We start from the raw sequence: 144,179 nt of genomic DNA on the forward strand, positions 1-144,179 counted from the left end.
TGTCTGACATATTTTATGTCAGCAGAAAATAATTCAGACATAAAATTATGTCAAATTATGTCGACAGAAAATATGTCTGACATATTTTATGTCAGCAGAAAATAATTCAGACATAAAATTATGTCAAAATATGTCGATAGAAAATATGTCTGACATATTTTATGTCAGCAGAAAATAATTCAGACATAAAATTATGTCAAAATATGTCGATAGAAAATATGTGGGACATATTTTATGTCGGCAGAAAATATGTCTCAGACATATTGGACAGATAACAACCCTGTGTATAACAATCATTATTGAACCCATCGGATATATAATTTATTAAATCGATTACTGCATGATCCGTTGAATGTTTTTTTTTGAATCCAAATTGTTTATTATACAGTATTTTGTTTTTGGTTAAATATTTATTAAGCCTATCATACATAATACGTTCTAACAATTTTGAAAAGCATGGTAAGACAGAAATAGGTCTATAATTTGACATAATTGTGTTATCGCCGGTTTTAAAAATAGGTGATATTTTAGCAATTCTTAATTTCTCCGGTACAATACCGGATTGTATTGAAAGGTTAAAAATATGAAACAAAGATGGTTCTATGATATCGAAGATTGCTTTAACTACGTTCACGCTAATTTGATCAATGCCAGCGGATTTAATATTTTTCAGACTATTGTACGCACTACGCACCTCAGTTATATTTAAACTAACTTCTTTCATAGATATATTGGTTGGTTTTATATAGGATTTGAAATTTGTGGTGGAAATAGTCGTTGAAATCAAGGAAATAGTCGTTGAGCTTTTCAACGATGGTTTCTTTATTACTGATCATTTCCCCATCAATTATGAGTTTTTGTGGCAAATTATTGTTAGAACATCTTTTTTTACCAATTATCTGGTTAATCACATTCCAAGTTTTTTGAGTGTTTCCTTGTGTTTTTTTTAGCACCTTAGCATAATAAATTCTTTTAGAGTGTTTCTTTGTTTTTTCAAATAAACTTTTGTAATTTTTGTAATTTATTTCATCTGTGAATGATTTATGTTTTAGATATTTTTCATAAAGTTTTTGTTTTCTCTTAGATGATTTAAGTAAACCTTTGGTCATCCAAGGGCTTAAAAGTGATTTTAAATTTACAACTATTTTTTTTAGTGAAAATGCCAAATCGTAATATTTACAAAACTGCGCCAAAAAAAGATCATACGCCTTATTTGCCTCTTGTGATTGTAATATAAGGTCCCAATCAATTTTTTCTGATAAGAGATTTCGAAAGTGCAACAAGGAGTTTTCATTGATCTGTCGCATTTGGATTGTAGATTTTAAAGCAGAATGATTATCAGTTATATTATTTGTAATTAAGAATATTGGGAAATGATCTATTATGTCAGTTTTGATTATACCAGATTCTAGGAGGCAATTATAAATATTATTAGTAAATATATTATCAAGTAATGTTGATGAAGTGTTAGTTATTCTGGTTGATTTGCTTATTGTTGGAATTATATCATGTTGAATTAAGGTATTTAAAAAATATTGAACATTTACATTTGAAGAATAATTTAACAAGTTTATATTGTAGTCACCAGTTAAGTAAACGTGTTTCTTTGTTATGTTGGTGTTGCTTAAAAAATTTTTTAAATAAGATTTAAATATTTTAAAACTCCCACCTGGTTTTCTATAAATAGAATTAATGATAATATTTTTGGTTGCTTTATTTGTTATTTCGATGCACAACGACTTTTTTGTAGATGGGTTGTAAGATTGGTATCTTTTAATTATGTTTCACTAGATTATAAGCATGTTACCTGTGTCTTTGTGTTTCCAGATTTTTTTAGAAAGTGCTGTATCATTTCTCTGCCTGGTTGCATTAAAAGATTTAAGGTGGTTTACAAACCTAAGCTTGAATGCATTTTCACTTATAGCGATGTAAGATTCATCCGTATAACTGGGATTAGGTAATATTTATATAGAACATTTTTTAATGAACAAGTTATTTAACGGACATTTGGTTTTTTTAATGCAGTTGCAGTTTGTATCATTAGCGGTGAGTTTGTTGCGCAAAATGTGTTGGTTGTGTGAATTAACAGTTGGTCAAATATTTAGGATGCAGCTGTAACTAACTTTTACTGTTAAAAATTTTGTGGAGCTTATGATGTAATGGAAAATGTAAGTCAATTAAGTTCAAGAAAAGGTGTCCAATTAGTTACAACACTTTTACTGAAAGGAGTTTTTTTTATTTTCTTTTTTTATTTATTCAAAATAAGTTTTACAATATAAGAATGAATAAAATACAAAAAATACATATAGTAAGAATTACATATTTTGTTAACTAAATTTTTCTAAATTCTAAATTAATTTTATTTAATTACTCACCATGGTTTTTTTTTTTTTGCAAACAAAACATTTTAATAATAAAATATAAGACATTTTCTTTTTACTAATTTACTTTTCATTTAGTTTTTTACTAATGACGCAAATTAATATTTTACTATTAATTTGATATTAAAAATGCTTGCTTCAAATATATTCAGTGACAATAAACTGAACGTTAGGGATAGTTGAAATGTAGAAACATTCATTAAGGTTTTTGGTTTTGCAACAAAAGCGATATCTTAATCATTCTCATCTTAAAAAATACGAATGGTTACGAATGGTTAATATATTCAGATAGTAAAAAGGGACTATACTGCAAAAAATTGTGCATTATTTTCATAGCACCGGACTGCAGGATCTCACAAACAAGTTGCACTTCAGATGCTAGTTAAGCAACCATTACAGGTGCTTTCTAAACTGTTTGGCAAGGACAGAGATCTAGCAAGTTACGAAAAAGCAAATATCACAAGGAAGCTACTGAAGCAGGAAGGTGTTTTTTAAAAAACAATAATAAACCAGCAATGGATATTTTAAACAGAGTAAACACTAAACGGCGTCAACAGGTTTTAGAAAACCGTCAACGATTGACACCTATTGTTGAAGTAATTATATTTTTAGGAAGGCAAAATATTCCGTTTGGAGGCCACAGAGATGATGGCATCTTATTAGACATAGATGACAATTCTGATGTGGTGACAAATGAAGGTAATTTTCGAGAGTTGCTAAAATTTAAAGTAAACTGTGGCAATTTAAATTTAGAAAATTATTTGAAAACAGTTAGAGCTTCTGCAACATACATTAGCAATACTACACAAAATGCTTTAATTGAATGCTGGGGAGAAGAAATATGTAAATAAATTTTGAGTCGTGTTAGAACCAAATTATTATGCTATTATGTTTGACGAAACAACTGATGCACCACATCAATCACAAATGAAAACAATATTAGGATGAAAGATGAGGGAGGAATCACAACACTACCTACTAATCTTTCTGTTGTTTTTGATTTGAGTGACCAGATGCAACATCCAATCACTCACAAGTTGTTTCAAATTATCAAGCCATGTTCTGGAAGTGTAGCCAGTCCTGAACCTAGCTTCTCAACCCTGTGAAGAATTAAAAATTGGCTGAGAACACGACAGAAAACAGACTTACCGGATAACGTGATTGACCGTTTTGCAAAGTCGGTAAATCGTAAATTAGAAATAAATTTAATTTCTAATTTACGTAAATTGTAGTTTAAGTTTTTAAAGTAATCGACAAATTAAGTATGCTTTTTTATAAAAGGCTGCAAATACTAAATATAAAAAAATGTTTTTTCGAATCTATTCGCCCCTATTGCTTGCCCCTCCTATGGATCCGCCCTTGACACACACACATACATACAAGTTAAAAGGTAAAAGATTTCGTATATATAAATTAAGATATAAGATTCCTTAAGAGTATTAATTAAAAAATAAAAAAACTTAAAAATATATAAGAATGTTTTCAATTGAGAAAATAACTTTTTTCAATTTTCTTTTAAATAAGAAAAAGTTACATTCATGAGAAAAATCAAAATATTTTAATACAACTTTGTTCCATAATAAAATGCTCCTCTAAATACATTACAAAATTTACCAAAAATAGTTTTGAAAATAGGTTGAAGAATAAAATGTTTAAAATTAAAAAGTAGTGCAATATGTTTCTGTTGGCGATGAAGTGGTTATAGTTTAGTTTTGCCAACATTATCCCGTTACTCTTTTAATTTGTATGTCATCTATAAAAAGAGCAGGCAATTCACTTAGTAGAAGATGTTTTTTGTAGTATGGTTGAAAAAGATACCATTTTGCTTTTTCAGTATTAAGAGGAAGCCTATTTAATTTAAATCATTTAGAAATTTTAATTAATTCTATGATCATACTTTGAAATAGTGTCATTATGTTACTATGAGATAAAAAAAAGTTCGTGTCATCAGCAAACATAATTGTCATTAAATTAGATGCTTCATAAAGATCGTTTATGTAAATAAGAAATAGTAAAGGTCCTAGGACAGACCCTTGAGGAACTCTGCATGTTACATCTGACAATTTTGATTTCGATGATACGTCATAGTGAACAAATTGCTTCCTATTGCTTAAATAACTTTTTAAAAGCTTTAAAACATTGCCAGAGGTTCCATATTATTTAAGTTTTTTGAATAGAATTTTATGATCAATCGTATCGATGGCTTTAGGCAAGTCAAAAAAATGCCTAAAGGGTCGTCACGCTTTAGGGGGAGGGGGAGAGGTAGGCAATTTTGTGACAATTTGTTAAAAGAGAGGGGGCGTCTCCGATCATTCGACATTTTTTGTTTTAAGTTTTATATCTAGGGAAAACTTTCTTTTAATTAAAAGAGTATCTGACCTAACCACAACTCTCAGTTAATGTATCCACATGTTGGTTGTAAAATCAACTGCGCCTAAATCTTACCATAGTTAATAGACTTAAACTGGTTTGGAAACACGCAACTTTGCGTAGCAAAAACTATATTAAGTTGAAAATGCAATAACGTGACGTTGACCGTGCACAACATACAAATACACATTGGTTGTGGAAGGATATAACTGTGATAATATTTGTAATAATGAATTTATAATGCATTTGGAAACTTTTTAAAAAGATCACGAACTTGAAAATTATGTTGAAATATTTAAAAAGATGTGAGTACTTTTAAAAGTGTAAAGTTTTTTTGTGTAACTCATAAAAACCATAATTACTTGTATATTAGGGTACATCATACTTTTAAAATTTTTGATTTTCAATTCGGCGGATCATTTTTATGGTGCCACTACATGCGAATAATAACTTGTGAAGAAAAAAATTGAAAAAAATTAATTTTTACCTATGCGGGATTGCACTACTTGGGAAGATAAAATTGATGATTATAGGCATAAATCAAGTGCGGATGTTGCATTATTTATTAATGCAACCAAATACTGTAAGTACTTCTTGTTTAAAGATCATGTTTATCGCTACGGCTTTTTGTTTTTAAAGTGTGCAATTTTGTAATTTTTTTATTTATATATTTACTTTTTGAGTGAAAACGTTGTACTAATATTGTTTCTGTAATTAACTACTTAAGAATAAAAAAGTAGTTAAACATGGAGCCCACGGACAATTATTTGATTTAAAGATTGTTACAGTGGTGATAATGCTGAAAGTTTATTTATTTGGATGTTAAAGATTTTTTCAGATACTTGCAGCTAAGTTGTTATTATGTTTTTTCTGTGATATGTTAATATTGTAGGCGTTTTTCTATTGAAGTGATTATTGTGCTAAAGACAAGTATTATAATTACTGTTCTTTTATTTTAAACTTGCTCTATGATGTCTAATCTCAGTACCAAACGACGATTTTGTACAATGAAGATAAATTCAATTATTAAAATATTTGATCAATCAAATGAACTTATAAGAGCTGATGATGTAGAACTTTTAAATTAACTTACGAGACACTGCATCAGAAAAGTTTGACAAAATTAAAACACTCAATGATGAGATTTCTGTTCTAATTGAAGATGTTAATGAGTTACAACTCGATGATGACATTGCTACTCAATTTATGCTAAACTTTAAACGTGAGATTTGGAAAATTAATACTTTCTTAAAAAAATTTGATTCAATAAATAACAATTCCAGTTCTGTTGCTACATTTAAAACTAACAAAGTGGTTAAACTCTCTGCATTAAAGCTTGAACCATATAACGGTAAATCAGAAAATTGGCATTCCTTTTTGAAAGCTTTGACTGTGCTATAAACAAAAATGATGAATTGTCTAATATTCAAAAAATGACTTATTTGCGAAACTTAGTCCAAGGTCAAGCATTATCTGCTATTACAGCCTTATCACTTTCCAATGATAGTTATATAATTGCATTAGACATTTTGAAAGATCGTTTTTCAAATAAACAAATATTGATATCTTCTCACATGAAAAAACTTTTATCTCTAGAGCGTGTAGTTAACATAAACAATGTCAACTCTTTAAGAAGAATTTTAGATGTAATTGAAATCCAGGTTTGCAGTTTAGAAAACCTTGGAATTAGTTCTTCAATGTATGGTCCTTTGTTAATCCCAGTGTTACTTGAGAAAATACCTGATGACTTTAATTTTATTACTAGTCGTAAGCTTAGTGAAAATGAAACTTGGGAAATAAAAAATGTGCTCGATGTGCTGAAATATGAATTAAGAGCACGTGAACAAAGTAACAACTCTTCTGAACCTTCTACTTTACCGTTCACAGCAAGTACATTTCATTCTATGGGAGCATCAAATATAATGTGACCTACCTATTTTAAACCAAATAGTTATCATAATGACAATTTACCCTTTACAAAGAAAAATTTTACTGCTATTTAACTTTCATGCATATTCTGTAATAATATTCGCAAACCTCATCAATGTCAAGTTATGACAAACGTTACAGCTCGAAAGATTTTGAGCGAGAAGAAGCGATGCTTTCGTTGACTTCGTGAAGGTCAATTTAGTCATCAATTCCATTCACCCTTTAAATGTTTTAAATGTGGTCGTCTTCACTATATCTCAATTTGTGATAATGACAAGCGAGAGGCTTATGCAAAATCTGATAATGAAAAACAAAATGGAAATTTACCTCATTTGCCAGTGCTTCTCTTCTTCCAACTGAAGCTGTTTTGCTGCAAACTGCATTAGTAACTGTTGAAAATGAAGATCATTCACGTTATGCAACCTGTTGACTTTTTTTTGATAATTATTCGCAGCCCAGGTATATTTCTACTTCAGCCTGTGCCAAACTTAAATTAAAAACGGTAAAAAAGAAATTCACATCAAAACCTTTGGACATGGTGGTATTTCAGAGGTCTTAGACAAAGTTAAGTTGTGTGTTAAAAGTATTTATGGTCATTGCATTGTTATAGAATGCTTTGTTAAAGACATCTGCTCTCCTTAAACTGGACAGCATATTGGTATTACTTCTTGTAACTATAACCATTTGAGAGGTCTAAGGTTAGCTGATGATAATAAATTAAATGAGACTCTATCTGTTGATATATTGATTGGAGCTAATTTTTATTGAAAAATTCATTAGAGGTCATTCATTAGGAGAAAAAGGTCATTAGAGGAATTAGTGGTTCAGTAACTATTAAATCAAAAGTGGGGTACATTATTAGCGGACCTATGATTGTTGAAAGAGATAGGGTAGATAACTCAACTGTTTTATCAACACGTTTTAAAAATTGAATCTGAATTCGTTAATAGCTGATTAGCAATTAAAAAAGAGTTTAACTTGCAACGGGATGGTACAAAGATGAATGTGAGTGATGAAATTCTATGTGATCAGTTTCGAAACAATATAACGTTTGATGGCTAAAGGTATAAAGTTGAGTTGCCATTTAAGTTAGATCATACGGTGTTAGGTGATAACTATAATTTAAGCAAAAGTAGGTTTTTGGCATTAGAAAAAAAGTTTATGAAAGATTCAAATTTATTTACACCTTACAATGGAATTATCAAGAATCAATTAACAAAGGGCATTATTGAACGTGTGTTCAATTTTGATAGCAATATTGGTGATGTCCACTATTTACCGCATCAAACAATTATTTGTGATGATAAGCAGACTTCAAGAGTTCGTGTAGTTTTCGACGCAAGTTCATCTGTATCTGGTCCCTCATTGAATAATTGTTTATTTTCTGGACCTTCTCTTGTAACTTTTATATTTGGAGTATTATTACGTTTTCGTTCAAAGCGAATTGCCTTCATTGTGGATATTGAATAAGCATTTTTAAATATATCGTTAGCTGAAAGGCACCGTGACTTTGTGCGTTTTATATGGTATGATTACTTGTTTGAATAAATAACACTAAATTACATTCAGCTGTGTTAAGTACATACCGTTTATGCAGAGTTTTATTTGGTGTAACATCTTCGCCCTTTTTACTCTCTGCAACACTTCTAGCTCATGCAGAACATTATTTAGATGAAGACCCTGAGTTTGTCAAAAAATTGATTCAATCACTTCATGTCGATGATTTAAATACAAGTAGTGATTCTGTTTCTAAAGGACTTATTTTTATCAAAAATCCAAACTAAGTTTAAAAGAAGGTAGTTTTAATCTCAGGAAGTTTGAGTCAAACTCAAAAGAGTTAAGCAATTTGATTCAAGAGGACAACTTTGCTTCGTGCAATTTTTCAAAAGTTTTAGGTTTGAAATGGAATAAATCAGAAGATTTTTTTATTTTTTCGTTTCAAGAACTTCTTTCTACTGTTAACACTAAACTAACAAAAAGAGACATTCTTAAATTTATTGCAAGTTTCTTTGACCCGTTAGGACTTTTAAATCCTGTTATTGTGAGAAGTAAAATATTGTTTTAATTTATTTGTAAACTGAAACTTTGTTGGAATGCTATAATGGATGGCGATATTCTGAATGAGTGGGATCAAATTGTTCGTGATTTAATTTCTGTACCCTTTGTATGTGTGTCAAGGTGGCATGTGAAATTGTTTGATATACCAGATCATATCAAACTTGAATTATATGGCTTTAGTGATGCAAGTCTAAAAGCGTATGGTTGTTGCATTTATTTGTTTATTTAATGTTACACTGATAATAATTACAGCGCTTGTCTGGTCACTTTTAAATCTAAAGTTTCTCCTTTAAGTAAAAGTACAATTCCAAGGCTGGAATTAAAAGCCATTTTGTTACTAGCTAATTTAATGTCAGTTGTTTCCAAAGAGTTATTTTGTGTAGACAATATTACTCAAATAAAATTATTTTCTGATTCCATAACCTGCCTGAATTGGGTTAAAAATGAAAATAAAATCTATGAATTGTTTATTCAAAAGCGTTTAGAAAAAAAGGTTAAGATTTGGGATTATATTGAAGGTGAAGGAGACCTAGCAGATATTATATCGCGTGGTAGTAAATTTAGTAATTTACAAAATAATGAACTTTGGTTCAAAGATCTTATTTCTGATTGTTCTGCACAGTTATGTATTCGTTGTCTACGTCATTTTATTGGACGTCATGGTTCACCCTTTGAGTCAGTGATAATGGTACAAATATTTCTTCAGATGAAACCCAAGCCTTTGTGCTTTGTGTCTTCAAAGCGTATCCGTTGACGTTTCAACGTGGCTGCAGCGCCGTGGTGGGGTGGGTTTTTTGAGAGTATGGTTAGGATTATAAAACGAACTCTGAAGAAGATACTTACTACAATTTTGTTAAAAAAAGCCTACTAAAATCTTTTTTTGAATTAAGCTTGGGTAAAGTTTTTTCTATCATTTATTCTTGTTCTCACAAAACCGTCTCTCTTTTCGAAACCACATACGGAAAGTGCTGCTTCAGTAACCTCTTTTACAGCTCTTTCACAAGATTGCGTATGAAAAGGAAAGTAAGGAAAGTAAATATCTGGTTACTCGTTTTGCTTCAAAACGAGTAACCAGATATTTGTAAAGATCACATGTAGAGATTTGGCATGTAAACATTGGTTCCGATAGTATTTCCTTCGCCCAATCTGTTAGCTCTTTGATATATAAAGCTTCTGTATCGAGCAAAACCTTTTTTCGTAACCTTACAGCTGTGTCTCCAAACTGTGAGGTTTTCCTTATATCTTTAATTGTCTTAATGGCAAATGTTCTCGATTCTTCATCTGAGCTTGATAAAAGAGTTAAAATCAGGGAATTTCCGAGTGGACAAAATAAGCACCATTTTGAATGTATTATGTGGCAATATTTTGAACTTCATTATCTTGTCTTTTAAGCAATCGTAACAGTGTTACTATGTGACATGGGCCATCTACAATACTGTGTTTCACTTTAATTTCATACCACATGTGAAAATATACTTGAGCTACCCATTTGACGATTAAAAGAAACTTTTGAAGAACGTCACCAGTAATCATGTGATCACTCATATAGAGGAAAATGATAGCTCCTGCTGTGGTAATCCATCTGGTGTGGCAAATATTTCTACACTTTGCTTGAGAAAGATGTATGTCCATCATGCTTGTGAACAAATATTTTTCCAACTTATAACAGAGAGCTACGTATGTTGTCATTGTTTTGAGAACTTTTTTAATGGTAATTCATTACAATGCAGCATACAAATGGACCAGAATAATTTCCTCCCCACGAATTGTTCCAGATTTGATAGCAAACCTCCATCTTTTCCGGAACCTGTTATAAGTTATAAGAGTGTAATGAGTAAGGTATCTTCAATCAGGCTCACAGGTCACAGTTATTTGTTCTTCCTTTATAGTCCTTGTGTGAAATTTATTTGTTAGAGGGTTCTGTTCAAACACTAAAGTAGAGTCCTTTCTTCCGTCAATAAACAAACCTTTAATTGGTTCTTCATCGATAATTCTTTTTTCAGACATTCTTAATCTTTCCATTATTGCTTCTCTTGCTTTTTTAACTTTCATAGGATCAACTGCTAAATAGGACATATCAGGTGTCAAATACTTCGCTCCAATAAGGTCTAAAAGAAAGGATGTAACCACAGCTGACGTTGCTTCTAGTGAAATATCATACCTTATTGAAACTTCTGCAGTAGGATACATCATACTTTCAAAATTTTCGATTTTCAATTTGGCGGATTATTTTTATGGTGCCACTTTGAGTTAATAATAATTTGGGGATAAAAAATAAAAATAAAAAGTTTTACCTATGCGGGATTGCACTTTTTTGGGAACATAAAATTGTTGATTTAGGTATAAACGCAAGGGGAGGGGGGGGGGTCATACTTTTTAAATCTTTTTAAATCTAAAATTGTATAAAGTTCTTTTTATGTATTACTATATTTTGTGAAACGTAAATAATTTTTTTTTTTTCAAAAAAAAAGTTGTTTACGTTTAGCCGGGCGAAGGGCGAGAAAAGATGTTAAAAAAAAGTGTTCAAATATAATACAGCATAAAAATTTAAAATAATTGTCATACTTTCATTGTTTTAACGACGCCTTTTAAATTTTTTTAGTTCTTTTAAATATATCAATAGATTTTATTTTTTCATTATTTCGTCAAGAACAGAGTTTCACAAACGTGGTCCCCAACATGTAATTGAGAATTCAGATTTTTTTAGTGATGTTAGTGAAATGTAGTAATTACTTATTGAGTGTCTTGTTTCGAATTTATGATTAATTAGAGAAAATTTTAAACACATAAACATTAGTCAACGGATATTTGCAGATATATATATTATTATATAATTATTATTATACTTATATATAAAAATCAAAAATCATTTGCATTTGGTTAATAAAAAACATAAAAAAATTACTTAATTAAACAAATAAATTAAGTCGAATGATAATGCAAAATAAAAAAAAACAAAAATATTGAATAGAATATTTTCTTTAATTGTTAAGGTGCTGATTGTCCACCAAAACCACTTACTTCTTGGCAATTTGCTAGTATTTAGGATATTTGGTTACAAGAAATGGTTACAGAAATCCACCTCCCAGTTTATTAGTTTTGACCTCCTTTTTTTGTAAAAAGCATATTTAATCATGTTAATAGCACATTTGAAGATATTGAACAATAATATTTTTAAGTGAAAAAACAACATCTTTTAATGCCTGAATAAGATTCAAACTATAAAAAATATGATTACTACTTGCCTGCAACAATTTGGTAATTAAAAAATTATATCAAAAACATTACTTGTTATACACTCGGCAACAATAAAATCAAATTTATTATAAACTTCAGTAGCAGAAGTTACATGATTAAATTTTCTATTGGTATTTAAAGTTATTTCTTCAAGACAAAAAACCGTAGGAAAAAAGAACTTTTGTAGGTATCCATGTCATGATTTCACAACTTATAAAGTGCAAAGAAAAATCAGAAGTAGCTTTTAGTAATACACTAAATAAACTCTCACCAGTAATACCATTTTAACCCTCACCAGTAATTCCATTCAAACAAAGTATAAACTTGACAAATAATTCCTTCATGTCTAAATTGAGTTTATAATAATCCAAAAAGTTTGAACTGTCTGAGGTTTCATCAGAAATCATAGAAAAGTATTTAAAATTTTTAATTTCTTTTATTATATTGTCATTTTTATATTTTTTATTATATTTTCAGAAATTCCCTACACCACTTTATTAGCTCATTTTGTGGCTTGATATTTAAAAAGCATTTTTTTTATATAACAAGTCATTAGAAGTTTTTTATATTTTTTTATAAGTTAAAAGCTTTGTCCATCCAATGATATTTTTTAGTATTAAAGGGGTGTGATGATTGTAATGAAAAGAGCGAGATAAATCATAAAAAACCCTAAGAAACAACAAAAAAATTTAAAATAAAACTCATAGCGGGTTTTATGGGTATAAGAAATTTGGCTCAATAATATATATTTATTAGGCCGAAAATCTGAATAAAAAAATTCTATTTTTTGCTTGATTATTCATAAACACCAAAGTATAATGACTAGTTTTTCTTGATGCAATTATAAACTGCTTCTTCTTGTTTTAACTCTCCGTATTCTTTTCTTTTCACAAAGTTTTTTTTGAATACAAGGCTTCTATTCAAAGAATTTTGTGGTTCAGAAAATTCTAAATAATAAATATAAAATAGTTTGCCTAACTTTAGAAGAAGTGATTTTTGTTATATACGATAGAGGCAACAATATTGCTATATATTTTTGTCTGGGAAGGTGTAAGAACTGTAGAAAGTCTTTGCCTAATGAGAAAACATCATCTAATATTTACCCAAGTAAAATGATAAATTTCTACTTTTATTTTATAAAGAAAGTACAGATACAATTTTTTGAAGTTTAAGGATGCCTTGCAGAGGGTTGCCGTCATGATAAGTGTCTGACAATGGATTGCATGATTTCTAATATTAGTCCGAAGTCAATTATAAGAAAACTACGCTTTATGATTGATTTGATAAACTTTAGCTGGTAATTTAAACACCTTTGATAATTATTACTAGCTAAAGATCTAATGCACAAATTTTCGGTTTTAAAATAACGGCCTCGGGCTCTTATAATATATAAACTTGTGAACTAAGAGAGATTATAAACGAACCAATAGTTATATTTTAAGTTTAAGAAACGGAATGTAAGGATGATTTGCAAAAAATTTTCTATGATTGGAGCCGGGGAACAAAAGCACCCACAAATTTTGGCCTTAATTACCCCAAACTTGAGAGCAACAAGTTGATAAATTTTTTTTTTGGTATTCTTAAATGAATTTATATTCATCTATAAACTTTTAGCTTCATACAATAATCTTTTTGCATTTAAAAATTGACTAAATTAAGTCTAAAACCCTCAATTTGAAAGAAAAAAGCAAAACTTAACAAGGTTTACTGCTGTGGAATACGTCTGCTGACTTGGCGGACGTATCCCACAACAATTCAGAACTTTAAATTTTCGTTTTACGCTCTAACCAACTTTAAATTTTTGGAGGTATCCAGCAACAAATCTATATAAAATATTAAACAGAATTGAAATGAGTGAAGCTTGAGAGTGGTTTCAAATTTGTTAGGATTACCTGGCTTGTTGATTTGTTAATAGCATTATAGCAATGAGGATATCAGTTAATTTCAACTGAAGATGCAGCATGAAGCAATATTGAAAGTATAGTCTTTTTATACACTTTAAATCATTGGCCATTTGATTAACAGTAATATCACAGTAGTTTTGTTGGCGGTTTAAAAACTGTTACAGCTTTAACAGTTTTATTATTAATTTTTTTAATCAATTGCCAATACGCTTCTGTACATGCCAAACACAATCTAATTTACACACCGTTATACCAGTATAAAGAATCAGTATAAAGAATTACATTCGCTATTACTATAATAGATTAAATATCTTATGAAACCAAACGGCTAAATATTCTTTGCGCGCCAATCACTTTCATACCAGGAGCAGAGCCGCGATAGTTTATTTTACATGAATATGATAGTTTCCATGCTTGAAATACATTAGGATTACAACCTTGCCAGCTTTCATCAACTAATACTGAAGTATCAATAATATTTGAAGAAGATTGACAATTGTCATTAACAGTATCAACCATTGTCTTTTTTGCAAATTTTCAACACAATCAGAGACATATTTAAATATTTTGTTGTAAGTGTGTTTTAGTCATTGGCTTGGGAATATTCATTAAAGATGTAAATATTTTAAATCCCGAAAAATCCTGACCTCATGCACGAGTTGAAAAAAATTACTCTGTTATTTACAACAAAGAGTTCATTTGTTTGTGAATGTCTTTGTATTACTGACATCATGCTTTTATTTAGAGCATGTCTTTGAAGTATATAATTCATTCATCTTGTTACAGTTAGGACAAAAAATGTGTTAAGTTTAGCAGAGACTTTTTTTTGAGAAAAAACATAATAAAAGATTTTAACCTGATAGTAGAAATTTTTTGCAACATTATTGATTAATGACGCTAAATAAAAATTTTAATGTCAACAATACAATAGTATGTTTTTATTTTGTTGTGGTATCTTATCTAAGTTTAATGAAGTGTCGGAATAAAATGGGTCAGCTTTAAAACTTGTTACAAAAGCTATTAAAAATTTGAATCATTAAGAAAATTTCTGATATTTCCATCAGACCTTTTTTTTTTACTTTTAGTATTTTTTTTCCTCTTCTATGGGTGAAGATGAAAATCTTGAATCTTTTTAGATTATGGGTATATCATGAAGATGAAAATCATGAAGAAGAAAATCATGAAGATGAAAATCATGAAGAGGAAAATCATGAAGATGAAAATCATGAAGATGAAGTCATGATGATAAAAATCATGAAGAGGAAAATCATGAAGATGAAAATCATGAAGATGAAAATCATGATGATGAAAATCTTGAATTTTTTTAGATTATGGGTAAATGATGAAGATGAAAATCATGAAAATGAAAATTGTGAATCTTTTTAGATTATGGGTAAATCATGAAGATGAAAATCATGAAGATGAAAATCATGAAAATGAAAATCATGAAAATGAAAATCATGAAAATGAAAATTGTGAATCTTTTTAGATTATGGGTAAATCATGAAGATGAAAATCATGAAGATGAAAATCTTGAATCTTTTTAGATTATGTGTAAATCATACCCTAATCATACCCTAATCATACCCTAATCATACCCTAATCATACCCTAATCATACCCTAATCATACCCTAATCATACCCTAATCATACCCTAAATCATACCCTAATCTAAAAAGTTTATCAGATGACAATAAGTATTTGAAAAGTTTATATGATAACGATGACACAAAAACATGGAATTCTTATTGAAAATAACTTCCTACGCGTGTTGCTTAGCCAATCAAATTTACCAGTTGGAAGAGACGTTTTAAACCTCAAGAACAAGTTCTTATTTAAATAAATGGTTTTTAAAATCGTATTGAGTGTATAATCTCCGAATCAGAAATACACAAAATATATAAAATCTTTCTCGATCTTCTAAAAATTATTAGAAAACTTTTACCTTAAATTGTTTCTTAATAGCATTCTCGACGATATTACTGTCGAGAACGAAGTTATCGACAGTAATATCTTTTGCGAGTCTGTATGATATTTAATATCTTATTATGAATGTTTTTGGTAATTTTTATTAAATTTTTATATTACATTTTGTAAACTAAATATATAATTTGAAAAGGAACACTTTTATTAGAGTGATAAAAAATTAATAAATAATAAAAACAAACTAAACAACAACAACTACTTAAAGAGAAGGTCTTATAAAAAGTTAATAAAAAATTTCTTCAGGAGTTGTAAAATTAAAAATGTATTTAATATTACTAAAATAGAAATCCAAAAATTAATTTTAGAAACTCTATAAATGTATACATTTATTTTTGTTAGTTACAATTTTCTATTCCTCGTTGTTATATTCTTCTATTGTAAGTATACGTTTTTGATTAAAAGAGTACTTATTATGATGCTGATGATTATGATACTGAGCTTAAAGCTGTTAAAGAATGTTTTTCTTCGCGTGTGAAAGCACCTTGACGTTTATATATAATGCAAGGAATGGATTTTGTAATTAGTTTTTGAACTTTTTGAGTACAAATATAAGCAACAAACAACAATATTCCTTTTGCAGATCTAAAAAACATGTATATAACTGCAACAACGGTATTAAAGGTCTCTTCTCCTTCTGACAACGATGCTTTACTTATTTGAACAAAACCAAGTAGCTCAATTACTCCAAGTATTAATGTGAGTTTTAAAGTTACCTTAGCAACATTCACTTGAAATGTTCTTCCTTCTCCAAATACTTTGTTGCTTTTTTTCTCTGACAATGTGATTTGATAAACGGTAAATAATAAACATATTAACGATGTTAAAATAATAGTTACGATTGGAATTATAAAAGAGAAAAGCTTCGCATAAAATCCTCGAATCCAGCAAACTCCATCTCCATAACCTATATACGCAACACCGGTTTTTTCCAAAATAACATTAATAAACAAATATATTGATGGTATAACATAAATAACGATAAAGTATTGAATTAACTTTTTGCGTTTTGAAAACTGATGATTATAAGAACCGAACGTAGTAGCCACGTCAAGCGCTAAGATAAGGAGACTATGGTAAGCTACCAATAGAAACCAATGTAAAAGTATGGAGAATACTTCGCACCATATTCTATTTTCGTAAACTACAGTTGAAATTAGGAACGTAAAATCAGCAAAAAACAAGTTTATGCATAATGTTGTTGACGTCACACTTGACCATGTTCTAAGTTCATTAAAATAAGTGTAAACAATTATGATTGTTAAATAACACAGTACACTTACTGATGTTCCAATTTTTGATACAATATTTGCAACGTTTAAAGTTTTAGTTTTCCATTTCAAAGTGATGTTGTTGTCACTTTCTTTACATATTCCAACACCATTTGCAAGTGGGACGTATTCATTTGGGAGGTAAGTAAAACGTTTACCTTTGTAGTAGTAGACAATGGTTTGATTGGGTTCTAAAGTGTAATTTTTGATTACATTGTAAAAACACTGTTGTTGTAAATGAAAAAGTTTGCAGTAGCTGATATATTTTTTTTCTATTCCAGACGGTGCAATATCAATCCAGAGTACTACCTCCTCATCAGTTATATTATAATGAACGGAGTTGAAAGATGATGCAGAAAAGTTTTTATCAAAAACTTGGATAGTTTCTGGTTGCGCACAAATTTTTTTCCCTTTATAGCTTCTTGTTAAGTCAAATTCATACATTTCGGTGATTTCTTGATTTTTTATTGACGAAATTAACACCGAAGTTGCGTAACTGAAAATGATCGACTGATGTTTTCGAAAAGATTGTAGTTTTTCGTATGTAAAAATACCGTTTGTTCTAAGTATTTTGTAATTTTTTTTTTTTAGTTTACTTGAAGAGATAACGAGGGATGAATCTATTGTTTCCAAAAATATTTCATTTACTGCAGTTAAATTGGTAGTTTTATTTACAAGCACAAATAACGCGGGTTGTTGTGAAAATAAGCAGTCATTAAAACTTTCTGTGTCAATATTGCGCAAATAACTATTCCAGTGACATTTTAATCCAAATGATTCAGATGAATTTAAGTTATCGTTTTTGTTTTCTTTTTCATTTATTTCACATTTATTAGTAAATTTATCTAAGAAATAACCATCATCGCATTTGATCCCATTAATAGGAGAGTTAGAATCAAACGACATTTTTACTATTAAACCATCGTTAATATTAATTAATGCAGCCCAACTAAATTCCATCCCATCATTTCCACTGCCAAACCTATTTTCAATTTCAGTCGGTTCTAAGCATTTAAAGTCTTCTTTATTTAGATCTCCCAAATTGTTGTTAGCACATCTATAACAGTCAATATTTTTGTATTTTTTTAAAAGTTTTCCTGAATATGAATTACATAAATCGTAATACGGATTTCCATGAGGACAATTTTTTAAAAAGTCAGTTTTTGAGTTTAAATCACATGCAAGTATGTATTTTTTGATGTCTTCGTTTTCATCTATACTAATAGTACACTCCTCGTACTCATCTAAAATATCTGACCATTTATTTTTACTTTCAGGGCTAATAGTTGCTTTTAAATCTCTATTAGATGCTATTTTTTTACAAAGTATTGTTAAATTAACCGTTTGGTAACTTGCAAAATTACATTTTGCGCATGCAGCATTTCTATAAAGCATGTTATCAGATCCTAAGACTGGAATACTTTCAAACAAGTCTTGAATACTTATGTTGGTACACTGATTTTTATCTTCAATATTTGCTTCCTTTAAACATGAGTGAACCATAATATAACTCGTACTAATGTGACCTCGGTTCAAACCAATAAATACTAAACTTTCACATACTGTATCTTTTACAGCTTTTGATGTTTTTACAATTTTATTCATGTAGTCAGCCATTGGGAGTGGATCACTTTTATTCCAATAAATGTCAACGCAGCATGTCTTATACAAAAAGCAAGTACTACTACAGCTGCAACAACTGGGAGTATTGTTTGATTGACACAGAAATTCTGATGTGTCTACGTTCCAACTTAAGTTTGAAATGTTCCAATATGCTTCCAGAGGAAACTGAACGAATGTCGAATATCCTATTTGCAAATTTGTTAAAGTTTATTATACATACATAAATATATATATATATATATATATATATATATATATATATATATATATATATATATATATATATATATATGCATATATATATATATATATATATATATATATATATATATATATATATATATATATATATATATATATATATATATATATATATGTAAAGAGAGAGAGATAGAGAGAGAGAGAGTCAATGTATCTATACATATTGCATCTATTGCAATTTAAATCAGTCAGTAAATAAAAATAAGAAAAATCGAGAAAATAAAATAAACTGAAAAAATAAAAATAATAATAAAAACAAAAGCATTTTTATTTAAAAAAACAAAAAATTTCCAGAATATAAAGTTGTGCTTGGTAGAGAAATAGATTCATATCTCATGATTTGTTAATGATTTCTTAATAGTTTATTATTAAACTAAAAGAATTCGCATATTGCGCTTACTGTTGTAAAATAGACACAGACGATTTTAGGTTTAAGCTCATATCTATCTATACGATACTTCACTAAAGTTCTAAGTAATAAAAAACTTTATTGGAGTGTATAAATGAAGGGTTTGTGCTAACGTATTGCCCTGTTTACTCTTATGCAGGAGAAGTTTGACACTACGGTTGTCATACGCCTTTCTAATTCGTTAGGAACAAAGTGAAAAACTAGAGGGTCACCTGGAAATGTTGCAACCTTAAAGTATCCATAACTTAAGACAATTTCTGAAGAAATGACAAATGATTGAATTGCAGGGCAAAATCATGTGTAAGCTAGATAGTGCACACATAAGTTTAGTGTGTTTTAATGAGAGATCTGTCTTACATTTTGGAAATGAATTCAAAGAACTTTCAGAAGAAAGACCTGAGTAGCAGAAGAAGCAATAGATTGTATCAGAGAAGTAGCAAAATAATGCTGAGGAGTTTGAAATGGTAAACTGTCAATAAATATAGTTTATGATATAACATGATATAATTGTTTATTTTAAATTTAATCTTAATTGTGATGTCAATTTGATAACATGTAATTCCGGAAAGTTCTAGAACATTTAATGACGTTAGAGATTTAATAGTTTTTACCAATAATAATTGTAAGTATGTTTTTGCGGTGATTTATGACGGTGTTTTGAAGGATATTTTAGGAAAAGCATAGAGTATATATTTTGAGGAAAAATTTGTAAATAGCAGAGTTTTAGTTAGGAGAAAAGATTATCGTTTATTGATTTAATTTATCTGTTTATTGATTTGTTGATTACGAGAAAAAACTACAAGCTAACCGGGCATGGAACCAAGTATGAGATTATTTGATATGTTTGAAACGTATGATGGCACTTCGGATGCTGCTGTTTGGATTCAACGAACGAAAGTGATTGCTGAAATTCAGAACTTAAAGCTTGAACTACTTTTTCCGATTCTTCTCAGAGAAACTGCTTATGCAGTGTACGATGCTTTAACCGCGGAAGATAAAAAAGATGTTGTGGAAGTCGAGCGTGTGTTATTAGCGGATTTTTCTGTAGATGCCTATACTGCATATGAACTGTTTACAAAACGAAAATTATGTGACGGAGAAAAAGCCGACGTGTTTTTGGCTGATTTAAGACGATTAGCCTATCTTGCTAAATTATCAGAGCAGTCTGTGCGTTTGGCGTTTGTTGTTTTTTGAACTGTGCATATGTGATTGACAGTGACGCTGTTGGCGCTGTATCTAGACGCCATGCTACAAAAACTGCGTTAGTGTGTTACAACTGCAAAGGTTTGAATCACATTGCAAAGAATTGTTTGCTTGCGAAGAACGTGTCACTGAACACTGTTAGATGTTTTAAATGTGGTGAGGAAGGACAAATTGCATCGAAATGCTGGAAGCTGCAGGGAAACGATTGCAGGAGCGAGGAATCTGCGCTACCTCGCTCCTGAACAACGGTGGAATGAGCGCATTATCTGTTATTCGTTTAAAAGTTAACGGTATGGTTGCGACAGCTTTAGTGGACACAGGATGTCCGAAGACGATTTTGAATAAAAAATACCTGCCCAAATGTCAATGTAGGTACTCAAACTCTCAAAAGGTAGTAACGTTTGAAGGAAAAGTTTATCAGTGCACTGGGTCAGCGGTCGTGATTCTAGAGGTTGATAGAATTAAAGCACGTGATGAAGTTATTTTAGTAGACTTCCAACCGTTTGGAGTTGATGTGATGCTCGGAATGAGTTCCATTAAATTACTAGGAGGAGTATCCATTTCTCCTTTGGGAAAAGCGAAGTTCGGATTGAGTTACTGTGGAGCATCGGCTTTGAACAAGGACAAGTTGTTGTGTACAAGCTGTTAGAGTATGACGAAAATAAATTGGGGCCGCCCAAAGGGCAGATTCCTTTAATGGCTGTCATTCAGAGAAACAAAGACCACAAAATCCGACCTGTTCTGGACTGGAGAGAAGCTAACGATTTCATTGAGACATACACGAGAGATGCAGATGTGTGTGTCGAAAAGCTTAGAGAATGGAGAAGAATGGGTAACAAACCAGCAATTATTGATTTACGCAAGGCTTATCTTCAACTAAAAAATGATAAATCTCTTTGGCCCTTCCAAACAGTGGTGTTTCGAAATAAAAGGTATTGTTTGACACGACTTGGTTTAGGATTGAACGCTGTGGTGAGTCTTGATTATGTCAAGAGGCATTTTTTAAAATATGGTTTAGAAAGTAAAGAAGGTGAGCAGATTGGTAATGATGGAGTTCGTGTGTTAGGATTGTGTGTGCGCAAGGTTGGTAACAAACTGATGTGGTCCAGAGGGAATCGAGTTGATGCTATCTCGCAAAAGTTAACCAGGAGAGTTGTGTTTTCAATCTGTGGACAGTTGGTAGGACATTTACCTGTGTGTGGTTGGCTGCGAATGATTTGTAGTCTCTTGAAGAGGAAAGCTGTCAGTCTGACGAAGGGTTGGGACGATGAAATTTGTGATGAGAACGTTAAGTGGGTGCTTAAAGAAGTATTTGCTGAGGTGGAACGTTGCGAGCCTGCTTGTGGTGATTGGGCTGTGTGTGGTGATGAGGGAAAAGTGTGGGTTGATGCCAGTTCTTTAGCGATGGGTGCTCTTATTCAAGTTGGGGAAACTACTGTGGAGAATGCAACATGGCTGCGAAAAGAAACGTCTGATATTCATATAAACATGGCAGAATTAGACGCTGTGATACGTGGAATGAATATGGCTCTGATGTGGAAGCTGAAGAAAGTGACTGTTTTTACCGATTCCGTGACAGTATTCCACTGGGTTTCTGACGCCCTTACAGGAAAATCAAGGTTGAGATCAAAAGTGACGGGTGAAATGCTGATTCGAAGAAGACTGAGCGTGTTGCAACAGCTAATTGAAGAATACAATGTTAGCGTTGAGGTAAAACTTATTCCTTCTAAAGATAATTTGGCTGACGCATTAACAAGAGTTCGCAGCAGATGGCTCAACAAACTGACCGTACCAGAGTGTTGGAACAGTTGTATGGGAATCGTAGCTACGAAGGCTGAATCTATTTCCGATATACACCAAAGAACTGGACATTTCGGAGTGAATCGAACGTTAAACTTTGTTCGTAAAGCAATTCCGACTGCTACTGAAAATGATGTTCGAAATGTGATAAAAAGTTGCGAACCATGTCAGTCAATAGATCCATCGCCAATACGGTGGGAAAAAGGGAAATTGGATGTTGAAGGAAACTGGGAGAGATTGGCCATGGACATCACGCATATGGCACTGACAAGTTTTTGAGTCTAATTGATTGCGGACCTTCAAAATACGCGTTGTGGCGACAATTATCAAGCTCATATGGAAGTCTTGCCATAGTCCGAATACTCCGTCTTATTTTTTGTGAACGTGGAGCACCGTCTGAAATATTGACTGACAATGAGCCGACATTTAAAACTAAAGAGATAAGGAGTTTCCTTAATAGTTGGGGAGTACAAATTAGATTTAGAGCCGCTTATTATCCTGAAGGAAATGGAATTGTAGAAAGAAACCACCGTACGATCAAGAGAATAGCAGAACGATCGAAAATGTCGATACCGGAAGCACTATATTGGTACAATGTCTCAGCCGACAAAAATGGTGCAAGTCCGATGGACAAAATATACAGTTATACCATTGGTGTGAAAGGATTGGGAAAAGAAAATCTTCCTGCGCAAAATGTCACGAACAAGAGGTTTCGAATCGGCGATAAAGTCTGGCTGAAACCACCAAATGCGAGGTGCTATACAAAGTGGCAACCAGCTACGATAACTCGGAATGCGTCGAAACAAATCGTAGAAGTGAACAGCATTCCGCGTCATGTGAAACACGTTAGACCTCGAAATGATACTCAGTCCTGCATTATCCCTGATGTGGAAATAGAGATGAATACTGAAACTGGTCTAGAGAACGCTAAAAATCAAGGAGAGCAAGTTAAAGATGAGACGAACGAGGAAAATGTCGAAGCTGAAGATAGACTCCAAGAAATCGACATGCTTTTGCGACGGAGTGGTCGGGAACGGTGCATGCCTTCGAAATACTTTGATTGCTATTTGGATGATCCGTAAGGATCAAGGAGGAGTGTAATTCCGGAAAGTTCTAGAACATTTAATGACGTTAGAGATTTAATAGCTTTAATAGCTTTTACCAATAATAAATGTAAATATGTTTTTGCGGTGATTTATGACGGTGTTTTGAAGGATATTTTAGGAAAAGCATAGAGTATATATATTGAGGAAAAATTTGTAAATGGCAGAGTTTTAGTTAGGAGAAAAGATTATCGTTTATTGATTTAATTTATCTGTTTATTGATTTGTTGATTACGAGAAAAAACTACATAACAGAACTGAAAAAACAAGAAAGAAGTCAAAAACAACATAATCTATTCAATGAACAAACGTATCGATCAAAATGACATGTAAGTGATTAAGGTTCAAAAAAGCTTGTATTTACAATAAAATATTAAATAAAAGTCATCACACACAAAAAAAAGGATTTTACTCAAGGAATTTTAACATGAACTGTTTTTTTTAAAACAACGACTATAATGTAAAAGGTTTTTAATTTCTGAGCCAAGATAAATCCTTTTTAGCAACTATCCTACAAAAGTAAACAATTTTAATTGAAAACATTATTACAACAAATATTATAATAATAAGATGCACACAGGGATGTGAAGCCTGGAGTCTAGAGTCCATAAGTCCCTGTTATTTTTTGGAGTCCGGAGTCCCATCCGTTGTAAAAACTGTTAGTAGTCCGGGACTCTAGGATTTTTAAATGCTATATCAGTATATTAACGTTTCCTAACGATCCCTTATCAACTCCATAAGTTTATTAATTTAAAATTGTTTTGCCAATAGTTAAGTAATTTAATTTAAGAGGCAAAATAAATAATATAAGAGGCAAATCATAGCATATACGATAAACAAAACCTTTGGTGTAAAGTGATAGCTAAATGCCAAACTATGCTTAGGCACAAATATTTACACACTAAAACCTCCGTTGATGCCAATAAAAAAGAAAGTATTTTTCTAACGCGCTTTTGTAATGAAATTGTTTAAACTAACAGGAATAATTTTATTGATAAAAAAAAGTATGCAAACGTTGTCATTGTATTGAACTAGTCTGGAAACGCGGGTCGTTATCAATAGATTATGTGAAATAACCTGTTTTTGAGTGACCGGACTGAGAGTACATCAATTATTTTTAAACAACTTTTTGTAGCGAAGACGTTGGATAATTTGGATAAATTCAATGCCGTTATAGCTGCTAATTGATATTAGTCTCTAGTAAAAAAATGTAACTAAGTCATTTAAAGGAAATGCTGAAAAATTTTGATTCTACAAAATATTTTTTGAAACTCCAAATTTTAGATACTTTGAATGCTTTCGATGCCTCAGTTTCATGACCATCATTTTTGCTTGGTGGTAAATGTGCATGATCATCTAACTCTGTATATACAAGATCCAAGTATAAACAAGATCCAGTTTCTAGACTAGTTATAAACTACAACTGTAATAAAAGTTTTATTTTTCAGTCATATGAAGTCATTTTCTAAGCTATTAAACACGGTTAGCAAGTATCATTTTACAAGTGGAGGAAGTGACGTCTATTAACTGTGTCAAAGCACGTTAATAGAGTAAAATTTGTAACATATTTTTTTTTTTTGATTATACATCTGTCAATGAAATTTAATCTAGTATAATTTAACACAAAAAATAGTTAGAAAATACTTATAGGAACCATATCCTAGAGGTCGGGGTGATTAGGGATTAGAGGCTCATCTTAAACACCACAAAACTCCATGAAAAAATCATAACCTTGAGCATGTATTTTGAGTTTTAAAAGTGAGATTGGAAATCGAACTAAAAACCTTATTAACTACTTACTACTAGTGCTATTTTAGTTACCTTTTATTAGAATTCGGTTATTACAATTATTTTTTCGATTATTAACAAATAAAAACGGCCGTCGTTGATTGTTAATTATTGAAATGATAGTTCCTCAAATACGTTGTAAGAACGTGTTTGAGGAACTATCATATTTTTGGTTATAACATCTAAATTTAATCAAAAGGGCCGATGTATCATGCCTATATAATAAAAGCGTTCATCATGCCTATATATTAAAAGTTTTTATTTTTATTTTTGAAGGATTCATTTAGAATGCCTAATCATGCGAAGAAACACGTTAATCATGCAAAGAAAAACGTTAATCATGCAAAGAAACACGTTAATTATGCAAAGAAAAACGTTAATCATGCAAAGAAACACGTTAATCATGCAAAGAAACACGTTAATCATGCGAAGAAGCACGTTTATTTTGTTAAAATGTTTCGCTTTAGCTGCTTCAGGTAAGGCAACAATTTAAGATCTAAAAATAATGATTAAACAACATACACAAATTAAAATAAAAAGAAAAAAGACTAATCAAACCATATGAGGTTTGGTTAGTATTTTTTCTTTTTATTTTAAAACATGGAAGGAAGGTCTGAGTTATTAGATGAATATATTTCCATAATAAAGTTTTGATAATTATCAAAACTTTATTCTGGAAAAATTATTCAGCTAATAACTCAGACCTTCCTACCATGCATTGATTAAAATGCTTATTGGGACCCTTACTTTACTCTGCAACTGTGTTATGAAGGTAAAATATAAGTATTTATATATGTATAGTTTAGTTAAAATTTATTACTTTATTATGGTAACGATTATTTCTAGACACGCGCAATAAAGTTTACACCTGAATACCAGAGTTATCAGAGGGAGAAAATGTGAATGATGTTTTATAAGTTAAATTTGGCTCAAATCAAAAATAGTTAAAAATGGTTGTTCCTATGGTTAAATGTGTTTCAGGAAAGCCTGTTTATAATATATATCAAGTTTTTTACAACAAATAGTTGTAAAGAAAAAGAAAGGAAATGTAAGGATAATATTTTGTTGATATCGTATCAAATAAAAGTACAGTTTTTTTTTTTTTTTTCTTGATGTTGACATTTAAAACATACTATTAGTTCATCTTTTAATTTAACTTGTTTTTCAAATGATATGTTTTTGTATATTACCTAAAAAAATTTTAATAAGGTTACTTAAAAAGTTAGATTTAAAATGTAACTCAATGTTCGAGTTTTATAAATTTGAATTTATAGTTGCTATAGAAATTGTCGTAAGTGCAAACCAAGTCGTTTAGCGCATATATGACAGTTTAGACTATCTGAACTATGCACTTATGCCGATTTGCATTCACTTCTGTTTTATCTTTCAAAGGTTAATTAAAACTAATTAAAGGATATGAAATTTATAAGTAAGTATAAAACCGTGATTGTACAGTAATAAAAATACGTTTGCCAGCAATAAAATACTTAACTTGCTTTAAATTTTATAAATTGCTATTTATTAGGTAATCATACATAATATAAAAAAGAAAAAACCTTCTTTAAAACTATTTTATACGTTTAAACCTTTAAGCCAACTAGTCAGTCTAGACTGAAGAAACAAGGGGCAAAAATCATTTGTAATATAAAATATAATTTATTTATAAATATTTTACCTTGAAATTTTATAAAGATTAAAAAAGCGAGTAGCATTTTTTTCATCATGAAGTTAGTAAGCGTTGATGAAACCAGCAAAAAAAATCTATAAACAGTTAAAAATAAACATTATTATTATTAGAATAAACAAATTTGAATTTTATCAGTAAAATTAAAAATCGAAGCTTGAAGCTTTCCACAAAATTCATTTTTATTAACTTAATAGATTTAACTATAAATATACTTTTATTTTTTAAAGCTATTAGAAGTGGTGCAAATTGTATATCTTAGCTATATAAAAGGATGTGCAGAATTTTAATTGGTTTTTCTTATATTATTTATAAATAGTTAAATTATAAAAAAAAAAAAGTTACAGCCTCAATCAATATTGATTTGATCGATCAAAATTCTATAATTAACATACTATTTAAACAAATAATCAAATGTAAAAATAACAATTATAATTAATATATTTATATAATTAACCGCCATTTTAAAATACATTTAGTTGACAAATGAAAGTTGTTGTAATTGCTGCATAAATAATAAATGCTGTAATCAACTACTCTTTTTTAAATTTTGGTTGACTGTTTTAATAACAAAACTTTATTTTAACAATATAATACATGATTTAAAAAAATTACACTTTAAAGGTAATATTTAAATAGTAGCTAATAAAAAAAAATCAAAAAATATACTGAAATAAAATCAAGCATTTACAAAGTTGTAAAACGGAAATATCATTCACTTCACTTGATAAATTTTTTTTAGTCTTAATGAACGAAAATTTAATTGTTTTAAATATCTGTCAAAAATTTAAACACTATTTCAAGTTTTCATATTTATACTGACATCATCTTGAAAACAAGTAAAATAATGAAACGATTCCTCATCACTTTCATCTCGAGAACCAAATGCACAATATTTTGAAAGTCTAGCCTTAAAAATTTAAGTAATTTCGTATTGATGACTTTTCGTGTTTCAGATAATACTTTAATTATAGTTTAATAAAGCTATAGTTCCAAATGCAATAAATTCATTACAACAAACATAAATGTTCATTATGTAAAAATCAAAGCAACTTCATTTAACTTATTAAACTTTTATATTGTTTGACAAATAATTAAAAAAATCAAAGTTTTAACAAAAATTCATTTATTTAATAAAACCATAAAAGTGTTTTATTAACTTATAAAATACTCCAAACCGTAAAAAGAAGAAAACCGCTGATTACGTGTGCGCATATTTTAAAACTCTAATAACTAATAAATAAATTAAAAAGTTTTAAAAACAACTTGAAAAGCAGGAAGTGAACATAAGAATAAATTTAAGTAAAATAAATATACAAACATATTTACAAGTGTTATAAAGTAACACTTATAAATATTTGTAATAGTTTTTATCTCCCACATGTTTTATGTTTTTAAACAAATATTTATAAGTGTTACTTTATAACACTTGTAAATATGCTTGTATATTTATTTTACTTAAATTTATTCTTATTTTACTTCAACTAGATTATTTCCTTTAAAAAGGAAACAATCTAGTTAAAGTAAAATTTATTTGAATCTAAAATCAAATTTAAATTACTTAAACACACAGTTTTTTTTAAAAAGGTATAGGAAAATAAAAATTGATTCATATTTACAATAACTAATTTGTGTATCTTGGTTTATGTTGAGGCCCAGGATCTTTAGACATAGCAGGGGCCCATGGGTTGGGGTGAATGAGTAAAAGCAATTACTTTTTTATTCACCCGGCCTATTGCTTCCAAGGCTGGCGCGAAGGGAAAAGGGATGGAAGTGAAACATTTCTTTCCTCTCCCTCTCTTAATGAATAATTTGTTTATTTAGTCGGCAAATTTGACCCTTTTAAATAAGTCATTCGGCGAATTTCAAAATACAAGGACCTTATTTACTTTTGAGTCAGCAAAAATTTTAATGACATCCTCTACTCCTCCCCCTTCCACGTGACACTTATTTGCGCCGGCCGTAATTGTTTCTATCAAAGGCCCTGCAATCAATGAAAACTCTATTGAGGTGACACTTTCACTCGTCAGTTTTATTTTAATTAAAATTTACCATGCAGTTTTATTTGTAAAAATGCTTAGTAAATGTTTAATTTTTTTAAAATACCCCCAAAAAAATTAAGCACGATGTAATAAAAGTTTAAAAGATAATATAAATATATGGACATTTTAAATATTATGTTTTAATGTTAACCAGCCGGAGAAGAAAATGTTCCGCTCAAACAAAGAGATTCGAAGATTAATGTCGGCTCTGTCCAAATAAACGAAATTGATACTCGGTAGTTTACAAGCGTTATGTTTACGTACGCATGGGTGAGAAAATAAAAAAAAATGTTTTTAACTTTTAAAATGGCTGCATTACTTAACTACAGAGAACATATTATGTATAGGATTGTCCATAAAATACGTACGTCAAAAATTTATAAATTTGACCCAACCCCTGTTGAAACCTTAAATTCTTATTTTAATATATATATACCATAAACTTTATACAAGTTTGATATCAAGACACGTGTAAAGAACTGTTTTTGCTGAGAAATTCGTCCAATGTAAATATTTGTTTAATAAATAAAAATTGAAACTTTCTGAAACAATCAACTAAAAAGATTGCTTGCAACGCACAATGTTTTTCGGCAAGTCTCTAAAGAATCTCAACATTTTGGTGTATTTATTTCATTGAATTGTCGCCTATCATATGGTTACATTTAAAGGTGCAAATGAGTGTTAAAGCTCTAAATAGTATTTAATATTGATTAATAAAAATAAGCTTTCGGGAAAGAAGATTGGAAAATGGTAATATATATATATATTTATATGCGGTAGTGGTGTATGGGGGATCGAACTCGGAACCTCTCGCTTATGAAGCTCGCTTCATAAGCGAGAGGTTCCGAGTTCGATCCCCACCACCTCCCTGGTAATATATATATTATATATGCACACACGCACAGACACGCATATATTATATATATATATTATATATGCACACACGCTCAGACTAAACTTTCTTTGTGCATTTTCACACTCTTTAATTTTTATTTTTTTCATATAAATTCTAATACACAAACATATAAAAGAGTATAAATGTATAAGTAATAAAATTTTAGACTTAAAACAGTTAAAATAAAGCAAAATCGATGGTTATTATGAAAAAAAAGAAAAGAAATCTCATTTAAACTACTGTTTTTTCGAGAATGCTTTCATAATATATCTGTGTACTTACTTTCTTTCATGCAATTCTGCGTATAAGGAACCATGACGTACTATTAAGTATGCGTGCGCAGAATATTATCGGAACTGTGTAGAAGTCTATTCTTGTACTTGATTCCATATTTCAAGGAGTTGCTTGAAAAATGGTTATTTTTGAAGATGGTTAAAAATTCCACACAAAAAAAAGAAAAGTTTTATCGAAGAAATTACATCAAGAATAAGCTCTTAGAAGGTTAATGTTTTGCAACTGAGAAAAAGAATTCAGCATAGCTGTTGCATAAAGAACCAAATATTCTAGATTGGCTAGAATTTGTAAGATAGCCAGGCTATACATTACACCAGCAACATGAGTGTTTGCTAGTAGGGATGGTTCTTTTACTTACTTTTTTTTTACTTACACGAGTAATTTTTACCAAAAAGTAAATTACAGAAGTAATTTTAAACGTTTTATGTAAATTTACATTTTCGTATAAGTAATTAATTTTTTTGAAACGACTTTTACTTTATAATGTAAGTTTTTTTACTTTCAAAAATAATTTATGTAAGAGAAAATTACATCAAAAAGTAATTTATTTTTGCATGTAAAAGTAAGTCACATGAAAAAGCTGTTTACTTTTACATTTGAAAGTTAATTAATTTTGAAAATTACTTAACCTAAAAATTTCCTCAAACTGCAATTTACATTTACCTATAAAAGTAACGAATTAAAAAAAATTATATTAAAAAATAACTTGCATATGAAAGTAAATTACATAAAAGTAATATGCTACCAAATGCTACCAAATGTAAATTTACAAATAAAATAATATTTTTTAAGTAGGAATTTTTTATTTTAAATAAATTATATAAAATAAAATTCAAATTGCATAAGCTTACATTTTATATAATTTGTAAAGTAAATTAAAAGTAATTTATATAAAGTAAGTAAATAAATTTACTTATATTTATATACACAGATATACTTATATTATATACACAGATATATTTTTTTTTCACCGCAAATTTCACCGCGTACGGACGTGTTTTTAAGAGCGTTTTAAAAAACTTATAATAATGGCGAAAAACTTTACACCAGCACAACTTAAAGAAATCCTTGAAAATCATGAAAATTTTTAATGATCGGATAGAAAAAATGGAAATTAAATTTAATAACTTAAAAGATGAAAACTTTACGTTAAAAAAAGAATTATCTGAGGTACAGAAAGCTGTTGAATTTATAAGCAAAAGCTATGATAAAATAATAATTGAACTTACAGAATAAAAAAAAACAGAGTCGAAAAAATCACCAGATATAAGTAATATTGAAAATGGAAACAATATCATAGAAGAGAAAATAGCAGAACTAGAAGACAGAAGCCGTAGAAACAACTTGAGATTTGTTGGGATTGAAGATAAAGCTAACGAAACTTGGGAAGAAAGTGAACAAAAAATCAAAGAATTCCTCAATACGAAGCTTAATATACAAGAAAATATTTTAATAGATAGAGCCCATCGAGTTAGAAAAGAAACAGGAAAAAACAGATCAATAGTTGTTCGATTTCAAAACTACAAAGACAAAGTCCTAGTGTTAAACAAATGGACCTTTCCCATAAATCGGCAACTGCGCAATGCATTGTGGTAGTTGTATTCATTTAAATCAAAACAATCCGATTAAAGTATTAGGAATTAAATATTATTATAATGATTAGTTCTTTTAATGCTAATTTAGAAAATAAAATTGATGCTAGTTCTTTTCAGAACTCTTGCCAGGCATCTAAAGCTATGTTTCGGGAACTTAAGCATGATGAGCTTATTGCTGTTGACGAAGAAGAATCTATAAACAAGAGTATATCAACTTGGTCAAGAGACATTTCACTTTTACCAAATATATCTCACAATTTTATCAAGAAATATCTTGTTAATGATACTATACATATTGATATTGTAAAAAAGGAGCCAATAAACACCAAACTCTTGGCTATCGTTTATTTAAAGAAAACTATGTCAAAAATGTATGTGTTAAAGCGAATGTAACAGCATCCATAAATTTGTTTATTGTTAAGTCTAATGTTGCTGCTTCTATGAAACGTAAACAATACGAAGTTTTTATACACTTGTGCCAATCTACTGGTGAAATACTTTATTCGAAATGCCATTGTAAAGCTGGTGCGGGGGGCTGTTGTAAGCATGTTGCTGCATCATTATATCAACTAGTTGATTATAAAGAGTTAGACATTAAAGTGGTCCCAGAAACAGAAACATGTACTGATGTTTTACAGATATGGCATGTACCATGTGAATCATCCAACTCTGAAGCAATTTTGTTTTCAAACTTAAATTTTGAATAAGCTGACGCTTTTAAAGACAAAAATAGTACTCGAAAAAGACCTTTAGTTTCAGGAACACGTAGATACCATTCATTACCAAATTGTTACGAAACCTCAACTTTACAACTTCAAACTCTTTGTAAAGGTTTAGAAAATCTCTGCCAGGGGACATATATATCTTCAATAATTCGTGATAATAACTTTCAGGCATGTTCCTTTTTTAATTCATCTCTGTCAACATTTATAGACAATGATATTGCAGAACCTTTTAGTAAAAAAGATGACCGATTGATTATTATTACTCTATTTGACAATTTAAAAAAGGTGATTGATTTAAGTTGTTTGTCTACTGAACAAAAAGCATTTGTAGAATTACATTTAATTGTTGATATTGAGGAAGCTAAAAATATTGAAGTCAATACAGTTAAACAATCTGAAAGTACATTATGGTATCAAGAAAGATGCAAACGATTGACAGCTTCAAATTTTGGTACTGTAATAAATAGGTGGAAAAAAATTTACCCTACATCAATTTTAAAAAAATGTTTACAAACAAAAAATATCAAAGCAGGAGAAAACTGTATGTGGGGAAAGGTTAATGAAGATATAGCAATAAAACTATATGAAAACATAACGAAGTCAAGTGTTACTCGATGTGGTTTTTTTATAAACCCAAAATGCCCTTGGTTGGGTTGTAGCCCTGATGGAGTAGTTAGCGCTGAAAAAGTACTTGAAGTGAAATGTCCTTCTTCAAAAAAACATTTAACAATTAAAGAAGCGTGTCAAGATAAAAACTTTTATTTGAAATTTAACGATGGTGCTCCAAAATCATTGCACATCGAAACAATAGAGTATGATGCGGAATTATGGAATACAATTATTTTTCCAGAGTTAACAGATTTTTATTTCAAATTTATGTCATCAGAAATATTTAAAGTAAAATAAACGTTTACAGAATATTTATAAAATGTTTCTTTTTTTGTCTGGTTACATTATTTGCTATCAGTTTTTATTAGAGGTGGCAGAAAAGTAACTAAATAACAAACTATGACCCATATTTTGTTCATGTCAGCAGCCATTGAAAGTGGAAATGTGTTTTGTAATATTCTGTAGTTTTTGATTCTTGCAATTGCACGTTCGACATGAATTCGCACAGATGCAATTCGTCTTGTTTCTAATTCTTTTTCCAATGTAAGTTGAAAATCGCCTTCAAGAAATGGTGGTATGTTGAGACTAATTCCTTTTGGTAAGTCATTTACGATATCGAAACCTCTATCAGCCATCAGGCTATCACCTTTTTCTAATAATTTTAGTATGCCACAGTGATTTGTTATCTGTTTATCACTTGATCTTCCAGCATATAAATCAGATACAAATGTAATGGCACCACTCGGTGCAATACCAATCAAACCCTTTGCTGTGTGATGATGTTTATATTTTGAAAACATAGCTGATTGAGTGCGATAGCTAGTTGGCATCACAGTAAATATTTCTGTACAGTCTATAATTACACGAGTATTAGGGTATACATCTTTAAAGCAGCTAGGCATTGTTTCATTAACTAGTTTTTTTGTTGGCCATATTGGAATTGATCTAAATTTTATGTGCAAAAAATCATACCAAGTAATTAATATCACTGGTAGTGCTTGATGAAATATTAAACCGTATTGCTAAATCTTCTATAGGAAAGGCGCAACGTAGTCGAATTAGCACCATGAAAAATTCCTCTTCAACGTTTAATATACGTGATCTTCCTCTTGTTTTAGATGAAGAATTTTCACTTAAATCGTCAGCAACAGTAGACATTGAACCCCAATAATTTAGTGAATATATTTCTGGTTCTAAAAACTTCATGACTACTTTAAATAGTTTAAAATTTTCAAAACCTGTGTAAAATTTGAAATGTTCTTTGTTATGTTTAAACCTTTCAACTGTAAATTGTGATAGAAGTATTTTGTCATTGAGCTTACATATAGCTTCTTTTTGAGTGTTTTCTAACGCTTGTTTTTCTTTTATAATGTCCTCAATTTGATCTTTAAGAATTTTATTTTCTTGTTTTAATGTTTCTTCGTAGCTTAAAACAGGTGTCGATAGTTCTTCACTATAAGGTATTTGTATTGTTTTATGTATTAAACCAAGGCTATTTTTGGTTTTCCTTGGTACACGAGCAGTTAGCTTAACTGTTTTTGGAATAATTGTTGGAACATTATTCATATAAGTTTTTTTGTTCCCTTGAAAGTGTGCTGAACAAACTCTGTGTGAAGAAGAAGGACTAATTCTTTTCTGCTAATTTTGGCTAACCATAACTTTCTTAACACTTTTTCCTTGGGTATAACATAAAATGATAAGTTTTTATTACGCTTAGAATTATTAAAACAATTTGGTACACAACAAGTACATCCACCACTTGTTGAACTGAAGTCAACTTCAATGTGTTCAACTTCTCTCAGTGAGATCGAATTCTGTGAAAAGAGTGAAGTTAAACTTTGTGAAAAGAGTGGTTCACTGTTTTCGCAAAGTTCAACTTCTCCGTTAAAAGTAAGTTCACCTTCAGTAATTTCACTATCATCTTCACTGTTTTCATAAAGTTCAATTTCACTGTTTTCACAAAGTTCAATCTCACTGTTTTCACAGAATTGAACATCACTGTTAAAATTTATTAGGCTTTTCGACATTTGTTTTGATTTAAATGAATACAACTACCACAATGCATTGCGTTTTTGCCGATTTATGGTCCATTTACGACGATGAAGCTTTGGAACGAGCGGTTGTACGTTAACGAAGACTTAAGCGATTTTACAATAAATTTACGAAGGAAGCTTTTCAAAGAAGCGAAGGAATTGCGAGCGAAAGGTAAGTTTGCTAAAGTAACTTACAATAAATTAATTACGCGTGACCTATAATTATAAAGGAATTCTTTTATTATTCTATAATCAAATTTAAAAACAAAAATGGATGACTACGAATCCTTTACTTTTAATTTTCATGATAAATACTTAAAATCAGATCTTAATTCAGATCCAGATGTCAAATTTTTTAATGATATGAACACACGTTGTTCTTATCTTTATCCCAATAAGTTAAAAGAATTTCTTAATAAAAACGGCACTGAAAATCAAAAAATCAGAATCCTTCACATTAATATTAGAAGTCTAAATAAAAATTTTGAAAAGTTTTGTGATTTTTTAGATGAAACTGAAAATATTTTTAATATAATTTGCTTAACAGAAACATGGATTTCTTCGAATGAGTTTAAAAATAATTATATTTTCCATCTTCCAGGTTTTGAAACAATTTTGTTAGAAAGACAAACAAATAAACGGGGTGGAGGAGTTCTGATTTACTTTAAGGAACACATTGTATATCACATTAGGAATGGTATGTGCGTTTCTGACTGTGATAAAGGAATCGTAACTATTGAAATTTTTAACAGTAAAAAAAAAGTATTATATTAAGCTGCTGTTAAAGACCACCAGATGGTGCGTCTGAAAATCTTAGTTTCTTTTAACGGCATAATATCATTCACAAAGGTAGCAAAGAAAACAAAATTACTTTTATAATTGGAGATTTCAACATGAACTGTCTAATTTATAGTAAAGATAAAAAAGTAAAAAGTTTTTATGATGAAATATTTATGGCAGGAGCTCTTCCTTTAATTAATCGCCCTACTAGAATAACCAAAACTTCAACGACGTTGATTAATAATATTTTTACAACAGATATTTATAATAAGAAATTACAAAAAGGAATTATAAAAACCGACATATCCGATCATTTCCCCATTTTTCTTACAATTCATACTGTATCCTCTAATAATCCCGAAAGACAAAATATAATAAAAAAACGTGTCTTCAACGAAAACAATTTAAAATCCTTTCAATATCAATTATCACTTCTGCATTGGAAACATATTAACTTTAGTGATGACGCAAATACAATATATAATAAGTTCTCTGATACTTTCTTCTCAATATACAATGCAAACTTTCCACTTTGTGAACAAATAACAAAACAAAAAAAACCTTGAATAGTCCATGGATTACCAAAGGACTTAGAAAATCCTCTAAAATCAAACAGAAACTATATATAAAATATTTAAAAACAAAATCAGATGAAAACCAACAAAAATATAAAAATTACCAACATCTATTTGAAAAAATTCGTAAAAAACTTAAAAAAAATTATTATTCAAATTTAATTAGTAAATTTAAAAACGACTCAAAAAATACTTGGAGAACGTTGAAAGAAATAACAGGAAAACAAAAAACAAATTCAAACTACCTTCCTAAAGTAATTAAAATAAATATAACAAATATATATGAACCAAACGAAATTGCAAACGAGTTTAATAAATATTTTATTGATATAGGAACTAAATTGGCAAATAAGATTCCTATTACGGAAAAACTTTTAGTGATTTCCTAGAGCCTATAAATAATTTGCTTTTTATAGATAATTTATATTCTGACTTATATTTTGATGAGTTTGAGAGAGCTTACAAATCTCTTAAAAGAAACAAAGCTACAGGTGCGGACGAAATAAATGGCAACAGAATCATAGATTGCTTTGAAATTTTATAATGTATTCTTTATAAAGTGTTCAGGGCATCTATACAGCAAGGTGTATTCCCCGACCAATTAAAAACAGCTAAAGTTACTCCAATTTACAAAGACGGAAAAAAAATCAAATATTAGTAATTATCGCCCTATCTCAGTTCTTTCAACCTTCTCGAAAATTTTAGAAAGAATTATATACAATAGAACATACAATTACCTTAATCTAAATAAACTTCTATATAAAAATCAATTCAGTTTTAAAAAAAAATTGTTCAACTGAACAATCCATTACACAGTTCATTCGTGAAATTTCCAATTCATTTGGTAGATCACAATATACACTAGGTATTTTCATTGACATATCAAAAGCATTCGACACGGTCGATCACAAAATTCTACTTAAGAAACTCAAATTTTATGGAATTAATGGCATATTAATAAAATGGCATAAAATTTATTTGACAAATAGAAAACAATTTGTTTTCTATGGAGATTATTTTCAAAATGAAAAATTAATTGACATAAAATGTGGTGTTCCACAGGGTTCTATTCTAGGCCCACTTTTGTTTTTAGTCTATATAAATGATTTAAATAAAGCTTCTAACCTTATGAGTATCATTTTTGCGGACGATACTAATTTATTTCTGTCAAACAGTGACATTTATGAGCTTTTTTCAAATATGAATAAAGAACTCAATCATATCTCCAACTGGTTTAAGTGCAACAAGTTAACTTTAAACATTGACAAAACAAAATGGATCCTTTTCCACTCCCTTGCAAAAAAACGTTTTTTACCAAATAATTTACCTAAACTTTTCATTGATAAAATTGAAATAAAAAAGGAGTCGGTCACAAGATTTTTAGGCATTTACATTGATGAAAATATTACATAGAAGTATCATATCGACTTTATTTCTATTAAATTGGCCAAAAGTATTGGAATTCTATATAAGGTCAGATACTATCTAAATAAACAAAATTTAATTCAACTCTACTACTCATTTATACATAGCTATATAAATTATGCCAATATTGTTTGGGGAAGTACCTCTAAAAGTAAGCTACGAAATCTCTACCATCGTCAGAAACACGCAATGCGTTTAATATGTTTTGAAAATCGTTTTTCTCATTCTTATATTTTGTTTAAAAACGTTAAAGCACTTAACGTTTACGAACTCAATGTCTATAATATTTTATGTTTTATGTTTCGTTGTAAAAGTGAACAACCATTGTTCATTTTTAAAGATCTTTTTACCCATAAAGCTATAAACAAATATACTTTACGAAATAATAATTTAATAATTGAACCCTTTTGTCAAACAAAGTTTAATCAATTTTGCATAAACTATCGAGCACCGTATTTATGGAACAAAATTATTGCTCCAAATTTTGATTTGTCAATTTCGTTTTCTGTTTTTAAAACTAACTTAAAAAACTTTATTCTTTCTACTGACAATATATATAAATATTTTTGAAATGTAAAAATATTTTCTGTTTTTGTTTATTCTACATTGTTAATAGTTATTAAATCAATTGTATTTTTATTATATTATATATACACGTTTGATATATTTTATATGGTTCTGACGACAAGATCTTTTGGATCTTCTTTCAGATACCAAGTTTATGTATTGTTATATTACGATTAATAATTGTAAACTAAAAAAAAAAAAAAAAAAAAAAAAAATTTTACAATAGCTTTGAAAGGATTTTTATACAAAAGTAATGCAAAAAAGTTTAAGTCACTAACATTTAGATTGCCGCAACATTTGATTTGCGTGGTTTTAGGTGTTTCTTCCCTGTAGAGTTTGAAAATATAAATAATAAGTTTCTGCCCATGATTAAAACCCTCTTTAGTTCCGGTCCATGATGGTTTTAGCTCTAATAACCATTCTCTGAATCAAAAGGTCTCGAATTTAGACAAAGCTGAAACAAGGCATTTAGCAGAAGGCGCATCGGAGACTCAGAAAAGGTAGTTTATTTGAAAGGAAAATAATTGGCATAATTGTTAGTTCTTTTTTACAAGTTTTTTGCGCAAATGTATTTGTTATTTAAAAACTAAGGAGAGAAAGTTTAAACCTGTCCTTAATTATGGGGGCTATGACACCATGCCCTGAAGATTAAGGAGCCCCGAACTTTTTAAGAGGACGTTTTATTTTTGTAAAAATCTTTTGCCACTTTGATACGCAAAGAGTCTACCTGCTCAAGAATATCCTTTGACTCTAAAAGCCTTGGTTTAAACAAGTACGGTACTATTATATGGGAATGAAAAATTTAGAGCTTTTCAAGTAAATATCTTTATCTGCGTGTAGTATCAGTGGCCTAGCTGCAGCAAAGTCAGTATAAGCAAAACTTACGGTCCCACAAGCAACTAAACGTAGAACCGCAAAGTCTAAGAGCCCTAAGATATATTTAAAGAGTTTTTTTTTTTTAAGAAAAGTTATTGTTCTAAAGAAACAGAAATTGGGCACCTTGGCCACGTATGTCTACTGACCAAAAATGCTTTGCTACGCCACTGTGTAATATACCTATAACCCGAGCTGTAGCGTAAAAACGATTTATAAGTAGATTAAGAAATAAAAATTGTGGTAATTGAAGCCTGGATACAAAAATACCCTAAAACATTTACCATCCCTCCTCGAAATATGATGGCAACAAGTTCGTAATTTTTATTATTTTTTTTTTTGTACACTAAATTTAAATTGACAGGTTTTAAAATTCAAAATTCAATAGTTATGATTATATAAAGTTTACACCCAAACCAAATAAGGTGATTATTTCAACATTTTCCTTAACATTCTAATGTGATATAAACAAAAACATATTTAAGTTTGGCACTTGAGTGTGTTTTATTTACCAAAAGTATAATTATTAACCAAAATCATTGGTTTTTCATAATTATATTAATAATAGGCCGGGTGACTAAAAAAAAGCAATTGCTTTTACTCATCAATTGGTAAGTTTTACGTGGATATAAACTTTAGCAGTTTTGCATAAATTTTTATTCACGTAAAGTTAAGCAATTTACTCAGTAATTGCTCAGCTTTACGTGAATAAAAACTTAAGCAAAATTGCTGAAGTTTTTATTTACATAAGCTGACCAATTATTGAGTAAAAGCAATTGCTTTTTTTTATTCACCCGGCCTATTACATCTCAAAATTTACGCAAATTTATGCAAGTAAAAAATTTATGCAAGTAGACATCATTATATTATTGCTTACTATAAAGTCTTTAAATGAGTTTAATATGGTTTTTAAATAACGCATTAAAAGACCTCATTTGTACGTAACTATTAATAATACTTATAGTTAAAGATGCTGACGATAAAGTAATTTTAATCGGTTTGGTGATAAAAGGAATCGCCGCATTTTCAAGTAGTGAACCTTTTTACATCGCTTTTGACGTGGTATAATACCACGCAATACTTGTATTTAAATCAATTTAAAATTAAATCTGATATTTTGTTTAATTTATATATTCATGGATAATATTTTTTTAAACCATTTTATTTATATGCTAAAAAAATAAAATTATTCAAAATTTCTGTTATCTATACAATATTTCTTTAGTTTTAGTATGTTATTTTAGAAAAAGATTTCTCTTTTTCTAAAATAACATACTAAAACATGAAAATTTGGTATTTCAGCAACATATATATTAATTTTTTAGATATATTCCCAAAAAATACAAAACTATAATTGTCAACTAAAATAAACTTATTAAACTCAAGCTTCAGAAAAACACGTGATCATCAATTTTTAATGACAAGATTTTAATGTTTATTAAGTACGGATAGTTAGGGGCTTGGCAATAAGACTATTTTTTGTCTTCTTCTTGCCCCCGCCGTTTGTATATTATACAGAAAAGTGATAATTTGTAACGGCAAGTTTAGAAAAATAAAAAGTTATAAAAATTAAAAATTAACCACTGCATTAAAGAATGTCTTTATGTAATAAAAAAAACCAAAATCAATGAAGAAACAAATTTGAAAAAAAAATTAATTTGATAATTATCAAATTAATAATAATAAAAATAAGAATTATTTGAACAATATTATAATATTGTTTGAAAAATATAAATGAGCTTGTAGACTAAAGTCACTTATAAAAACTTTTCGTTATTCTTTGACAAATTTTAAGTCCGCGTCATTTGATTCACGAAAAAAGAGTTTAACTAACTTTCGCTCCGAAGTAACAGAATTTGATTGTCAGACGAACTTATAACTTAATTAAAGACAATATTTTAAATCCCCTAAATAATTCGGGAGGTTGCTCAAAAATTATATGGTCAAAGTTTTTGAACACTAGTAGATTATTGCATGACATTAGGCCGGGTGAATAAAAATAAAACAGGCCTACTCACCGTGCGGATGACGTCATAAACTGGAGGCGAACATTTTGTATTTCCTATATTCATTTTGTAACTTAAAGTCGAAGTGCTTGCTAAACTATTTAGTCAATTTTAAAATTTTTGGTTTACTTTGTTATAAACACGGGTCGTAAATGCTGTGTCACGAATTGCAACGGGAATTATGATTAAAATTCCAAAGAAAAAACTTTTCGACTTCCTCGAGCACCAGAAGAAAGAAAAAAGTGGTTGGCTGTTATACCAAGAGACAACATACCAGATAAGAAAGACACCGTTGTTTGTGAAAGGCACTGGCCTGTTGGATACATTTCGACAAAAGATTATGGCAAAGAAAGACCATGTGATCCTCCATCTGTGTTCAAGTGTGTGAAACCAAGTTTAATACCTAAACCATCCGGTTGTCCCAGAACAACTTCAAGATCACATGCAGAAACTAGAAATGTTCAACCTGACGAGTTGTCTGCTTTTAATTTAAAAGATGTTGTAAAATCATTTAATAATCTGAAAACAAACATAGAAAACTATAAATTGAATTGAATTGATATATTTAATACTAAAACAAAAAATCAGGTTTTGATTCAATCGTTAGAGCATGTTGATGACACAGGTGTTCCATTGTTTCTTCTAAAAATAAATAATAATTTTCAGTATGAATTTTTTCACTTTGGAGTCAAATGCTTAATAAAAACACTCTCACAGAACAGAATTACCATATTGAATAGATGATCAAATATTGAAGAAGCAGTTCGATTTTTAAGTTCAATGAGATAAGCAGTAAAAAAAAAATTATTCAACAGCAACTTTTTTCAATGAACGATAAACCTGTTACAGATAAAAAGTATTCTGTTGGAACTTCCTAGCAACATTAAAAAGACTAGTATCAAAAGTAAAATCTATTCATTAGGATATTTATCTACAAAAGATTTTTTCAAACTTAACAGACATTAAACATAAAAACTGCATTCTTCTATTAGATGAAGTTTATGTAAAGACTATGTTGCAGTAACATGGGGAACAGTTTTTAGAAAAACAGGTAATAGTTCAAATGTTCTTGCAAATACTGTTTTAAGTTTTATGGTCATTACTTTGTTTGGTGGACCTAAATTTTTATGTAAAATGCTTCCTGTGTGTGACATCAATTCAAATTTTCTTTTTGAACAAACTACTTTTCTTTTATCTGAGATAAAAGCAGCTGGTGGTCATGTTATTTCTATAGTTTGTGATGGTAACAGGGTAAACCAAGCCTTTTTCAAGAAATTTGAGGCAGATGGCGTACTTTGGCAAACAAAAGATAATATATACCTTCTGTAAGATTTTGTGCACCTTTTAAAAAATATTCGCAATAATTGGAGCACTGAAAAGTAACAGGAACTTGAATTTTTTGTTAATAAAGAAAAAAAAATTGCCAAATGGTCTCATATTGTAGCATTGCATAAATTAGAATCAAATCAAATGATTAAAATGTCTAAACTTACAGATGTTGCTGTGTTCCCAAAACCAATTGAAAGCCAAAAAGTTTCAACTTGTCTGAAAGTATTTTGCGAAGAAACAGTTTGTGCTTTAAAATGTCACCCAGAGTTAAAAGATGTTGATGATACTATTTCTTTTCTTTCAATAATAACTGAATTTTGAAGAATTGTTAATGTTCATAGACTTTATGCAGATGTACATATGTGTGATCCGAATCGGAGTTATCAAAGTTCCTCTTGCCTACAAGTCATAAATATGTTTTGCTTGGAACGTTTACAACTGATCCTTTAGAAAAGCAGTTTGGAAAACTGAGACAGGGATCAGGAGGTACATAGTTTATCACTGTTCAACAAACACTAGAGAAAGTGGGTATCATAAGAACAAAACTACTTTTTCAATTAGACAAATATGGTGTTGATCTTGATTTTACTACATCAGGTCATTCTTGTGAAAGATGTGGTTTTTAATTAAATGAAGAAAAATGTTTGATATTTGATAATTTGCCAGAATTAGAAAATATATTATCTATAGATGTCAAAATGACTCTAATTTACATAACTGGTTAAATTGTCCGAAATGACAAAGATTCAGAGGATTCGTATTTTTATTATGAGAAATTTAGAGATTTTACTGAAGAAATTAATCGTGGAGGATTAACTATACCTGGTGATTTAGTTTGTCAATAGGTAATATATTGCTATATTATGTTTCGTGAAGTAGCTGATAATACATGCATATTTTTTTTGTGCAATCTAATGATGCTTGTATCAGAATCCTATAAATTAAATATGAACAGAAACCATGGTGTTACACTTTCAAATATTTTCTTTAAAAACAATTATAATTTATATTCTCCAAGGTCTTAAAAAGAACCAAAACAAAAACTTTTAAAACTTAGCCTTAAATAACAAAGGTCAACAGCAACTGTTATTTTGTAAAGTTGAACTGTGTATATACTGTATAATATAATTTTGTAAAATTGAACTGTACATAACTATAATAGAATAAAAGAAAAAAGTATTATTATTTTTTAATATATTTTAAATGCATTTTTGTTGTTTAATATTATTTCTTCCTTAAAAATTTATTTTTATGTTCAGTTCAGGTTATTTTTTCTATATTTTTTGTTTAAAAAACTCGCCTCCTGTTTATGACGTCATCCGCACGGTGAATAGGCCTGTTATAAAGTACGCCATGAATTGCTTATATTCAGTAATTGGTCAGCTTTACTTAAATAAAAGTTTGAGGTATATTTGTTAATTTTTTGTTTACGTAAAGCTGACCAATTCCTGAGTAGAAAACAGTGTGTATGAAAGAGCCAGTTTTAAAATGGCGTGAAAAAAACTCAATTGTATTAATTTTTTTTTTTTTTTTTTAATTCAATAAATAGATTATTGGGTAATATTTTAAAACTAAAATAAATCGGATAACAATGCTAATAATCTATCATACGCCTGTTTTAAAAAAAAGAAAGAAAACAGCTCTTTCATAACATTGTGTCAATGAAAGAGCCACCTCTGTGCCATGAATAAGCCGTAACTTTTTTTTGAACACTATCAAGTGTTTTAAAAATATTAAACTGTTAAATAGACTTCTAAAAATCAGATTGTACTTAAATTTTATAACTCTATGATAATCAATGATAAAACAAATGATAAAACAGCTTTAACATTAGTTTTACAAATTATTCAAGATCAAAAAATTAAATGAGAATGAGAATAATGAAATAACATAATAATAAAAATACATAATAATATAATAAATACATAATAGAATATAATAAAATGAAGCAAACAATACAAAAAAAGTTTCAAAAAATTATTTAAACTTAAAAAAAAAATGACTTTTTCAGAATTGACTTTTTAAAATTTTATTAAATATTATTTTAAATTCAAACGGAGCTTGTTTTACAACATCAGGGAAAGTCATTAAAACAACTAATTTCGATAGAATAAGCATAAAGAAGCATTACGAAAAATATATGAAGTTGTTAAAGCGCAAAACGATTATTTAGTATAAAAAAAAGGTAAATAAAAAAGTCGGCTTATTCATAGCATAAACAGTCGGCTCTTTCGAAAAATTGTTTGGTTAAATACATAACCTTAAATTAAACAATTTTGACAAAAGCTTTAGTCTAATATTTTTTGTGTAAATGAAGGGCAAATATATATATATATATATAAGAATGCAGCGTGTTTCTTTTATCAAATAAAACATTACACTTAATCTTAAAAATAAACAAGTAAACCAACAAAAAATTACTTTTCATTTTCAAAATCTTTAGTGCTCCCTTACGACGCTATTTATTTTAGTAGAACTGTACATTTTTTGTGGGTTACAGGTATCCAGTGTTGCCAGTTGTTGTGGGTTTCAGGTATCCAGTTGTTTTCAATACCCGATTCAGTTTCTTTGTTCACAATTTTGAAACAATCAATTATAACTTATTAACAATTTGTGTGTTTTAAGTTATTATAAATTGATAATAATGTATGAGTTTTTAGCGTGGTTGTTGTTAAAAACCAATTTAACCAAAATAAAAGTTATTTCTGGAAATGAGTAACTAGAATAATTGTTAAATAATAGAATAATAAAGGAATAATTGTGGTCAGGAATAGACAAATTGAAATTAGTTCATTCCAGACAACAGTTTTATGAATAGCTATTAATAAATAAATTAAAAAAATTAATTTTCATTTCTGTTCGAGTGGTTGTTTCGACTAGGGCTGACCAGGGCCGTCCCAAACGGGGGATGACAGGGTATCCCCCACCTCCAAGCTGTTATATATGCATTTGAGTTAGCACATTTGTACATTTAGCATTTCAGTTGGCAAGTTTTGAAGTAAAGTTGGCAAATGTCAAATATCAAGGCCTCTTTTTTTTGTGTAGGTGTCTCTAGTCGGCAAAAAACACATACAACCCCTCCCCCTCCCCGTGAGAGGCCTCTTCAGGGCGGCCCTGACAACAACCACGCTAAATAAGAGAAGCGAAAAGCAGCAGTATAACTACAAATATGCCCGGCTCCTCTACGGTAAATTTTTATCAGGGCCATTAACCTATTTCCTCCCGACAAATTAATACTAAAACAAATACATAAAAAAAAAGCTTTTTTCAAAACTTTTTTTCAAAAAAATTTTTCTTTCTAAAAAGTTACCCCATCTTTAAAGAAAAACAAAATATTAGAGAAAAAAAATAAGGGTACGACCCCCTTTGCCCAGGAAACAAGTTTAACTTGCATGTTCATCGGGACTACACAAATGCTATCGAGATATAGTAAAATCAAAGTAAAGTCTGAAAGATCAAGTAAAAAAAAAAAAAAAAGAGATTTAAAAAAGTGGAATTCTCCAGTTGACTCTGAAAACAATTTTAAGATGTACTTTTATCAAATTTACACAAATGCTGAAAGTTTCAAAGCTGTAGCTTGTCTGGAAATTAGTGTATAATCAATCGCAAGATTCCAGGACAATTGATACCCGGAAAACATCTTGTGAAGTCAAACTAACGTTTGAAAAAAACTTACAAGTTTTTTCTAAAGCACTATTTTAATTTACTAAGATTTTATTTTTCTAATCATCTTTGTGAGGGTTGGACACCAACGCAACAAACAGGAGGTTATTTGGGTGCCCACAATCTATAGTAAAAGATTGAACAGTTTTCCTTACCATCTTTTAATCATATAAATTATATCAGATAGTTTAAATGACTTATAATTTTTTGAAAACCTTGCGGATACCAAAAATGTTATATTGCGTCATATTACCATAACAAAATACTTGATTGAAAAGGCAAATACAAAGAAAAAAAACTGGAGAAAAAGCGCACTCTAACGAACAGTGTCTTAGTCAAGGTTTACACATGCATGAATTACCCATAGTTTAGAAATTATGCCCCTTCCCTCTCCCCCCTCGCCATATTTTCATAATGGCCACTAACATATTTCTGCTCAACAAAAAAAATAAATAAAAAATCAATGATCATTTAGCAGCCCCTTTTAGCACTTATGCGGCAGGGAGCTCGTCTCCATACTACTGGTATACCCGATGTTGACAATATTTGCCCCTAATTTTAATAAAACTACCCTTATTGATATACGTGAAAAAAATCCTTTCCTAAAGTAAAGGATATAAAATTTCAAAGAAAAAATTTACTTTTACTTGTAAAAGTAATCAACAATTTTTTTCAAATTACTTTTATGTAAGCTTTTATCGTTAATTAGTTACTTTTACACGCAAAAGTAATTTGTTGTTATGATGCAGTTTTATTTTACTTTGTAAAGTAAGTGTTATGTTTTTTAAATATTATATTTACGTAAGTTTACTTCATATACAACTTTTTTTACATATAAAAAGTAGATTACATTTCGATGTAAATCTTTTACATAACTTTAATCAAAATTACTTTTCAAAGTAATTTACTTTACACGACTTACCATTAAAAGTAAGTTACATTTACAAGTGAAAGTAAAAATGCAAAAAAATTTTACTTGTAAAAGTAAAAGTTTAAATGAGTAACTGTTACTTTTTCAAGTAACAGTTACTCATTTAAAAAACTTAATCTCAGTAATTAAGTTTTACACGTTGTATAACTAATGTAAAAAAAAAACGAATTACTTTTAAATGTAAGTAAACTTTATATTTTTATATGAGTTATGTAAAGTATTTTACGTTTAAAAGTAAATTGCGTTTTTATATCAAAATAAGTAAAAGTATTTGCTATTTGCTATTTGCTATTTATAAGTATTTGCCCTATTTGCTAGAGCATGATTGGATACCACACAAAATGTTGGCTACTTTCATACCACACGAGTACATGTAAGACACATTTTCAGTTGAATTAGAGTCTATAGTTTTTTAAGATTTGTATATATTTCATGCATATTCTCTGCTGCAGTAACCATTAGATAATCTTTTACACCACCATTCTACGCTGAAGAGCTTGATTGCAGACATGATGCTTCTTGAATGTAACTTCTTATGAAACATGTGTCAATTACGATTTAGGGATTTTTAAAGAATCAACCACCTCCATCAATTCCAAGTTATACTAAATGATATGATATAAGTCCTCATGCTAAAAGAACATTGACCAGGTCATTCAGGTTCTAGTCGTGAACAACTTTCAACTTAGTTTTCTATTTCTTTGTCTTGAACGACAACATTTAATATCATGAAAAAATCTGCTAATTTTTTTTCATAGGTTGTCAAGATTTTGCCTTACTTTTGTCTCTATAGGTATTTTTTCCATTGAGTCACGGCGGTTATTTTTGTTAAATTTTTTCCCACTTGCTAGGTTTTATAAGGTTTTAAAAAATTATTTAGTTACGGACGTAACGAAAACATATTTACTTAAAATTGCAGAAAAGTAGTACCATGCAAATTATCACGCACAAATTTTGCTAAAAGGTTTTAAACAAAGATTATAAAAAGTTCTTTTGAAAAAATTGATGTTTACTCGCAATATGACTTTGTAAACACAAATCAAATTGTTTTGTGTAAAAAGAAAACTCATACGAAAATTAAATATATGGAATGGGCTAAACATAAAGGTCTGGTTGAGGGTTAGGTTGCACTGAAGGGTAAAACTCAAATATAAATATTACTTTTACAAATACACAATATATACAAATGCTATACAAATAAAACAAACAAAAAAACTATATTATATATATATACATTATATATATATATATATTATATATTATATATTATATATTATATATATATATATATATATATATATATATATATATATATATATATATATATATATATATATATATATATATATATAAATTTATTATATTATACGCATAAGCCTAATACAACCATGAGATAAAATAACCGTATATAAAATTAAATTTTAAAAATATGAACATACACACTATTCATTGAGCTTCTAATGCGTGTAAAAGTAGAATATTGGTGTGATAATAACAAATATAAATAAGTAAATTTAATTATGTTGAAAAAATACCAGAGACTTTTGCCAGATAACAATGCCATGACTAATGCAGAGTACTACTTCACAAAAGATCCCACACACCATAAATAGCGCCATCACTACCTTATTGACTAAATTCCATTTTTTTTTGTAATTAATTTTCGATTATTCTTATTTATTTTTCATAATGAAAATATAATTTTGTTTTATATATTTTTTGAACATGTTTATTAACAGTCATAAAGTCAGTTGTAGAATTATTTGACAATTTAGATTTTGCGTATTACTATTGGTCAATCAGTCTTTTTCATATTAGATGTTATACACATTTAACTCATTTTCAATCTTTGTTCAGATAAGACAGCATCAATGCTTATTGAATAGCTTTTTTCACTTCTTTTAGGGTCACAATATCATTGTTCAATTTATCTGTCTGTGATGCTAAAAAAAAAGAAACTATTTGTAACTAATTCCAAAATAGAAGAAAAAAAAAGATTTAAACTAACTTTTGATAAATTAATAAAGAAAATTAATAAAAGTACTTTTATCTGCATTTGAAAAAAATTTTAATAAATTAATAATGAAAATTAATAAAAGTAGTTTTTTTCTGCATTTGAAAAAAATTGTGATAAAAATAAATAATAATAAAACATCATCATCAACGCACAGTTACAAAAAAAATATTAGTGTTTGTATATATGCCTAATGCTAATTAAAAAACATGTATGAGAAACTAGCAGTTGGATAAGAAAAACTGTTAACCATTTTCGCCAACTGTAGTAATTTTTAATAAATTTTGCTAGTTCCCTTAGTGAGGGAATTACTAACCTTTCATTGCATTAAGTTTAGAAAAGACTTTAAAATTTTGCCACAAATTATCTAAATGTAATTGTAGCTGAATTATTCAATTCTAAAATAATTGATTGAGGGTACGTATGGTGTCATTTTGATTTATGGTTTGCCAATTCGGAGTAAGTTTTTCTTTTGCCACATATTTAAAAATAAAACATTCTAAGTAAACAAAACTGCAAGTGTACTGTATCTGTTTGGGCTGCCATTTCTACAATTTGCCAATGTTACAATCTTTTTGTTCCACGAATAAATAAAATTCATTGAATGACACAATGATGGTGACTAAGCTTTAGTCAAAGGCATATAATAAGATTAAGACTATAACTTTTAAACTGAATCATATTATATGCTTTTAACATTTACTTAAAGTATTACTTATACTAATAGTATAATTACTTATACTAATAGTAGAAGTAATACAATAAGTAAAAGTCAAAAGCATACAATATGATTTAGAATAAAAGTAAAGTAAAAATAGTAATACTGAAGTAAACTTTACTTTAACCATGCTACTCCAGAAGCATAAATTATTGATGTTTCTGGGATAGCATGATTAAAGAACCTAGATAAATCTAGAGTATCTATAATAAATCTATAATAAATCTAGAGTATCTTTCTTTACAAAGAAAGATACTCTAGATTTATTATTGTCTAAAAGTTAGGTAATTAAATAAATTAAAAAAATATGTAAACATTTAATGTTAAATTTATATTATTATTATTAATAATTGTTAAATATAAGATATTTAAAAACTAATTATATAATAATTTAAACTTTTTTTGAAAAATATTTAGCTGAATAAAAAAGTTGTGATTAAATTGTGCTATAGAAAAATATTGACAGAAATGTTAAGCAAAAGTTATTTGAAATAAATAATTTTTTAAAATACTTTAACTTAAACTAAAATTTTCCGGATTTAAAAAAAGTTTAATTTAAAATTTATTAACAAAATTACATTTTCTACCTTGCCAAACGTATGATATAATATCAGTATTTAAATTTTTACGCATTAATTAAAAACATAACACCTGACAATAGTTTATTTTAAAAATCCATAATTTCTGAGTCTGAGTTTAAAAATCCGTAACTTCTGAGAAAAAATAAAAATCCATAAAAAATATATTTAAAAATCCATAAATTCTGAGTCATCTTTTTGATTGAAAAAATAACCAACTAACAAACTTTTAGATAGCCTTCATCCATGACAAATCATATGATATGAAAATTCCCGCATGGATTTCTAATTTATAAATCTACAATTACAGTTTACCTCATATATCATCTTTTTAGTGATGTCGTAAATATATTTGTATTCCTTTTAAAAACAGACATTTTGATGGTTATTTTGCTTAAAACTACTGTATAACTCTAATTTAGAGATATAGTTGTAAACTGAAATTTGAGATCTACTTAAAAGCTGTCTTTCTAAGTAACTGTATTGATACTTAAGATATTCGTCATGTTGTCTATCAAGCTGATTACTTCAAGAAAAAGAACAGTTTTTCAAATAAAGTGAATTTCATTATCTTTATAACTTTTATCGAGCAAATTTTTTAAAAAACCCGAATGGTAATGGTTTAAACTTTGTTTTTTTATTCAAAAAATATAATTAAGTAATGTATTTATAACCCTAATTTAATATTAGAGTTTATAATGGTTGGCTATTTTTTGAAAAAAAAAAACACATTTGCGGACGTTTTGGATCAAGTTTTGATAAATATTCGCATTTCTTTAAAAAAGCTTTTGAGAGTTTTTAAAGCCAATATGACCGCCGTGAGTTGTTTAGAGCTAATAAAAGTCTCAAGGATCAACCCTAGTACAACCCTACTACAACCCTAGTACAGCTCTAAAAAAGCTCTTATTTTTAATTCATGTTAAATATTTCAATAATGCACCAGTAATACTTATTAATGTTGTTTTAACATTAATTTGAATTCATTTTTGTAGTCCTCAAACCGTTTTTTTATTTTTGATAATATAACAGCCATAATATATAAAAGATTTTTTATCTTCTAAAGGAAAATAAACAAAAGGTATTTTAGCTTTTCTATTAAACAATGTTCTGCAATAATAATTTCGAATGCAACCACTGCCAACAACCATGCTCTTTTACATCTTTTACCTCAAGGTAAAAGACTTTCAATTAAGCCAAAAATTTGCAAATTTTGAAGAACAATGTTTCTAACTGGTTTCGAATTTCATAGTTTCGAGTTTGATATTTTTACACTTTCAAACTTACGATCAGGCCTAAATTCTTAAAAACTTTGTGACAAGAAAATGCGTTAATGCCTTTCTACTGTGGAAAGCAGAGACCAGGAAAAAATAGAAATTTAAAGCCGGAGTCCTTTTGAGACTTCGCATCCCTGCTTTAAACGCAAGCCAATCTTACTAGCAGATCTGAGAAAAGCCTTAAAAGCTTTATAATGGAAGTCTTTAAGGCGCAAAAAACAATAATTTAGTTTTTCTAAAAGTTCGAAGATCCGACACAAAAAACTAAAACATGTTTTATACTGTGGTTTTTTTTATTTCTTTATGTTCATGTATGTTGTTTTTTGAATTGAAGAGTTTCTAGCAATAGTAATATACACTATAAAGTACAAATAGGGTTTTACTCTATAAATTTCGGATCTTTTCGGCCTTAACTATATTTAAATGTAGCTTAGGGAACTCTACACTTTTCAAATAATGTTACTAAATATGTATTATCTTTTTTTTTTAAACGTAAAACTCTTAAACTTATGACTATGCATCTACTAACTGAAGTAATAAACAGCTGAAGACTTTAGTTGCTCAAACTAGTTAAGGCAAATTAGTTAAAAATTGAATTAAAAATTTTTAAGAAAAGCTTATCTTTGACAATCTATAACTTAGGTTTTAAATGAAACGAATCCAAATGTAGATTTTTTTTTTGAATACAATTTTTTTGCTTGTAATACCGAGAGAAAAAGTTTCTATGATTTTGGGCCCCTAATGGCTGGTTTTTGGGGGCCTTCAACCCACTTGCCAAAACAACGTTACTACCAGCACTGGCTGGTAGTAATATTCTATTGTCTAAATATTTTTACAATAGTTAAAATAATTCAAGTATCGAGTAGAAGTGTGCGAAACTCGAAGTTTCGAGTTCGAATTCGAGTTTATTCAATAATCGAACTCAAATCGAATGTGTTTAGTTTATCGAATATAATTCGAATTTCGAACCTAAAGTTTAATATTGAAAAAGTTATGTAAAATTGTATTAAAACGCTTTAAAAAGTTGCTGTAAAATTATATTAAAACACTTCAAAATGGAGGACGAGAGAGTAAGGAGCGTTATTTGGAATTATTTTGATAATAGTATCGCAAAATTAACGATACTATTTTTAGTTTTTGGAAAATTGGAAAATGCAGTCAAAAAATGTTTTGTCCTACTTCATCTACAACTGGCTTATTTACTCACCTGAGAAGTTATCATAAGAAGGAATGAGCAGAGTGTAATAAAAAGGCACAAGAATCAAAAATAATGAAAAAGGAAGAAAATGAAGCTGAAAAACAACTGTCAGTTAGTGTCACAGATCTGTGGGCTAAGAAAACAGCATGGACGTCTGATCACGAAAAAGCTAAAGAAATAACACGAGCTATTGAGTGCATGTTGGCTTCCGATTACCTGCCGTACAATTTCGTAGAAGGACAAGGTTTTCAGGCACTTATGAAATTGGTTGCTCCTCAGTGTCATATTCCGAGCAGGACCACTTTTTCTCACAGTATTGTGCCATCTATTTACAAAAATTTGAAACGAAAAATGATTGATCGGATTACTATTGAGTTTGTTAGCATGCCATCCTATTGCTTTTCCACAGACATATGGTCTTCTCGCGCACTGGATTCCTATATATCATTTTGTTTGATATATTTAACTGCTGATTTTTAAATGCGATCATATACACTGGAGAATAAATCGTTTGTGGTTGTGTCACATACCGGCGAAGCAATATTAGAATCTTTTGAGAAGTCAATTGAAGATTGGTTGCTACCAAGAACGGTACCAATATACGTTCTTCGAGACAATGGTAGTAATATGAGAGCAACCATGAACATGTGCCAAAACTTTATGGACTTACCTTGCTTTGCTCATACGCTTCAATTATCAATTAATGATGAAGTATCCGAAATTGAAGGCTTGATTAGTAAGATAGCGAAATGTAAAAAAACAGTCAACAAACAATTGCTGTATGCACAAAGGCAATTAAAAAGAGATGAACGTGGGCTCATAATGAGTGTATTAACGCGACTATTACATGATTCAACGCCTTATGGAAAAGAAAGTGCTCTTATCAGCCGAAATCGCATTAACTGGTAAGGTGGAGAATCTCACTACGAACAAATGGAAACTCGCCGAGGGTTATGTAAAGATTTTAACTCTTTTTTAACAGGCCAGCAGAGAGTTGTGTGGTGAAAGTTACTCAACGTTATCTATGAAAATACCAGCTCTGCATGGATTACACCAGAAATTGCAAGGTTTCATCAGTGATATTGTAAATAGAGGTTCTGGAATTTCACTGGCGCGGAGACTTATGGCATCTTAAAAAAGAAGGTTTCCTTCTTTTGACGAGGTAACATAAATAATTATTTATATACTGAGACTCAGTATATAAATGTTTATTTCAGTGTTTTATCAATCTTTTTTTGACATTTACTGTCACTATCAATCACGCAATAATTTTTAATTACTTATTTCCACATAAAGCTTTCTTTAACTTCAATTGCATTATGGACCATGGTCATACTTATCTAATATATTAATATCTAATTATCTATATTCCTTGAACTTGTCTTGATTTGACAGTTTCTGCAATATTTTATTAAGTTCAGCCAGATGCAGTTTGCACACTGGTAGATCCCAGGTACAAGTCACTTTATTGCAAGCAACCTGAGAAACTGGCGGCCAACTTATCAAAGCTTCTTGAACTACTCAATGAACTTTCAACAGTACCAGGTTCAAAACCAAAACCAGTCTAGTCTTAGAACTAAGTGACAGAGTTTACACTAGAAACACAATCAACAGGCTTGTGGGAAACCCTCGATAGCATGATGACAGCAACTGCAACCAACGACAATGTTGCTGATGCTGATGTTTCAAGTACGAGTGCGCTTGATGATGATGTGAAGACTTACTTGAAAGATTTGGCAATTGGGCGCAATGGTTGTCCACTGACATGCTGGAGGCAAAATAAAAGTCGGTTTTCTTATCTTTCTAAGCTTGCTCAATCACTTCTGGTAATCCCAGCGACCAGAAGTGATTGAGCAAGCTTGTCAAGTGTCAATTCAGAGTGTCTGAACTCAACATCTCAAAACATCGTTTCCATTAAACGCTACAGTCTTCTATTAAAAGCATATAGAAGAACTTACCTTTCTTCATAAAAATTTGTAGGTTTTTAGCATTAGGATAAGTATGGTTTGTTGATAATAACATTTTTAAATGAATTGAATGTACACTTTCACTAGTTTGTTTAATAATCTCGAACTTGATCGAACTTTTTTAATGTTTTTTTTTATATTTATTTATTTTTTATTTTCGTCATTTTACACATTTTACAATGTTATCTATAAATTTCAACAAATATATATAATTACTAGCTAACTGGGGCAAGTAGAAGTCAAAATGACTTATCATCAAACCCCTTTGTGAAATACAAAAAAATACAATAAAATTTTATATCTTCCAATATTATATAAAAGAGTGAAATTAATAAGTTTAAAAAAAAAATTAAAAAAAAAAAATTGAAGGTTAAAAAAGAACCTAAAGTTAAAAAAAGAAGAAATTAAAGATAAAGTTAAAGTAAAAAATAACAAATAAAAAATTACAAATCTGTACATATTCGTAACATATTAAAGACAATAAACAAGAAAAAAAAAATTTAATTCGCTTCATATGCATATACATATTCAATACAATATTAAAATTAGATAAAGTACATAAAAAATTAAAAATACAAAATTATTTCAATTAAAAAAAAAAAAAATGAGAGAATGTACGTAATGTTTAAATTTAGTAAGTGTTTTTTTATAGTTCTTTCAAATGTAGCAATAGATTTTATTTTTTTCATGTTTTCGTCAAGAACCGAATTCCACAAGCGTGGTCCCCGGCATACAGTCGAGAAGTCAGATTTTTTGAGTGATGTTAGTGGGATGTAGTAATTACTCATTGAATGTCTTGTTTCATATTTATGATTAATTCGAGTGAAACTTATTAAAAAATATTTTGGAATCATTTCATTTTGAAGTTTAAACATAAATAACAAGTTATGGTATATATTTAGTTTGTATACATTTAGATCATTTATTTCCTTGAGTAACGGCTCGGCACTTTCGTATCTATTTGCGCCCAAAACTAATCTATTTGCTTGCTTTTGTTTTGTATAAATAATTTTTAGGAAAGATGAATGATTGTTTGCCCAGGCACTATGACAATAGTTAGTATGACTATGTATAAATGAAAAGTATAAATTTTTTAAACATCAATTATTTAAAAGATATTTTGTCTTTTACATAATCCCCAGAGTCTTTGAAACTTTGTTCTCGACTAGTTTTATTTGGCTTTTCCAATTTAAATGCTCATCGAAAATTATTCCTAGTATTTTCATTGAAAAAACTCTTTTTATTTTAAAATTTTAATTGTTAGTTCAGGTAATTTGAGTGGAAGGTTCTCGGATTTAGATGACTTTGCAAACAAAATATATTTCGTTTTTTCAATATTTAATGAAAGTTTATTTGCTTCAAACCACTCATTAAGATATATCTTGATCGAACTCGATCGAAGATAAAAAACCTAATGTCGCACAGCTGCTCTTGTACCGAGTAAAGTCTTCACTTAAAAATACCATTCAAGAATTTGAGATTTCAACGGTTTGGAAATTAAAACTAAAGTTAGGATTCCGTAATATTGCCGCAATTATATTATATTAAATTATATAACATAAAATCTTTATAAACAAATTACATTTTGAAAATTCTTTTAAAAGATTGCGTGCAGTTCACAGTAATATTTTTGTTTTTTTACGGTTAACTCTTTGACTGCTTGATAAAATTAAAAGAAAAATTCCACTAAAAAAACCGAAAACGGAAAAGATAAACAAATTTAATATTTGTATACTATTTTTCATTTTATAACATCTACAAAATTTGTAAACAAAAAATTTAAGCCCTCATTGTATGAGTAATGAAGGATATTTAGAATAGCAAGCAAGACACAAGCCTACATCCCAAGATCGACACATCCAGGATGTGCTAATTCAGGTATTGCGGCCAGCCACACAGTTTTTTTCTTCTAATCATCAATTTTTTACTAGATTATGACTATGTAATGTGATGTTAGATGATAAACTATATAGAACCAGTTAATATTAATAATATAACTGTTATACAAATAAAACTGTCCCTTTATCAAAAAAACTTTCATCACAACTACTAATATTTTCTTCGCCAGTAGAGTTTTCTTCATGCATTGAGATGTCTTTATTATCACTCATTTTCACAGAAAAACAAATATCAAAAGAAAGAAAAAAAAATGCACGACTCAGTAGTACCATTTATATTTTACTAAACGCGATATTTTTGCAACAAAGGTCATAGTTTTAAAGATCAGTTTTAAAAGCCACGATCGTGGCTCGCCGAACTTTAATGGAAAAGCTACGATCGTGGCTTGCCGCAGTCAAAGGGTTAAACAACCTAATAGTTTATCTTGCAGACCAGATTTTTTACGAAAATATCTTGGTTGTTTAAACAAATTACTCACTGATGGCAATATCTTGTAAAGCACATTAACTATTGGTATTAGTTAAGTTGTGGAAGTTGTAAAGACTTTCTTTGGGCATATTTAAAATTAATAATGTGACTCTTAAAAGCATGAAAAAATGGTTATTTAAGAAATAAAAAATTGACATACCTCTAAGGAATCATTTATAACTTAAGTAACGTTAAATTGAACTAATGAACAAAATTAAAATAATCAAAAATTTTTAACTCGCAGAGTCAATTTAAACAGCTCTTTAAGTTTAACGAAAACCACCGCGAAAATCTGTCCTGCAAATCAAGAACACCCTAAGTGGAATGTTGAATTTTTTTTAGGTGTTGAATATTATATATTATACAACTTTTCACCTGCAAATAAATTATGATGCTTTTTAGCCAAACAATTTTTGGCAATTATTTCAAAATCTTATTACACTTAGGGTGTTCTTGATTGACAGGGCGGAACTGGCTCCTACTTGTTATTATTAAATAATAAAGCGTTTTGCACACAAAGTTCTTATATTTATTTAATATGAGATACGTAAGAAATTATTCAATTATACAAAAAAATTTTTTAATCCTTATTAGTGATTTGAAAATGAGAAAGTAATAAAATATAGAACAAAAAATATTTTATTTATTATTTCGTTAACCATCGTTTTTAAGTAGTTGATTAATAATTTATATTTACGTCTACTTGAGGAGCTCATCTGCAAAACGTCTACTTGAGGAGCTCATCTGCAAAACGTCTATTTGAGGAGCTCATCTGCAAAACGTCTACTTGAGGAGCTCATCTGCAAAACGTGTTAAATCACAAAAATAAAAATTTTTAGTTTATTCCATTTCCACATTCTATATACTGAAATCCTATTTAAATATTAGACTAATTGAACCTATTTAATTATTAGATTATATAGAGTTATTATTAGAATTATTATTATAGAATTATTATTATAATTATTATAGAATTATTATATAATTATTATAGAATTATTATAGAATTATTATTATTATAGAATTATTATTATAGAATTATTAGATTATATAGAATTAACCTATTTAAATATTAGACTAATTGAAATATTTTTTTCTTAAAAATAGACAAAGGAAATATTAACTTCTGTTGATGCAACTAGGCAGTAGTTCATTTTTTTGTCGTTTACTCAAAATCAATTTACTCGGACTTAGCGAGTTTTGCATATTGACTCCTCACTTGCACTATAGGTTCACAATTGTATTTATTAAGTTTTTATTCAAATATCTTCTCATTTACAATTTTTGCACAATAATTTTAATATTTCATAAATTTTGCTTTTGTTTTTAAAGTTTTTAAAAACTTTTATTCACAATTCCATAAAAGTTTCTTTAATTTGACGGAAGTGAAAAGTTTTAATACCGCTTGATAAAACACCTGTTTAAAATTAATTATTTATTATTTTAAATAAAATTAAATAATTATTATCACGTTATTTAATTTCACTATTTTTTACAACTTCATAATAATTTCAATCACCATTTCAATCACCAATCAATAATTTCAATATAAAAGGTTCTCACGACATAATTAAAAGTTATGAAGAAAATTATTTTTAAAGCATTAAAAAATTAGAAAATCTTCTTATACCATATAACACCTAAATACTTAAACTAAAAATAAGTAATGAAAGTATTTAAGCAAATTGGTTTAATTAGTTTTACATGTCTAATACTACTTTTAAGTAATGGTTTGAAACATAAAACCAAGTCACGCTTAAAAAATAGTCACTTGTAAATAGTATCTAACTCTATTTCTATAAATGTAAAAAAAAGTCTAACTCTAATTTATAAGGATTTAGTTTAGCCGTATTATTCAATTGCAGCCAAGAAAACTTGTCAAATGGTAGGATTCAGCCGATTCGCATCGGTTTGGTAGAAGTGCTTCCTAAATGTTTTGTAGTTCGCCGGTTGTTTAAATGATATTTCTAGTCATATTTATCTGATTATTTCATAAAAGTAGCATAATATTCTTTGTGAAATAAAGCGCATTTTCATTCTCATATATTCATTATGTGACGTGCAATAATTGTTCGATCAAATTAATTTTGTTTGATTTAGTAGGTTTTGTTTTTACTGTCATATAAAAGCATATCAATTGTGATTTTCAGTTTGTAGATCCTAAAAGGAATGCATAACAGAATGTATTCCTTAATTTTGTTTTTGCGTGACTTGTGCTTACGTCTTCTTTATTTTTACTTGAAAATTTAACCATTAAGTAATAAGTAAATGTATTTAATTTTGTTGCAACCCTGGTAACGATCATAACCCCTAAAATTAATGCAATGGAAAGGCAACTGTGTGTGATAGATTTTTTCATAAAAAAAAATAAATTGAAAGTTGTTTTTTCTAAAATGGCTTTGGCTGATAAATCCGATACAATCGCAACCAATTTAACATCAAGAAAGCAGCACATCAATAATTGAGACAAAAACTGATCACACTCTAACACTAAAAAAAATCTTTCTGAATGCTATCAACGTAGGGGAGAATGGGGCAAGATGACGAATGGGGCAAGATGAAGACCTACCATTATCTTCAAAATTCAACTAAATATGAAAGCTGACTGTATCTGAGAGCGATGAAGATTATATCTACTAGATTTATTTATGATTTCTTTATAAATATTATTTTCGGGATGAAAGATAAGTATTAAATAAGTTTTTTCCGATAATAGGAAAAAAAAAAAATTCACTTGCATTTGATCTTTTTCATCATTACATCACCAGCTAAAGGTAAGCGAAAATTTTTCGTTTAGTTTGTTCAATTTGGAAGCCAAACGAGTAGTATTAAGCTATGATAAATTATTTATGTATAGCTCTGAATCACCTTTGAAAATTGTGTAGTCTAGGAGCAAGATGAACGGGGTAAGATGACTTGTTCGTCGTTTTGCCGAAGTACATGTTTTACTATAAACTGTATGAACACTGTCTCTTGTTTTGTTTAACTTAAATCTTCTTGCCTAGTTGTGTTTAACTTATAACAATAAACACAATTATAATAAAATAACTTAAAATAACAACACTGTACAACAACGAAAAAAAAACGGAAATGCCATTGACACTACCTTATGTATTTTGATTTGGAGATTACGAAAATGATGTCCGTTTTGTTGTGTGACCCACCAATTTTGGTTAAATTCACATTTTCAAATTTTCGATTTTCACTATGAAAGTTGTCAATGTGATTTTTAATATATTTATTTGCAGTTGTTTATGATTTATTTATTAGCATTTCTTTATCATATACCTATTTGCATTTGTTTAACCTTGTATTAGACTAAATGTAAGTCTGTTTTATTTTAGATAAACTACAGTTAGCCAAGTAATATATAGATATAATACAGTGTATATTGAAACAAGAAATGCCCAGAATTTGTAAAAATCAAGCCGACAACTTTTGCTACATTTGTGGCGAACTGACTTTAAAGAGATGCACACGAAGATTGACACCACATGTGAAAAAACTGTACTTTGTACACCACATGTAAACTATACTTTGGTTGCAAAGTCGGCGACCAGGATAAGAACTGGGCGCCTCATGCATGCTGTGTGAGGTGCGCTAGTTCACTATTGTCGTAGGCAAACAGGACTGGTGGAGGACCAACATTTGGGGTGCCAATGGTGTGGCGTGAACTTCAAAATCATTGCTCAGATTGCTATTTCTATTCTGTTAACATATCAGGTCGCAATTCTAAGGGTAAGAAAGCTATAGTGTACCCAAATCTACCTTCAGCTATTCGTCCTGTTCCTCATTTGGCTGAACTCCCTGTTCCTGAACCTCCATCGGAAATCCCAAACACGAACAGTTCTGATTCAGACGAGGATACTGATGACGATGATAGTTACGAGTTGCCAGAAGATACAGAGCGTAAACCCCACTTCATAACAGGATCTGACCTAAAAGATCTCGTGCGAGATTTGTATTTAACAAAGCAACAGAGTGAATTGCTGGCTTCACGTCTCCAGGAGTGGCATCTGTTGGCTGGTGATGTAAGAGTGTCGTCATTCAGAAAGCGATCACGGGAACTGCAGCAATACTTCTCTATGGATGAAGAACTTTGCTTCTGTAATGACATCAGTGGATTGTTTGATGATCTAGGAATACAATACGGTTCATCTATGTGGAATTTGTTTATTGAAGCATCACTTTATAGTATTAAGGCAGTATTACTGCATACTGGAAATGTGCTGCCTTCCGTTCCCATAGCACATTCGGTAACCCTGAGGGAAAGCTATGTGAATATATTACTTATTCTGGACAGAATTAAATACAGAGATCACAGATGGTTCATATGTGCAGATTTTAAAGTTGTTGCTATACTAAATGGATTGCAGGCTGGTTTTACTAAGTACATGTGTTTCCTCTGCAAATGGGATAGGGGGATGAAATCAGAACATTATATGAGGAAATGTTGGCCACAACGAGAAACATTTGAGGTTGGTTCCCATAACGTCATTCATGAACCTCTTGTGGATAAAGAGAAGATCATCTTGCCCAATCTTCACATCAAGCTTGGAATAATGAAACAGTTTGTAAAGGCGTTAGATCACGACAAACCAGCATTTCAGTATTTGCAGACCAAATTTCCTAAAATCAGTGACGCCAAAATTAAAGAGGACATTTTCGTGGGGCCCCAAATACGAGAACTGATGCTGAATGAAACGTTTTCGGGAACGATGGATCAATATGAACTTGCAGCATGGAATCCATTCAAACGGGTGTGCCAGGGATTTCTTGGAAAACATATTGCACCAAATTACGCTGATTTGGTAGATAGATTAATTGCATCCTATCAACAACTGGGTTGTAACATGTCGCTGAAGCTCCACTTTCTTCATTCCAATCTTTCCTTCTTCTCTGTCAATGGAGATGTATATGATGAAAATGGCGAGCGCTTTCATCAGAGTATTGCCACAATGGAAAGCAGATACAAGGGAAAGTGGAGCCCCGCCATGCTTGCAGATTACTGCTGGAATTTACAGCGCGATGAACCCGATGCAGCATTCAAACGCCAGGCTAAATACAATTAAATACAAGTAAACAATTATTGTTAAAAGTGATAATAAACATGTTCATACACTTATTCATATGTATAGAAAAATGCATTATACGTTACATCTTTAAATCGTTATTACAAAAAATTGTGACGTGCTTCAGCATAACTGATTACATATTTGGAATCAGCACGTCTGAATTAATAAAGATAACCTAATTTGGTTCTTGTTTATTTCAAAAAGTTAAAAATTGTTGTACAGTGTAATTAAAGTTACTTTAAAGTTAATTAAATTTAATTATGATGTGAATATATGTATACATATTTATATATATATATGTGTGTGTGTGTGTGTGAGTGTGTGTATGAGTGTGTGTAAAGTATATTTCTAATATGGTATATGTATTTGCTTGTTATTTGTTAATATTGACAGTCCCATTGTATACTATTGTGTAATTTGTAGTTATTAAAATGGTTCGCAACTATATCAGAACTACAAGTAGAGGTGCCAATGGAAATTGGACAATGCAGAACATGACTCAAGCTATTGAAGCTTGCAATTCCAATGCTTGCAGCAAGAACCAAGCTGCTATAAATTTTGGAGTTCCAGAAGCAACACTAAGGCGTTACCTTAAAAAATCTTCTGATCAATTTCCAATCAGCAATGGAAGATTTCGTCCTATATTTTCAATGGAAATGGAAAAATTACTTGCAGAATATTTAATTGAGATGAGCAAAAGATTTTTTGGTATGACCAAAGTACAGCTCAGAAAATTTGCGTTTGAATTTGCAGAACATAATAATGTTCAACACAATTTTAACAAGGAACTAAAAATTGCTGGTCTTGACTGGCTAAGTGGATTTTTGAAACGCCACAACAATATTTCATTACGAACTCCTGAAATGACGTCTTTAGGTTGAATTCAAGGTTTTAACTCCCCACCGGTTGCAATATTTTTTGATTTACTTCGAGTGGGTGAAAGTGGGTTACCCACTGTACCAACAAAAATCCCCAAAAGTATTTTCAGTCAAAAGCATTAAAAGAGTGAGCAAAGTTGTTTCTGCTGAAAGAGGAAAAACCGTAACCATAGTTTGTAGCATGAATGCTGTTGGAACTTACATAACTGGTGATGCGGAAGTTATCGGACAAATCCTAATTTCATTATTTGAGCATAATAATTAGTTTTTGTGGTTTTATCCTAAGGCATAAACGTTCTATAAAATATAAAATTTATTATTTGAAACACAATTATTTAAAATGAGGTTAAATGCAGCTGAACGAGAATCTTTTCGAAAGCGACTAAAAATATTTTTTGTAAATAAACCTAATATAAAAAAAAATCGTAAATCATTTTGAAAAGGAAAAATTTGCTCAAAGTACAATATATGATAACCTAAAAAGACTTGAAACTGTTCAATCGTTTTCTGATAGAAAGCACCCTGGTTATCCGACATCCTGGACTAGAGAAAAGAACGCCGAATTAACGAGATTTGTCAACAATCGAAAAGGGGTCTGTCAGAGAAAAATAGGTATTAAATTCGGTGTAAATCAATCGACAATTAGTCGTCAGTTAAAAAAAATGAATATTAAATATAGAAAACGTGAAAAGACTCCAAAATACACTATAGAACAACAAATAAAAGCAAAGAAAAGAAGCAGTAAACTAGTTAACCAACTCTATAACACAAAATCGCTTCTAGTCATCGATGACGAAAAATACTTTTGTTTTACAGGGGACAACATGCCTGGAAATTATGGATACTACACAAACAACAAAAAGTCATGCCCAGAAAGTGTTCGTTTTATAGGAAAAGAGAAATTTCCAAAAAAATTAATGATGTGGATAGCCATATCTGACCGTGGTATGTCCGAGCCATTGTTTCGCACTTCCAAGGCTAAAGCGATCAATTCATCAATCTATATTAATGAATGTTTAGAAAAACGACTTCTTCCATTTATTCACAAGTATCATGGAGACTTTAACTATTTATATTGGCCAGATTTAGCAAGTTCTCATTATTCTAATGATTCTCTAAATTGGATGGACCAATATGTCTATTACGTTGGTAAAGAATCCAATCCCCCAAATGTGTCTCAAGCATGACTAATTGAAAGTTTTTGGGAACATTTGGCACAGAAGGTTTACGAGGGAGATTGGCAAGCTTCAACAGAGCAAGTTTTGATTGATCGCATTAATCTAAAACTACAAGAAATTGATTTAAACTTTTTACAGTCGCATATAAAGGGCGTCAAAGCAAAATTGAGATCAATTGCAGATGGTGGTGTTTTTTTATATAAAAAAAATATATATATTTTTATTAAAAGATAAATGCTTTATTAAAAAAAAAAATAATAGTAGTTTGTTTTTTTATTTATAAATAAGTTATTGACGTTTTTATTTTGTCCGATAACTTCCGCATCACCCGTTACCTCCAGCTTTTATTTTTCCACGAAAAAGAATGCGGCATGATTTTTTGGATAACTCTCCATTTGATTCAGTTGGCTTTGCCCATAACTCTGGTTGGATGACGCAGGAAATTTTTGTAGATTATTTAAAGCACTTCGCTTATCACGCAAAACCAACTATTGCTGATCCTGTTCTGTTAATTGTGGATAACCATAACTCGCACATAAGTTTTTCAGCCATTGAATACTGCAGAAAATATTCAATTATAATGCTAACATTGCCACCACATGCCACCCATATGATGCAACCTCTGAATGTTATCTTCTTTTCACCATTCAAAACTTACCACAGTCAAGCTTATGATAACTGGATGGTAAATCACCCAGGTAGACCAATCACTGAAGCATAGATTCCTGCACATGTAAGACATGCATATGACCGATCAGCAACAACTGGCATTGCAAGAAAAAGATTTGAAGAAACTGGAATCTGGCCGTTCAATCCGCAGATCTTTTCTTTAACTGACTTTGCACCATTATTGACCAGTGATAGCCCAATACCAAAAAATCAGATTATATCAAACAATCAATCAGGAATTAGTATGTAAACTATATATTATTTAGACAGTTCAGTTTTTTATTTGTTTCTTAAAACTAAAAAGTTAAAAAATGTTTGTCTTTGTTTTTTTTATCTACAAATCTTTACCTGACAATTTATAATTTAAATAAGCTAATAACTTCAGCTTATCTATAATATTGGACATTTATGCTAACTAATAGAATATGAAATAACATAAAATTAACCTAAATAATTTTATGATGGTTTTTATGACATATGTTATATAACTTTTTCTGAAATATTTTGTTCCAGTAGTTGAAAATCGCCAGCAACAGTCAACATCAAAGGTGAAACTTAATGCAGTTACATCAGCATTGACCATATCATTTAACAACAACAACTCTTTATCATTGCCAGCTGTTAACACTGAACCAAAATGCATTCGGTCGAATGCAGATGCAATTGTTGATAGAACCCAAATAGAGTTAAACGATGTGCCAAAAACTGTATCACCTGAGAACATTCGACCTTATCCTATTGCTTGTAGGGTTACAAACAGTGCTAGCCGTAAACGAAAATTTAAGCGAGCAGAAGTGGCAACAAGTTCCCCTTTTAAAGCTGCAGTTCAATTAGCTGCACTCGAGAAAAAAGAAAAATTGATGAAGCAAAAAATAAAGAAAGCGGTTAGAGAAAAGAAGGGCCAGCTTAAAAAAACAGCTGTAACTAACAATAGAAAGAAAAATGACAAAGCCAAAAAAAGAGCAAAAAAAATCCAAAATTCAAATTTTAAAAATGGTTGACAAAACTAAAGAAATTTCATGTTGGTATTGTGAAATTATCTATAGTGATCCTAATGATCCATTGCTTGATGATGACTGGGATATGTGTAAATCCTGTGAACACTGGTTTCATTTAACTTGTGGGCAATATGTTGAACGCAAATTTACTTGTACTGTATGCTTGTGTAGCTTAGCAATTATTACGTTGTTTTATTGCGCATTAAAATATTTTGTTTGACATTTGTTTTATTTTGTTGTTTTGGATTTTACTATGAACTGATTAGCAGGTTTTTTGGCATAGCCCTATATAAATATATGAACTTAATTTTTTTTTTAAATTACACCACTATTTATATTACTTATTTTATAAACTAGAATTTATGATACTGTGATATTTAAGACAGTAATGGTATCATGGAATTAACTTATTTTAAAACCGTCATCTTGCCCCGCATACGGGGGCAAGATTACATGTTACTTTCGAATAAAAGAAACATTTTTAGAATCTAAGTACTTAACACATTTTTTTTAACTGTTTTTAATACGCTGCCCCGATGCGTTTTATGTATTTTATTGGTAGTTTTGCTTTGTTTGGTACAAAGTTGCATCTATTTTTGTCTCTAACTAAAGTTATAAGCAGTTTCCAAGTGGCACGTAAAGATTTTTAAACTTTTTAAGTTATATGGAACAAGTCTATACAAAAATTAGAATGTCCACTCAAAATGTTTAGTTTTCCTTTTTTTTCTTTTACATGTAGCGACCAGACTACTTATTGAAAAGATTTCAAGTATATAATGTCCGCCATGTTGTTTGTAAATCGAATACCGCAAAGTATTTAGTTTTCATAAATTATTAACAGGGGGTTAAAAATTTTTAAAATTAGATGTTTTAAATATAGTTACTCAAATCTATGTAATTAAAATTTCATAAACCTTATTTTAAAAAAAGTTTGTTTATAATTGCTTCCTAATATTGTATTAAAATTATAAAATACCTTTAATTTAATAAATCTAAAAAAATTAATTGGCTCCCGTTCTTTGTTTACGAAAAAAAATGTTTTTTTTTTCAAAAACTGTTTACTAAAAACATGAGTTTTATTTATTTTTATTTATTATTATTAAAGTAAATAATGGCGAGTAGCAAAAAATCGCAGCATCTTAATCTAGTTTCCAACAACTCTCTTGTTTCATCAAAGATGTTACGATAAGTATGTGAATATAAAAATATTAAACATTCTACAGCATCGGAAAAATAAAGCAGAAAAAGTCAACGAGAGTGTAGTCGTGGATGATGCATCCTTATGCATCATCTGAGCGCAGAAGCTCAGCTCTAAAAGAGATAGATCAGGTAAATTAAAAAACCCTTGAGTGAGAAATGTAGACAAAAAAAAATTAACCTCAGTTTTCACGTTCTTTATTGTTTTATGTACTACTTCAAAATTAAAATAATTTCCTTGTTTCAGAAAAAGTTATTGCGGATGAATAATGTTGCATTTGCTATCGCAAAAAGACAAATAAAGATAGGAACGGATTGAAATGCTTATAAAATGCGTAACGGAAAGTGCAGCAAACATGTTAAAAGAAAACGCTGTAAGTAAAGCTGGCATCCCTCGACTCATAGCTAGTATATCGGGCACAGAGTACTTAAAAATATTTTGTTCTGGTTTCAACAAGTTTTAGTTTTAAAAATAGCTTCAAATTAAATCTTTATAATTTATCATCTTTTTGAAAACAGGGATAGAAACTTCTCCGTAAGAAGAAGGAGCGGCACGTTTAACAAAGTTCCATCGTGATAAGAATAATATATAATATATATAATCGTGATCAGAAATGCCAAGGGGGAATAAAAGGTTATAGTACGTCTGAAGGAAGCATTCAACGCTGGGTACTTACAAATCATACTGTTTCAAAATGTATTTCAATTTTGAAAAATGACATGGGAATCACAATCAAAAAACAAACACAAAAAGATCTAAAACATCAAGAAAAGATTTCAACAACGGATGTATAGAGAGAGCTTTGATACTAATAAAAAATAGGACACCTTTTGAGCAAAGAGATTCTTTGGTTAATATTTGTTCTGAAATAGAAGCACCTGATGAGTTAAAAGAAAATTTATTGAATGCACAACCCATCGGGGAGGCAGAGCTCCAAAGGTTCTTTAGAGAACGCATTAAATCTTTAACAGTTTCTTTTTACGTTCCAATCAAAATGTGTTGTCTGCAAACATTTAACAATTTAAAATTAAAAAAAATTTATTGCCTTTAAGAGAAATCATTCACTATATCAGCCGACGAAGCATGTTTGGGAGATTGCTAGTTATTTCAAGAAGTAGAGGTCTAATTTGAAACAAATACTATGTTATTCTTTAAGTCCTATCCCATGGGCGTTGGAATTACCTTATGGTAGCCTCGTCAAAACAAACAAGATGAATCTTCTTCGTAAGTTAATTTACTACTGTTATTATAGGTATTGATAAATCCTCTTATTCAATTTGCAGTTTAACTCAAAATAGTTGCCGATAGCCGAAATCATTTGTTTGTTAAAAACATATTAGTCATTTTAAAATAATTAATAAATATTTTTAAATAATCCTAAATTTTAGTATTAAGGTAATATTTTCAGTATAAGTTTAGTAATTTTAGCAACTTTTAGGAGCAATAGAATCTTCGGTGGATCGAGAGCACTTTGAGGAATTTGTTTTACAGGTTCCTCAAAGTGCTGCACATGTTTTTGATGAAATAACAATTCTGCAACAGCTTGCTAACATTAAACTCAAAGCTTTAGAAGATATTTTAGAATTTATTTTAAATCTAGTTCTGAAAGGATCCACAATATATTTTGTGACAGACCAATACCAACCTGGCTCAATAAAATCATTCGAACTTGTTCGAAGAATTCAATAAGGATCTCTAAATTTTAAGATTCAGCGGAGAGAACAAGCAAGACATTTTAAGGCAAAGGTTTTTGCAAGATGCTACCAACAAGACCGAGCTTATTTCATTCCTACTAAAAGATTGGTCACATACGGAAAGATTTGCATCACAGCTTACCGGATATATTTTCTTTGTAATAAACTAATACTTTGTTTTATTTATTTACCTGATTTAAATATTTTTCTGTTTTTGTAGCATAATTTATATATATATATATATTATATATATATATATATATATATATATATATATATATATTTGAAAAAGTTATTAACGTGACGCCATCAGTACCAAATAAAGGCCCAAATTTGATCCTTTAAGCGCTTTTAGAACTGCTCGTAAGTTTTTCTTTAGATGTTGTTATTTATTATAAGGATTTCTCAATAGGTTATCTAACGTTTGACGTAAACATGTTTGTTTTAGTTTGATAAAAAAATAAAAATCAGCGTGACGTCATCAGTACCAAATAAGAGCCCAAATTTGACCCTGTATGCACTTTTAGAATTGCTCGTATGTTTTTCTCAAAATGTTGTTGTTTATTATAAGGTTTTCTTAAGAGGATATCTAACGTTTGACGTAAATCTGTATTTTTTACTTTGATTAAAATAAAAAATATTAGCGTTACGTCATCAGTTCCAAATAAGAGCCCAAATTTGACCCTTTAAACACATTCAGATAGGCACATACAATTTTTCTCATTTAAGACATCAATCTTAAACTATTTAATTAGTTTTTGTAATGTCCACTTCATTTCCAAGAAAAAATTACACGTAGCGTCCAGATTATATTAATAAGTTAAATCCTTGGATACAAAACTCTCAATTTCATCGTAAGAGGATCTTGTAAACCTGGTTTGGTAATCTTCTGGTAACAAGAAAAAAATAAGCAGTTCTGAATAACACCAGTAATGGCATCTGGTTGTAAAAATTGCATAACCTCGCTCATGATGTATTATCCTAATCTGACTCATAATGTATTATAACCATATTAATGAAAATGAAACTGTGGACATTAAACATTAATTGCTCTTAAACCATTGAAATTATACTACCAAATAAGATGCCATTGTTCTAATATATGCAGTTATAGGTTTTTATAAGTTTTGACATAAAGCTGCAGACATAAAATTTAAAAAAGTTCTGAAAACTAAAGGATATAACTATTTAATAAAATACTTACTAAATCACCCATAATGATTTTGTGTTTTTTTCGTCATCAAATGTTTTTTACACTTCATCAAATTCATCTACTGACTTAATAAACCTTATTTGACTTATAAATTTACTATTATAAGCAGGCTTGGTCACTGTTTTTTGGCTTCGTAGCTTATTATTTATATCAGTAAGTAAATAACACTCTCTTTTGAAACTCTATAAATTAAAATAGTTTCACAAAACATTTTTCGTTGAATATTTTTACAAACCTAATAAATTTAAATAAAAATACACTAAAAAATAAATAATAACATACTGCCTTTAGCCATCGATAACTTATCAACATTATCTAATTTTGGTACATTGTCTCCTTTTTACTTATCCTCATTGAAAGATAAAGAACTTTGCTTCAGTCTCCAAAATCGGTTACTGACAGTAACTTATTTTGCAGACTGCTACTTTGGTCTTGAAACTGGTATACAAAAAGCTGTTTCTGCTGATAACAGAAGGCTTCTGCTATCAGTATAGCTAACAGCTCGTTTACACATTCACGTGAACAGCAGTGCTCTACTGCCATTTCTCCAGTTTATGATTAAGAGAAACATCGTTTTTTTCAACATCTTCTGAGAAAAACACAGTGTCATTGTCACTTTGAGACAAATAATCATAAAAGAAATTCTTCACTTTCATTATCGCTTTCCAAATTTTTGTCTTCTTCTACTTGACTGATGTTTTGTGTAAACTTTGAATTGTCATTATTTTTCTTGAGTTTCTCTTCTTCACTACTAGAAGATGATTCTGCCAGAGCTAGAACATTAGAGTGGCATTTTCGCCAGTTTCTTAAATAAGCCATTAAGTTCTTTTATCTTAAAAACAAGTAGAAATTTGAATACTAAATAAAACGTTTTTGAAAATTCAAAATTCAAAATTTCACACATAAACACCTCTGTGTTGCATATTATACAAAAATATTGCTTTAATTACTTTTTGGCTTTAACTAATTTTACTAAATCAACGTACGGTTTTTTTATAATTAAGTTTTTTTGTCAACAATGATTTAACGTTGAAACATCGTTAAATAAACAACGTTTAAACCGTAACGTTGTTTTAACGTTTTTTGTGGTGCAGTGGTTAGAGTTCTGGGTCAGAACCCAGAGGACCGAGGTTTGACGCCGGCTCTAGCCCAATTAGCGACATTGGTAAGGAGGGAGGCGCAAACCGCCTTGTTAAATGCTCTTCCGCGGAGTTCTGAACTCAGAGACCGTAAGAACTTCAAGGATCACTTTGAGAACTACAAAAAATAAAAACAAAACAAAAAAAAAAGTAATAAAAATTGGGATAAAACAAAATTAGGAAAAAAGTGTTTTATATTGCGCGAAACGATTTATCTAAGTATTTTTCAAGGAAATAATTAAAAACTAACAATCTTAACATTTATTTATTTTTTCAGACAATAAAAAGATAAATAATTTGGTAAAAGAAAGTCTGGAAAATTGACATGTTTTTGGCTTGTATGGAAATTAAAAGTTAAATTTTTTCTAAAGTTTCAGAGTTTAAAAAATACACTATGGAAAACCTTGCATTAGTTGAATATAAAAAGCGTTTTTTGTTGTTGCTGTTTCTGCTTTATGTAGTATACGTGATGCAAAAATGAATCAAAACACTTGTCTTTCAAAAAAATACTCGATGCTAAAATAATTCGTGACATCACACTAATTTGAGGTAAAATTCTATTGGTAACAGTTGGGTGTAATGTTTTTTCTAGACTACTTAAGCTGTTGAAGCGATATAATAAAAATAAACACAAAATCAATAGTATTTTAACAAGAAGCTTTGCTGTCAATGACATATTATATAACTATATTCGTGATTAAGTTAAAAGTGAAGCTAGCGTCCGCAATCTTGTGGTGCGGCAAAAATCTTGAATTCTGAAAACGTTACATAGGGATATATGACTTATATTAACAGAATTTAAGTTTTCAAAAAAATTGTATAAGTTATTATATGGCATATTATTATTTGTATATTTTTAATTGTATATTACGTATTAGGAAGTCATTATTTGTTCGCGCGTACAAATAATGTTTGCATTATAAAAAATCTTATTTGTTCACAAAAAGCCTTGAAATTTTTTTATTTAGCGTATCAATGCTAAGTTCGCCAATTTCTGTGAAAAATGTTTTCTTTTGAGGCGCGGCCAACAAGGTTGGAGGTTCAAATTTTTATCGGGGAAACTTTCTTTTTAGTTTTACCGTTTTATTTCTAAGAAGTTTTATGTTTTTAAAATATTATTTTTGTTTGTTTATTGTTATGTTTATTATTCATTTTTATTTTTTAATGTTTCATAGAATAAATTCATAAATCGTTCATAAATCGACTGGTTTAGATGTAGTTGCAGTAGAGTATACATACACCCTCTGAGTTAAATAGGGATAGGCACAGTAGAAAAGTACATACATCGACTGACTTAAGTCGGTATAGTTGCAGTGAAGTGTACATACATCGATTGAGGATAGGCAAGGCATTCTGTTAAATAAAAGAAAGGTATTTCAATAGTTATTTAAATAGGGTTAATAAATTAATTTAATTTACACAAAAATGTTATTAGGTTAAATTACACATCATTTTTAAGTGAATTAATCAAAATAGTGAATTGATAAAAATTTATATTTAAATACACGCGTACAACTAAGAAAAAGTTAATTTTACGCGCGTACAAATAATGTCTAGCTTTATTATTCATGTATGCCTACTATTATTCATATATGTTTCATAACAGGTTTTATAACAAGTTGACGTGTAATTGCAATACAATGTGCTACTCAGTTTTTTTTTTTTTAGCAATTGTTAAGCTACATATTTACATACTTTATATCATTTTTAGATTTCCATTAAAAGATGAAAGTAGAAGTAAGTTGTGGCTAATGGCACTGAAACAAGATAAGTGTGTTCCTATAAAACATCATTATGATTGTAATGAGCATTTTCTTACACAAAATTTTCTAGTAGGCCCTGGATGTGAAATGCAGCAATTATTACAAGTGATGCTTGCTTATCAGGTGACAATAATATACATGAACCAGAACCTAAGAAACAGCATATTAAATCACCAACGAACAGCTTCTGAAAAAAGTTAAATGTTTACAACAAAAATTGTGTCGCAAATCAAGAAAGATTAATAATTTATCTCAGGTTATTAAATCTTTTAAAGACAAAAAATGAATTTGCAAGTTCGCAGCAAACATTTTAAATGAAAATTTGTCAGAACTTACAGCTAATATGTTCACAAATGAAATTTAAAATTTAAAAAGAGATTCGACAGGCACACACACTATTCAGAAGAGGTCAAAAAGTTTGCTCTAACTGTTCTGTTTTATTCAACTCGTGCTTACGAATGCTTGAAAACAGTTTTTAAGTTGCCTGCACCAAGTTCAATGTCCAATCGAACATCATTTGTGAGTTGTGACCCTGGTTTTAATAACGCTGTGTTTAATGAATTAAAAGTGCGCGCTGAAGGCGATGCAATGTATCAAGATGCAGCTTTAACTAGCAATATTATGCATAATAAAGCACGTACAATATATAATGAATGATCTAGAAAATTTATTGGGTTTGTTGATTATGGAGGAATGAGTGTGTAATCTTGTAATCTCGAACCGGCAACCAAAGCGCTAGTATTTTTGCTTGTTGGTTTACAAAGTTATTAAAAATATCCAGTTGATTATATACTTATTCATTGGTTGACAGGGCTTAATTTAACAGCATTGGTTCAAACTTGTTTGCAAAAGTGTGAATCAAGTAACATTAGAGTACACACTTTGACATGTAATGGAGTTCCAACGAATATGAACTGCTTACAACTGAGTTGTACATTTGTTCATTGGGTTGTAAATTTGGAGTGACCATAGATTAGTTTTACTCCAAATTTTACTAGGCATGTTTATACTTTATTAGATACTGATATTGGTGTATTGTATGATAATAATGGTTATATCATTAAATGGGAACACAATTTACTCTTGTATCAACTGCAAAAAACAGAAGGATTGACACTTAGCAACAAACTAGGTAGCAGACATATACACTTCCAACAACATAAAATGAATGTAAAAGTTGCTGGTCAAACATTAAGCTCATTAGTAGCGAATGAAACAGAACTTTTGATGAGGTGCAATGTGAAAGGGTTGAGGATGCAACAGGTACGGTGAATTTTATAGTTATTTTTGATCGTTTATTTGACATGATGAACTTTAAAAATGAATTTGCAAAAACCAAGCTTTTAAACTCAGCAATAGCAGATAATGGATGCAGGCATTTAATAGCAGTATTGCATATCTGCTGTCTCTACGACATCTTTATTTGTGGGACTTATACAAACATCATGAAATATTTTTCAATTTTGCTGTACTTAGCTAAAAGAAAATTATTTTTATAAAATATTTTATCTTTTATTTTATTTATGTTAGGAACTTTTGTTAAAAAGCTTTATTTTATTTATGTTAGGAACTTTTGTTAAAAGGCTTTAAAAATTGATAGATTTTGTTTTTTGTCTACTTTTAATTAAATTTTTTCTTTCTTTCTTTATATCTACCTTTTATTACTACACTCTCGCGGAAAGTTTGGACTTAAAATTCGGCACTAAGTGTTGAGGCCGTAATTTGCACAATTTCGGAGAGTCATTATTTCAGAAAAAGTGAGTTAAGTGAAGATTCTATAAAAATTAAATGATTGCTTATTAGTGCGGAGTAAAATAATGCGTAAGAAACGCGTGATATTATTTAAGCCGTCATTTTGAGCATTAATAGAGTTACAAAAGCTATAACTGTTTGCATACTTTAAAAGTGTTTATAAGTTATCTTTGCAATAAAGTTTATAATAATATTTCTGAGTTAAGGGTTTATTTGCAACAACATAAAGATAACCAACAATTATCTTTACCAATATGTTGTCGTCAGGATAAGTGCAAAAGTTCTTTCTTAGTTTTGTTTAATTTTATTTGACATTTAAATACTTATCCCCAAATAAATACAGAGAGAATCAGTGAAACAGCAGCATTTATAATAGAAACCCCAGATAATTTGCTTTCATGTGACAATTATGCTCCTTGTAACAACCATTTACAAGATTTATCTCCTAATCTCGATGTGGCTTCGTCTATAAATAGTTTAGATTTTTTGCAGGATGTTAAAGCTGAAGGAGCATCACGTGTAACACAACTTCGTGCAAATAGCAGTATACCTTATGGTATCATACCTACAATTGTCCAGTCATATAATAATATGGTTGGATCACTATCATGTTACTTTAAAAAAGAATTTAATAAAAGTTAATTATTAGCTGATATTGATCGTGTAGTTATTGACCAAATTTTAAAAGAGATGCAACCCAAATTAGAACTATGCAACAATTCTCTTGATTTTTTGTCAACACGTTATCACATTACTCTTATTTTGCAGGGCATCCTCTTATGGTTCAACCTGAAGGTGTTTGTTATATGCCACAATTAGAGTCTCATTGTGGGCATAGTAAATTGGTGTATGATCAGTTTTAATATGTCTCTATAAAAAAACTTTATTTAATTTGTTACAGAATGAGGCTTATGTAAAAGCATTTCTAGAGAAAAAGTGTAGACCTGGTGTATTAACTGACTTTTCAGATGGAATTCATTTCAAAGAGTTCCAAAGAGTTTGGAATTCATTACCTCTTTAGTGATGTCTCCAAAATTTCCATAATGATCTAACTGCTTTATGATGGTTTAGGTGTAACCGAACCGTTGAGAAGTCAAGGCTCTATTCATAACATTAGTGTTTTTTATTACACTATAAAAAATCTTCCAAACACATTTAACTCTTGTTTTGGCAATGTGCATATGCTAGCCATGGGTTACACACATGGTATTGCAATTTATAATCATGGGCCAATTTTAAGCAAATGTTTTGATGAGATACAGGAGTTAAGCACTATTGGATTACAAGGAGTATTTCCAGTTTTAAGTAGTTGTACAATTTATGCAAGTCTTTGCTAAGTTGGTTGTGATAACTTGGCTCTCAATGGCTTGCTGTGATTTGTTGAGTCTTTCTCTGGCAGTCATTTTTGTACAATATGCTATGCAACAAAAAATGACATCCAAATTAAATTTGAGGATGAACTGTTTCAGATGCATACTGTGCATAGCTACAAAACAGATCTAATCATTTTAGTAGCAAGTAGGGCAAGTAATATGAATATTCAAATAAATTGAAAAATCACTACAGAGGTGTAAAGAATGAATGTCCACTCAATTAAATAAAAGGTTATCATGTTACAGATAATTAATGTTTAGATATAATGCACACTCTCTTGGAAGGAGTTTTACTTGTAGAGTAAGTGTGTATTCTTTATGGTTTGTGCATATTAGATAAGTGTCTAACTTTATCAGATATAAATAAAGCTATTTATTTGATATGGGAAAAATAACTGTAGAAAAGACTCATAAGCTTGCAGAAATTTTCATAATACAAGAACCAGGGCATGGACTTACACCCTCAATGAAAGCAGTACAATCGTGGGCTCTGCTCAAGTATTTACCAATGGCTGTTGGAAAAATAGTTCCTCTAAAGAATAAAAACTGGAAATTTCTTCTTCACTTGTCTAATTTAATTGATTTGATTTTTGTACTGTGATAAAATATAGTCTTGAATGTACTTATTCACTTCCTTTTTATAACGCTATGCAAAATATACTGTGTTTTAAGTCATGCAAAGAAATTGCTATTGCAAAAACATTGCGTTTAGGAAGTGTTGAATACAAACAAGGACATTTCATTGCAATTAATATAGATATAGAGACTGCATTGCCAAACTTACAAGTAAAAATAGTAATCAAATTAATATGAACAAAAGGGAGCAGTGGCATTTTGTCTTAGAAATTGTGAAGATAAGCAATTTTAATTATCATTTTCATTCTTATAGTTATATTTCTTTGTCAACCAGAGTATCAGATTTTCCAGCTTTTTAATTTTGTTGATTATCACTCACTTTATTGACATAGTTTGCTTGCAACGATTGAAAAGGCATAGATATATAAATACGGCATAGGCATGCCCAGCCTTATAATTTTGGAAAAATTTTTGAAGCCGACCTTCCGTTGAAAAAGTGACGTAGAGTGAGGCAAAAAGTTAAAAAACACTTCCTAATTTAGTTTAGAATCTGATTTTACGCTAAGGTCATTTGTGTTAGCTGCAGAAGAGGACCTTATCCAATTAGGATTTAAGATGACAGAAAGGAGGTTACTGCAAGAATGGATTAGGGCTCAAACCGTCATTAATATTCCAGTTGGTGATGAGTATACTACCCCACAGTGTTTGATGAGTATTAGTGAGTTAGTTAATGCCTCACCAAGAACCAATAGCTGCACCACTACTATTGTAATCAGTTTTAAGGTTAGTTTCAAACAATTAACAGTTAGTTTCAAACAATTAATGGCAAATATGGATTACAAATTGAGATATATATGTCAAAGTGAGATATATATGTCAAATAAAATGGCAAATGTGGAGTAACTAATTGAGATATATATGTCAAAGTAAAAAATAATCATAATATTAATAAAAGTAATTAATAAAATCAAATGGTATATTTTGTATAGTATTTAAATGCTTATATAAAATTATGTTAATTACATGTTTCTATTAATTTTATCCGAATCTGCGAATTGATAATATTATATCAGAGCAGAGGCAGCAGCATGGTCCTATTTGTGGTCAGCAATTAACACAAAAGTTGAAGTCAGTAAGTGTAAATAAAATTAAAAATTTTATAGGATTTTAATTAGTTAGAATAATTTTTATACTTCTATATTTCAGAAAAGATAGGCCAAATGCAACTGAGAAGCAGGACTTGTCAAAATCAATTACTGTTTTCTGTTTTCCTATCTTACATGATAGAACAGCGAGTGGTTATGTGAGTAATATATTTATCAATTAACTATTTTTTAAACTGTGTGTGTGATTTTTTTTTTGTTATCTTTAGGAATACTTCTTTGATAATAAATTATTTAGTGGAACGTTAGAATACTTTGTTCGTAGCAGATGTTGGAATTGTAATGATATAACTACACTATGGAAACATTCATCCTCAAATAGGTAAATATTAGATCTAAAATATTTTTTCATTTGATAAGTCGTACACTCAGATCAAGGGTACCACAAGTCAAAAATTATGGATATTGAGTTATGAAGGTGTTTTGATAGTATGTTATGTGTTGTGCATGGTTACAAAATACCACAAGCCTAAAACGAATGTCTACAAAATGACAGATACAAATGGCACTCTTAATTGGAAAAATATTAAAAACTTAAAACTTCAACTCTGATTTTCTCAGTTTGACACTTTTTGACTTGTGACACTCTTGATCTGGGTGTAAGAAATGATGATGATGATGATAATAAAATTATAATAATTGTTAGCCCTAATTTCATTAAGTTTTTTGTCCTTCGACTTTTCAAGAGTCTAGCTACTAATAGAATAGGTCTCACAACTAGTGATGATATTGAAAGTGCTGTCCGATTACTATGTGAACAACTACCGAATGCCAAAAACAAAGAAAAGCTAGTTAAACTTATGGAGATTACAAGAAACCTTCGGCGATCATGGATTAACACATTGTTCCCATTGATCACAGAAATCATAAACCAGTACCTCAACTATTAGACATCCTAGAATCAGTATACTTAAATTTATTTATTCAAACATACAGGTTAATATTCAAAGTACATTAATTATATTATATACAATAACAATTAAATAATAATAAAATCATTAATTATAAAAAATTAAACTATAGTATATAAAATTTATTATATATTGTATAGAAATACGATTGCATGTTGAGTGACAGAAATACAAACTTAAAATTCTGGAATATGCTAAATTGAAGCCATTATTAAATACTCTAATGTTTTCCTTAACGATTGAGTTAGATGAAGGTAAATTATGAACTTTTAATAGTCCGATTTAAAATTGTACTTTATTGTTATTAAATTTTAAAGTGTTTAACTAAAATATGTTAGTTTTTACTATTTTTAACGCTATTTAATGTAATGTATTATTCTACCTGAATAATAATTATAAAAAACTTTTCGTGATCATATTTTTTTACTTGGATAAGTTATACAAATCTAATAAATATCAGTCCAAATTTTTTCACTTTTTTCTTTTATATTGTTAGATTAGAAAAGTGAGCTTGCGGTTGAATATCTTGTTTGGCTTCTCCCTTCCCCATCACAAAAGTTCGTTAAAAAGGCTCGTTTGCTACCGAATGTGGTCATGGAAAATCTTTTTTTTTTTGTTCATATCTTTTTATATTTTCGCCGTCGAATTTCGGACCGAATTAAGATTTTTTTATGGCTTTTTAGAAAAAGTCATGAGACTTAAATGTACTGTACAAAGTTGTTATATGTACTGTACAAAGGACTTAAATGTACTGTACAACTGTTGCTGACTTGTTTACTAAGATAAATTTTATTCAAAATGTATAAATCACTTTAGATCCCAGATGGATTAAAAGACTTTTTTTTGCGTGTGAGATGTTTTTTATTGGTATACTATGGGGCTTTTTAGTTAAAAATAATTATTAAAATTTAGTTCCAACATTTAATTTAATAATTAGTTATAATTGTTTGGCTTTTTTATCTGCATGTATTAATCGTTTCAGTTCAATTAACATTAATTCCATAATTTAAAAAATAAAATCTATAATTTACTATATATACTATTGTAAAGAGCTTTGAATATTACCTCTTCAAAATATTTAAAGAAACTTCCAGTAATCTTGGCGTTCTTTGAAAGAAATCCAAGTTATTCAATATAACACGTACAAATAAAACTTTGAAGAAACTTGCAAAAATCAATTGCTGTTCTTTAAACAAAATGCAAAATATTTATAGGCACGTGCGTATTTGCGATTTGCGGCACCGATTTTAAAGATAAAATCTGTGACCATTTTTTCACCGCGTGCTCGAAATTAGTTGGTGTCGTAAGGATGGATTTTTGTCGTTTTTTTTTTTAGAATTTTATATTGACTTAGATAATATTTTAAAAGTAGAGTGTTGTAAGTTTATTGCAATTTTTTTTTTTGCAGTTACTAACGTTTTCAGTGATTTCATTGCTATTGAAAACTTCGTTCTAGTTCTGGAAGTGAATTAACATTGAAGACATGATGGGTTTTTTTTCTAACTTTTCAGTCAATTTTATATATCTATTTTCTATGTACCTGCCAAATTTCATTAAAAAATAATGACACGCTCATTCTTTATTTTTGTACGCAGTAAAGATACCAAATATTCTACTGTTGTAGAGGTTGTTGGGATGGGGGCAGGTGATTCACGATTATGAGCATTTTGTATATCTGAACTTTTTTATTCATTAAAAAGTTGTTTTTTCAGAAAAATGAAATTTTATTAAAAATATTGGTGATTTTTTTAAAGTATTCAAAACATGATTTTACACACGCACAAAAAACTATGCTATATATTTATTTATATACATTTTATTTAAGTTTCAAGTGATTTTTTTTTCTGCTGCATGTAATATAGCTTTTTTTTAAAAAAAAAGTGTAATAAAGATTAAGGCTGATTCAATAAAATGTTAATTATGATTATTAAAATTATTTTTTAGAGCATTATGAGACCTAAAAAGAATCATCTATTCTATGGTGCAGCAAAAAATTATTTAGCTTGTAACTTTACAATGCCAACTCATTTAAATATTGAATGTAGAAATGGACATATATTAAATATATTCATATCCAGCAATGAATCATTTAAAACATCTGTTGAAGTAGTCAATAAACTTTTTTAAAATATGTAAAGTCAGATTGTGCAACTAGAAAATAGATCCAAATTCTATGCTCGTAATTTTTCAAGGGATTCTAAACATTTTATTAATATCAGCAACATGCTCTTTGCATACCAAAAATCAATATTTGTAATGCCACAACCATTGCATTCAACCACAAGATCAAGTAACATTGTTTTGTGCTCTACTATTTTATCTTCTCAACACATCAGTGTTTTAATAACCTCTTCTCATAAAACGAAAGCATAAAAAGGATCTATAAAAATTAAGAGAAAAGGCAAATATTTGGCCATACCAATTTAAATATCTAAATGTGGTTTTTTTCTCTCAAAGAAAAGACAATCCTTAATCTTCGAAAAAAGTTAAAGGAAAAGCATTTGAATCTACAGTTAAAGAAACTTCAAAACTACATTTTTATTTTAAAACAATAGTTGACATTTACACAAAGCAACTTATCTTATCAAAAGGCTATGTTAAGCCAACAACTTGCTGACAAAAATTCTGAAATTCTTGTAGTGCAAAATGACATACTGATTTTACAGGAAAAAGTGGAGCAAATGCAACAAATAATACAAAACACCAAAAATGAAAAATGCTACTCAGCAGATATTAGAGCACTTATATATGACATGCTTGTGTGCCAAGTTCCTACACATAGTGTTCCAACTATGCTTAGTAAAATTGGAGAACACAATGGCTATCAATTTAGTTAAGCTCCCGCATCGAACAACTGTGGAACAAATAATGCATTAACTAGGTGTAATTTCAGACTTACTGACTGCTGAGATAGCTTTCTCAACAAAAAATCTGATACTTGGTTTTGATGCAACAACACAGGATGTTCATGTTTATGTTAATGTAAACGTTGCGCACTTAACAACAGTATTAGTATGCATGGTTGTAGCTATTGATCAATCATGCATACTTATGTTGTAGCTATTGATCAACTTTCTTGAGGTACAGCTTACGACTATCAAAGTCACATTAAAAATCTGTTGATAACCTTGCCAAGTTATATAGTGACTTCTACAAGCAACAATTCACTGATGTGCGAAGTACTATTATTGGAAACATAACTAACACGATGAATGACAGAGTAGCAACAAACCATGCAACAGTTACTAAGTTAAATCTTGTTTGGCAGAAATCATTAAATGAACTAAACGGTCACCTTCACCCCTTGGACACAATGACGAGTTCGTTCAAGTCTTCACTCAAAGCATTAGAGACCTCTGAAGGAAAATTTTTGGAAGAGACTCCATTCCAGCAAATATTGTTTTACTGCTGAACAAACTTCGCTATAAGGATATAAAAGGTAGATCTATAATCTTAATCTCACTTTTTACTTTAACACAACGTAGTTTTGTGAATTATGATATATAAATCTAAAATAATTTTATATCACACCAGGTGAGGGACTTTACAACATATCTGGCATTCAGTTAGTCAAAAATGTTTGAAACAGTCTTATTGAAAGCAGCGAGGATCCTCTAAATCTAATTAAACAAAAAATTGATTTTTTGGAAATATTATCAAAGATCCTGTTTTTGATTCAATAATCAGCTTTTGCCCAGTAACTGATGAAATGAGTAAAACATTGGATGAATGTCTGAAAGCTGTTGTTAGTGCCATTGACAGGCAGTACACGTGGCAGTTCAACATAAGTTCTAATGATCAAATTATGAACCAGACTAAATCAGCAAGGCTTCACAACATTAAAGAACTTTTGGGTATGTTTAGTGCTGCAAAGCAATAAGCTCCAAATGCCACACTTTGCTTTCTTTCTTCAAAACCTCGTGCTTGTAAAAATAAAACAACTGCTCTACTCTCCACAAAGCCTACTGATATTCAAAACAAATTAATATTATGGGCTCTTTCTAATGCCCGAAAGACTCCATTTGCAAATGCACAATGTCATAAAGAAATGATGTTAGAACTTATAAAGTGTATAGCTGACAAAATTCAAAATAAAAAGGACAAAGAACAGAGGAAAATAGAAAAAATTTCAAAAAATTGTATTTTTATTTTCTTTTATTACAAAATAATAAATATTTACAATTTTTTCCCTTAAAATTACATTATCTCAGGTTTTATAGTTTTACATTATATAGTTTTTACAAATGTTCGTATATATATACATTTTCTATTTTTTATTTATTTTATTATATATTTTTTGTATTTTTGATTTTTGATTTTTTTTTTGTTTTTTGATTTTATATTTTTTTGTATTTTTATTTTTTTATTTTTTTGCCGTTGTGCGGAAAGAAATCAAAAGTTTAGATTAGGTTAAACAAAAGGAGAAATTCTAAAATAGGTTAAAAGAAAGGGTTTATATCAAAACAAGTTAAAAAGAACTACAGGACTTTTACATAAACATTACGTTACGAGCACTATAGATAAAAACTTTCTCTGTATCAATCGAGAAAATCGAATTTATCGGAGAAAAATTGTTTCGGGATGTCATATACATGTCATATAGGAGTTATATACATGTTTAAAATACTCCCAAATTTCAACAGAAGGAGGACAGTAGGCAAATATATGGATGCAGAAGGTAAACTGTTGTGTAAAAAATGAAAGATGATGTTTGGAGTCGGTCTGGATGCGTGGGAGGTGAAGTTTTTTTTCCAAATTTGGGTCCATGGCATTGTTGTTTTTGTTGAACCGTTCCAAAAATGTTCTGCTGGCACGACTGTCTTTTTGTTTTTTGCCACTTCTAAGTAAAAGTGTTTTGTTGCTTTTAGGGGGACGTTAAAAAGGGACTCGTTTTTTCCTAATATTTCTATTGTTGTTTTGTAGTACTGAGACGTTTTATTGTCCCAGTGTTTTGGAAAATTGTTCTGCTTTAAAAAGTTCCAGCTTTGGTTTTGGTTTGTAAATTTTATAAGTGAACTCGCCAACCAATACTTTGAAAAGTAATAATAATCGTGAGCTTTGTCCTCTTCGCATTCTTTCAATTGAAAGAGTGTTTTGAGGCGAAGTGCAAGACTTTGCTCCTTCGGTGATAAAATTCCGAGACCTCCGCTTTTGACGGGTAAAAAAAGTGTCTCTCTTTTGACCGGATTGAAATCGGTCTTTTGCTACAGATTTTCGAAAATGACTATGTGCAGACGTTCTATTATCCATTTGGGAACGGGCAGAACGTTTGCCAGCGTATTTATCAGCATAGTCTTTCCCCTAAGTGACAAAGTACGTAGTCCCAGAAACTTGAGTTTTTTCTCTATTTTGTTTAGAGTTACTAAACAGTTGAAGTTGGTAGTATTGCTCAGTCTGGTGTAAAAAGTAGCACCTAATATTTTGAAATCGGTGTTGCTGTTCTACTCTATGTCGTCCAATTCCGGGTACATTTTAGGATCAAAACCCCCAAGGGCGAAACCCTTGGTTTTTGTGGCGTTGATCACTGAACCACTTGCTTTTTCAAACAGTTTTATTTTTTCGAAAAAAAAGAGGACTGATTTTATGGCCCTGGCAAAAAAGTTCGAATCGTCTGCGTACTGCTATATTTGAGGGGTTTAGGTGTACCTGGTAACGGGAAACCCTCTATTCTGCTGTCCGTTCTGATCACCAAAGCGAGAGCTTCGGCGACAAACACGTACAGCAAGACAGAGAGGGGGTCGCCTTGTCTAACTCCTCTTTTCGTAGGAAAGGAGGCTGACAGGAGGTATTCCGTTGGAAAGGAGGCTGACAGAGCTGAAAAATTGTATGCCTAATTAGATATAAGAAATATTTCTTGACCTAGAAAATAATGAGGCTTCTAATATTGAAGAAATTCTTATTGGAGCTTAGAAATTAGATTATTAATTCTTATTGGAGCTAAGAAATTCTTATTGGAGCTGCTGTTGGAAGATGTATTTGCCACTTGTGGTTTGATAATGCCACTAACAGCCAAGATGTATACCACGGAAGACTTCTTAGCATTAAAAGAAGAACAGTGGTATATACATGGTTTCTTATTGGAAACCAAATGAGAATGAGGGTGATGATGCTGTTGAGTATGAAATGAAAAAATACCAACTATCTGCAGACATCATTAATGGTAATATCATAAAAAAATGACGTCCAAATTGATTATAATAAGGTATGTGTTATTATAAACCATAATATGGTTTATATACTTGCATTAATGATTTTCATTTACAGATATGAGGTTGGTGTCTTGATTACCAATATTTTTTCAAAGCCTAATGTGTATATTAAGCCCCTAACCCTCTTTTTGTTGTTGTTAATAAGATTATATAAAGATATAAAATTCTTTCATTGATTATTTCTATGTATCAGATCTTATTTTAGGTAGTCGGGTAGTTACCAACATCCAACAACCAGGGTTAACTTGGTTGCAACATGCTATGGGAAACAGAGGCTCGTTTACTATTGGCTTTGAGCCAATCACCTGGCTTTTGGTATACTGTTTTAACTTATTTTATTTTTATTATTTTATTTTCTATTTTTTTTCATTTAACATTATATTTTGCCGTTTAATAAATATAAAAGTTTCCATAAATTTACAATTAAGTTAATGGCCGGAGCAAGAAGTAGGCATTGATTTGCCTTATCGCCGAGCACCGTGTTACAATTTATAATTTTTACAAATTTGTTTCAAGAATATACAGTATAAAAGGAAAATTAAATAAATGTTTGCAAAAAATATATAAAAAATAAAGTAAGATATTGTTTAACACATAATATCACAAATAAATTGGGTAAAAGTAAGAGTGAATATATAAAACTTTATATATATTTAAGTAAAATATATAAAAGATAAAGTAAGATATCGTTTGATACATAATATCATAACTAGATTGGGTAAAAGTAAAAGTAAATATATAATAACTTACACTCAAAAAATAAAAAGCGAGAAAATGTGATTTTTGATGATGGCTATTGTCAAAAAATTTTAATCTTTTTTTAATGATTACAAGGAATAATTACCTTGTTTTTCAGTTTTTAAATTATATATCTGATCTATTTTTAAAAGAATGACTTAGGGGAAAGGCGCCTATAATGGCATAGCGCCAATGATGGCATACCGGTCATATTTTCATAAATATTGGTTATGGCAAAAAAGTGATTAGACCAACATGTCTATACTGACTTTACATTAATTTTAGTAAAAATGCGTCCCTTGTGCACAAATTTTGCTTTTATAATCAACGAAAATCGATTTTGGGATGTGCTGTTGTATTTTTAATCCCTTTAAATATTTAAGATGAAATTTTCATGCATTTTATTTCCAAGTTTTGTGCATTTAGTAGAATACTTGTTTTAATTTATCTTTTGAACAAGGCAGACATAGCTTGTTTAAATGAAAATGATAACTTCTTCCTATGATGGCATACTGATGAATTAGGTGTGTTGCAATATTGACGAGTTGAGAAAACCTTTTTTCTTTCATAAAAACAACATATTTGTTAGTGAAGTAAAAAGGAATTTTTACTTCACTAAAAAATTTTTGGTTCAAAAAACACATAAAACGCAATATCTCTTCTGCGCATGCGCGAAATTCTACACTGCTGCTGTGTAGCACGAAAGGGTTAATTAGGATGATTACGCGTAATTTCTGGCATTTCTGACGGAAACTCTAAGGTCAAATGAAATTGTCAAGTTACCCTTAATGCTAACCAGCGCCATCCTCCCCTATGCCATCATAGGAGCAGTAGTTGCCTATGATGGTATACTTGTGCTTTTTTTTTTAAATAAAAATAACTAATATAAAAATAAAACTGGTAAAAACTCTTGGGGTAATTATTGTTCTACATGTAACAAAGAATGCATCGATACCAAAACCTTTGTTCATGGTCTACAGGATACTGAATGATGAAGCTTCAAAGTTAAGTATGCCATCATAGGCGCCTTTCCCGTATAATACTATAAATCAAAACCTGTGTTTTATAAAAACTGTTTTGAATCAGTTTTGAACTGATGTAGAGATTTTTTTTTTCCGGAAACAATGTTTGGGAATCTTTTCCACAAAAGTGGTCCGCGATTCTGAATTGAATAAGAAATTTGTTTAGATTTTGGTATAACAAAGTTGTTTGCGGAAAATCTTGTTACATATTTATGGTGTATTTCTTTAAAATAAGTTTCAAATATTTTGGGGGACAGTCCATATTTTGTTTTATACATGAACTGTAGAACAAGATGGATATTAAGTTTGAAAATATTCAGGGCACCAATTATACGTAAAAGAGGTTCACAAGGAATCGCTCTACCAGCTCCAAATATGATTCTAACTGCATGTTTTTGCTTGCTATAAAGTTTTTTAAGTTTAGTGTGATTAGTACTTGCCCACATGATATTGCCGTAAGTTAAGTAACTATGTATAAAGGAAAAATATAAACTTTTTAAGGACTTAAAATTTAAAAGTGGGTTAACTCTTTAGATCATGCCAATGTTTTTTGAGATTTTTTTTTCTATAGAATTTATATGAACTTTCCAAGATGTATTTTCATCAAATTTCTCATCTAAAAAATTTACAGATATTTGCCTATTGATGTTAGTTTTGATATTAGTAATATTAGCCAAAAGATTGGGAACAATAAGTAGTATTTCTTTTGTTTTGCTTGTGGCTTTTGTTTGTAGAAAAGAGAAAACTTACTTTTTTGAACATTCAAAGACAATTTGTTGCATAAAAACCATTCATTTACTTTATTTAATTCTTCATTTATTACTGTAAAAAGTGTTTCAATATTTTTGTGGAATAAAAAAGATTTGAGTCATCTGCAAATAAAATAAAATTTAATAGGTTTGATGTTGAAGACAAATCATTTATGTATAGTAAAAAAAGTAAAGGTCCAAGTATAGAACCCTGTGGGACTCCGCAATTTACAGTTTTTTTGGTCGTTTTTAAATTTTCAAATTGTACATATTGTTTTCTGTTCGAAAGGTAATTTTCAAACCAGAGTAAGTTTGTCTCCTTTATTCTGTAATATTCCAGTTTTTTTTAAGAAGGAATGATTCACCGTATCAAAAGCTTTCGATAGATCAATGAAAACTCCAAACGTAAAACAGTCTTCTGTAAAAGCATTAGATTAGTGATTAACTAACTCTACTATTTCGCGATCTGTTAAATGTTGTGTTTTGAAACCAAATTGCTTACTATATAGCATGATGTTTTCAGTTAAATGATTATACAGCCTATTGTACACTATACGTTCAAGCAATTTCAAGAAACAAGATAAAACAGATATAGGCTTGTAATTAGAGGGTTCTGACTCAACTTAGAAAGATGACCTTTTGCATGCACGGACACCGAGATATTAGTGTTAAGCAATTTAAATCAGTCAGTATAGAAAGTATATTTTTTCTTTTCCAGGCAACAAATCAAAGAATTTATTTGGTTCCATTAATGTTTCTGTTTTAATGGCATAATATGTTATGGATCAGTAGTTAGGTTATTTTAATTAATTTTTAACCTAAAACAATAACTTTTTTTCTCCTTATTTTTGATGAGCTTTTTAAGTAATATTAAATATCTGAAAACTAAAAAATAGACTATTGTTTTTTTTTTTTATTTTTTTTTTTTTATTACAAAATAATAAATATTTACAATTTTCTTAAAATTACATTAACTCAGGTTTTATATCATTTTACAATATCGATGGCTTAATTCCCAAACCAGCCAACTCCATTTTTATGAAATGTTCAGGAACAACAAAAAACCGAACAATTTCATTATTTAATGGAATTAAAAAAATTTCAAAACACGCTTTTGTAGATTATTATTTCAGAAATAAATTTACAATGAAGTTTTATGGGTATTTAATTTAATTTTATTACTTATGAGGAGTAATTGGAGTTGGGTCAATTTAATAACCAAATTTTAAATTATTTGGGAGTTTGCTGATTTTCCGTAGTAACTTTAATGGTTATTGTATAATTTGATGATTGTTGTAATAAGATTAATGATAAAGTGTTTTTATTTTGAGTTCTAGAAAATAGTTTAAAAATACAATAAAAATTATGCCGGAGTAAAATAAGCATTTTTGAAGTGTAGGTAAGATTTGTTTATTGTTTAAATGTAGCTATGCATGGTCTGGAAAATTATCATAGAAATCATGATAATTTGAAGGCAGGGTAGTTTTCATATCCCGGAGGTCTTGAAATTTCCTGTTTTTAATTTTCAATCTTTCGGAGTACAGATTAGGCAACTGCCCAATATCCTTAGTGGTAATAAGCTTGTCACGATGCCGCGGTAGCAACAGCCACTCATCTGTAAACCTTAGCTTATAGTAGATGTTGCCATCCATGTTATATTGTAAGCCACGAAAGTCAGTTACCTTAAAAACATATTTTGTGTTAGTAATAAATCCAAATACCTAAAAGTAAAAAAAATGCAATGGCTCAAAGAAAAATGTATGTAAGTATTTATTAAACCAAACCCTGGGGGTTCCCTTTCATTTTTCCAGGTCTTATTGATTTGTAAAATTTGATTGAGTCAAATGATTTGAAAAATGAATGCGTCAGGTAAGAAACATCATAGGGTTCTGGTTTTTTCCGAGCACTTCTACAAACGTAGTATTCTACAGGAACATTAATAACTTTATTTTTTAGTTTTTTCTCTATACATGCATGCGTTGAGTCGGCCTCTATTTGGGTATGCCCAACCTCTAAATACTTCTGTTCAATGTTTATTTGTTTTGAAATAGCTATATTCATCAAAACATTCGACAATATTGAATTTCTATATTGTGACACGCAACCATCACTAAATAAAATCAATTTAATATTGCTTTATCTGTTGAGTCTGGGAAGAAGTTTTTAGATAATGAATTTCCCCAATATGCATATTCTTCAGGATTTAATCCTCTTTCAATTTCACAGTTTCACAAATAACAGTATCCGGCTTTTGTTGTAAGAACAAATAAACAAAAGTTATGAACACAAAGCTTCGTTTTATAATACAGAGAAGAAACATTTGACTTGGACGAAAGTAAAACTGCTTGTACATCAACTGTAAAAACAAACTCTTTCGGTTCTTTGTCATTCTGTTTTTCAATTCGTGCTTTATTTTTTCTTTACATGTGTTGGTTGTAGTCTAGGTCTGACATATAGCCAAGCTTGTGTGATAAATATTTTAAAACATAAATCCTTTTTAGTTTGGAATAGAGAAAAAATATTTTTGGTCTCCATGGTGTTGTTGAACCTTGCTACAGACAAATGGGCAATGTTGTTTGATAAACACCATTCAGACACATAAAAACTATAAAGGGATTTTTTTGTAGACCATTCGGGTAAAATATATTTCTTAGATGTTGATTTGCGACAGTAGTGCGATTCCATTTTTGGCAAACTTTAAAAAAAATCTTTGAGTAAAGCTACTTCTATATGAAATAGATTCTCTCTAGCTTTCGGTGATTCTACCAATGATACTGCTTGGTTGACAATTAATCTTGATTGTTTGCAATCCCACACGGTTGATTTTCCAATACACAGAGTGTTTAAGAACATTGTCTTATAAACTCTGTACAATTTTTCTTCTTTCCTTAAATAGTACTCAATTGAGCTAAGTCTTTTGGATTTTAAAGCATCCTTTCTGTCTCTTCGTCTCTTGATAGGAAAGCAATTGGCAAGACTATCAACATACACCTTCTTTTCTCCCCAAGTCATCTTCCAAAAACTTACGAAGATTTCCGTTTGATCTGTGTCTATAATATCCAAACATTGAAAGACAGATTTTTTGTTTGATGCGCATTTACACCTTGGTTTCAGCCCTTTTGCATTTTGAGGCACATCAGTGATTACTTTGTCGCATATTCTTTTGCGACCAAGATATTTTGCCCCATTTCTCGATAAGAAAAATTTTATGACATCTCCTTCGCCGTTTGACTTTTTTAGTCCCTCCTTCATCACCATCAGATTCTGAGTGCTCAGAATATGGGACCAAGGGAGCATTATAATCTAGATAATGACATTGTTTATCAATGGGGAGTTATTAACTATACCGCTAGGTATCAATGGATCCTGACTTGGCACAAGAGCTTAAATAGAGACTCTAACCCCACTTGTGGGTGTGTCATACGTTGGGCATATTTCCTGATCGAAAACAGTAGTGTAATTGGGTAACATAAAATCTTCGTCGAAGATCAAAAAAGGAATTGTTTCGATAGCACTGCCTATCAGAATATGAAAAATTACTCTACATTTCTCCATTACAATGACATTCTAAAAAAAAAAGTATATTTTAATCGTTTCAAGGAATTCATGTATGCAAGATTTATTAACCCGAAATTGCATAATGTTTCCAATTGGCAATAAACCATTAAAAAAAGAAAACCTTTTTTTTTTTGTCAGATAACATTAACTTTGCAGGAGTATCGTTTTGGTTTATTACACAGGTCAACAACAAAAAAAATTTTTTCTGGTGCCGAGCAAACAATTTGTTTTTTGTCTAGCATTTCTCATTTTGATTTCAAATATGCAACTCTTTTTTTACCATCACGTCAAGTTGTAAAGATATTTAGGTTCAAATCTTAAGTATTTAGGGTAAAGTCCCTAATATTGTCGAAAAAAAAGTTATTCAAAAGTGTGTCAACCTGGGTCTCAAAAGAAGCGTATTTTCATAGAGATTTTAAAAATGTTATTCATTTGTAATAAAAATAAGTATTTTGTGTATTTTTGGTGAATAACATTCTGTTGATTTTTTTTTAAGAGTCTAGCATTTTTTCACATAATTTTTTTGTCAATAAATTTTAAGGAAAAATATTTATGTTTTCTAAAATCTCTATGAAAATACGCTTCTTTTGAGACCCAGGTTGACATACTTTTGAATAACTTTTTTTTCGACAATATTAGGGACTTTACCCTAAATACTTAAGATTTGAACCTAAATATCTTTACAACTTGACGTGATGGTAAAAAAAGAGTTGCATATTTGAAATCAAAACGAGAAATGCTATACAAAAAACAAATTGTTTGCTCGGCATCATAAAAAATTTTTTTTTTGTTGACCTGTGTTATCTTTGCTTGCATTAAATAAAAAAAACGAACAAATTAAATAAAAGTTATTAAACTTAGAATAAATAATATTTCATAATATAAGGACCGGCAGTGATTTTCTAAATCATTTTTAACAATAACTTTGTTGCATAACATAAAAAAATTCCATAGAAAAGGAAATCTTTACTTAACATAAAACGAGCCGTTTTGTTTTAGCTCATATGTTTAGTTTCAGATTTCCATTCTCTACTTGACAGAAAACGTTTTTAATACAAAAATATTGACAGAAAATGTCCGCAGTGTTTCTACGGACATGATAATTATTTTTATAACTAATAATATTCCTGATGTTGCTGATTAATACCCTGATCACTGCCATTGGGTTAATTTTTTGTTACTATACATGTGGTGGCATCTACTGTTCCATATAGCACTCATGATGGTTTGAGTAGTGGTAAGAGCGCTCGCTTTGTAAGCGAGAGGTTCGGAGTTCGACTCCCACCACGTCCCTGGAAGTACCGCGCTCAACTTAGTTTCTCCGCGCAGCGGCCTTGCTCGGCAAGGTTCGTGTTTCGGAGTTAAAGAGTTGAGAGAGGGTTGCACCACGACTAACGACTAAAAAAAAAAAAAAAAAAAAAAAAAAAAAAAAAAATGAGTATCCTCCTCGACTGTGGTGGCCCCCCTCGGGCCTTGGGGAGGTGAATAATCTAAAAAAAAAAAAAAAAAGAGTGAGGGTCAACTGTAGCGAAGTGGGGTTTTTCTCCGATAAATTCGCTGTTTCAATCGAGAAAATCAAATTTATCGGAGAGAAATTGTATTGGAGTGTCAAGGAGTTATATACATGTTTAAAATACTCCCAAATTTAAGCAGAAGGAGGACAGTAGGCAAAGATGTGGATGTTGGGAACGGGCAGAACGTTTGCCAGAAACCACACTTTTGACATTGCTAACATATTTATCAGCATATTCTTTCCCCTAAGTGACAAAGTACGTAGTCGCAAAAACTTGAGTTTTTTCTCTATTTTGTTTAGAGTTACTAAACAGTTGAAATTGATAGTATCGCTCAGTCTGGTGTAAAAAGTAACACCTAATATTTTGAAACTGGTGTTGTTCCACTCTATGTCGTCCAATTCCGGGTACATTTTATGATCAAAACCCCCAAAAGCTAGACCCTTGGTTTTTGTGGTGTTGATCACTGAATCACTTGCTTTTTCAAACAGTTTTACTTTTTCGAAAAAAAAGCTGTCTGACTTAATAAGCTTTCTTGCAAAATATTATTTCTCACAGAAGAACTTTTAAAAAAATTAACAATTATACGAACACTTTTTATATTTTCTTCAACATTGCCTCAATTCGTTAATTCAACCGTACTCTTCGACGTCACCGTCGCTCTCGTCAGAATAATAATTTTCATCCTGATCATCATTATTATCATCTTGACCATGTTCCTTTCTATCTCCATCAAAATCATCTTTATCTTGCAAGACGGTAATACTTTTCTTTTTATATAGTACATCACAAACAGCTAAGTGTATAGTGTAACTCTAACACAAATTATAGAGACTAGGAGATTCTCGTCCAAATTTTATCATTAAACTTGCACTGTCGCCGGTTGAACCAGCTATATGTTTTTTAAAATTAATATTATATGTGTTTAAATGTTGTTCTACTTTTTCAACTAACTGTACAGCTGTACACGAGTTAAAAATTCTCACTTAACCCAGATTATAAACTTCAGAGTCAATTCCATGCAAATTGATATTGAGATATTTCCGATTTTTCACACTGAATTAAATTCATAACATCTCTTTTGGCTTTAGGAAGATTATAACTTGATTTTATTAAACTTTCACGAACAAAACTAGACTTTGTAATTGCCCTACCATCAAGAGCGGCCATTTTAGAGATAATTTTTTCTAAAGGCTTTCTTGCAACGAAAACGAAAGTGTTGATAGTTTTAAATTGTTTGGTGCCATAATTTTCTCCTATTTTTCCCGTGTTGGTAAAGAAATTCCATTTTTAACTTTTAAATGTTTAATCATTGATGAAGTATTTCCATCTTTGCTTGATATTAATATTGTAGACTTATTGCTTTTCCACTTTTCAAATCGGTACATTGAGTGAAGCATTCCCACACGAAGTCCGGGTACCCTGAACCGAAAAACCCTTGTAAGATCTCCCTGTTTGGGAATCAGCAAAATATTTTTTTTATGGAGTGGCTGATATTTTTTTCTACGAAAAGAATTTCGCTTCAAATTTTTAAGGTTTTTCTTCTTCTTCGATTAGTTTTTGTTTCGTGCGAATAAACGCTCTGGGAAACTGAAGCAAAAAAAGAGCATTGCGTTTTTCTTTGATGCTATCTAAATTCGGGTTAGCGTTTGTCACTCCCGTTGGATTTTGTTTTCAATCCTTTTGATGTTGTTTTTGTTTTTTGCACTTTCCTGTATAGATATGTGTTGTAATTCAGCCCTAACAAAAAGTTTACAGTCGTCCCACCATTTTAAAATAGACGTACCGTTTTTTAGTTTGCCAATCTTGAATTAAGAGTTCAATTTTCTGCTTATGCACCTCTATTTCCAAAAGGGAGCAATTTAATTTCCAGTATCCTGGACCTCTCCTGGTTTTACTAAAATTGACAGTTGTTGATACGAACTCGTGGTCGGAAAAAGGGTTCGTGAGAATTTTGTTGTATGTTGTTTTTTTGGCGACTTTTTCAGGGCAGTAGATTCTGTCGAGTCTACATTTAACCGTCTGATTGCGCCATGTGAATTCTCTTTTGTTGGGAAATTTATAACGAAAAATATCTACGAGGTTATACCTACCTTGGAAGACCCCGAGTTCAGCAATGCCGTAGGTGTGATATTTAGCATTGTTTGTGGCCTCTGTGTCAAGAGGCAGGTTTTCGACCATGTTGAAATCCTCAGCTATCAGGACGGGTAGTCCTGTGTCCTGCGAGAAGTCTCCAAGGTCGCCAAAAAAGAGGCGCCTTTCTCTCGGCACATTAGGCGCGTAAATATTCAGCACCTGCATTTCGTGTTCATCAATTTTTATTATGATATTTAATATTCTTCTGTTGTTGTCCCATTTATGTTCGTGTAAAGAAACGTTGGATTTACAGAGTATCGCCACCCCACAACTGTTATGACTCGGACCAGAGTTCCAAATAGACTCGCCAGTCCATTCGTAACTCCACTGTTTAACGGTGGAAGGTCCGGATTTCGTTTCCTGAAGGAGAATAAGATCGAAGGTGGATTTTTTGAGAAACCCAAAAATATTATCGCGTTTGTTTTGGTCGTTTAGACCGTTTATGTTGCACGTTAAAATATTAATAGCCATGATGGAGAGGATCAGATTTCCTAAATTGAAAACTCATCTAGCTTAAATATTAATATAATAATTTTACAACCTGACATACAAAACGCAAACGTATACCCCTTAACCTTATAGCACGAGTTTTCGTTTGAACTGACGTAATTAGATTTAGTAACGGATTTAGACTGGGGTTGTGCCAGTTCTTGATAATTATTACCACGTTACCAGTGAAAATGTCTTCTCCGTGGATCTTACATTTTTGTAGATAAGAGGAGTCAAACTTGCCTCGTCCTGCAGCTAGATGTTTTCCAAGCAGGATAATAGCGCTTTGGCAGCCATTTCTAAGGGTACCGATTGGAGTGTTTTGAACCAAGACGTGAACCTTTCGTACATATTTTTGTTAAATTTTTAAAACAATGCCTTTAATTTCTGTTTCTGTTTCCAGAAAAGATGTCAATGAGGAGTTGTTTATAACCGCAAACTCGAAAAGCTTGATGGAGTAGTGCCTTGTGACTCCCCAAACTTTACTTAGTAACTTTTTTTCTGCTAAGCTAGAGAGAAAATCATTAATGGAACAGTTCAAATCTCCATATCAACAAACAAGTACGTTTGAATTGTCGAACTCAGGCTGTGAGTTGAAAATACCGAGATTGCTTTTCGTTTGGACAACCGTGTTTCCAGAAGAGAAAACGCCAGCATAACTTTCAGCCAGTAAAATCAACTTTCCACTCGATCGAAAAAGTCGTAATAATATTATCTTTCAAAACACAATCAACAGTAAAAAACCACAAGAAAGACTAAGAAGTTTCATTATGTGTTTTTTTCGGTCTATTTTTTATTCTGTCTATATTTTATTCCGTCGATTTTTTATTCCGTCTATATTTTATTCCGACTATTGCTTCTATGAAACTTTAATAAGTCAGGAAAGAGATTATCTTACACTTATAAATTATATTATGCAGTAATGACATATTTGTAACATATGCCTTCTCTATTAACAATGGTTATGCTATGGTGATCTATATATTTATTTGAAAATCTTTTTTTTTTTTTTCAGATATTCTTGAAGGTTCGACTTTTTCTATCATTGGATGTCAATGATAGATTTGCTTTAAAACTAGGATATTTTCATTGCCATAATTCTGTTAAAAACATTAATAAGCATATGGAAAACAATTAATTTAATTTAAATTTTATATTATGAGGTACATTTTAAAACAAATAAATTTTTTATTTATTGGGGTCGGCGAATTATTCGATGTTAATCGAATCGAGGCAATATACAAAGGATATTCTGAAGCGCTTTTTCTAAATACATATCTTCATCTCTCTAAATACTAACATTAAATGCTATCGCTAATAGTAAAAGTAATTAAACAACTTTTATTATAGTATTTTTTAGCATCTATTATGGCTTAAATGGAAAAATTATGTGGCTTGAGTAATAATAATGGTACGGTGGGGAAAAGAGGCCTTGTTTTTTCCCAAAACTATTGCTATTACCCATCACATCCTTTACCGACTTTTTCCTCAAGTCATATTTTTCGTTAGCAAAAGATAGATATAATTAAAGAAGTTATTACTTTCTGTAAGTTCTCTGTTTACCTTCTAGAAGGCTATGTACATATATGTCCTTATATATGCTTCATGTCCTGCTGCCTTGTAGGATACGCCTATTTAGGCAAAGGCTAGGAGATGCCAACTCCAATTTAAAACACACCCTGCCTTGGGGCTCTTGGTTGAGTAAAGACCAGAGATGGTGTCTCGATAAAAAAAACTCATTTTGGGCAGATGTTAAATGCACCCGGCTATTGTCTTGTAAACCTCCTGGGCAAAGAATTAAGAGGTAAACAGATTCTATCGGTTGACCAGCCTCGCACCCCTTCTTTATCTATTAGGCTGGCGCAGATGTATTTTTAATACATTGTTTCCAGTTTAGGATGTTGAATGCTGGATCTTCTTGACTTAATGCATGGGTTTTGCTTGTGTCTCTGTTTTTATGACTAGGCAACTCATTCTATTATCTCCAAATGAGGGTACAGCTCTAAAACTCAGTTTTATGGTTCTGAGGCCGGCTGGTAGTCAGGTTTCTCGAACTCTGTGGTAGCTCTCAGAGAGGCTGATTCCATCAACAGCTGAAAAATATCAAAGTATTAACAGTGCCATGTTGCGCATGGATAGTGTCCCTGTTTGTACTTTTGGTGGGCATTGCGGAGGCCACATTTGGAGCCCTTTGTTACGGCTTAGGGTGTATTAGTAGCAATGAAGCAATTGCTTGGGCTGTTAAACGGTGTTCTTAGTACTATCTATGCTTTGAGTCAAGTTCTTCAATCTAATTTAAAAATGAATAAAGTACCAAAAACTATAAAACACAAAAAACTATCATCATCACCAAGTTCTCTAAATCTATCATTCACTAATATTCGTGGTCTTCAAAGTAACTTTTCTTCTGTTGAGTCTTATCTCTTGCAAAGTTCACCAGACCTACTTGCTCTTTATGAGATTAATTTGAGTTCGGCTGTCTCATCTTGTGATCTTCCTCTAATTCGTAAAGACTCCAATAGTCACATGCTTGGCCTCGGCATTTACATTCGTAAGAATTCACCTATTTGTCATGAAACTAGGTTTGAATCCACAGAATATACTTTTATGTGATTTCGTTTAGCACCACTTCAATCTATTTCCTTTCTCTTTGTTCTATATCGCTCTCCTTCATCTCAAGACTGCACTCTTTTTGATGTTATTTCTGATCATATTGACCAAGCCCTCTCTCTTTATCCATCAGCTAATATAGTTGTTGTTGGTGACTTTAATGCTCACCACTCTGAATGGCTTGGCTCTAGTGTCAGTGACTCTGCAGGCATTAAAGCCCACAACTTTTGCCTTTCTCAATGCCTAACTTAAATAGTCAACTTTCCAACTCGCTGTCCTGACAACCCGAATCATCTACCTTCTCTACTTGACTTATGTCTTGTTACTGATCCTAGTCAGTGCTCAGTTTCTCCACATTCACCCTTAGGTTCTTCTGATCACAGTTTGATCTCACTAAAACTAATATCTCATTTTTCTTCATCACCTGAATCCCCCTATTATCAAACCTCTTACAACTACAGTAAAGCTGTCTGGGATTCTTTCCGTGATTTTCTTCGTGATGGCCTTTGGATAGAAATCTTTTGTCTTCCTGTCGACAAATGTGCTTCTTACATAACTTCGTGGATTCAGGCTGGAATGGAATCTTTTATTCCCTCTCAACGATTCCAGGTCAAGCCTCACTCTCCTCCATAGTTTTCCTCACACTGTGCTGCTGTGGTTGCCAATCGAAACCGTTATTTCCATATTTATCAGCAAAACAATTCTCCAGAAAACAGACGTCTGTTTATTACTGCTAGAAACAATTGTAAAAACGTTTTGTCTAAGGCCAAAATCCGCTATTCTCAGGTCATGAAATCTCGTATCTCCTCCCAAAAATTAGGCTCTCGTGACTTCTGGAGAATCTTTAATAATATCAATAATAAGGGCAAATCTATAATTCCACCTCTCTTGTATGGTTCAGACTTTGTCACCTCACCTAAAGACAAAGCTGAATTATTTGCTAAAAACTTTTCATCAATATCATCTCTTGATTCCACTAGTTGCGTTCTACCTAATATTGCCAACAAACAGGTTGATCCATTGCTTGACATTCATATCACTCCAGCATCTGTATCTAAAGTGATTTCCTGCCTAGACCCTTCTACAGCTTGTGGCCCGGACAACATACCTGTTATTATCTTGCAGAAGTGTTCTCTGGAGCTGTCGTCTATACTCTCAAAACTATTCAACAAGTGCTTATCAGAGTCTTGTTTTCCAGCCTGCTGGAAAACGGCATCTGTTATCCCTATCTTCAAAAATTCCGGAGAGCAATCTGATTCGTCTAACTACCGTCCCATAAGTCTTCTTCCTATCTAAGCAAGGTTTTTGAATCTTTAATTAACAAACACTTAATTTCTAATCTTGAATCTAATAACTTACTTTCTGACCATCAATATGGATTTCGATCTTCTCGTTCTACAGCTGATTTGCTAATAGTAATAACTGACAGGTTTTATCGTGCATTAGATGAAGGTGGAGAGGTTAAAGCCATCGCTCTTGACATTTCAAAAGCTTTTGATAAAGTTTGGCATGCTGGTCTTCTCCATAAGCTTTCTTCTTATGGTGTATCCGGCAACATCTTTAAGATCATTGAATCCTTCATTTCCAATTGTAGCATAAAAGTTGTCCTCAATAGACAACACTCTTCTTCTTATTCTGTAACTTCAGGGGTTCCTCAAGGTTCTATCCTTGGCCCTATACTCTTTTTAATTTACATTAACGATCTTCCAGATATTCTCACATCCAAGGTGGCATTGTTTGCTGATGATACTACCATTTATTCTTGTCGTGATAAGAAACCAACACCCTCTGATTGCTTAGAGGGGGCATTTGAGCTTGAAAAGAATCTTACTTCTGCTACAGCATGGGGCTCACAGTGGCTGGTGAACTTTAAATCAGATAAAACTCAATTTTTTTCAGCCAATCGTTACCGTAAAAATTTAGATCTTCCTATTTTTATGAACGGTGATCTACTCGATGTGTCTCCTACTTTTCATCTTCTAGGATGAACTATCAGTTCCAATCTTTCTTGGAAACCATATATCAAATCAGTTGCAAAATTAGCATCTGCTAAGGTTGCATCTCTTTATCGAGCTCGTCACTTTCTTACTTCGGATTTTATTCTCTATCTTTATAAATCTCAAATCCGGCCTTGTATGGAATACTGTTGCCATATCTGGGGCGGATCTTCTAATGATGCCCTTTCTCTTTTAGACAAGGTGCAAAAACGCATTGTAAACATAGTTGGACATGCTCTTTCAGCCAATCTCCAACCATTATTAATCGTCGTAATGTTGCTTCTCTTTCTCTTTTCTACAAATACTATAATGGGCACTGCTCTAAAGAGCTAGCGTCTCTTGTGCCATCTACTAAAATTCATTCTCGTGTTACTCGTCATTCAATTAAGTGTCATCCTTTTTCTGTGACTGTTCCTAAGTGCTCTAAAAACTCTTATTCGTCTAGTTTTTTTCCTCGAACATCAGCTCTTTGGAATTCGCTTTCTTCATCTTGCTTTCCTGATTTATATAATTTGCAATCTTTTAATTCGTCCATCAATCGTTATCTTGCTCAACAATCTTCATATTTTCTCTTTAAGTAACTTCCAACTTTAATTAGTGGCTGCTTGCAGCTTTGTTGGAAGCGAAGATGTTTAAAAAAAATATATATATATATAATATTAAAGCAACAAATGGACTACGCGTTTTAATATATAAGCCTATATATGTAAAGTGTTATCTTGTTATAAGTATTATCTTTAAAAAAAAGTTATAAAATAATTAGATTTATGAATAAAATTTTGAATCATATAAAAATTGATTTATCTCATTATAATTTATAATGTTTTTCATTCGTTAATAAAAATAATTCTTTTAAATAAACAATATTTTTTTCTGTTATAAGTTGAATAAAAAAATTAGCGAGGCAAATTAATTTTTTTTTTTTTTTTTCTTTTATTATAAAATAGTAAATATTTACAATTTTTTAAATAACATTAACTAAGCTTTTATGTTTTTACAATGTATGATTTTACACTTTTTCACAAATATATACATTTTCTGTTTTATAACTTTTATTACATAATTTTTGTATTTTTTTTTTTTTTTTTTTTTGTGTTTTTTTATTTTTTATTTTTTTGTGTTTATTGGTTTTATATTTTTTTGTATTTTTTTGTTTTTAATTTTTTTTTGCCGTTGTGCGGAAAGATATCAAGAGTTTAGATTAAGTTAAAAAAAGAAGAAATTTTAAAATAGGTTAAGGAAAGGTTCATAAGGTGAAAAGAGTGATTTATATGCAAAAAAATTTAAAAAGGAATTACAGGACTTTTACATAAACATTACGTTACGAAAATTATAGATAAAAAATTTATGTGTTAAAATAATATTTCATAAAATAAAGGCTGGCAGTGATTTGCTTGTTTTATATAATAATAAGTTTGTTGTATAACATAAAAAAAAAATTGCAAGAGGGAAGGAAATCTTTACTAAACATACAACGAGCCGTTGTTTTAATTCAGCTCATATGTTTAGTTTCAGACTTCCATTCTCTACTTGACAGAAAACATTTTTAATACAAAAATACTCACAGAAAATATCCGTAGTGTTTCTACGGACATGATAATTATATTTTAAGGTAATAATATTCCTGATGTTCCTAATTATTACCCTGATCACTGCCATTGGGTCTATTTTTTTGTTACTAAACATGTGGTGGCATCTACTGTTCCATATTGCACTCATTAAGGTTTGAGTGAGTGTCAACAGCAGCTGCGAAGTGGGGTTTTTCTGCGATAAACTCGCTGTTTCAATCGAGAAAATCGAATTTATCGGAGAAAAGTTGTTTCGGGATGTCAAGGAGTTATATACATGTTTAAAATACTCCCAAATTTCAACAGAAGGAGGACAGTAGGCAAAGATATGCATGTTGTCCTCGATTTTACCACAAGTTTTGCATTTGTTATTTTTGACAATCTGTTGCCTTGTGCTTTTGGCTAGCAAGGCCACAGAAGGTAAACTGTTGTGTAAAAAACGAAAGAGGGTGTTTTGAGTCGGTCCGCATGCGTAAGAGGTGAAGTTTTTTTTCCAAATTTGGGTCCACGGCATCGTTGTTTTTGTTGAACTGTTCCAAAAAAGTTCTGCTGGTACGACTGTCTTTTTGTTTTTTGCCACTTCTAAGTAAAAATTTTTTGTTGTTTTTAGGGGGATGTTAAAAAGGGACCCGTTTTTGCCTAATATTTCTATTGTTGTTTTGTAGTACTGAGACGTTTTGTTGTCCCAGTGTTTTGGAAAATTGTTCTGCTTTAAAAAGTTCCAGCTTTGGTTTTGGTTCGTAAATTTTATAAGTGAACTCGCCAACCAATACTTTGAAAAGTAGTAATAATCGTGAGCTTTGTCCTCTTCGCATTCTTTCAGTTGAAAGAGTGTTTTGAGGCGAAGTGCAAGACTTTGCTCCTTCGGTGATAAAATTCCGAGACCCCCGCTTTTGACGGGTAAGAAAAGTGTCTCTCTCTTGACCGGATTGTAATTGGTCTTTTGCCACAGATTTTCGAAAATGGCTCTGTGCAGACGTTCTATTACCCATTCGGGAACGGGCAGCACGTTTGCCAGAAACCATACTTTTGACATTGCTAACGTATTTATCAACATAGTCTTTCCCCTAAGTGACAAAGTACGTAGTCCCAGAAACTTGAGTTTTTTCTCTATTTTGTTTAGAGTTACTAACCAGTTGAAATTGGTAGTATCGCTCAGTCTGGTGTAAAAAGTAACACCTAAAATTTTGAAACCGGTGTTGTTGTTCCACTCTATGCCGTCCAATTCCGGGTACATTTTGGGATCAAAACCCCCAAGGGCGAGACCCTTGGTTTTTGAGGCATTGATCACTGAACCACTTGCTTTTTCAAACAGTTTTACTTTTTCGAAGAAACAACGGACTGATTTTACGTCCCTGGCAAAAAAGTTCGAATCGTCTGCGTACTGCTGTATTTTAAGGGGTTTAGGTGTACCTGGTAGCGGGAAACCCTCTATTCTGCCATCTGCTCTGATCACCAAAGCGAGAGCTTCGGCGACAAAAACATACAGCAAGAGAGAGAGGGGATCGCCCTGTCTAACTCCCCTTTCCGTAGGGAAGGAGGCTGACAGGAAACCGCAATTCAGAACAGATGCCGAAACTTCTGAATATAAGGTGTTAACAAAAGATACAAAATTTTCTCCGAGATTGAATTTTCGGAGAATCTGAAGCAGAAACGCACGATCGACTTTATCAAACGCCTTTTCTTGGTCTATTGACAAAATGAAACTAGGTAGATTTTTAAATTGCGCGTACTCTATAAGATCACGGACTAAATGTAAATTTGAGAAAATTGTTCTACCTGGGATTCCGCAAGTTTGATTTGGTTCTATAATTTTCCCCATTACTTTTGCAAGTCTTAGGGCCAGCGCTTTTGTGATTATTTTGTAATCAGCGCCGATTAGGGATATGGGCCTCCAGTTTTTGCGTTCGGTAAGATCTCCTTGTTTGGGGATCAATGAAATAATAGATTTTTTCATAGAGTGGCTGGTGTTTTTTTCTACGAAAAGTATTTCGTAGGCAAGTTCTTCAAAATCCTTTTTAGGGCATCATAGCACTCGAAGTTAAAATTAAGATCTTGATCATCATCAATACTGTTTTTTGCTATCGAGGTTGCTTTTTCGAGAGTTTCCTCTTTGTTTTCTTTACTAAGTTCAGTTTCTTCTTCGAATGATATTTCGTTACTACACTTTTTTGAGTTAACAGTAGCATCTGCCTTATTTTTGGCTCTTTTTCTTTTCGATATTTTTGGCTCTTTACTACATACTTTTGGCTGTTCTATTTCAATGCACTCGTTATTTTTCTTCTCATCAATGGTGGTATTTAGCATTTCTGTCTGCGGGCTTGATAGTGATTTTACCTCAGATGTTGGTTCGTTCAGTGCCGTAGCCATTTTCTCTGAAACATCATGATTAATTACAGCGGCTGGAATTTCAGCTTTGGAAAAGGACTGGGGTTGCCCGTTGTGTTTGTATCTCAATGTAAAGCCATCTACATTTTGATAACGTGGCAACGGGTTAATATGCGAATTCTGCCAATTTTTTATTATAATAACCACATTTCTAGTAAATATAAACTTGCCATGAACCTTCAAAAATTCCTCAAAAATTCCCCTTCCGTTAGCTAGGTGTTTTCCTAAAGCTGTGATCGCTGAGGATCCACCACTAACTAAAAGATATGTATTAGTCCAAAATATTCCCTATAGGAATATTTTGGACTAATACATGGACACTTCGAATAAACTTTTGTGTTATTGAGAGGGAAACATTTTTTATTGTTAATTCAATTTCAAGAAATTCAGAAACTTTGTTTGGAGTGTTGACAACGAACTCGAAGTATCGATTGCTGTAATGCCTGGTTATACCCCAGACGTAACATAGAAGGTTTTTTTTAGCAATAGCATCTAAGAAGTCTTCGACACTGCAATTTAAATCGCCTTATTTGCAGATCAGTACCGGGTAGTTGTCATTAGAAGACGTGGGTTTAAAAATCCCAAGGTTAACTCTATCACGTTCAACGCCAGTAACAGGAGCAACTACACTAGCATAACTTTTAGCCATTACGAGTAATAAGATAAAACCACAATGAACAACGCGACCAATTCTAATTAGGCTAAAATGCCACCTAAACAAATTTGTCACTAATAAATCTATTAAAAATAAAAAAACCACAAGCAAGGCTAAAAAGTTTCAGTTTGTGTTTTTTTCCGTCTTTTGATGCCTACCTTATTTATTTATTTTTTTTATTTATTATTTTTTTTTTTTATGTTTTTTGTTATAGAATTATTAAGATTTTAAGAGGTAAGGTTAATCATTTTTTTGGTTATTTTCCTTTTTTTTATTTATTTTGGATTTTTATGTTTAAAGATTTTTTTTATTTTAATTTTCTTAAGTTTTTTATTATAAATTGATCCTTTACTATCCTTTTATTTCTATTCCCATTCAATATCATCAAAAGTGTTACTTCTAGGTGTTTTTGGCTTGCTTTTATAATTTAAATTTATCGGCCATCCGTATTAGTCTTCTTGATTTCGCTTTAAAGTTCTTTCAACTTTCTTCTGTTCATATTCTGCCTTTCTGTATGCTTTGTACGTGTTTAGTTCATCTGTTGTGCATTTATTTTTATCGAAATCTTTAAAAAGGTGGAGGTTATAAGCACGCATGTTTAAGTAATTTCTTAAATTTGGTTGGTAGTTCTGTTTTGTTTTGTTTTGTTCTGTTTTGTTTACTGTTATAGGTATTATTTCTTTTTTAGTTTCATCTTTGTAGACCTTTTTAATATTAATATTTTCATTAGTTTGGCTTAAAACTATATGGGTTTTTTGTTCTTGGGTTGTGGATATTTCATTTGCGGGTTGAATTGGTTCTTTTAAGTTTGCTGATTTTTCAAATGGTTCTTTACTTGACTCTTTATCTAATTCGATTACTGTTTCTTTTGGTAGTTCTTTTTCATTATTTTTGATTTCTTCACTTTCTTGTCTAGTATATATTATTCTGACATAGTATCCGTTTAGTTTCAAAGTTCTTGGGATTGGTTTAGTAAGATTATCTAATATAGCTACTAGGATTCCCGAATAATAGGGCGTTTGGTTCGTTGGAGTTTTACGATAGACTGGTCTAGTATGGATATGTTTCCCATATCCTAATTGTTCTAAAGTTTGACCGACAGGTAGGTTCTTTTTTTTAATTGGCAAACCGAGGACAGAAACTGCAACTCGTTTGCAAATGGTTCTGGTTGGTGTTGAGTTACAGAAGCGATGGATAACACCGTTGATTAGAAGTCCATTTGATTGGATTGATGATTTAGCCTTGTCATTTTTCATAACAAGCTCCATCATCGTTCCGTTTCTAATAAATTGAAGACCTTCTAGATCCTTATCTAAACAGGCATGTTCAAATGCTGATAATACATCAAGCTCAGTAGTTGATTTTGAAATTTCACACAAAAGAGTTCTCTTAAGTGTGCTAAATTCATTTGATACATTAGAATTAGATGCTGATGTAATTGCATCGGCATAGCTTTTAGGTGGAATAGCTAAATCAATTGATTTATTAATTGATTCCGTAATAGGATTATTTACATACATAGTTAGGGTTAAGGTTTAGTTACTCCTACAACGATAATAAAATGAAATAAAAACTACAAAACCGACCATAAACACTAAAGTTGCCTTACAGGCAACCCGTGGTAGAGAAAGGGTACGAAAATAAATAAACACGTAAACAACAAATGCCTTACAGGCAACTTTAAAAACCCTACAAGCTAAAGTTGCCTTACAGGCAACCCGTTGTAGGAGAACGGTATTTAAAAAAACACAGGGACTAAAAAGTTTCAGTATGTGTTTTTTTCCGTTTTTAAGTTAATTTTTTTTTTTTTTTTTCTTTTGTTTTTATAATGTGTTTTTATTTTTTGATATAATATTTATAGTTTTAATTTTTGGAATCTTACTTTTGTTTTTTGTATTAAATTTAAGTCCAGTCGTCATGATTGTATGAAGAGTTATTTTGGATTTGTGTATTGCTTTTAGTATAATCCCTTGGTTGTCCGACGGGTAATTTATTTGCTTTGTTTCTTTTTATTTTTCTTTCGAATTTTCTCTGATCGTATTCTGCTTTTTTGTATGTCTTAAATATTAATAGTTCATCTTCCGAGCATTTTGTTTTATCAAAGCCGTAGAATAAATTTAAGTTGTAAACATGTCTCCCAGTATAATCTAAGCGAAGATATTCTGAGGGAAGTTCGATTTGTTTTTCTAGTTCTTCTATGTTTACTTCATTTATGACGTTGTCGTTATGAGGTTCGATTTTGCTTGCAATATTATTATTGTTAAAACTTTCTTCCATGTGACTTTCTTCCATGTGATTTTCTGTTTCTTGTGTTTGAGAATTTGTTTCAGGTGATTGTGGTATTTGTTCGGGTGTCTTTTCTTTTGTTTTATTTAAGTTATTTGTATCGTTGTTTAAAATTTGGTTTTCGACAGAGTTTTGGCGTATCACCATAGGGGCTTCTGATTCTTGTGGTTTAGAAAATTTAATTGTTGGTTCAGGTATTTCTTTCGATGTTTCTGGTTCATTAGTTTCCGTATCTTTTTTTCTAGGTTCTTCGGTCACATCTATAAAGTTTTCTTTTGGTTTTAGGTTATCTTCTTTGTTTTGTCCGGTATAGATTATCCTGATGTTATATCCGCATAGTTTTAAAGATCTTGGTATTGGTTTATTTAATTGATTCATCAAAGCAACTAGAATTCCTATATAGTAGGATGTTCCGTTTTTGGGCGTTTTGCGATATACTGCTCTTGTGTGTATATGTTTCCCATATCCGAGTTGCTCAAGAGCCACCCCGACTGGTAAATATTTTTTTTTGAGAGGCAAACCGATTACCGATACTGCAACTCGTTTGCATAAGTTTCTAGTTGGGGTAGAATCATAAAAATAGTGGGTTACACCATTAATTAAAAGTCCATTTTCAAGGATCAACGATTTTGACTTGTCAGTTTTCATGACGAGTTCGACCATTGTCCCTTTACGGATAATTTGCAGGCCTTCCAGATCATGATCTAAATTGGCGTTTTCAAGAGCGATTAAAATGTTAGGTTCAGTTATTTTTTCTGTTATTTCACACAAAAGGGTTCTTTTCAATGTGCTAAATTCATTAGACAATATTGAGTTAGAATTTGTTGCTGTAGCTTCAGCATAGCTTTTATTAGAGACATTGAAGTCTATTTTGGTTTTCGGTCTTTCCATGTTAAGATTATATTATAGCGTGGTCAGGGTTTGACGATTTGGTGTTTTTCTACAACGCTCGTATCTTACACATACTCAATCTTCTCTACTCATGTGTTGTTTTAAAACAACTAAATGCCCGTACAAACTAAAGTTGCCTTACAGCAACCCGTTGTAGGGGAAGGGTAATAACACTCGAGACACACGAACTACTCAACGATTGCCTTACAGGCAACTTTAAAAAAACCCTACAAACTAAAGTTGCCTTACAGGCAACCCGTTGCAGGAAAACGGAAAGAAAAAACACAGGGACTAAATAGTTTGAGTATGTGTTTTTTTCCGTTAAATTTTCCGTTTAAATTAATGCGCTAAAAACTTAACAATAAAGTTCGATTATAAAACTAACGAAAGCCAATTTTAAACATCATTAACTGAGGTAAAAAATTTTGTAAACAAAGCGGCTATTAAATTGCTTGTGGCTTTGCTTAACATTTTTTTTTTTTTGTTTTTTACGCTTTATTATGATTTTTATGATTTTTTACGCATTATTGTAAATATTAGGTACGTTTGCAAAATTTTTAAACTATTCAAATATTATACATCATACATCATTGTAATTATACAATTATTATATATCATTGTAAAGAGCTTTAAATCAGTATTACGATAAACAACACTGCGCCACTATTTATGAATCAAATTTTTCTTAAATTTAGCAGTCAATTTAGCAGCTGTGACGCAGTAGCTAAAGTTCTGGCATAGAATCATAAGGTTTGTAGAATCACAAGGTTTGTAGTTCGACGCCGCCTTTAGTCAAATAAGTAAAGTTGGTAAGGAAAGAGGCGTAAACTTCCTGATTAAATCCTCCTCCGAGGTGCTCTGTGATAAGACCGATAGGTCTTCTTGCAATAACAAAAAAAATTTGCAATAACAAAAAAAATTAGTACACAAACTTTTCCATCGTCGCTTTGTCACGCTTTGTCACAATTGTGCGTTGTACCAATATTGCGGCAACAAGTCGCCATATTGTTTCTGTAAATTAAAGTTCTGTATGTTATAGCAGGGTTCTAATAAAACTTTTGGGATTTTAGATCTTAGTTTATTTATCTAATATTGCAACAAATTTCAAGTAAATCTGATGATGCACACATTGATTTTAAGATTTATCAACGACTCTTGGTATTTCTACGAAATGAATAATTTCTAACCTTGTTACTCTGCACACGCATATTTTCATTTCTAGTGATCACTGGATAGTTTTGGAAATTCCAATTGGTGCAAATTACATGTTTATTATTTCTCTATTTTTCAATAAGCAACCTGAAGGAATTCTTTATGTGAATCCTTAAAAAGAATCTTTAAAAAAATCTTTTGACATCTTTTAAAAATGAATAATTTTTTTGTTATACTTTTAGTTGTATTTTTGACTAGTTTTTTAAATTTATTAAACAATTTTTTATCAAATATTAGCATCATTTATTACTCATTAGTAATGATATTAATAAGATAAAATGATTGAACTAATATATGGCATATAGTATTAATACTAGGTACTAGCATATTACTTATTATTAGTATTACACTGTTAAATTACTAAACTATATCATAGTATGTTAATGATTTAGTAAACAATAAACAATAACTTTTTTTTCAATTTTATTACAATTGAAAGAAGAACTATCATTTTTATTCAATAGATTAGTAATATACTATGATAGAGTAAAAGTGAGTCAAACCGATCACCGAACAATAAAAATCAAGTAACTTTATTATTTTTTTAAAATTTTTAAACTATTTTTTTTAAATAAGATAAAAAATACCAACAAGCACATTATTTATCAATTTTTTTTTTTTTATTGTATTTAAAAATAAGAAAACTAGAAGAAAAAAAAAAGATCGCTTTTGGCAGAAAGTCTGTTAAAACCGATCAATATAAAATACATTTAATGTATATATTTTTATATATTTTTATATATTTTTTATATAGCATACAGAAATATGCTATATATTTTTTATATAGCATACAGAAATATGCTATATATTTTTTATATAGCATACAGAAATAATAAAAGATTTAAGGTTTACATTTTTTACAACAAAAAAAATCTGAACCAATTACAAAATTTTTTGGCAAACATGTTTTGTTGCAGAGCCAAGTATTGCAATTTGGATTCATGTCCGAATGTAATTATTTTTTACACATTCCGCATTTAATAGCTTTTCTTCTTTTGGCTGAAGGTGTTATAATCGGTTTTATAATCGATTGTGAAAGGTGTTATAATCAATTTTTTTACATGAGACAGATTTTTTCTTGAAAGAAACTCTTTAGCTCATTTTCCATTTCGATTTTTATTCTCTTATAAAGTGCTCTTTACTTGTCGAACCTCGAAGCTGCTGTTGCTGGTTCAGAAGATAATGCTAAAGACTTTATTGTTTGCAATAGCGTTGAAGACGTCGGTTGATTAAATGTTGCGGAGATAATGCCTGTTAATTGATTTTGTTTTTGTTAAGTGGAAATAACCCAATATATTCAAAACCAACAATAGCGTGCAAACGTGTAAAACATGTACCACTCTCATACACCTGTTTGAGCAACGTAGGAAAATTTTCTTTATCTAAGTTTTTGCAATTTGTATCTTTGTAATATTTGGTAAGAACTGCCACAAATGCTTAACATGGCAATAGACACTTTTGTCCAGTGGCTGAAGAATGTGAGATGAGTGGGCTGGTAGACAAATCAAAATTATATTGTTTTCCCGACATAGCAATACAGCTGCTAAACTGACGTGAGACGTATGTCCATCAAGATGTAAAATATGAGTACCACTAATAGCTTGACATTCTGGTATATACACTTCCTTTAACCATTCAATAAATGTGTCATGCTCCATCCAACCAGATTTAGAAATTGAATATTTGGTGCCAGTCGGACCACCTAAAGCCCACTCAGCTCTAAAGTTTCGTTTTGCTTTGTATACCACGAATGGTGGTGTAAAGTATCCATCAGCATTACGGCAATTGTTCACTATATAATGGATTTTTTCATTGTTACCAGTGAGTTTCAAAACACGCTTTGCACCTTTTTGATATACTACTGTTGCTTTGCCTTTATAACCACAGAAACCCCTTTCAATGCAATTCCAAATGTGACAACCAGAAAAAATGACAACCAGAAGTTATCCCAGACAATTGATATTGTTTAGTGACAACTTCAAAATAATTATCAATTATTTCTTGCGCACAAGAAGCGGCTCTGGCAGATGCTAAAGTGTGAGTTTTTCTTGTGGAAATTTCTTTAGACCATCGGTTTATAAATGCATAAAACTAGTCTTTGCCAGGCCTGCCGTTTTTAAATAGGCCTGATTGATTTGTACGAAGAAGGTAACCGCATACGAAGTCCATGACATCATTTCATTTTGAACCATAACCCCAATCACATAGGAACTTAAACGTATGCACCATAAGTGACTCTGTTTGCTGTGAGAGTACGGTTGTTGATCATGATCCCTTGAAGCTAACATTGTTGTTGTTCTTGCGACCTATTAGAGTTGAGAATGGAATGCCATATTTGAATGCAGCTTTTCTGATTGATTTTTTTTTTTTATATCATTTAACGCAGCTTCTACATCTTCTTCATCGTATGACTTTTTACTTGTTGTCATCTTGAAAGTGAATAATTAATAAATATCATTGAGTCATTTTTGTAAAAAACTTTATATAGGAAGAACCCTTAAATAACACATGAGAAAATCTAATAATTTAATTCACCTAGGTACCTAAACCTTAATTAGAAATTTAATTCACCTTGGTACCTAATTTAAAAATTCACATACTACTTAATAAAGGAATTTAAAGTAAATATGTGAATGATCGATTTTACCAGAAAAAATTTAATATTAATTTTTCTTACTTTTTTGTCTAATTTTTAACTATAAAACGAAAAAAAAATATGTAATCGGTATTAAAATTAAATTTTTTACAAGAATGAGGTAAAATTATTTTTAAACGAATTAAGGTTCCCGAATTATTACGATTGCAAATAAAAGAAAAAAGCAAATTTTTAAGACTCTCTTTTAAATTTTTATAAAAATGAAATGACTGAAAAATGAATTGGATTTTATTTTGACACGAAAAATATTATTAAACGTGTTATAATAACCTGCCATGAGTTCTTTACTATATTCATCTTACTCTCTATATAATATAAACTCGATATATTTATTTAGAGCTAAAAGCTTTTATTAAATTTACAAATTTTTACGCGTGTATTTAAAGTTTTTAAAATGTAAAAAAAAAGTATAATGCTAAATCATCTGAAATCAGGGTACCTTGAACTTTTTCACATCAGATATGTATTAATAGACGCGCTTTACTTGTATACTTTCAAAACAAATGTTCAAAAACTATAAATACAAGTAAAGTGTGTTGATAAATGGAAAATTAAAACGAACATTTTCGTCATATTTTACTTTTTTATTTTCTGAAAGGTAAAAATGCATCGCAAGCTCACAAAAAGTTATGTGCTGTTTATGGTGACGAAGCGTTAAAAGAACGGCAGTTTCAAAATTGGTTTGCCAAATTTTGTTCCGGAGACTTTTTTACTCAAAGATGAAAAACGCTCTGGTCGTCCAGTTGAAGTTGATGACGACCAAATCAAAGCAATAATTGATTCGGATTGTCAAAGTATAACACGTGAGATTTCAGAGAAACTTTATGTATCACATACATGCATTGAAAATTGCTTAAAATAACTTTGCTATGTACGAAAACTCGATATATGGGTTCCTCATGAACTGAAAGATAATCATTTAACACAACGCATTAACATCTGCGATTTGTTAAAAAGACGTAATGAAAATGATCCATTTTTAAAACAGTTGATAACTGGTGATGACAAATGGGTTGTTTACATTTAATGTTAATCTGAAAAGATCGTGGAGCAAGCCAGGTGAACCAGCTCAAACAACATCAAAAGCTGATATTCATCAAAAGAAAGTTATGTTATCAGCTTGGTGGGATTACAAAGCCATTGTCTACTTTGAACTTTTACCACCCAACCGAACGATCAATTAAGATGTCTACATTCAACAACTAACAAAATTGAATGCAGGTGAAGAAATACGGCCTGACTTTAGAAAATTGAATAGTTTTTGTATTCCATCATGATAATGTAAGGCCACACACATGTTTGGTCACTCGGCAAAAATTATTGGAGCTTAGTTGGGATCATTTGCCACATCCACCATATAGTCCTAACCTTGCACCATCTAATTCCTTTTTATTTTGACCTTTGAAAAACTCCTTGAATGGTAAAAATATAAATAATTATGATGATGATGTCAAAACCTGGTTCAGTTTTTTGCTGGTAAAGTTTTATGAACGTAGAATTATGATGGTGCCTGAACGATAGCAAAAGGTCATTGCTCAAAATGGGCAATACATTTCAGAATACAGTTATTTGTTTTAAATAAACTTTGATTTAATAATATACCGGATGAGATTGAACACAATAAATCAGCAAGATATCCCTAATATTTTAATAAATCAAAACTATATTTAAAAAATAGTTTTTCACTGCCGTTTCTAATGAATTCAACTTAAATATTTTAATTTAGATATAACTTATACATTTGTAAAGATACCCTATAACAAGAATATGACTTTAAAGATTTTACAGATTTGTAGGTTTTGAGACTTAAGTCTTAGTCTCGAAACTTCTTGAGAATCATATTTAACTTTCTTGGGCTTATTTTAGGTCTTACTCTTGGTCTTGAAAGCCTGAAGTCTTGGTTTTGGTCTTGTATCTTTACTGTTTTGCATTTCCTTGATCTTTACAAAACTTTACAAAATACTGTATAAATTAGTATTGTTTTACTCGACTGTTTTACTTTTTACTTAAAGTATTTAAATAGAATATGTTAACTTAAAACTTTTCTTCTTCTTGTTTTTGTAACTATGGCTACTATAGATTAAAAAAAGAATCGTAGCATGTCTGCTTTCGTCATTGTTAGAGTTTGGGTTGTTAGGAGTTAGAATTGGTTTTGAAGTTTTATATTTTGGTCTTGAGTAATATTGTCTTGGTCTAAGTCTTGATCTTGTATATATAATATATAAGATCAAACATGGTCTTCAGCAATTCTCTGCGTCCTTTTATTATTTATTTCTTACTAGCAATTTTTATTATATTTTCATTTTTTATTATGTAATATTAAATTATATATAGTTTATAAGGGAATGCTGTCTTAAAACAAACAAATGAAAATTCTGTATAATAAAACGTAAAAAACTGCAGAACTCTGAAGATGTCTCTATAAATTAATAAAGTTATAAATGGGTCATTCCAGGCCAAGTGGTCCAGAGGTCCCCACTCGACCATCTCATGTTTTGATAAATTTTTTAAGTATGTAGTTAAACATATTTAATGAACTCTGCCAACGTCATGTCAAATATTTGTAATTTTGGGTTTGTGGTACTTTTTGTAAGACTTACCCAAATTTCAATATCAGTTAGTAGCTAAAAATCGTATTTTTGGGGTCTTATATTTTTGTAATGGAAAGATAACATATCTTAAAAACCTGGATTCTTAGTAAACCAAAGGTGCAGATTGCAAAATATTTAATACAACTTTTACTTCATGCTTAGAATTTAGTCTATGGTTCAACAAATAGCGTCACAAATTCAACACCATAAACTTTTATTGTTTTTTGTGGGGTCATATCACCAGAACAAAAAGTTTTTAAGTATTGTTATTTTTTCTGAAGATTCTCCGTAATAATATATGGATAAATAATTATCTCTTTAAAAATTGCCTATATTAAGTTATTCTGAAACCAATATGGCGACAAAAGTAAAATACCTTAAAGTAACATGTATTTGAACCCCTGAAACTTAATGTGGGCAAATTTTTTTGTTATTTTAATTGTATCATTTAAAAGAGCTTATTTTACACTTCTAGAAACAATGAAAATTTTATCGGAGAGATTTTTCTATGAACGAAAAAAACTAGGTTAATATACCGATTTTTTTTTTTTTTTTTGTATGTACAAAATTGATTTTTATAATTTTTGTACAAAACAAAAGGATTTATCATACTGCATTATAAACAAAGTTTGTTCTTCCAACAATTTTTTCGGACGAAATAAACAAATCAGCAAAATTTGAAGCGAAATATTTAAAGTGGCGCATAACTGCAAATAAGTAAGTTTTTTTGACAAAATTCAACTTTAAGATTTTTTTGTAATTTGATTCTATAATCATTACATTTTTAAGGGGCAGTCCATTAATTACGTCAACAATTTTCTGACAATTTTTACCTCACCCTCCCCCAAGAACTTGTCAAACTTTCAGAGAACACCCCTCCCTTTATTATATTACGTCAGGAATTAATTATCCCCCTTCCTTGAAAAAAATAAAAAGTAAAATGAAATTAAAAAAGACATAAAATTAAAAAAATTAAAGCAACTTTAAATTAATGAATATCTTTAAATATATATAACCATTTAAAATTACAAAGGCTTGCTCTGAACAAAAAGTGAAAAGAAGTAAAAATGATTGCTCATGTAACACTCTTTGTTTAAACTTCTTTTTTTTTTTTTTTTTTTTTTTTTTTTATAGTTTATTTCGTCATTTTCATAATAAGTTATTTACAAAATATTTTGAGTTAAGATATGACCGGAGCAGGCAGAAGACAAAAGTCTTATCATCTAGCCCCGTTGTATCGTTTACACTATCATAAATCTATCATAAATTTTTACAATATCAATAAAATAATATAAATACTTTTAAATACAAATACAAATTTAAATAAATAAGCAAAAAAAAATATATGTTTTACTTTTAAGCAAACGAAAGAAAAGTTAAGAATTGAAAAAGAAGATATTAAAAATAAAATAGAATTTGAGATATGTCATAATCAAGTAACTGTTTTTTTAAAATAACTTTGAAAGTTTGAAGTGAAATTAAAGTTTTACTTTCAATTGGAAGGAATGAGTTCCACAAATGTGGCCCTCGGTATGCTATTGAGAAATTAGACTGTTTTAATAAGGTTTTTGGTACCTGATAGTTATGCAATGAATGCTTTGTTTGATATTTATGATTTATAATAACAAAAAGGTCGTCAAAAATATTTGGCAGCATACGATATTTAAATCTAAACATGAAAATTTTCAATTTTTATTTTAGGTGCCCCAAGAAGTCCTAACGGTCTTGTCACAGAGCACCGCGGAAGTGCATTTAACCAGGAAGTTCACGCCTCCTTCCTTACCGTGACGCGAAAATTTGTCCAGAGCTCGTTTCGAACCTGGATCTCCTGCTTATAAAGCAAGCGCTCTAACCACTGCGCCACGGCCGCATAACTTTTTCACCCAACCAATCAAAGAAGTGCAAGTCAATAATAAAAAAATCGTTCCAATTATGGAATTTAAAAGAACAAAGAGAAACATTAAAACTTTGATGGAGGAGAGTATTTCTCTATATTTTACGAATTTCTTACTATGAAACTATTGAAATTTTGATAAGATCTTTAAGATCTTTCTTTCACATAACAAATTTATATTTTTAAGTTATTATATTACGATTAATAATTGCAAACTAAAAATATATATATAGATATATATATATAATTAATCGTCTAAAAATTATGAAATGAATATATTGTTTTGCATAGATAACGGAAGCATTTGGGTAATTTAGGATAACGGGTAGCATTTGATAATGCTACACAGGAAGTAAGCAACGAGCGGGTACCCGTGTACCCATCAACAGCCCTAGTCCAAGATAAAATTAAATTTTTATTATTCTTACGTACAGTGCAGAGTCACAATTCGTGAATGTGCCAATCTTTAACTTTAAAGCTAATCCAATTTCACATTAAAAACAAACTATTTCTAATAGAGTCTAGTTTAACAAGCAATGGATTTGAAAATTTGTAAAAACCAAAGTTTGGCAATCTTTTAAGATTTATTTTCTAGTGTTTCAAGAGCAACAATCATCTTGTTAACAATAATATATTAGTATTTGTGCATGGAGCTGGAGAGCCACATTTTTATATCGAAATTTTATATCAAATTTGGCTTACGAGCAGTAGGTTGCCGACCGCTGGTATAATCATTTAAATAATAAAATGTAGACTATGTATTTAAATAAAACTTTATTTGTTTTCACAGCAGACCAACAAACATAAACTTTGAAAGAAGTAATGGTGTTACGAGTAAACATCTAGTCTTTTCTTATTTAGTTCTGTAGGTGTGTAGTATTTATAAAGCACAACACTGTTTAAAAAAGTAGAAATATAGTTAGCGTCATTAAATTACAGAAGGTTAAGTGAGTGTGTAACACTAGACAACAAACGAAGCCTAATTTTCCTTTTTTTTAGTAACTAAATTTATTGAAAAAAGTAACGTTGTTGACGCCAACTTTTTTTGACATCCCCCTTCCCTCTTATAAAATATTTTTGAAAACATTTTAATTTTAAAAACTGATTTTGATTTTAGAAACATTAACATCTTATATTATTAACCATTACCGTATTATTATTATAATAATGCGGTAATGGTTAATAATATAAGATGGATTATAAACCATAAACTGCAGCTATTTTTTCAGCAACTGTTATTTGTACTTTCCGAATTTTTGTCTTTATATAACTAGCATGATCTCTTACTAACACGTTTTGTTCTTAAAGGTGAAGTTCTAATCTCAGAAAGGCTAGTATTAAAAGTGTTACTTAAACATAATATATCATCTATGTCATCAGTATTGTCAATTTTTTCAATTGAGTTTGTGGTTGAATAAGCTTTGCGGCGATTTAGACACAATTTTTGACTTGGAAAAGTGATTTATTAGTTAATTTTTTCTCTAGGTTAATACATCTCAGCCATGGTCGTCTGTACTAACAGGCCTCGTAAACGCGTTAATCGGGGCCTGGAGCTAGGGGCTAATCTAATACTCTTAAGCTTATCTTGTAAGTTCTAGCGACATCTTGGTTAATTTTCAAATTAAGTAAAATATTATCTTATTTGAATCTAAAATCTATCTAGAATACCTAAAAAATGTTGCGTGACCAACTGTAATGGTAACTACAATAAGCAAAATAAAGAAAAAGTTTTTCGGCTTCCTTCTGAAAAAGAAGAATATAATCGTTGGATGAATGCCATTCCACGAGTTAATGTACCTGACAGCCCAGATACAGTTGTTTGTGAAAGACACTTTCCACCTGGATATCCAACAGTTACCAAATTTGGCCATAAAAGGCCTCGCGATCCTCCATCAGTTTTCACATGTGTCAAGCCTAGTTTGATACCTACTTTTCCACCACCATTAAGAACAACTTTTGAAGCATCTTCATCTGTCCGGAACATTATAGTCGATGAACTTGATATGTTTTTAGCTGCTGATAAGATTTCATGTTTTAAATCATTACATCAGAAACTAAAAAATAAAGAAATTGATTTTGGTGTAGTTGATGTAATTTGGTATTTTGCTGGTGAACATTTGCTAATCATTCAGTCAACAGACTTTGAAGAAGAAAAAAAAACTCTTCGATTGTCATATTTATTTTTGCAGCTCATCCGTGACATGAGCTCTACTTCAATTGGAAAGAAAAAATACAGCACAGAAACTATTGTTAGAGCATTTGATTATTTTGCAATTTTAAGATCATTATATGAAAGATTAAGGGAAGATTTTGAACTTCTTTTTTTTTATTTTTTTATTTACACTTTTTGCCGATAAAAAAAAATTTACAGTCGTAACTTATAAAAAAATAATTACATGACCGGGGCTAGAAGAAGACAAATTCAGTCTTATCATTAAGCCCCAAAAAATGCGTCATTACTAGACAAAATATAGTTTGACAATAAAATATAGTTTCAATGTATATATCTCTGATATATATTATGAAAAGAAAATTTAAATATATCGCATATCGTTTAAAATTTATAGTTTTTCAAAAAGTAAGATATAACAGTTGCCTTGTAAAATAAAAGAAACAAAATTTATTAAAATATTAAATGACAAAAATAACATTTAAGAATTGGTTTGAAAAATAAGAAGATATGATTTTATATAAAAACATTTTATTGGTAGAGCATTTTATAGTTTAACTTATTTAATTATATTTATAATACTTTTCATTGCCAATTAAGTAAAAGCAAATAAACAGTATAAAATAAAAGTAAAAGATTAATAAATAACGCAAAAATAAAAAATAAATTTCTCAAAAAGAAGATTATCATTTAAAATGATAAAAATATATGTACAATTATTGATTAATTATGTATTAATAATCTAAAGTAATTAATTAATTAACTATTAATTATTGATTTCTAATATAAAGAAGTTTTATTAGAAAAAATTTAATTCATTTTCAGTTAACAAAAGTAATTGCTTAAGTTTTGTTTTGAATTGGTTTAGAGAATAATTAGTTTTCATTTCATTATTTAATATTATGTTCCACAACTTTGGTCCTCTGTTTACAATAGAGAATTTAGTAGCGGAATAATAAGTTTTGGATTGAATGTAGTTGTATTTTGAAAATCTGGTAGGGTATATGTGATTTATTTTTTCAAAAATTGAATAAAATAAGATTGGTAATATATTTTTATCAAGTTTGAACATGAAAATAAGAACTTGATAGAGGTTTAGTTTATATACATTTAGGATATTGAGTTCATTAAATAGTGTTTGTGTGTGTGAGAAGCGATCTACGTTTGAAATAATCCTTATAGCCTGTTTTTGTTTGCTAAGCAATTTTTTTATTTTCGTCGCGTTAGTGCTACACCAAGCAATGTTCGCATCACTTAAGTAGCAATGAATAAAAGAAAAGTAAATGTTTTTTAAACAAGATCGATGTAATAACTGCTTTGCTTTGTACATTATACCTAAATTTTTTGATATTTTATCTTCAACTACACCTATATGTTCCCTCCAGGTTACATTTTCGTCTAGAAACACGCCTAAAAACTTTATTGATTGCTCTCTCTTTATTAATTGATTGTCAATAAAAAGGTCCGGAAGTTCTAAGGGAATATCTGATTTTTTATGTAGGCGATGGAATAAAGTGTATTTTGTTTTAGTAATATTTAAAGATAACTTGTTTGATTTAAACCATTGGGTTAGTTTGTCTAGTTCTTTGTTTAATGTTTGGAATAATATATTGATATCTTTATTGCAATAAAACAAGCTGGTATCATCTGCAAATAAAATTGTATTTAAAATGTTAGAAAATTTATTTAAATCGTTTATATAAACAAGAAATAGAAGTGGCCCTAAAATTGATCCTTGAGGAACACCACATGTAATTGTCTCATAATAACTTCCAAGTAGCAACCAGACAATCTCTAATGGACTTATTATAAAAAGACAAAAATAGACTTCGACAAAGCACTAATTGCAACAATTTTAATTACAACTATCAAAAATGAATTGTCTATAAAAAATGTTTGTCTTTCTAGACAATCATTTTAAAAACGGACACTAAATGAACAATCTCGATTTTTTAATGAGGTATAGAAGATCTATTTAATATATAATTTAGACTTATAACAAGTAATTAAATTTTCACTGCAGCATCGTTTCAAAAACTGAAAACGAGCACAAAATTAAAAATACAATTTTTCTAACAGAAGTTCATTTTTTAATTTTTTGTCCAGCGTGTGCTGTTGATTAAAAAGTTTATGTCTATTTAAAAACCTCAAAATGGACTGTTTTGTGCTCAATTGAAGTTCATTAATTACTCAGTTCAGTTGTTTTTCAATTCTCAGTGAATATGCGTGAAAATTTATTTTTAAAATGCCCTCTCCAGTTTGGGATTACTTCAAAAAAGTTGAAGGTAAGTTTATCATTTAAAAAATTTTCCTTAGTCACTAAAATCTTTATCACCTTCAATAAAATTATTTTAAAAATATGTGATCAAAGAGTTTTTTTGTTTCTAAGGGATTTTTTGGGTAATTTAGATTTTATTGGCAAAAATCAATATTTCTGGTTTTATGAAATCAAGTAAATTTAGACAAAATCATAGACACCAAATAGACAAAAAATTATGCTTTGTAGACTTATGAAGTGAAAATTATTTTTTAACTGAGCAATCTTAGGACACCATCAAAAATTTGATAGACACAACAAGGACAAAAAATTAAACATTTGTTGTGTCCATTACAACATACAGAATTGTCTATGTCTGTGTTGTAAGTCTATCCATAGACTAGTCTGGTTACTACTTCCAAGTATTTCCCTCTTAACAAAGCTAACTTCAAAACTGAATTCTGCAATGGACGATATAGAGTTTTTAAACTCAGTTTTTTCAAAGCTTGACAATGAAATGCATAAAAAGTGTATACTTTTAATTGATGAAGTCTATGTTAAATCATTGCTTACTTATCATGCTGGCTCAGTCTCTGGTAAAGCAGTAAATAAACCAGACTCTTTAGCAACAACTGTTTTAAGTTTTATGTTAGTGTTACTTTATAAGGGCCGCAATACCTGTGCAGAATTTTACTACTTTGTGAGCTTGATTCTGAATTTCTTTTCAAACTCAGTTTGTCTTAGAAGGAATAAAGAGCGCTAGAGGGGTAGCTCTAATATGCGACAATAATCGAGTAAACCAAGCACTATTTAAAAAGTTTGATTGTGTTGATCCATGGTTGACTGAAGACAATATGTTCTTGTTATATGACTTTGTGCATTTAATTAAATCTGTTTGTAATAACTGGATCACAGAACAAAGTCAAAAGTTACGTTATGAATATGACGGGAAAACGAAATATGCATGCTGGTCTAATATCTTAAGCTTTTTCAAACTCGAAGGAAATAGCATTGTAAAATTGTCTAAACTTACAAGTGTGTCTGTTGCACCAAAACCTATTGAGAGACAAAAAGTGTTTACTTGCCTACAAGTCTTTTGTGATGAAACTGCAACTGCTCTAAAATCCAACAGTAGCATAAAAGAAGCAGACGATACCATTACTTTTATTGGAATATTTGTAAGATTTTGGAAAATTGTCAATACAAAAGGACCTTATGCTGATATTCGATATAAAGGTCCAGACAGAGCAGTTATATCAACTTCAGAAGATGCTAGACTGGCATTTTTACTTTCTCTAGCAACATTGGCAGAAAAAATGTCCATCAAACAGGGAAACAGACAATTTCAGTTGACCACAGATACAGGTGCAGCTTTAGCTCATACGTGTCGTGGTTCAGTAGCCATTACTAAATTTTTGTTACAACATTCTTTTAAGTATGTAATACTAGGAAAATTTATAACTGACCCACTAGAAAAATGTTTGAAAAACTTCGACTAGGATCTGGAGGCACATATTTTATCAATGTGCAAAATGTCATTGAAAAAGTTAAAATTCAAAGAGCAAAATTAAGTCTCCATATTGGTATAGATATTGATTCTTTATTTGCAGAAAGTGGACATATCTGGCAAAAATGTGGAGACTTTCTTAGCAGCAATGCTATTAATATATTTGAAAATTTGCCTGAATTAGAAAGAGTTTGCAAATAGATACAAAAGCAGGATTAGTACATTTTGCTGGATATATTATGCGAAATGAAGTGGAAGAGCAAGAAGAAGCTAAATTTTACTATGAAGAACTTGGTGATTATACTGCAGAAATAAATTGTGGAGGTTTGAAGATACCAAATGACAATGTTCGTTAGTGAACTGTTTTCTCTTATATATTATTTCATGAAATTATTAGTAAAGTCTGCCGAAAGTCACTCTGCAATATACTAATGTTGATATCAGAGCCTTTTAACTTTAATATGGAAAGAAAACATGGTATTTCACTTTCAAACATTTTTTTAAAAAACTATGTTAATTTATATGCACCAAAGATTTTGAAACTTTCAAAGTAAACCTATCGATTTTTTGACAACTTTTATGTTATATATATGTTTTGTGTATTTTCTACTTATTATGTGATTTTGGTAAAAAATATAACTTTAATTTATAGACTGAGAGTTTTTTTAAAAGTTGTTACAATCTTGTTATTATTTACACTTTGACTAAAAATATACAATCTATGTTTTTGCACTTTAAAATATACCTAGGTTTTTTGTGTGTGTTTGACCACCTTGATATATTTCCTATATTTTCTATGTATATGTTCAATCAATGTTTTCGTATGATTTTTAGCATCTTATAGCTAGGGAATGTTTTACTAGGTTTAGTTTTTGTAAATAAAGCTTTATAGCTAGGGAATGCTTTTTTTTATTCTTTTGTCAACTTGTTATTTATAAATTGGTCTTATTTATTTAGTAAGATAAAAAAATTAGCTATAGTTCATGCATACTAAATGTAAATGATTTTTTACGAGCAAATAATCATGTAATGAACTTTTGAAATGAAAAAGTTCAAGCAATCATAAACTTTTCTTTAGTTGTTGTTGTTTTTTGATGGCCCCCAGCCCCAGATTAACGCGTTTACGAGTCCTGTTAGTACAGACGGCAATGATCTTAACCCTTTAACTGAGCAACAATTAGCCTTACCAAAAGAATTAAACAATAGCGTTGCAAATGCGTGTATTTAATCAACAACAGCCATTTGTGGCGGAAACAAATTAAAGTAACATTTTTAATTAAATTAAGTTCGTCTGACAATTAAACACAGTTGCTCAATAAAAAGTTCTGAGAAAAAATCAATAAAACCCTTTTTTCGTGAATAAGTACTTAAATGACAAACTTCGGTCAAATATTCCAATACTTTTAAATACAATAATTTTTGCTCAAGTACTTAATTTTTGTTCAACAGACTTGGCAGGATGTAGATATATTTAAAATAGCTCTTGTTTTATTTTCAATTCTAACTTTTGTCTTCTAATAATTCTATTCGATGTTAGTGATAAACATATGTAAGCTTTTGAATTTAATTTAGAGAAATTCGTCCGTAGAATAAAAATATACTTACTAAAACCAGCTCTACTCGGCAAGTTAATTTACGGAACCTAATGTTTAAAATATCTAAGGCTTTGTAGACCAAACTTCAGTAGACCGAGCTTAGCTAATAAAAACTAGATGGTTTAAAGTCCAAGGAAAAATCTCTTCAAAATGATTTTTATCGTTTCTAAAAGTATAAAATAAGCTCTTTCCAATAATGGAATTAAAAAAAAAAAAAGATTTGCCTACATTAAGTTTTTGGGGTTCAAATACATGTTATTACAAGGTGGTTCCTATAGAAAAACCCAAATCGTTCAATAAAGTTATTATGTTATATTTTTTTGGTTTTTCATATTTAATGGGCTAAAGCTATTATTAAAAAAAAAGAAAAAAAAAAGTAATGTCCTTTTTTAATACAATATTTACCTAAATTTGATGCAATTTTGGTATATCTTATAAACCAAATAACTTAGGAACAAAACTTCAAATTTGGTCTAAATATTCATTGTTAATAGGTCAAAAACATTCATCAAAATTATAAAAATAGCTTCTTCCAGTATTAAACAAATGCTCTTATTGTAACAAAAATAGTTTTTAGATCATAAATAAGGGGGTTCCATACAGTTTTTGGCTCATAATTTTTAAAAAAACGTTATTAGAACCTTGATATTGGTGAATGACATAGGTATATTTTAAATGGACAGTCAGCGAAAATTTTAGAGCTATAGCACAATTATTTTATGAAATATATTGTTTGAAGTTGAAGCAAAAGTTAGAAAAACATATCATTGAGAAAAACACAAATATTCATCAAGAACATAATTTAAAGTTTAATACGCACCAGGAAGATAAGGATCTGTTACTTCTTTTTCATTTTGAATGTCTATAAATCCTTTCTTAATCTTCCTGATTGTCTTTCTTCTCTTTTTACCATCATCTGATGCTTTTTTTTTTCTACATCCGAATACTTATTCTATCTTTTTCAACTGAACCATTTTAAACACATACACCGCATTTAGTACTAAAGTGATTTAAAACTGTGTGTAAAGCACCAGTTCCATCATTAAACTGAACGGTTGCAGAATAAACTCCAATTTCTAATATTTTACACTCAACAAAAATATTTTTAGGGCACTTACTCCAAATTATTTGATTTATGCTTTCATCTGAGTTTTGTGTTTGACCGTGAAGACATTTAAATAACAGCTCATCTTCCGATAGACTATTAAAGATTGACTTTATAATATCATGAATCCATTTTGGTATATTGATATGACTAATAAAACTTTTTCCTATTGACTTGTATTTTTTATACATACACCAACTGTTAATACCTGGTGGACAAAATTGATGTCGATAAGATTCATCGGTTAAATGAGTACAATGCCAAAGAACTGCAAGAACCGATATATTCATTGCATACAAATGATCAATATTATCTCTAATAGCTTTCCCATAAAAATTTTGCATTGAGTTAACAGTAGATTCAGTCAGCTTTCCCTTTCCTAAAAGCGAGGCTTTTGTGCCTTTATATTCTTTTATTTTGGCACATAGCCTGGTCCCAAATCTTTTTTAAATGTGTCTGACACATTGTAACTTTACTGGTGTCACATCAAATTGTAAATAAGGATTTGAATCAATACTTACTAAAAAGAAGAGGTGTCTTCATCCCCTAAGTATTCATGGTAAATCAAATTATGTGTCTGTAATGATCTACTAAATATTTCAACTGTTCCGGCTCCTTCCAATGAACCAGATAATCCTTTATGATTTATATTGCAATCATGGCTCATTAATTATTCATTATATTTAGGATTTTTTAGACTTAAACTTTTTATATTGCATTTACGACAGTGTTTTGACATTATATGCACATCAATACATTTGCCATTATGGCAGGCTGTTACAACACCATTTAGTGATACAAGTCCGCGTTTTTGCCATGTGCCATCGATCGAAATACGGCAAGTTCCATAATTCATAATCTTTTAATCTACATCACATTGATCAAATGCTAACTGTGCAACTTTTTCCATGGTCTTATTGGCAGCTGCATAATAAACTGCATGAAGCTCTTCATTGATATTACTTATTTTACTCTTCATTTTACTCGGTGAACATACTTTAAAAGTGAAAAAACTAACATTAGCTTGACAATTGTTACATAATAATATTAATTTGGAAGCTAGTCCCATGCGTGAACTAAGTTTGTTCCATAGTGTCACGTCTCTAGAGTCACATTCAGAACATATAGCTGTTTGCTCTATGAACCTTTTCAACAATTGAAAGTCAATCAAAATTGAATAATCGTTTTCATCAGTCGGTGAAACTTGAGTTGCAACTTTTACTTCTCTTATAGTTTTTTTATTAGGAAAACTTGCGACCTTTTCTGAAATCAAACTTTTCTTAGCTGTAAGTTGAGTTTCTCTAAATTTATATTTTATCTTTCTTTTACGATTGGATGAATTACCCATTCATTTCAAAAATATTAATAAAAAACATTAAACTTAATTTAATTATTCGCAATACATCTTCTTGTAGAACAAAGCAAGGACCTAACTACTTGATAGTAAACCAGTAGTATAATGAAATGTGCTTGATGTTTTAGGGTATGTATTTTAGCCTCCTAATAATTTACAGAATCAAAAAAGCAGATACGATGTAATATGGGAAAAGCACAAATTTGCGTTTGATTAGTGATATAGTTATAGTGACATTGAAAAACTCATTTTTTTTAGAGGAAAAAAACCATTGCTATAATGTTGCTAAGAATTTTTTTTTTACATATTTGTAAAAATTTTTTTAAATTTAAATACCTAGAATGAAAGAGCGATAAATTCTAAACAAGAAACAGTTTTAAAAAAAATTTGAAAAAAAAATTCTTATGCACTTATTTTCTATAGAAACCAACTTAAGGTATTTTACTTTTGTCCCCATATTGGTTTCAGATTAACTTGACATGACCAATTTTAAAAGAAATAATTATTTATCCATATATTATTATGGAAAATCTTCAGAAAAAATAACAATACTAAAAAACTTTTTGTTCTGTTGTTATGACCCTAAAATAAAACAATAAAAGTTAATGGTATTGAATTTGTGACGCTATTTGTTGAACCGTAGACTAAATTCTAGGCATGAAGTAAAAGTTGTATTAAATAATTTGCAATCTGCACCTTTGGTTTACTAAGAATCCAGGTTTTTAAGATATATTATCTTTCCATTGCAAAAATTAAAGACCTAACTGATATTGAAATTTGATTAAGTCTTACAATAAGCACCACAAAATCTGAAATAACAAACATTTTGACTTAAAACTTTGGCAAAAAAGTTAATGAAACATATTTAACTACATATTGACAAAATTTTATCAAAATCTAATATGGTCGAGTGGAGACGATTTCGAAAATTAGACCGTTTGGCGTGGAATGACCAAAAAATCAAATGAAACACAATATTTATCAGCGATAATTATTTTAATTACAATAATAAGTGGCTATAAATTCGCGCCGTTATTATTTCCTTAAAAATAGATTTACGAATACATAACAAATAAGTTTGAAGTTTCAATTTATAAATAACGCCTCAAGAGGATATGAAAGCAACTTATTAAAACTAATAAATGAAATATTTCTTCGTGAGTTATACAATTTAAAACGTGTTTGCTATTACAAAAAATTAAATCAAAATAAAAATCTTTTCGAAGACTGACTTTTAACGAAAAGAAAGTTATTGTATAAATTCTATAAATGTATATATTAGTACCTTAGTAAATAATAGTTTTATCTTTCTCATTTTTTTATTTTTCTGTAGTAAGTATATACTTTTAAAATTATATTAATAAAATAATTATAAATGTAAAATATCCAAATGAATCATTAAGATAATGAGCTGAAAGCTGTTAAAGAATATTTTTCTTCCCGTGTGTGAGTGTTACCTTTGCTTTTAGTTTGAATGAAAAGAATTGACTTAGTAATAATTATTTTTTTAACTTTTTGGGTGCAAATATAAGCAACAAACAATAATACTCCTTTAGCAGATCTAAAAAGCATGTATATAACTGTAAAAACGGTATTAAAGGTCTCTTCTCCTTCTGACAACGATGATTTACTTATTTGAACAAAACCAAGTAGCTCAATTACTCCAAGTATTAATGTAAGTTTTAAAGCTACCCTCACAACATTAACTCGAGATGTTCTTCCCTCCCCAAATATTTTGTTGCTTTTTTTCTCTGACAATGTGATTTTATAAACGGTAAATAACAAACATACTAACGATGTTAGAATAATAATTACGATTGGAATTATAAAAGAGAAAAGATTCGCATAAAATCCTTGAATCCAGCATATTCCATCTCCATAGCCAATATACGCGACACCAGTTTTTTCCAAAGTAACATTAATAAACAAATATATTGATGGTATAACATAAATTACAATAAAATATTGAAATAACTTTTTCCGTTTTGAAAATTGATGGTTATAAGAACCAAACGTAGCAGCCACGTCAAGGGCTAAGACAAGGAGACTATGGTAAGCTACCAATAGAAACCAATGTAAAAGTATGGAGAGTACTTCGCACCATATTCTATTTTTGTTGGCTTGCATTGAAATTAAAAATGTAAAATCAGCAAAAAACAAGTTTATACATAAAGTCGTTAACGTCACACTAGACCATGTTCTTAGTTCTTTAAAATACGTGTAAACACTTATAATAGCTAAATAACATAGTACACTTGCTGATGTTCCAATTTTTGATATAATATTCGCAACGTTCAAAACATTATTTTTCCATTTCAAAACAGTATTGTTGTCATTTTCTTTACATACTCCAACACCATTTGCAAGTGGGATGTATTCATTTGGGAGGTAAGTAAAACGTTTACCGTTATAGTAGTAGACAATGGTTTGATTAGATTCTAAAGTGTATTTTTTGATTACATTGTAAAGACACTGTTGTTGTAAATGAAAAAGTTTGCAGTAGCTGATATATTTTTTTTCTATTCCAGACGGTGCAATATCGATCCAGAGTACTACCTCCTCATCAGTTATATTAGAATAAATGGAGTTGAAAGATGATGCAGAATAATTTTTATCAAAAACTTCGATAGTTTCTGGTTGCGCACAAATCCTTTTATTTTTATAACTTCTGGTTAAATCAAATCCATACATTTCGGTGATTTCTTGATTTTTTATCGACGAAATTAACACCGAAGTTGCATATCGGAAAATAGTCGATTGATGTTTTTGAAAATATTGTAGTTTTTTGTATGTAAAAGCTTCGTTTGTTCTAACAATAACTTCGTTTGCTTTTTTTAGTTTAATCGAAGAGATAATGAGGGAGGAATTCATTGTTTCCAAAAACATTTCATTTAAAATAGATAAATTAGATGTATCATTTACAAACAAAAATAACGAAGGTTGTTGTGAAAATAAACAGTCATTAAAGCTTTCTAATTCAGCATTGTGCAAATAACTATTCCAGTTACATTTTAAGAAGGAAGAGTCATATAAAATTAAGTTATTGTTTTTATTTTGTTTTTCACTTCTTTCACATTTATTAGAAAAAGTGTCAAAGGTATATCCATCGCTGCATTTGGTAGCGATGTAAGGAGAGTTAAACTTATATGATTTTTTGACTTTCGATTTATCGTTGATATTAATTAAAACAGCCCAATTCATTTCCACCCAGTTACTTGAACCGAAACTAGATGTTTGTCGGCATACAAAATCATCTTTATTTAGATTTCCCAGATAATTATTAGCACATCTATAACAGTCAAAATTTTTATATATCTTTTTGTATATATTAAGTCTTCCCGAATATGAATTGCATAAGTTGTAATAAGGATGTCCAATTGGACAACTTTTTACAAAGTCTTTTTGTATGTCCTTTAAACTACAAGGTAGTATATATTTTTCAATGTATTCATTTTTTTCTATATCGATAGAACAACCTTTGTACTTTTCTAAAATATCTATCCATTTATTTTTACTTTCAGGGTTCATGGTTGTTTTTAAATCCTTTCCAGATATTATTCCCGAACATCGTATTGTCAAATTAACCTGTTGATAGCTTACAAAATTACATTTTGCACATGCAGCATTTCTATAAAGTAATTTATTAGATCCTATGACTGGAATATTTTGAAACAAGTCTTGAGTACTTATGTTGGTACATTGATTTTTATCTTTAATATATGCTTCTTTTAAACACGAGTGAACCATCATATAACTCGTACTAAAGTGACCTTGGTTCAAACCAATATATGCTAAACTTTCACACACTGCGTCTGTAACAGTTTTTGATGTATTTACAATTTTATCCATATAGTCAAATAATGGCAGTCGGTCATTTTTGTTCCAATAAATGTCAATGCAGCATGTCTTATATAAAAAGCAAGTACTGCTACAGCTGCAGCACATTGGAAAACTGTTCGACTGACACAGGAACTCTGATGTGTCTATATTCCATAATAGGTTTGAAATATTCCAATATGCTTTTAGAGGAAATTGATCATTTGCCAAAAATCCTGTTTATATATATATATATATATATATATATATATATATATATATATATATATATATACATATACAGATCAAGTAATATAATATAATAAATATAATACGTAGTATCACTGTCTAAGTCAGTGCGTATCACAATCACGGACGCGTTACGCCCTGTGGGGCTTATTAGCATGATAAAGAAATACCGAATGTGTGTAGTTTATTAAATTAATTTCTTAGCAGATCAATGATACTTGTGGTGCTAACAATCCATACACAGAATTGGATAAACCTAAATATTTGAAAAAATGTACCAACCACGGTACGGCACTCACGTGACGACTAGTAATTACTAGTACAGAAAATTTTTCTTAGTGTCTGTAAACAATAAAAATCTTATAATTGAAAATAACCAAAAAGAAAATTTTGGATTTAAAACAAAATACGCCCACCATTTATTCACAGCCTAGAAAACTTTGAAAACGATTTATTACACTTGATTAAAACAATAAAGTTTCGAAATTTTTTTTTTTAATTTTTTTTTTTTGGTGCTCCAAGAAGTCCTAATGTTCTTGTCACAGAGCACCGCACAAATTCCCAACTTCCTGTGAAATGATTTTTCTATAACTTGAATTTTTTTATGTTTAGACATTCTTCCTGATGAACCTACTGACGGTGAAACATTATGTAGAAGATTAAAGATAGTGTTTTTACAAATTTATATATATATATATATATATATATATATATATATATATATATATATATATATATATATATATATATATATATATATATATATATATATATATATATATATATATAACAATATTTCCAAAAGGAACTCAAATTAGACATTAATTATATAAAATCGAACCCTAATATTAGTTTTTGCTGATAAGACAAACAACATATACCAAATTGCCCCAGATAATCACTATAAATTACTGCGCGGTAATATATCTAATAATTACGCAAAAGCCCCGAAAAACTTAGAAAACTCAATTAATTTAGAAGGCCTAAACATTGCTAAAACAATTAATTTAGAAGCTAGAATTGAATCAGTCGCACCAGTGCAAGCGTTTATCACACTAAAAGATCATAAACCAAATTCTGAAAATAAACTCCCTTGTAGGCTACTAGTACCTTCAAAAAGTGAACTAGGGCACGCTAGTAAAATTAAATTAGACGAAATAAATAATATTATTCGGAAAAAATTAAATTTCCAAAAGTGGAAAAACACCACTGATGTTATAAATTGGTTTTCAAAAATTAGTAATAAAAACGAATGCACATTTATACAATTTGATATTAATGATTTTTACCCCTCAATTACAGCAGAAATTTTAGATAAAACAATTGAATTTGGAAAAACCCACACTGAAATTACAGACGAAACTATTCGTCAAATTAAACATTGCAGAAAAACTTTACTCTATTCTAATAACGAGACGTGGAAGAAAAAACCACGCACGAATGCTTTGATGTAACAATGGGAAGTTACGACGGAGCAGAAATTTGCGAATTTGTAGGGTTATATATTTTAAATTCCCTTGCTAAATTAGTTCATTTTAATCAATTAGGCTTGTACCGCGATGATGGCTTAATAATGATGCAAAAAAAATCAGGGCCTCAACTTGACAAAGTCAGAAAAAATATTATAGAAGTTTTCAAAAACATTGGCTTCCAAATTGAAATAAACATTAATTTAAAAATTGTGAATTTTCTTGATGTCACATTTAACCTCTCAGAAAATTCTTATAGGCCTTATAAAAAACCTAATGATGAATTATCATATATTAATGCAAATTCGAATCATACCCCTCAAATCTTAAAACAAATTCAGATTCCAATTAACAATAGACTAAATCAAAACTCTTCTAATAAAAATATTTTTAACTCTTCCAAACGCGTGTATAAAGACGCTCTTAAAAAAAGCGGATTTTAAAATTTCAAGCTAAAATTTGATACAAAAATTGCAAAAAAGCGAAACAGAAATAGAAGTATAATTTGGTTTAACCCTATAGCAAAAATATTTCAACAAACATTGGAAAAGCGTTTTTAAAATTAGTTGACAAACATTTCCCTCCCTCTAAAAAATTGCACAAAATTTTTAACAGAATCACTATTAAGGTAAGCTATAGCTGTACAAAAAATATTGAAAGAATTATAAAAAGGCCATAATTTTGCATTGGTTAATGAAAATGAACTCCTCAAAGAAAAAAATACTTAAAACTGTAACTGCAGGCAAAAACTTAACTGCCCTATGAATGGCAAATGTTTATCTAAGAATATTATTTACAAATGCATTGTTTTCTGACAAAACAACCCTGACAAACAATATATTGGCTTAACCAAGGGCAAATGGAAAAAACGTAATGCCAACGACAAACAATCTTTTAAACATAAAAAATACTCAAAAGAGACTATGCTGTCTTAATATATTTAGCAACTAAAAGAAAAAAATATCAATTTTAAATTAAACTGGTCTGTCCTAAAAACTGCACCTGCCTATAATAACGTTTCCAAAAAATGTATACTACGTTTACAAAAAAAATTTGAAATTATGACTCATTTAGATCAAGAAAATTTATTGAATAAAAAATCTGAATTAATTTCTAAATGCAGACGTGAAAATAAATTCCTTTTAAAAAATTATAAAAACAAATGATCAGTCTAAAATTTATCCTAATTCTAAAGAATTCTTTTCATGATTTTTAATTATCTAATGTAGTTGATGCAACTTCCTGGTTGCAAAACCCTACGGCTATTAAATAATTAGTTATAACAATTCCCAGCTTCCGGTGAAATAATTTTTCAATAACTTGAATTTTTTTATGTTTAGACATTCTTCCTAATGAACCTACTGATGGTGAAACACTATGTTGAAGATAAAAGATAGATAAGTGTTTTTACTAATATATATATATATATATATATATATATATATATATATATATATATATATATATATATATATATATATATGTTCTAAAAGAACAGAGCAATAATAAATTAGTAAAAACAAATATATATATATATATATATATATATATATATATATATATATATATATATATATATATATATATATATATATATGTATACACTAAAAAAGAAAACCTAAAAAGTCAATTAAAATAAACAATTTTTCCTAAAATATAAAGTTGTTTTTTTTTAATTTTTATTTTGACTATATTTAAACATAAATAAAGTATATTAATAAGGAAGAGACCAATAATGAAAAAAAAGGCAGATGAAGAAGAAGGGAAAAAGTTTTTTTTGCGAATTGTTAAAAGAATTAAAAATTACTAATATTGGTTCGCCTGTAAATAAATGAATACTTTGATAAATGCTAATTCTATGTAAATTCATAAATATTTTTTTTTCGTCTTTGCACCATAATTTTAGTTAAATTTTATTCATTTGTATAACCATAGTCAAGAGAAAATGGTTGATTTCAATATAGGGGAGAAGTGGGACGCGGTAGAAGTGGGACAGCCTGAAATTTCTAATTAGGAGTAATGCCTAAATACTGTTATTTAATGTACACAATTAAATTTTTTCCCCTCTATTTAGCAGAAACTGCTTTCTTTCCCTGCATTCTCTAGAAGCCCTAATTTTGAAATGTACCTTAAAAAGTGTTTACATTGGGGTGAAGTGGGAAAGAAAAAATAAATTTTTATGCCCTGTTTCTTCCCGTCGCCATTCAATTATTTTGATAAGTGAAAGCTCTTGAACATTTTCATGTCAATTTGGTGATTTTATGATTTTATCAGTTTCTATTTAATAATTTTTGTTAAAATGTTGGTTTAAATTTATTTTTCCCACTTCTACTCACACTTATCCCACTTTACTCTAATGGCACGGTTTCTCTAAAAGCAAAATCTTATATACTTAGTTATAACTGGCTGGAAACCTAAGGGGATTGAATCGATGCCTAAAAAGAAGGTTGTAAAAACTTTAAAACTTATTAACTTTAACCTTAGTTCTTATAAGATTGTCATATACCATTGGTTGTATAAGAAAATTAAAAAAAGAAAATGTTTTTATCTCTTTGCTGTTACAATAGAATCCCGTTAACTCGGACTCTGAAGGGTATATATTTATTGTCCAACTTAGTGAATGTCCGAATTAAGCCAAGCTCTCGTTAAGTCGGGCTTTTCGAAAATATCCGACTTATTGAGATTTCGAGACTTATCGAATGTTCTTCGATATACAATAGTTATGTACACATATATATAGACCAATATAATCTTATGTGAAATATATACTTTTGTATATAAAATATATACTATAAACAAAAAAAGTCCAAAATTGATGTTTGTTTCAGTGACTCGCCCAACTCTTTTTCAAACAGCTTTGAAGCATTCAAAGCTACTCTTCCAATTTCATCACTCTGAGTAAACATCAAAAAAGTAACAAGAATATATCAATTGCTTTACGAACTTTTTCAGTCGTTGGCTTTTTCACCGTTTCATCCGAGGTTTCGTTTCCTTTTTCTGCTTGCATTTCTTCTTCAACTACCTCAATGATATCTTGAAGAATATCTTCATTTGTCATCACTCCTCCAATTATCAAAACGTCATCATCAACTGTTAACAAATCTTCGTAAGTAAAATCTTCCGGAACAAGATCCTCTTCATGCTGATGTAACTGATCAATTAAATTTTTTAATGTATGGACGTATTCTTCATCTTTGTCTGGTACTCCTACTCCTTTCTTAAACCCTGCTTTGCAGAAGCAGTTAAGAATAGTGGTTTCTAAAACTTCATTCCAACAATGAACAAGCATTTTCAAAGCATCAAGTATGGAGATTGAAGGCATTTGTTTTTGGTTATCAATGGCATTTATGATCTTGTTATTTATATTAATTTGGTACTTACGTTTCAATGATTGACTGAATCCTTGATCCATCGGGTGCAAACGATATTTTAACAAGACAATATTGTTGGTAAGGTTGCTTCTTCCAAGGATCGATTGTTTTATTAGTAACATCTTGAATTTCATCTATGAAAAATAAGAAAAGCAACTTTGAAATCAGCACAAACTTTATCAGATTTAGGACTTTATTTGCTTTTCATGCAGTGCGTGGTAATAAGCCAAATTGTGGTAATGACTTTAAACAAATTAAAACAAAAGAATTGGATTGATAATTTATTGGTTTAGGGGCGATAGAATAGAATTGCGAGTTCCATGCTTAATAACATTTTTTTAGACAATTGACAATAAAAAAGGTAAATATCAATGAAAAAATAAAATGATAAAATGCCTGATATTGTTTTAAACGATACATTTTTTTTCCCGTCTATCTAACCATCCAACGGATGCTTGAAAGTTGACACAGCCAAGTTCTTTTGAAAAATGCAAAACTTTGACTTTGAAAATGGTTCCAGACACAGGATCGTTTTGGTGTCGAGTGTTTAAAAGCCACATATAACATCCTTTATCCAAATCCTTATTTAGGGAGACACGCATCCGCACTCCTTTCGCAGAGGTTTTATTTTTTTCGACTTCTGAATATATTATGTTTTTTTCTTTTGACCACCCAGACAATATTTGCTTTGGAATACCATATGTCTTTGATATAGATGATTCACCTTTATCAAGTTTTTTTAGTATTTTTTATTTTTCTGTTATAGTTCTACTTGGTAGCTTTCTTTTAGCAACTTTCAAAATTTTTAGTAAATAAAATATGATCAAAGTATAAACGAATCGAATATATCAGTGAAAATGTTTAGTTCGTTAAATTATGTTTGACGCAAAGGTAATTAATTTTCGAAAGTTCTAAGTTTTGAATTTCAATTAATATTTTCGAATTATTAATGTAATGGTTATTAACAAATAGAATTTAATGGAAGCTTAACTGAATCGAAAGATCTCCGTAAAAATGTTCAGCTATGTTTAATTATATTTGTAAAAGTATTTAATTTTCAAGCATTTAAAGTTTTAAAATTTTATTGAAGTATTGGAAGTTTTGTTATTATATGCACTTATATGCAATTTAAAATAAAAGTCCTAGGAAAGCGAAGTTTTTTCCCGAAGGGACCTCAAAAACAGTACAAGTTAGCAAATGGTTTGACTTAACCAGGATACAATTTAAGCAGATGATTTAACATTAAATTGATAGAGAATATTCAAAGGGAATTGAAATTCCGTCCGACTTAGTAAAAGTCCGACTTATTCAGGGTCCGAGTTAACAAGATTCAGATGTATATAAAAAATAGATGAAAAAAACGCCTTTTATAAAAATTCTATAAAATTTTAATATCGAATTTAATGTTGCCATATATATTAGGGTGCTCCAAATTTTTTTTTCTCAAAATTACTTTGCTCCCCGGGTGTTTTCCCATTCTTTTCAGTATTTAAAGTGAAAAAAAAAATCATATTTCAAGATTTTAAAATAACTCTAAGCCTTGCCACAATGACAAAAATGTTTGTCACATTGTTTAACATTGAAAAAGTAACAAAAATTGTTCGAAGTGAATAATTTTTGTTACTTTTACTTTTTGTAGAGTTATTAAAAGTTGAATTTAAGCAATCAAAATTTAGGTGTAAACAATGATCTAGCCTAGCTACCATGATATGATAATGTTAGGCCTAAGAAAAATACTGATCCAGTCGTATTCGGAAAAACAATTATGAAAGTTTTTTCATAGATTTTTCAGTGTTTTTTTTCTGAAATCTGGTACATTGCGCCGGTGTTGTTACATCACTTGTAACATATATTGTTATTGTGCTTCGTCTCTTGTTAAATTATTTTCAAAGTCTGTGATGAGTTTTATTGGCCTCTCGGCTAAATAATTGACAACTTTTGCGTGACATATAAACATTGCCGCTTCTTGAAAATTATTGTCGGTTTCCCACTGCTTTGGAGGCAAGTGCAACCAGGCTGTTTCAATTCCAAGTAAATTAAACAGGAGCCAGGATTTCTTGCCAGTCAAAAGTACCAATTTTGTTGAGGATACTAGCTGTGGGAAGACAGGAACACCTTTATCTAGTGGTTTGTCTATTTTTGCTTTGATAAGTTGTCTGGCATTTTGTTTTTCTTCCGAATCTGACACCAAATTTGAAAAGAGCAAAAATGTGGCTGTTTCTTCTGCCAGATACCACATATGCCTGTTCAATGCTGAAATTGTCGCTCCAGCTACCTTGGAGTCAACTTTCTTGAAAATATGTAGATCATGCCATAACTGAAGATCATTTGATGGTGCATCGGCTGCAGAAAAGGCGGCTAACTACGCTTTCACATAAAATAGGGCATTGAATGTGCAAATACGACTTTTCCATTTTTTCAAGATCATAAATCAGCTGATCACCAAAAGCATACATTTTAGCACTGTATATAACAGTTGCCATCCAGCGTGCATAATGGTGTGCACCAGACTTGAGTCAGTGCACTCCACGAGGAGGCGTTTCTCCTAGAAGTATGAACACAAATTCTGCACATTCTCTGTAGTCATCACGAGGCATGCTGTTACCTTCTGAGGCCAAAATTTGTTGCAAGAAATTAACAACATTTTCCTTCTGTTGCTTGAGACGTCGATCAGTAATATTCAAAATTTTGAAATTCGATTGTTGTTTGGCATCCCAGCCACAAGAATACCTAGCCGTTCAGCATCCTCAGGAACAATTTTCCCATCCCATCGTAATATTACGTACTTCGGGGAAACAAATGAAGTTTCAATTGGCATTCTCTATTCGAAGTTTTTTAGCAGCCGGCCTACTGCTTGTTTTTGATAAAGTCACACACTTCAAGTCAGCTCCACTCTCTGCGAGTATAGCCGCCATAAAGGTCGTTCTTTTACCAGCTGATAAATTCAAGCGATCCGTCATTGTTGAAACTTTGTCATTTTTGAAAGGATTTCTTGGAAGATCCAGTGTAATTTTGTCTTCTCTGTCAGGTTTGGTTTTCTTTGTTACAGTATCAGCTTCCTGACATTCAAAATCTTTATCTTCTCATTCGTCTGAACAACATGTAACACTAATACCCTCTTCTGATTCCATGTCTGACTCGGGGGAGTCAACACATGTCATTTCAGGATTGAAGCTCAGCGTTGCTGCCAGATTATTTTGACTTCTGAGTTCTTCAGCCATTTTTCCTGCCAATTCAATTCTTGCTCTCTGTATTTTTTGAGAAACTTTACGTTTGTACTTTTTGTCTTCTGATCCCAAAATAACTCTTTCCTGAGATTTAACTGCTGTGAGAAATTCAACATCTTCTTTTTTTTGCTCATTTTCACGAAACCGGTCCATTTCTATTTTGTTTTGAGCATCTTGGTGAACAATATAAAAGTATTTTTTCATATCCTCAATAAACAGTTTTTCCTTTGCTTCATTTGGTTGACATCGTTTTTTCTTCTGGAGTGTTCTATAAATATTATAGAGATCCAATATTTTAGCTTTAACTTTGTCTTTGCGTTGTATTGAAATTCAGCTTTATCCCATTGATTTTGAATTTCCACTACAACTTTTTCAGCTATAGCACCATTACAACTGACATGTTTGGTTTGTTTCATCGGCCCGTCCTTCAAAAAGAAAAAGAAACGCAACACATCTCCCTTTGAAGGAATTCTTGTTGGTAGTAATTCAGGTAATGTTTTTCCTATTAACCAAATGTCAATATCTTTCCTGAGGACAGGTCTATTCATAATCGTTTTTAACAGTTCCTTTAAAACTAATGGTTCCGTATTATAGTGTAATATATACACTATAAAGCGCAAAAAAATTAGAAAAAGTTTAAAAAAATATTTAAATTAGTTTAGAAAAAGGACTAACATAACTTTTAATAAGAAAATTCAGAGAGCTGGTGTCAAGGCATATGTTTATATGTATATATATATACATACAATAAGTATGTATATATATATATATATATACATATAAACATATATATATATATATATATATATATATATATATATATATATATATAAATATATATATATATATATATATATATATATATATATATATATATATATATATATATAAGTATGTATATAAATATACATATAAACATATATATATATAAACATATATATATATATATATGTATATATATACATACATATAAACATATATATATATATTTATATATATATATTTATATATATATATGTATGTATGTATATATATATATATATATATATATATATATATATATATATATATATATATATATATATATATATATATATATATGTATATATATATACATATATATGTATATATATATATATACATATATACGTATAAATATATATATATATATAAACATATATATATATATATATATATATATATATATATATATATATATATATATATATATATATATATATATATATATATATATATTTATATATATAAACTTAATAAACATCGTGGCGTTCAAAAACAATTATAAAACTATAATTATTTGCGAGCGTGGTTTGGTTTTTTAATCTTTGGGCTCGTGGTTGTTAAGCAAGAACTTATTTTCGTGACGGCGCTTAGAAATAATTTCTGTTTTTTTATTTAATAATTTTTGCGTACCTTTGTATGATATTATGCAAAGTTTTTCATGAAGGCAAAGCAAGCATTTTTTATTACGTTGCTGTAGGCGGGGACTTGTTTAATTATTGACCAAGTTAATTTTGGTGTTATTTTTAAGTTTTCTTTTATCTGCCATATATAATTTGAAAGGGTGGTTGAATTTTTCATCTTTTTGTTTGTGAATGAGTGTTTGTGGTTAGCCCATCTTTTCTTCCATTCACCTTCTGCTAGGCCAATATATACTTTTTCTGGGGTGTTAGGGGGGGGGGGGATACTATACATTTATAAATAACATTAGAGGCTCTACATTTTCCTTTTATAGGGCAGTTTTCTTTTTTTATGCAATTGCAGGGTGGGTATTCTTTTGGTCTTTCTGAACTATCTTTCTTGTTGTGGCTTTTTATTATACTTTCGATATTTTTGGTGCAGCTGTAACTCAATTTGATGGTGTTTCGATTGAATAGTTTACTTAGGGGGTGGGATGTTGGAAAATGTTTGTCGATTAAGTTCAGGAAGATATGTCCGACATTGGTAGAGACGCTTTTACTGTAAGGGAGGTTAAACCATATTATATTTCTTTTTCTTGTTTTTTATCTCTTTTTTGGGGGTTATACTTTAAATTAAAATTAGTGAAGCCATTTCTTCTTATGTATTCTGGTATAGATAAATTAAATGTTTTTTCATTCAAAGAATTTTGTGATAATATGTTGTTGATAGAGATGGGGATTTGCTTTATTACTTGCAGAGGGTGGTTGGAATCAGAGTGGATGTACCTAAGATATTCATTTGGTTTTTTGAAAGGTTAGTAGGAGCTTTTTTCTAAGTTAAAGGATACATCTAAGAAGTTGACTTCGGGTAGGTTTGTTTGGATCTCTATTTTAAAACCGATCGTTTTTATAACTCTAATTATGTTTTTTCGTATTCTATCAATTTATGATCCAGTTTTTTTACGAAGTATCATCAGACCATCGTCACGATATAGTCCAACGTCTTCTTTATTTATTATTTTAGATAGTGAGTCTAATATATATAGGCCCACCAGTTCACAAACTTCTGCACCGTCAAAGCAACTCATTGTGACATCAAAGCAGTAGTGTGCTAAGTTTTTCTTCCATGTTTGGTTTTTAAAAAATAGCAAGGATTTTCTGCAATATTTAATGAATCTGATGTTCTCTTCGCTAATATTTGTGTTTTTTTGCAAACAGTATTGCATTACTTAGTATTTCTGATGTAATAGTAGGGTAAAAATCGACAATGTCAAATTGAATAAAAACGCAATGTTGTTTATCTGGTATAAATTCAACCACCCTTTCAAAGTATATATGGCAGATAAAAGAAAACTTAAAAATAACACCAAAATTAACTTGGTCAATAATTAAACAAGTCCCGCCTACAGCAACGTAACAAAAAAATGCTTGCTTTGCCTTCATGAAAAACTTTGCATAATATCATACAAAGGTACGCAAAAATTATTAAATAAAAAAACAGAAATTATATCTAAATGCCGTCACGAATACAAGTTCTTGCTTGACAACCACGAGCCCAAAGATTAAAAAACCAAACCACGCTCGCAAATAGTTATAGCTTTATAATTGTTTTTGAACGCCACGATGTTTATTAAGTATATTTTTTAACGAAAAAAACAATGTATATTTTACCTGATGATTGCAAAACGCATGAAACTTTTAGTAGTAAAAATCATGTAGTTATTTTTATTTAATCTCGTCAAGAAATCAATTATATAGCTCTTATATCATTCATCGAGCACTCTTGCTGAATATATGCTCACAGCAAAATTAAACTTATATATATATATATATATATATATATATATATATATATATTTAAACAACTTTAAAAAGTATTCTACACAATAGAGTGCTCAATGTTCTTAAAAGAACAGAGCAATTATATTAGTAGTAGAAAATCACTTAACAAAAATTTTTTTCATTTAACACTGTGTTTCTTGATCTTTGTTGATAAAACACAGTGTTAAATGGAAAAAATTTTTGTTAAGTGATTTTCTACTACTAGTATATATATATATATATATATATATATATATATATATATATATATATATATATATATATATATATATATATATATATATATATAAAATATATATATATATATATATATATATATATTTATTTTTTTACATATATATATATATATATATATATATATATATATATATATATATATATATATATATATATATATATATATATATATATATATATATATATATATATATGTAACAACAATACCTTTATAGCTCATGATAATAAACAAAATTTATTTATAAATATTTTACCTTGAAATTTTATAAAAATTAAAAAAGCGAATAGCATTTTTTTCACTATGAAGTTTGTTGATGATGATGCCAAACGATACCTATTAACAGTTAAATCAACATTGTTATTTTTTAAATGATAATTGTATTTTAAATGATAATTATATTTTAAATGATTACTACTTTTTATTTTTATGACTAAAATAAAGTTAATAAGTTTGAAAAACTCAACAGATTTTTTTTTTTATGTAAATATTTGTCATTGTTTTTGTTTAATTAATAATTTCAGTTATAGATATACTAAACATGCTGAAAATTGTATTATTTAAAAAAATAATAAAATTGAAAATTATTTAATTTAAGTATATTGAAAGATGTAGAGGTTTTCAAAATTTTTTTACATTCCCCCCTCAAAAAAAAAAAAAAAATAGTTATTAAGATAAGTAAATTTAATCAATTATCAATATTGATTTGATTGGTTGAATTATTAATATAATTCAAGAACAAAAACTTTTAAAGCAATATTCAAAGACAAAAATAAATTATGTAGTTGTAAATAATTGACAATAACAACTTTAAAAACTATAAGTTATTAAAAAAATAGTCTTTTTTTTCAACTAACATTAAGTTCCTTAACTGTAATTTTGTAAGTTTTTATTTTTATGTAAAATAATATTAGATAGACTTAAAATTTAAAAGATTATTTTTAAACAGAAGCTACAAGAAAAAAATTGAAAAATATACATAAATTAATGGTTTTTTTTAAAAGGGGAAAGGAGGGGAGGGGGAATTGATTAGACGACTCATACTCAACTTTTTCTTATGAGATACGATGTTGTGACGAGGGTAAAGAGGGAGCGGGTCAATACGGTTAAAAATTGCGTCACGTAATTTATGGACAACTCTTTCGCAAAGGTATATTGAAATTGTAACCAAAAGGTAATATTCTGAAACAAAACCTAACATTAAAAACAGAAATTACAACATTCTCTTTATTTAATAAAAATAATAAAAATAGTAAGAAAACTAAGTATGTCTTGTCATTAAGCGTCTTGGTAAACTTTGTAAATATAAAAAATTAAAAACATTGTGCGTTATATAAAATAATACCTTTGTTTTAGGAAAGGTCAAAAATTTAGAGTTTAGATTGTGAAGTTAAAATAAACATTGAAATATTTTTAATATATACTGAAGAAGTCATTTATTTATTTCTCAAAGAAAATTTCAATCAACAATAAAGAAACAAAATAAAAATAAAAAACAACAATAAAAACAAAAACAAAAAAATTTCAAAACATTTAAACTTAAATTAATCTTTTCCTTATTAAAAAGAATATAAACTGGTGTATATCAGTGTATATTCTGCTATTATACACAGATGTATATCAGTGTATTTTTATTTATAATTGAATAATCAAAATTATTTCGCATAAAATCAGAATTAGTTTTACAGTATATCATTGATCAATAATACCTGCATAAATATTGCCATAAATTCATTAAACATTGTTATTGTTTTATGTTTAATTATTTGTAATTTATTCAATTCCAGTAAGCTTAGTAAACAATGGAACGTGTAAAACAGCTTATATTAGATATAACTCTGATTGCGCGTTCTTGAATATTAAATTTATTTCTATTAGTACTGCACTGAGCAATGTTAACGTAATTAAGGTAACAACAAATAAAGGAGAAATATAAAAGTTTAAAAAAAGATAGATTTGGAGGTTTTGCTCGAGAGATTTCACCTTCCAGATATTTCACATGATCTGACCACGTTACATTACGCTAGCAAATTTTAGCAAGGGATCTATCTTTATACCGAGAGATTGCAATTCCTCAATATTAAATTTTAATTTAAATGTTTGTTGGTGGGCCATGGCGGTTTTTTAAAAATCGGAAGAACTGTTGTCAATTTTCATATTTTACTTGGTTTCGTAATTTAAGAAGCAATAAGTGAAATATTATTAGTTTCAATTTGTTTTGTTAGATTTCTTGATATAACTGGCCACAATTTTTAATATGAAAAATCAAATTTTATCTGATATCTAGATATTATAGTCTAAAAATACGAAAATTACATTAAAAGACGAAATTTGACTGGCCGAACGGACAGTACACGGG

At 29.7% G+C, this 144,179-nt stretch overlaps 4 protein-coding genes across 7 annotated transcripts in view; 1 reads left to right on the forward strand and 3 right to left on the reverse strand.

Moving 5' to 3' along the window:
- Window positions 1–6,184: 6,184 nt before the first annotated feature.
- On the forward strand, window positions 6,185–8,150 carry LOC136080371 (uncharacterized). The gene is made up of 2 exons (XM_065796986.1): window positions 6,185–6,675; window positions 7,745–8,150. The coding sequence occupies exons 1-2, from the start codon at window positions 6,185–6,187 to the stop codon at window positions 8,148–8,150; spliced, it is 897 nt and encodes a 298-aa protein (XP_065653058.1).
- Window positions 8,151–16,111: 7,961 nt separating this feature from the next.
- LOC136080847 (uncharacterized) lies at window positions 16,112–106,458 on the reverse strand. Of its 4 annotated transcripts, none has more exons than XM_065798152.1 (3): window positions 106,406–106,458; window positions 26,996–27,081; window positions 16,112–18,941 (listed from the first exon to the last, which is right to left on the reverse strand). In XM_065798152.1, the coding sequence occupies exons 2-3, from the start codon at window positions 27,042–27,044 to the stop codon at window positions 16,291–16,293; spliced, it is 2,700 nt and encodes an 899-aa protein (XP_065654224.1). In that variant the 5' UTR covers window positions 27,045–27,081; window positions 106,406–106,458; the 3' UTR covers window positions 16,112–16,290. The 4 variants fall into 4 exon arrangements, with proteins under 4 accessions (XP_065654224.1, XP_065654226.1, XP_065654227.1 ...); XM_065798154.1 differs by lacking the exon at window positions 106,406–106,458 and adding an exon at window positions 28,183–28,242; XM_065798155.1 differs by lacking the exon at window positions 106,406–106,458 and adding an exon at window positions 28,165–28,233.
- LOC136080372 (uncharacterized) lies at window positions 33,509–34,730 on the reverse strand. Its single transcript, XM_065796987.1, has 2 exons — window positions 34,180–34,730; window positions 33,509–34,109 (listed from the first exon to the last, which is right to left on the reverse strand). Exons 1-2 carry the CDS (start codon window positions 34,728–34,730, stop codon window positions 33,509–33,511), a joined length of 1,152 nt encoding a protein of 383 aa, XP_065653059.1.
- A 20,846-nt stretch (window positions 106,459–127,304) lies between the features above and the next one.
- Window positions 127,305–144,179, reverse strand: part of LOC136080848 (uncharacterized) — a 20,482-nt gene continuing 3,607 nt past the window's right edge. Inside the window, exons 2-3 of the mRNA XM_065798157.1 lie at window positions 142,077–142,156; window positions 127,305–130,242 (exon numbers count right to left, since the gene is read on the reverse strand). Of these exons, the coding sequence (XP_065654229.1) occupies window positions 127,589–130,242; window positions 142,077–142,113 (2,691 nt within the window). The 5' untranslated portion in view covers window positions 142,114–142,156 and the 3' untranslated portion in view covers window positions 127,305–127,588. The remainder of the gene's footprint in view (window positions 130,243–142,076; window positions 142,157–144,179) is intronic.

The sequence above is a fragment of the Hydra vulgaris genome, chromosome 05 (genome assembly GCF_038396675.1).
Source record: "Hydra vulgaris chromosome 05, alternate assembly HydraT2T_AEP".
Taxonomy (NCBI): domain Eukaryota; kingdom Metazoa; phylum Cnidaria; class Hydrozoa; order Anthoathecata; family Hydridae; genus Hydra; species Hydra vulgaris.

Bases quoted from the DNA above. Each gene is read 5' to 3' on its own strand.
- LOC136080847 (XM_065798152.1), bottom strand. From the start codon at position 27,044: ATGATGAAAAAAATGCTACTCGCTTTTTTAATCTTTATAAAATTTCAA. The intron at 18,942-26,995 runs GTAAAATATTTA...ATTTGCAAATAG, and splicing joins AATCTTTATAAAATTTCAAG to GATATTCGACATTCGTTCAG.
- LOC136080372 (XM_065796987.1), bottom strand. From the start codon at position 34,730: ATGAATAATGTTCCAACAATTATTCCAAAAACAGTTAAGCTAACTGCT. The intron at 34,110-34,179 runs GTTTAATATTTC...CATAAAATTTAG, and splicing joins ATAGAAGATTTAGCAATACG to ATCAATTCCAATATGGCCAA.
- LOC136080371 (XM_065796986.1), top strand. From the start codon at position 6,185: ATGACTTATTTGCGAAACTTAGTCCAAGGTCAAGCATTATCTGCTATT. The intron at 6,676-7,744 runs GTGACCTACCTA...TGATGGCTAAAG, and splicing joins ATGGGAGCATCAAATATAAT to GTATAAAGTTGAGTTGCCAT.